Genomic DNA, 144,179 nt, shown 5'->3' on the forward strand with positions numbered 1-144,179 from the left:
TAGTCGTTGCTCTAGATTTTGCCGAAAATTATTCTTTTTTTGTGCAAAACGCGATTCAATCTCACCACTGGTCTAATGGCCAGGCGACCCTTCATCCATACGTTATTTATTATCGGGAACACGCTCAGATAAAACATCGGAATTTCGTCATAATTTCAGAAAAAACTACTCATGACACAAGTTCAGTGCACTTATTTAATTCAAAACTTATTGAGTATTTGATAACAAAATTTCCAAAAAATAAAATAAGCAATATTTATTATTTTTCTGATGGAGCTGCAATATAAAAACAAATTCAATTTTCTCAATTTAGCACTCCACGATGAAGATTTTAACATAAAGGCAGAGTGGAATTTCTTTGCCACTTCGCACGGAAAAGGAGTTTGTGATGGAATTGGTGGCACCGTAAAAAGACACGCGTATAAAGCTAGTTTGCAGCGAGTCAATACTCATAGAATCACAACAGCTAGAAATTTGTTTGATTGGGCGAAGAATTTTTTCAAAAACATAGACTTTCAACTTTGCATGGTAAACGATTCACGATTATCAGCAGAAAACTCGGTTTGAAAATGCAATGACAATCAAAAATACACGTGCGTTTCACCATTTTAAACCAATTGATAGAAGACAATTGGAGTGTAAATTGTTTTCGATGGATACAAAATCTGTAATAAATACTGTGTTGAAAAAAGAAAAAAAGAAATAATGAATAAACTATGTTATACATATTGTTATTATTAATATAAACATTCAATATTATTGATCATGCTATTGCCCCGAAAATCATCCTATAAGGTATGCATGTAGTTGGAGCCGGCGCGAGCACCGGCCGACTCGCTCGTGCGATGTATGTCTAAGCGTGTCGTGACGAACACTGGCTGCACCGCGCGCGCGTTGCGCCTGGCATGCCGGTTAATAGAAAAAATCAAATATTTTAAAAACCTTATAGTTGCCCAAATTTTTTTTCTGGTATTCGAATCTGATAATATATGCAACATTTTACAATTAAAACGGGATAAATATCGCGTGAAGAAACCGATTAAAACGGCATTTATTTTAAAAATTGTTTAAAAAATAGTAGAAATAGTTAACATTTGCTAAACATTTTTTCGGCATTTTGTAGGCCAAACATTTTTTAACCACCCTAGAAGTTTCATACAATTCGAGATAAAACTCTAGCTATAACAAATATTACAAAAAAAGGTGTGTAAAACTTCCAATAACTGAAAATATTATAAAGATTTTGAATATCGGTAAAATATTTTACAAACATGTTTGCGGATGCCTAAACTATAAAGTAAAAACATTTTTTGCTAAATTTGCCACTTTGCGAAAAATGGGGGGGCCACTTCAAAAATTTTTACTCAAATGTAACCAGAGCTTAAAAAATTTACATCCCTGCGTGAGCTTGAAAGAGAACCGAAATTCAATTCCTGCCCGCCGCGATGAATGAAATGTTTGGTTCGTTTCCCTCGTCATTCATTCTCCTGACATAGCGAATTCGGGTTTGCATATGTTCGGTTTCAGAAGCAAACTGAATTTTGTTTCTATGCTAGCTCTGAGAGGAATTATTGAGCCAAAAAGCACTAGACATAAATTACGCAGCCCACTAATGCTCGAACTGTCCACATAATAACAAATGAATGCTTTGGTCGGTGAAGGAATTTATATTTCCTCTGTACTCAAACATTTGATTCTGCGTGAAATTTCAGTCAGATGGAAAGTCGAATGACCGAGGCGTTGAATCTGAATGTCAGTTTCGATAAGCAGAAATAGTTAACTGATTTTGAAATTTCGAAGCACTGAATGTAACATTGATAACACCACCAGAATTACTCGAAACTATAAATATGAGTGAGCTAATTTTAGCATCACACTTGCTTCCGACAAATAAAAAAAAACACATCGCACTTGCTTCTCCTGTGCCGAAGCGACTTTTTTTGAGATTTCTAAGTTTTTAAATTATTTTTTTTCTCGCCTGACAGTTTTTAATTGCGTTTACAAAAATTTACACAAACGTTTTGATAGTGGAAGCAAAACGCCTAGCGGAACATACTTTGCTGATCCGGATTCGTTTCTCGGTCATGGATGCTGATCCGTCTCTGGAGCTCAGTCGCCAACTCAAGGCCAGGTGCGACTGCAGTACACAACTCTGATAATGGCATACTTCTGGAGAGCTCGCTTGTAACAGCAGTATGGATGGAACCATTATGGCCGTATCCAATTCTACGTCAGTTTCTGTTAGCTCCAAAAAATCAACCGGCCCTGATGTTTAATTCTGAAAGTGGTTATGACCGAAGCATCTCTGCAGTTTGCGATGAAAAAGAGGGGGATGATATACCCTATGTCTCACGCATCGATTCGAGGAGGATGTAGCTTTATATTCTTGGAACCAGATGTATTATCGGTGAGCTCGTTCTGATTGTATTCAATTATTCAAATATCACTATACAGAGTCTTTGATTCATGATTAACTATCTCTCAAGAGAGGATAAAATTTCAATTGTTCAATTTCCTTTTGGTAAATCATGTATCGGTTGAATTGTTGGGACCGATTCTGATCACGAGCACGATTATCTGTAGTGACAAAAGTCGTCGTGCGGAGTCTCTCCTCGGCAGTTGGGATAGACGCCGCATTAATGATGCGAGTGAGATGCCCACTCGCGAGATGAGAATGCGTGGCTAAAATGTGTTTTTGATTTCAAAATGTCATTAAATGTTTCTGTGCGTCAGGTTTAGGTTCTAAGTGTGGTGTATCCACAGACTAAAGGATTTAACGGATGTGGGGTTATTAATCTATTTTAGCACTATTATGGAAGGGTGAGGATGCATGTATTGCTTACTTCGGTTTATACTTCAATATTTTCACCCAAACTTTCCTGAACGCATTAATTTGTATTGATGTCAATTTCGAGATGAGAGCGAGGGTTTCAGCGAATGCTTCTTTTTATTGAAAATAAGGCCTTTAAACCTAAGGATCGCGGCCGTAATTTTCTTATGAAATCTTCTACATTTTTATCGAATTTCAGATCCTAGTTTTTATAAAGATCACGGAGTATGTCTACCAGTTGAAACCTCAACGTACCATCTGTGACGAAATGTGTGAAATGTGAAGACAGGAAAAAATATAGTGTGGATAACATCATGCATTTTGATGACATTTCTTGATTTAATAATAATATAAAAATAATAATTTAATAGCTCAATTCTCGACAAATATCTGATTGAGGCTCAAAGGCCGGATGTCGGAATTCACTTTCACGGGAAGTTCTAAAGGAACCGTTATTACCCAAGCACGATGCATAGCAGTCAACGAAAAAGAAAACTTTTCTCTTTTGTTTGCTGTCAACGATTGTATTGGGCGATTAGTGGTTCGTCCGGAATTGTCGAGAATTTAAAGAAAAAGTGTAATGAGCGAGTAAAGGCGCTTCATACTAGGCTTATTAGCCAGGGCAAGGTGTAAATACCTCTGTCCCATCCCAAAGGACCAAAGGAGTGACAATAACCTTCTTAGCAAAGTCACTCCCAATGATTTATCATATCCCCTTCAAACGGAAACGGTTGGTACGATTGTCCTCGTTTCTTCCTCCTTTAAGATTCGAAACGATTCGTTAATCAAATTATTCATTATTTGAATAATTTAATTGACGTTTAATTTTGAATCATCTTTAAACCCAACTCTGCACAGTAGGCCTGGCCGTTTTAATATTTGCGACATATGAAAATATGCTTCAAATATTAATATTGACAAGAAAAACACTATAGAATAACTGTAGTGTTTTCCAGGATGCTTTTCAATACTGGCTGTGTAAGGGTTAGAAAAGAGAATAGAATAGAATAGATTTCGAAGTTTATAAATTATTGTAATTTATACGATTTCTGTGAATCTTTTGCAAATTTTTTTGTCAGCGGCAGTTTTCGTGATGCGAAGATGCTTGCAGTTACACTTTCTAAGTCAATTCAAACAATCTGCTCAGTAATTGGTTCGTTTTTAATTAGCTCAAGTTTTTTTACAATCATCATCAAGATTGGAAGAGAGGCATGACTTCTTGAAGAAATCTGTAATGCTTTTTGATTACAGGTTTGTTTTACCAACATTTAGGAAACAATTTCAATCAACGTTGTTCCACCTACCGTTAAATGTTGTGCGGATAATGAAGACGTAATATGTTTTCGAAAAAGCCGTTTTTTTCAAACCTAATTGAGAGGATCGGAGCGAAATTCCGAAAACACTCGTTCTGAGTGCATAGAAAAGATAGAAGAGGTGCTCTTGAGGTTTCTTAGATCAGCTGATTCTTTTTTCCTCCTCCGTGATTTCTGATCATCTCTCATCCAAAACGAATAAAAAACAGATCGTCAGACTGCTATATAATGAAGACATAAAATCGAAATTATTGGACTAATAGATTCAACCAGTCACAACATTTTAGTCGCAACAGTGTTGCGAACTCGCATGAACGAAACGAATTCCTCGCATGAAAGTGAAATTAAGTGCCAATGAAAATGATGATGCGTTAAAATGACGCGAAAGCGACAACTGTCGCCTCAGCTATATCGTTCTCAGTAAATTGAAATATTTTTTGCATAGCGCGCTTGAATGTGATGTCTAGTATTTACACTAAGAGTACAGAGTGCACAGACCTAATACAGTATTTCAAATTGGGTACAATTCAAAAACCTGTCATTTAAATTTAAAATAGAGTTGCCAATATCGAGTATTACATCTGAGTTTTGTTAAACGGGACAATCACTGTTTAGTTTAGTGTTTAGTGATGATGCGTTCACTTTTGGAGAGTTTTAGTAATCAGTCGTCCATTAAACTTCTTCTACTATTTTTTAAATAATTCATAAGTGAACTCGGCTCAACGCTTTAGCCAATCGAAACAGTGGTTCTGTTATCTAGTTATATCTATTTCCAACAATAAAAATAATAAAATGAGTTTTACTGGTTGTCCAACAGATCTCACGCAAGCTCAACCATTGCACGTAAATACCTGTTTACGAAGCAGGGAAATATTTTTTCCTCACCAACTGCGCATAGGGGGTCGTTCATATCTATCTCGCTATTGAACACTTCCGTGTCATAATCGTGGTTGCTGTCTTTATATTCACAAACATGCTTGCTTGTTGCCTTTATGAATTTCCTCAATGATTTTACTGGCTGTAGATTTTGAAATATTGACACAGATTTTGCCGTTGTCAATATTACCTGAACATGTGCCACATATTTGGTAATTGTTTGTGTTCAGCGGTAAATAAATCGTAATGTGACGTTTTTTCACAGAACTGGAACGTACTAGTTTGCCTTTGATATGTGCAAAGAATACTATGTGTAATTGTACTATCGCATTATGTTTTGCTACATTTCTCCCATATGTGATATGTATCTGCAAGTAAGCGGTATCCGAACTTGCAGCCGAACATTGATTCTCTCACCGTCTATTTATATGAAGATCTTAATTACAGCATTGTCACACACAACCATTAAAATTTAATGATTTTAAATCATTCGAAATCAACGATTTCGTCTGATCCAATTTGTTGAACGGTATGAGCGCAGAATACCTGAGGTGATAGAACTCAACAAAGGTGGCTATCGTGAGTATAGCCTCCATTTTCACCTTCAGAAAATGTTCCTCATCACAAATACTCGGTCTTATGTGAATAATCACAGTATTTGGCCGGTGCACCACTTCTTGCTTCTGCGACTCACTCATCTCGATGGATTACTAGGGCATAGTATAGTAGAAGTTTCCTTTGTTCTTCAGACAAGGAACACAATATAAAAGTAACTTTATTTGTCGTTCGCTTCACACCGGCTGGTGATTGATTTTGGTTGATGGAAACACCAATCTTCTAACTTTATCTCAAACCAGACGAGCTACAACCTAATAATAGTGTTTTTGAAATAATGTTTTTGAAATTTATTTTCAAAACATTTCGGGGGGAGCTTTAGCCCCCTAGCCCCCCCTCTAGCTACGTGCCTGTAAGGAGGATGAAAATTACTACACCCTTTATTTAAGACTAAGATTGTGAGAGTCGAGTCAGCAAGTTTTCAGTCGGATCAACAATGTCAAGCAATTTAGAAATCATTTCTATTAGTTTTGCATCATTTAGATATAATGATTATACCGGTTATGGGGGAATTTCGACCCCATACTTCAACCTGTAATACAGGGACCAGAGATCTGATCCCGATCAGAAAGAAATAACAAAATTATTACAGACTGTGCTACATTGTTATGATAACAAGTTGTGTTATAAGTTTGGTCTCGTTAGCTGGTAAAATAACTGAAAATATAACAGAAATTCTTCTAGTATATATCAAAAATGTGACAACCTGTGATAGGCTTCTATCAGCATTATAACAAATTTTGTTAGGGTGTCCCACAGTCAATATAGAATGTGTTACCTATTGTATTATATCAACGATTTTAGCGTGTACGTCTAAAAATAGAATGGAATGGAAAAATATAGCATACATTAAGGCGCTTTTCGTTTGGAAGCAAAAAGTTTCATGAAGCAAGAGCTCTTTATAGTTTTGTCAAATGATTGCATACATGCTGGCTGATTGTTATTGTGAATATATGAAACGCTGATTGTTATTGTGGATATAATAGCGCTTTGAGCCTGGGTATTTTGAGTTTGATGGGAAAGCTTCCCGCATGAACCAACTACGTTGTTTTTCACTGATGTTTAATAATATTCCACGCATCCGCCACTTTTTCAAAAGCACCATTTTGCGAAACCGATAGTTTTTCCAGCAGCTATTTTGTATGATTTGAATCGTTGTGATCTAATAAATCGGCTGATATTCTTCCCTTAGAGTTTTGAAAAGGTTTAAATGGATAGTCTGGTGGAAAAGCTGAAAACAATTTTTCCTACCCATACTACCCAGCGTTCAAATCTAACACATGCACAAAAAAGGTAACTTGAACCTTAATAGCAGTCAACAGGGATGCTGTAGTTCATTAAATTTGAGAAAATTCAGTAAAACATTCCTGCAAAGCAGATGTGAATTGAATTAAAGAGCTTAGCCACTTTCCCGAAGCTTACAGTTCCGACGAATATGTCGAAAGTATAGCATAATGTCGAAAGTAGTCAATGTGCGTTTGATTGGTCGTCAGTGATCTGACAACACCCTTCAACTCGTTACGCCGGAACCGGAAGTCGGAATTAAATGAAATGCCTATGGGAACGTTGTACCTTTCATTGAAGACTGAGTTTGATACCATCTCCGAGGAATCAATGTGCAGTTTTTAGTCACATACATACCTACACATACGTATACCCAGACATTTGCCGAACTCGACGAACTGAATCGAATGGTGTAAGAGACTCAGCCTTCCGGGTTTTGACAAAAAAGTCGATAAGCAGAGTGATTGCATAGCCTTTCTATAGGAGAAAGGCAAAAAACATTTTCTCACGATGACGGGATTTTGAAAATATAATATAATATAATATCTTAATTTTAAACTTTTTGTGTTATTTAGGGTGATTTTTAAGCTATGCAACGTATGAATATATTTTTTGATAGTGCGTGAAAAGAGCACCATGTATTTGTCGAACAACTTTATTCAAATTCGCTAGTGATATTTTATGAATATGGAAGTATAGAGAAATGCTGACCAGACTTATTCGATACTCTTACTTTTTAAAGATGTTATTTAAAATAGTTAACAGATTTTATTTTTTCAATCATGTATTCATGTCTTCTTTATAATATGTTTTTCTATTGTAGGGGATGGCTGTTGTAATCAAGAATTACTCTACTTCCTGATCGGATTCTGCATGGTAAAATACAATTGGTTTAAATTCACAACTTTCTATTTGAATGAACTTAATCAGACAATTCGAGTCATTATAACAAATGACGGATTTTATTTCAAATTTTGATTGAAAATTATTTTAGTCCTTTTCAATATTAAAAGAAATTGAAAGACAGAAACAATGTTAGGTTTTAGGTATATATTTGATAATTTTTGGAGAAGATTCCATTCATCAGAATGTAAAAATGTTGGATTTCGCTTACACTCAAACCGCATTATTTCCAACAGAAAAACATTTCACAAAGTCTTAGGAAAAGGTATTAAAAACAAGTGACATAATATCCTTCAAAAGAAATGCCGGAAACGTTACTCGCAGAACACGGATCACATCAGTAAACAAACAAAAAAGCATCGCGCTGAACCATACATTCAGTAAATTTTCCTAGTAATTTATATCTTTTTATTGAATATTTCTCGCATAATATTAGAGCCTAGACCGTATATCAACAAAACTGAAACCTCAGCACAGAATCTGGAGACCGACACCTCTTTCGAGTAAAGGTTGTAATTTATATATTCATTTTTATATTGAGCTCCCTATTTTTGTGCAATAGACAAAACTTTAATTTATCATTGACTATTGCGATTTGTGTTCGTCATATACCAATTCCGGAATTTCTTCTCAAAGAGAATTATGACAGTATGCTTTGACATCTTTCTCCTAGGTTATGTGAAATGTGATCCTTTTAAAGCCAAAGTGTGATTCGAGTACAAAAAAAGCCTTGTAGGTATATCGTTCGATTTTTCCAAAAAGTTAACAAATTTGAACCTAAATCTCATAGAATTATATTTTTTCCATCAGTGTTATACTAATTTTAAAACGGTCAATCAGGATTTTCAAATGAATAAAATAAAGAAGAAACAAATATAGTTTTGACAGAAAAAACTGTTTCTTTTTATTACATTACCCAGCATCTTTGAAAAGAGTCCCAATTTAATACAAATTTTGTCTGCTCTTCTATATACCTCTTTGGACATAAGATATCATTTGTGCGTAAGAACCGGTGAAATCTGGAATCATGTTTTTTCTACTTTCAGGTGGGACTTTGTTAGCACTCAGTTCCTCTGCATGCATTGTTCAACTAAAGCAAACCATTTTTCACAAAAGAATTTTTTTTTAAATTGGCTTTAAATTTTTAAATTGGCAATTTTTTTTAAATTGGCAGTTTTAATAACTTTCCCGAACGATTTTAGATTGATTTGTAGTTCTCTACATAGTTGTAGACAATGAAATTCTCCCATCCGATTCTCAATTTTAGTAGTATTTGAAAGTCTATAATACCTAGGGGCAAAAATGTGAAACAGTTTCATTGGAAAAGCAAAAAGCAAAATGTCTTTAAAATAAAAAATTGTTCTGGAGCCCCCGACAGAATATTTTACTTTTGATTGTAAATGAAAGAGAAAAGTCCATTCTATCACATACTGAAGTTTTAGAGATGCCGATTTTTTCGGATAAACTTGTTCTACCAAACACACCGTGAGAGCTTTCAGTATAGATATTACACGTATGTAACAAAAGTATTTTTTTAATAGTTTTTTATAAAATATGAAATTGGGTTAAATTGGCGGCGACGCACGTGGGCCATGTTTGCGGTACTATTTAGAGTGGAAAAACAATCATCAAATACTTTTATTTCTGGAATTCAATCCTAAGAGAGAAATTCTTTTTTTTGTGTATCTCATCAATGCAGAATACATTTATTTCGCCCAATCGTCTGGAGAATTTGCTTTTGAATATGCAGTACGGTGCGAATTCAAAATGGCGAGCCACCTTCAACAACCCGCCGAAAACGATGGTTTTACGATCGGGCAGACTGGACCGCTACAAGGAGACCGTTGACGATCTAATAGATCGGAAGGAGTCATACACCCCGGACGAACTCACCGGCATCTTAAATCGAGCTGCCGTTTCCTGCATTCCCAGGACAAGTGGGAACCCTCTGCGATAGGCGGTGCACTGGTGGTGCCCAGAGGTCCGGATTGCCATCCGAGCTCGTCGAACTGCATTACGGGCACTAAGGAAGACTACTGCGGACGACCCGCGCCGAAACGGGCACTAAGGAAGACTACTGCGGACGACCCGCGCCGAAACCAGCGGGCGGATGACTTCAGAAAGGCAAAAACGAGGCCAGGAAAGCCATAGAAGAGGTAAAAAACATCAGCTGGACCAGATTCTTGAAAGGTATTTCCCCAGATTCCTCGGCATCAGAGCTCTGGCGGAGAGTCAACGCCCTAAGCGGAAAGCGGCGACACAGTGGCTACGCCATTACCGTTAACGGGTGCACGACGCTCGATCCCACGACTATCGGTAACGAGCTAGGCAGGCACTTCGCATCCTTGTCTGCAGACGAGCTCTCCCACCTGCGTTTCTACGCATCAAGCAAAGGGCTGAGAGTAACCCCGTCTGCTTTGAACCCGATTCAGGGCAAGTGTACAACCGGCCTTTCACCGGAAGTGAACTGCGTGCGGCATTGGAATCGGTACACGGCAAGTCTGTCGTACTGGACGATGTTGGCTATCCCCTACTGCAACATTCTCCGCCGGTAGCCAAGCGGGCGATATTAGACAGCATTAACCGCATTTGGAGTGGTGAATCGATGCCCGCCTCATGGAAGGAAGCTCTGCTCCCCTGCCTAGCTAAGACAATGGAGCGAATGGTCAACAGACGGCTGATGGACCTACTGAAGGAGCGTAAACTCCTGGATCAACGGCAGTTTGCGTTCCGACGTGGAGCAGGAACAGGTGCCTATCTCGCCAGCTATGGAGAGGTCGTACGTCAATCCGTAACGAATGGCCTGCACGCCGATATCGCCATACTCGACGTGGCGAAGGCTTATAATACCGTGTGGTGTCACGGAGTACTGCAACAACTGGCCAACTGGAGAATCACTGGAAACATGGGCCACTTCTTGAGCGACTACCTATCTAACGGCACTTTTCGGGTAGGAATCGGAGGTGCCCAATCCGACACCTTTCCGGAGGACAACGGAGTTCCCCAGGGATCAGTCCTCGCCGTCACACTGTTCCTGGTATCCATGAACTCCTTATTCGCCAGCCTACCGGCGGGGATCTACGTGTTCGTGTACGCTGATGACATCGTGTTGGTCGCGACGGGAAGGACCACCATACGCACCCGCCGCAAACTTCAAGCCGCCGTAAGTGCGGTGAGCCGATGGGCTGCATCAGTCGGCTTTAACATGCCTCCCACTAAAAGCATGATTACGCACTGCTGCAACACAAACCATATCGCAAAAGGGAGGTCTATCCAGCTGGACGGGGTGATTGTCCCCTACCGCAAAGAACCGAAGATTTTGGGGATAACCATAGACCGTCGTCTTACCTTTCTGCCACACTTTCGACGGATCAAAGCCGAGTGCCGGAGCCGACAGCGGCTAATTAAAACAATCAGTTCCCGCCTGCAACCGTCGCACTGCGCTGAATATTAGCCAGGTACTCATCCACAGCAAGATATTTTACGGAGTGGAGCTGACGTCCTGTACTATGGAAGGCTTTATCAACATTTTAAGCCCTCTATATCACGGGCCAATCCGCGCTGCTCCCCAGCACGCCTGCTGAAGCGGCCTGCGTTGAGGCCAGGATCCTACCCCTTCGTTGGGCGGCTGCACTCACCATCGCCAGAAGAGTACTGGGATTTTTGGAGCGGACAGCCGGAGATGACTGCTTTCTGTTACGGACGGTCAGCGAGATTCATCGCGAATATACAACCGCCGACCTGCCACCAATCGCCCGTCTACACCGAGTTCTTGACCGGGCCTGGCACGACCGCGGACCAAATCTTGACATAAGCTTGTCAATAGAGCTGAGGGCCGGCGCTGCGAATAGTGAGGCCAGGGCCAAATATAACCGACAGATGGCTACAAAGTATAAAAACCATGTGCGGATATTCACCGATGATTCCAAGAGCGGTGATGAGGTTGGAAGAGGAGTGAGCGAAATAGGGAAAGGACTCTTCTTCCGCCTACCGGCGCCATGCTCGGTGTTTTCTGTCGAAACGTCGGCCATCGCGCTTGTCTTGGTACAGAAACCGGAAGATAGACCCGTCGTTGTACTGTCTGACTCTCTGGCGGCCATATCCACCCTCGAGTCGGAGAAATCCCGCCACCCCTTGATCCAGGCCATCGAGGCCGAGTATGACCCACTCACCACAATGTGTTGGGTCCCCGGTCACTGCACCATCGACGGTAATGAAAAGGCTGATCGCCTGGCGGCCAGGGGAAAACACACTAGCCGACGTCTCACTCGACTCGTCCCTACCGCAGATATTTTGGGCCAGCTTAAGTCAGGGATTAACGAAGCCTTCGTACGCCACTGGCGTGGCAGCACCGGACACCTTCAGCGAATCAAAGGCTCACCCGACCGCTGGATAGACCAGACTGATAGGAGGGAATAACGAGTACTGTCGCGGCTCAGAGCAGGGCATACGAAGGTCTCCCATGCTCACTCCGTATCGCGTGTTCCCCCACCAACATGCGTTACATGTGGTACCCGAGCCACTGTGGCACACTTTCTAGTGAACTGTCCAGACTTAGCCGACCTACGACAGCACCACAAGCTACCGCTCTCCATTAGAGAGATCCTTGCAAACGACCCCGCCCGAGAAGAAATGTTACTGGCCTTTCTGAAGGATGCGGGATTACTCGACCAGCTGTAAAGGTGCCACTTGTGCTACAAACCATGAACAATATTATAATTATAATTTTGTGTTATTATCGAAATTTCAAAGGTGAATGACCATTGGGTTAAAGCCTTTCAATAAATAAATAAATAAATAATAAATATTCCTCCATTCCCAAGAGATATAATTTTAAATTCACACAAATTACTTTTCATGCGGTTTTTCATGAGGTGAATTTTACAATTCGCGGAATTACAAGATCGCAAAAATACGACAAGATTTTGCATGCGGATTTAGCTTGCTACATTAGTTAGCTAGACTTAATTTGGTGGTTAGTAGACTTAGTTTGGTAGCTGGATTTAATTTTCTATTCGGATTCAACGAAACAAAATTCAATAATTTATATGAACGCATGGTTCTTAGAATCATTGGCAGCTGCAGCATTGTGAACTGAGAGAATTTCTCTTCATGCTCCCCTTGACATATAAAAACAAAACTATCAACAAAAACCGATTTAATCCACCTTGCAGTGAGATGAGACATTTCTTACACATTTCACTATTGGATTAGTTTGCAGAACTCACGAGAAGTAGGCACCCAACTAGAGGTGGGATGAAAACAGTTTCTAGTCTTGCACGAATAAAATCTCGAATAAACTGAATAAATTATAGAAATCAACAAAACGAACGAAATAAAAAAGTAAAGCAAAAAATGAAATAATAGGTTTTTAAATTCATGAAATGAGTAGAAAAATTAATGTAAACCAAAATTATAATATACACGAATCAAATTAGATTAGGTTATTAAATAAAAATTAAGATTATATTTAGAAATAGTTATAAGATTAATAGACTAAATTGACTCATACTAACAAATTGAATGAAATAAACATGAAATGCATAAAATTAAAGATATGAATAAAATGAATCAAATGAATCACACGAATCAAATGAATCATATGAATCAAATGAATCAAATGAATCATATGAATCAAATGAATCAAATGATTCAAATGAGACAAATGAATCAAATGAATCAAATGAATCAAATGAATCAAATGAATCAAATGAATCACACGAACAGGCCCGTAGCCAGGATTTTGTTTCGGGAGGGGCTTAAAAATTATTGCATAAATGTATTAATTCTGATGACTTGAAACAATCACTGGAAACTGAACGTAATTATGAAAAGTTCTTAGTGAAAACAATTCCAAAAATAAGACAATAGACACTAAAAACTCTAATAATATGTTGCCTGTTACAAGAAAGGCTATAGTGCATCGACGAATTAAATTTGATTATTTTTGATTTACAAGTTAGAAATTTCTCTAGTTACAAAAATGAATAGTCAAGAGCTCAAAGTATTAAGGGCTGCTTGAAAATGCTACGCTGCTTGAAAATGCTACACATTCGATACACCTTGTAGAAGACGCTAAATTGGAATGAGTAGAAAAATATCCAAAAACCCGTCTCATGAAACTTTACACGCATTTGCTAATCAGAAGAACGAAACCAACGTCAAGATTGTCCCCATGAATAGGAATATATCAGTGTGAAATCAAAGTTTACCGTTGCAAAGAATGTCCGAACAAAGTGAATGTCGAAATTTGCTTCAAATCTTCTGATAAGGCAGGCGATTTGTAGATGCAGAAAATAGGTTCAACTCCTATTTTCATGATCAGGTTTCTTTCTACTATTACTAGCTCTTTGACTTCATCCGAAGTTTGCGTTAACTCGACTTTATGAAATTTTCAATTTAAATGATACTGATCATGTCGTAATCAAAACAACCCCTAAAAAAACACATGTTTTTTTCATTTGACTCTCATAGGTAATGGGTTAAAGACTATCTTCGACAACATTATCAGGCAACTCAGAATAACTATCTTTTTATCTATTTAAGTTGATTCTTTTTAGGTACTTTTTATGATAATTGTACTTATGAATTAAAAATATCGTAGACTGATTTTCCTAGATCCCTAAAACTATAGTAAAAGTCAAAATGTAAAGTGAGTGCAAAAACTACTGATTTCACTACAAAGCAAGAATGCCTTAGCTCTATTGACTTTTGACAATCTTGCAAAACCGTTGTAACTTGAGAAGATTACCTAGATTAAGTAAATATTATATTTGAACATTTTGTTTTTAATTTATTTATTTGAAGGTTTTATTTCGGAATTCGTGGGGTTTTGGACAATGTCAAATATATATTTCAATGATTTAATCTACTAATGGAAACTACCCAGAATTTAATCTACTGAGCGAAACTGCTCAGAATCTATTCACAAATCGAAAGAAAATTACTTAGCACTGATTACTCAATGCTTCTAATTTACATAAAATTTGGTAAATATAACATTGATGACACCACCAAAATAACTAGACACTATAAACATAGATAATAATTTCAGCATCACTTGCTTCCGACACATGGAAGAGAACACATCGCACTTGCACCTAATTTGCCGAGGCTTTCTTTTAGAGTTGTCTGTTTTAAATTACAGCAAATTATCCGTTTCCTGTAAAACTTTTGCAAAACTCTTTGCCAATTCATTAAACAAATATGAACACTAATCTGTTTAGTAATAGGTTTGTTTGTGAATAAAAATAATTAGCTCTTGATTTTTTTCAATCATCATCAAGATTGGAAGAGATGTATGATTTCTTGAAGAAAGTTGTAATGTTTGTCTGATTACATGTTTGTTTTATCACTATTTGGGAAAAAGTTTCAATTAAAGTTGTTGCACCTAACGCAACGAAGACGAAATGAGAAGATCAGAGCGCAATTCGGAAAGAACTCGTGTTGAGTGTATAGTAAAGATAGAAGAGTGATCTTGGATCGATTTAGATTGGTTGATTTTTTCCTCTCTTTGCTCTCTTATTTAAGATTATCTCTCTCATTTTATTCCATGACGAGCAAAAACGGAACGAAAGACTGTCACATACTTAAGACATGAAATCGAAACTGTTATCCCAACTTATTGACTTATAGATTCAATCAGTCCCAACATTTTAGTCCCTCTTCGTGATTGCCTATTATTTTACCACTTTTTGCCCAATCCACTTTTAAAAGAATTTTTTTTGCACGTTTGTCGAAAATATCACGGATTTACGGATTAACAGTGTATTAGTACGGAACGAATTACTCGTAACAATGAAATGAAGCGTTAATAAAAATGGTATTGCGTTAAAATGACGCGAAATGAAAATTCTATTCTCGGCTCAATCGTTCTCAGATAAATTGAAATACTTTTTGTGTAGCGCAGAGTAGTGTACAGAGAACAGAGTGTACAGTGTGCACTGACCTAATACAGAAATTCAAAATTGTGTGCAATTCAAAAACTTATCATTTAAAAATAACAAACTGGGTCGTGGGTCTTTTATATATTTCCTTATGTAAACAATAAAAATAATATAACGAGTTTATGTGGTTGTCCTACAGATCTCGCGCAAGCGCTTAGCCATTGCACGTGGAAACCTGTTTACGAGGCGAGGAAATATTTTTTTCCTCACCAACTATGTCTTGGGGGGGAGTAGTTCATTTCTATCTCGCTATTGTACATTTCCGTGTCATCATCGTAGTTGCTGCCTTTATGTTCGCGAATATCTTCCTTGCTTTTCGCCCTCAATAATTGCCCTTCCAAATAGATTCCATTTCTCCCAAATGTGACATTAATCTGCGAGTAAGCGGTATCCGATCTTGTAGCGGAACATTCATTTTCTCATAGTCCATATACAGAATGATCTTAATTATAGCATTGTCACACACAACCTTGTGCTTTAAGTTGTGCGAAATGAATGGTTTCGTCTGCACTAATTTGTTGAGCGCTAAATGCCTGCCATGATAGAACTGGATAGAGCCGGTTTCCGAAAGTCTAATCTCTATTTACACCTTCAGGATGCGAATGATCAATAATTTTATAATCACCGCATTTGGCTGGAGTACCAATTCTTGCTTCTGCTAATCACTAATCTCGACAGATTATTACAGCTACAATTAAAGTAACAGTCTCTTGTATTCTTCAGACAAGGCACACAATATAAAAGTTACTTTTTTGTTGTTCGCTTCGCACTGGCTCGAGCAAAAGCATAAAGCACACTGAATTTCGTGACCATTGCCTTCGGTGGTTAGAAATAGCCTTCTTTAACTTTTTCTCAATAATTTGTTCAAACCAAATAAGCAACAAGTTTTGTTAAAAGTCACCGGTTTTTTAAATTTATTTTTGAAAAATTTCGGGGGGGGCTTTAGCCCCCTAGCCCCCCCTCTGGCTACGTGCCTGCACACGAATCAAATGAATCAAATGAATCAAATGAATCAAATAAATCAAATGAATCAAATGAATCAAATGAATCAAATGAATCAAATTAATCAAATGAATCAAATGAATCAAATTAATCAAATTAATCAAATTAATCAAATGAATCAAATGAATCAAATGAATCAAATGAATCAAATGAATCAAATGAATCAAATGAATCAAATGAATCAAATGAATCAAATGAATCAAATGAATCAAATGAATCAAATGAATCAAATGAATCAAATGAATCAAATGAATCAAATGAATCAAATGAATCAAATGAATCAAACGAATCAAATGAATCAAATGAATCACACGAATCAAATGAATCAAATGAATCAAATGAATCAAATGAATCAAATGAATCAAATGAATCAAATGAATCAAATGAATCAAATGAATCAAATGAATCAAATGAATCAAGTGAATCAAGTGAATCAAATGAATCAAATGAATCAAATGAATCAAATGAATCAAATGAATCAAATGAATCAAATGAATCAAATGAATCAAATGAATCAAATGAATCAAATGAATCAAATGAATCAAATGAATCAAATGAATCAAATGAATCAAATGAATCAATTGAATCAAATGAATCAAATGACTCAAATGAATCATATGAATCAAATGAATCACATGAATCACAAGAATCAAATTAATCAAATTAATCAAATGAATCAAATTGATTTAATTCATCCAGTGAATACAATGAATCAAATTAATGAAATGGATCGAATGAATAAAAAGAATGGATGAACAATATGAATAAAGTAAAAAATAAATGAAATGCATAAATAAAACAAACGATCAAATAAACAAAATGAGCTGAAGTAATAAAATGAATAAAAAGAAGAAAATTGGCAGAATTAAATGCATTGATTAAAATGAAAAATTGAACAATGGTAAAAGGTTATAAATTAATATAAAGAAATAAATTAAATCAAATAAATTATTTGGATGAAATGATTGAAACTGAAAAAGTAGTCAGATTATTAAAATGAAGAAACTGAACAAAATGAATAAACTAGAAAAAATGAATAAAATGCATACAATGAAAACAATGAATAAAATAAGTTAAATGAATGATATGAGTAAAATACACAGAAAGAATAAACTGGTCAGAGTGAATCCAAAGAATGAAAGGAATAAAATAAGTAAAATGAACGCAGATGAACAAAACGAATAAAAAGATACGGTATGAAATAATTAATTAAAATAAAGCGGTCATATATTTGAAGCTAAAAACATTTTTGAATTAAGAAAATGAATAAACCGGATTGTACGAATTTGAGAACCATTGCATCAAAAAGTTTTGAAATGTTTTGAAAATCCCATCTTCTGAGAAAAGGCTAATAAATATGCAATGGACTTTCTAGGGCTTCCATCTTTTTTTGGTTTTATTATTTTTGTTTTCGTGCTTCTTTACTTGACGGCGTCGTTTTACGATTATCTGGTGTTTCTACTTTATTGTTGGACCTTAATTATTTATCAGGAACCTGGAACGTTCAATTTGCTTTGGAATTCGAAGTTTACTTTTTGGTCACATATTCCCGAAAAAAAGGATTTATGTACAGAATAGAATTTACTGGTCCAGTATTTTAACACGCAATTGAATATAGTAAAGTGAGACAAGGTCACATGTGCTTTCAAGCCCCTTGAACAATGAAAAATATGGACGATATGGACGAACGACAGGGAGAATGCGATTCGTGAATGAGACAGGTAGATATTTCAAAGTTTTTATTTGCATTGAAGTAAATAGTGTGAAATGTCTAGGCTATGTCGATAGCATTCAGTTGATTGCAATGCAGTCTCTTTCCATTCATCCTCATAGCTTTCATATTGTTTCGTTCCGAATTCTCGTGCAGAAAATATGGATAAATAAGTCCTATACAGACCAATACTGTGAAAAAGAAATGATGCAAACTACTCAGTATATCCAATTATGGACGACGATAAGTTAGAAGACACATTGCAGTTGCATCCCTCATCGAGAGTGGGTACTTTGGGTGACTTCTTTTCCTGGATCTAAGTTGTGGATATTTTTGGTCTTTGATCCGTTATTTTTCATGAAAGTTCGTACCAATACAACGAATGTGCAGCTTATACAACTCATGGTTCATTCGCCTGCGCAACGTTCCGTCTTCCATCTGAACGCCACCATAGATGGTACACAACACCTTTCGTTCGAAAACTCCAAGGCGTTGGTCCTCCACGAGCATAGTCCAGGTCTCGTGGCCGTAGAGGACCACCGATTTAATTAGCGTCTTGAAGATAATCAACTTCGTGCGGCGGTGAATTTTGTTCGACCGGAGCGTCCTCTGGAGTCCAAAGTAGGAACGATTTCCCGCTAAGATCCGTCTCTGAATTTCTCTACTGTTATCATTGTCGTCGGTTACCAGTGAGCCCAAATACATGAATTCGTCGACCATCTCGATTTCGTCACCGTCAATCCGAACTCGGGTGGGAGGTTCACAATGTCGTCTCTAGAACCTCTTCCTTTCATGTATTTTGTCTTCGAAACGTTGATGGCAAGACCAATCCTGCTGGCTTCAGCTTTCAGTCTTTGAGCATATATTTCGTTCAAAATTCAATAGAGATACGAATAGTTTGAATACCGCACGTGGAATGTCTCTTTTGAAAATTTTCATCGTCAAACTTTCATATTACCCAGTTAAGCCAAACATTTTTCGGATATAGCCATGAATTTCCTTAATCATAGTGTAGATACAGGCTTTGAATACAATTGAATTAAAATTGAGTTGATGTAGCAGCAGACAAAAAAATAGTTTTGTTTTCTCAAACTTTCGCAATTACAATTAATAAATATTTCAGATTGGCAGAAGATCTTATCACACAACTTAGAAATGGATACAAAAATAGCTAGATAGATGCGATAGAAGAGAGACAGAGAGAGAAGGAGAGAGAGAGAGAGAGAGAGAGAGAGAGAGAGAGATGGGTGGGGGCGTGTGAAGAATGGCAAATGATGGTTAATGCAGTGACATTATTTTTATAGGTATATTATTATGATATATTGATTTCTTTCATTCTTGTCATAATTATTGTGAGTAGTAAAAGGAAAAGAGCTAAATTTTTGCTAGACTTTTGGGCTTAAAACATACAGTTGCTTTCGGTGACGCCACGAGTATAATTATATGAGAAATCTTTTATCTCACTACTAGGTGAATTACTTGTTGATCTGTGTATTGATATACCATCCAACATTTACCTCATGATTGAACGTAATGCCTAATCCAAGAGATAAATACTAGAACTCACTGTTTCTTTATCAACACATTATTTTGTCTTTGAAGTGAACTTATATATTGATTTTTGAGAAATAGTTAATTTATTATAAAGGTAATTCACAAAATGTTCTCAACATCGAATTCCTTGAATCACGTAGATGTGTTTTCATACCCCGATATTCAAAATCGGTTTAGTTTTGCCCCTAAAACACCAGTAAAGCAATACTCTGTATGAAACAATTTCATTTTTAGTTAGTGGAAATTGGTAAGCGAGGACTAAAAATACAAAATGTTTAATATCTCCGCCGCTCGTGCACGGATTTAGACAATCTATAGCTTGTTCGAAAGGTATTTTAACAAGCTTTCTATAAATGTGAAGTTTGTTGGACAATATTGTAATTTTCAAAAGTTATTCGCAAAAAACCTGCTGTGTTTTGACAAAATCGCCCATATCTCAGAAAGTAAACAACATATCGAAAATCAAAAATAATAGTGTCAAATGGCAACGTTAGGCCTTTCATTTGAAACTAATTTCATTAAGATCGGTTCAGCCATTGCTGAGATAATTACATGACATTTTGTACATACATACATACACACATACACACATACACACACACACACACACACACATACAGACATTGTCTCAATTTGGCGAGCTGAGTCGATTGGTATATGAGACTCGGCCCTCCGGGCCTCGGAAAAAGTTTTCAAAGTTTGAGCGAATCCTATACATTTCTTTTGTAAGAAATGTAAAAATGTTGATAAAAGTTGTCAAACATTTTGAAAGAACATGTATTTAAAATAATTGAAAAACATATGTAATTTTTTGCATACCCCAGCTGCGTTGTGCAGGATGAGGCGGGAGGATAGATAAATGCTACGTTATTTACATGGGGAGGTTAGAATTTTGTGACAAAATGCTACAAGGGGGGAGGGAGGGGTCAAAAATCGCCGAAAAAGCTACGTCATTTGTGTACGGCCCCTTAAAAGATTTATGTCAAAATATGGAGAAGTGGAATCGGTTACTTGAGGAAAAAATTTAGTGTCATTCCCAACGGTGTTGTTAAAATGCGGTTGGCAAATAACGCTGTGCACCTACCCTGGTCAGATTCCTACGTGCCAGTTTTGGAACCAGACGGCACATTACGGAAAACAAGGCTTGGAAATCGCTAAGAAAAATCAACCAACTACTACCAACACCAAAGATGTTGATAAAACACAAGTGGCTAATAACTAGCTGGTGCACTTTGTATATCGAAATTAGCTTCCTGTATCGATAACGAAATAATAACGATTGGTATAGTTTTGTCCAAACCAACAACCAGCACAATATATTCCGATTAACACGGATTTACGACAGCGGCCCGTAAGAGCAATAAACAAATAAAAACTTCTAGCATCTTGAAAGCTGTACCCATCAAGACACGAACGCGAACAATAACGCAAGAGAAGGCGAATTTGTTGACTCCAAAGTTGTGGACAACACCGCTAATGTATTATAGCGCGAAGAAAAAGGTTCACTACACCCGAAGACTGCATATCAAGAAGACTGGCAACTCTGTCCAAAATCTGGAGACACCAACAGCAACGCCACTTGCGGGTAAAGGTGGTACTTTCCATAGTGATGCACACACACATATACACTTTTACATTAAGCTTCCTAGCTTCATACGATAGAGGTGCTGTAATCTCTGTCGCTTCTCGTTTGTATGGGGGAAGGAAAGAGATATCAGTCTTCTTAGTGTGTAGTCTTCGCTACACCCCAGTTAAACTCATTCCGGAACCGGTTCGGATTTCTGAATGGAGTCATTATGGATTCCAAATCAAATGCAACAACCGATTCCGACTCAGAATCGGTTGTTGCATTTGATTTGGAATCCACAATGACTCCATTCAGGATTCCGAATCAAATTCCGAATGGTTTGACCGGGACGCAGCAGCAAGCTATACTCACAAGACACTTCTGTTCGCAGTAACTTTGGGTTGGTGTGGAGGTCCGCAACAACCCAGGTGTGTGGTACAGGCTGAGGTACTCAGACAGTGTAACGTATGCTGAACATAAACTGGCAAATCTGTACGCGAGCAGTCATCCAGGAGTGCGAACTCAACAAGCTCATCGTTGAAACCGCTACACAGTGATCACCTCCCAAACAAAAGTCGGACAAAACCTCAAAAGTGGCCCGAATTTGATGAAAACTTCACAGCATTTTTAAGTTAAGTTAAAAATCGTCCGTTTGCTTTCTCACCTCGTAGTAGTTGCTAGGCTCTGTCAGCTCGAAGCAATATATTCCATGACTGCCGCCCGGCATCATTTCAATGATGTACAGGCGCTCCAGTTTTATGCATACAATGATCACAGAAAAAACAAAACGCTCTCTCTCTCTCTTTCAGAGCTAAATAAAAGAATTTCAGGGCGATGGGGTGGTTGGGTGCCCCACTATGTTATGGATCCTCATTCAGCGAATTGTGTATGGTACAAATAACCCAATCGACAGATGTTGGCGCAAATTTAGCGAGATTTGTTGTGTTCGATTTGACGTGTCCAAAAATAAATATAAGCCATTAATATGAAACATTTAAGTTCAAATACGTCTGTACGGTAATTACCGAAGATTTAGAGAATAAAAGAATAAAAATATTCTACATCAAAAAAAGATATATTAAATGCAACTTTCCGAAAAAAATCAATTTATTCGTTACAAAATACAATTAATTCTATTGTGTAACAATGGTAGTATAAATTCTTATGACCATAAAATAAATTAAGAAACAATGAAAGCAAACTGCTTTCACGATAATGCACTTTAAGTACGGATAAAAATACCCTTATTGTTTATTTAATCATCAAGCTCTTCAATGGTCGCCTCCTGCTGATGCTGCTGGAAAACATCTGGTTCAAGAGCATCCTTGTTCTCCTCAATCAGTCGATATTCTTCAGCTATTTTGAGGCACTTCTCTGCCATTTCAATCGCTTTGGCACGTTTCTCATCATTGAGTTGAGTAGCACCATACAACATTCGCAACAGCTCAGTATCAAAAATTCTCTCAGCCAGTGTTTTGTTTGATTTCACCACATTGTAAATTATGACCATTCCACGGTACTGAACTTCTGGACTTGGGTTCGCTACTAGCGTTTGGAAGATCTCCAACCAGGATGCAGGAGAGAACATTTTTTCGCAGCATTTCTCACTGACTGCCGTGAGATAAGCCAGCGCTCCTGATGCTGCCATCGCAGTTTCCTCGTCTTCCTCTTGCGTTAAAAGAGCGAGTAATTTCACACGATCGTTTTCTTTCTCATGTGATGCTACAACATCCGGGGATTGAACCAAGTTGCAAATGACCTGAGTGGAGGCACGCCGGAGCAGTGTGTGATCTTCTCCCAAATAGGATTCGATCTTACTGAGTCCATATTCCTTCAATATACGCTGTCGTGTGGATTCATTCATTGCCGCCAAATTGCAAAGGGCCATTAGAGCCTCAAAGTTCTCCAGCGATGAATAATCCGGATGAAGTTGATTCATTAAAGGTCTTATGACTTCCAAGTTTCTTTGGCCTGGGAATGCTACTTCTGGATTGATGGTAATTCCGATACGTGAAAGAGCCTGTGCAGCATGTCTTTTTCCATTGTCGGTGCCCTTTAGAGATAGCGGAAGCAACACTTTAGCACCACCCTGCTGTACAACTTTACCCCGCACCTCTTGTTCTCCACAAAGTGCATTAAAAACTCGGGCAATCATTTCCTTGCTATTGTCACTCTCTGTCTTACAAAGTGCAACCAACCCAGCCGTTACTCCTTCATTGGCTAGAACAATTATTCGGCCGCTTACGAAATCGGCATCATCCAGCTCATGTTCTTCTGGAATATGGTGCTTTGCGAATGCGGCCAACTGTTTTAGCTCAGGAAGGATCTCTTGTTTTTCGTAAGCATTCACCAAATTGACCAACGTTGTAACCACACCATAAATAGCTGACTGATCTCCAGTTTTAGCTAGCTCTATCAATCCTTGAATTGCAGCCCGATCCTCCACCATTTTTTCCTTCACATCGGCATCGAGCGTTAAGTATGCCAAACCTTCAACTGCAAATTTACGGATATCTTTATCCTTGCCGGGCTTGACCAGAAACTTACGGCAGGCCTCGGCCAGTTTTTTAGTTGAACCATCAGCAAACGGGCGAATAGAAGCATCCAAACCACCAGAGCTACCTAACTTGCATAGACCAACCAATGCACGGACCCGAATTTCTTCGTTTTTAGAAGAATACAGCTTCTTCAAAATTTCCGCCCCGGATTGAACAAGTCCCTTGGCTTTATCCTTCTTAGAGGCTGCAGCAATGATGCACTCACAAGCGACCTGTAAATAAATGTTTAAGTTTAAACTAGTGATAATAAAACGACAAAGAAAAATATACCTTTTGCTCTAATAGATTATCCGACTGCGCCATAACCAAAATCATCTGCATAATTCCCTCTCTTGAAACCATTGTATTACCCACATCCAGGGGGCCCAACAGCAGGGAAGTAATTGCAACCGTTACCCGTACCTTCGATTCATGGTCTGGAGTCAGCAGTTTGTCCTTAACGAAATCCGAAATTTGTTCTGTGAACACTTCACGGGCGGCATCGTAGTACATATTTTCATAGATGCGAGCCAAACAGACCGATGCAATAGTTCTCGACGAAGGAGTGATGTTCATCGCACTCTCATACTTGTACTCTTCAAGCTCGGAACAGACCTCCATCAATCGCAGCAGACCCTTCATGTCGACCAGTTTATCTGCCCAGTCAATAGTTTTATAGTGCACATTTCTAATCAACAGCTCCATGATGGCATCCCGAGCCATTCCCGTTATTGTACGTTCGGTCACGGAATAAACCAGACAGGTAAGAAGTGTGTCTATTAGTTTCTGGTTGGCTTCTACCAATTCCTTGATAGGTTTCGTGTCCTCTTTGTTTTCCATACCCGTCAGCGAATTGAGAACGGTCTGCATGCAATGCTGCGAAGCTGATACGCGATCTTCGATGTTACTGTCCAAAATTTGCAAAAACCATGGAATTCCCAGCTCCTTGATAACCGTTTTCGTACGATCCTGGCTTTTTGAGCATACCTCATCAATTGCACGGATAGCGTTCACAACGATGCTGTTATTCTTTTCCACTTTCAACAGTTTCCCGATACGTGTGATCAAACCTTCCTTCAGCATCACTTCGGCTCCAGCAGATTCACGAGCCAGCACTACTATATTGTTCATCGCTTGTTCCCGTTTATCAGTGGCCGCAGTTAAATCGAACGCAATCTGAAACATCTGAGCTACCTTGTTAGATGTTTGAGCCCTCGAGCGAGCTCGTTCCTGTACAATCTCATGCATCCTTTCCAAGTGCGGCTTAATGGTTTTGTTGTTAGGATCATGCGTGTGAACCGTGCGAAGGTCTTTATATGCTTCTTCGTACCTTTCCAATGCTTCATAGGCTTGATATCTGCGGAACAGAGCTTTCGGGTCGTTCGGACAACCATTCAATGATTTGCTGCAATCATCCAGGGCCTTTTCGAAATTACCTTGCTTCAGATAAGCTGCGGCACGGTTCTTGTAGTATACGGGTAGATCTTTGTGCTTTTCACCCATCTTAATCGCTTTGGTATACCACAACACTGCAGATTCCCAGAAACCATTTTTAAATTCCTCGTTACCTCGTTCCTTGCAAACGTTTGGATCGTCCTGCTGATTTGACATCGTTTCACTGACCATTTTTATAAGAAAACTTTAACTATGTTGCTTGTGATGAATTTGTTTCAAATGATAAACTAACCAACTGGAGGGAGGTTACAATTGCTTTTATAGTACCTCTTGAACGGAATGAATAATTGCGAAACCAGAGCTAAACTTCTCGTCGATTCTAGTTGGTTCGTTCTGAGTTACTTAAAGAAAAACGTGCGACTTGCTGCTGCCACTGTTGAAATGAAAGAAAGTAAAATCGTGAAAACTCGGGATATTTTTAGAATCTCAATCACCAAAATGAACACTCGATTGGGTGTATGTGAGTAAACTATTTTGACAAAATCTTTCTAGTACAAAACATAATTAAATAGATGAAAATGCAAAAATATTGTATGTTTTGTTTACGAAATATTTTAATAAACAAAATAAAAATGACTTAATTGTGATGAAGTTACGTACCTCTTGCAATGTGGATGTTAAAAAATGAAACTAGTCCGCACTAATCGTTTAATTTATTTCTGTATAAACACACGCAAACGAAGCAATTTCTTGCGGTCTGTTGATTTGAGTAGATTCTTTTTTATTAAGCAGGTGCATTCACCGAATTCCCGTTCACCGTAAGCAATCGAAGTATTCAGCTAGGATAGGATCCGCCAGCTGGCTTCTTCTTATATTTTACTAATCCCTGTTGAAAACGACATACCCCCACTCGACCAATGTTGCCAAAATATTTGTTTTGTTTCGGTCGTATATTTGTTCTGATTAAAATATTCTATATTATGTACCAATTTCATGGAAAAATCAAAGATTTAGTCTTTATATCCGCATTTAAACGATCATAACGATTTTTTCCATCGGAATACAGCAAAACAAAATAATATATATTCGTTGTTGGACATTACGAAAAATACCTTCACGCCTCTTCATTTTTGTAAGTTGCTTTCTGAGTCAAGCAACCTCTGTCACAAGAATAATTTTCTCTGTTCGGATTTATTTTAAATATTCTAAAACTACTTTTCTGCAAGGTTTAATTTTTGTTTTGGAGGAATGTATAGGTTTTTACATGTGATTGTTTCGGAGAAAACAGCAGTAGAAAATACACTCTCCTATTTACACCGATGATCGATTCAGTTGAAAACTGTACAATTCAACTGTATCGATAATACCAAAGGAAGAACAAGAAGCGACTTCCGGGATAACTTTCTCCCTGTTTGCTCAGTACTTCCAATTTACTCGGTACTGGAACAAAGACAATTTTTACATGATGTTCAAAATATTTTCATACTTACGCTACACAGCCTGTTGATTTCGAAAAGAGGCATTTCCGCATTACTCCGCACACAGAACAGAATCCACGATAACCGCGCTACCGGATCTCTCGGGAATTTCAGTTCTGGATAATATGTTTGATTTCGTCTGCCAAATAATGCCTGCACTTCATAATTACAGACGGATGTTATAGAAAGAAAGCGGTATCTCGAGAAAACAAAAAAATCAACACGGTTAACAATCGTCGTTTTATGTTTGATATCACAATATGACAACACTTCCAAGCAGCCCTTTGGTACTTTTAGTTTCCAAGCCGAAGGTTTGCCTATGTCACTTTCGTCCAATCACGAGCTGGTTCAGAATTGGTTCAAAAACAGAAGACAGAGCTGGCGGATCCTATCCTAGGTATTCAGAGGTCCCGGTGTTGATTTTTTGTGTTCTTTCTACTGTCATCCATGACCAGGGTGGCCAGATAGAATTCCTTAGTATCGGTAGGGTCACTAAAAGTTTATCGGTAGTTATCGGTAGGCCGGGTTATTGTCCCAAAAAACGTAGTATTGACATAGAATTCTCGACAAACATATGATTACGGCCTAAAATCCAACTGTCAAAATCCACTTTGAATGGAAATTCCGGACAAACCGTTACAGGCCAAACACAGATGTTGATAACAAACGAAAGAGAAAAGTTTTCTCTTTCATAAACTGTTGTGAACTGTGTTCGACTAGTAACGGTTGGTCTGGAATTTCCATTCAAAGTGGATTTTGACAGTTGGCTTTTAGGCCGTAATCATATGTTTGTCGAGAATTGTAAAATACTGACAATACAGATCTCTGCCCAAATCCAACCCAAAAAATGAATGTTGAGTAGGATGTGTCCAAAATCAATAAAAATCGGTAGTTTTCGGTAGGAATAACAAAATATCGGTAGTTTTGCCATGGTCGTCTGAGAATCGGTAGGGAAGACGAAAATCGGTAGGATTATCGATAAATCGGTAGGTCTGGCCACCCTGTCCATGACAGATTAAGGCCAAGATGAAGAGAAAGAAAGGTGGGAACATTTGAATTTAAAACTTTTGAGCAGGGATGCCATATGTGAAGACATGACATTGTCTTCATTTTGAAGACATTTGAAAGGCTGCACACTTAAAATCCATTACCTACCAGTAGGTAATTTTAATTTGCTGTCCTTATTTCACTGCCGGAAAACAAGCGAGAGGGAATGATTTTTTTACTCAAAATTAATGGGATGAAGTTTAGTCGGCTTTGGGAAATATCTCATTATTTTTGGGTAAATTTGGACTCCCTCTCTTTCGTTTTTCGTTGAAGGAAGTAGGATGTACAGATTTAAAATTACCTACTGCTAGGTAATGCAAGTTTGCTGTGTGTGAAGACGGGTTTTTCATTTAGAAGACAAATTTGTTTCGGTTGTCTGACCGATTTCTGGCAGAATTCTACCTCAAAATCTAAAACCGATTCAAAATCCTGGTCGGTGAAGACAAATGAAGACATTTTTTCATGAAATGTTTGACATTTGAAAAATATGCCTGGTATCCCTGCTTTTGAGTGTATTATCACAGAAAAACAGCCATAACACTCTAAATTTCACCATCGCTTACATATCAAATTACAAATATGTTAGTGTGCAGAAACCACGCAGAACGCTGTGGCGCCACTGTTCAATAATTGATATCCGCCCGTAGTAGTCTATTATAAAAAAATATTATAAAAGAAAATATTCCGACACGAGATTGTCAAAACAAAGGTTAGTGAAAAATGCGAGAAGTAACGAAGCAAAAGTTTTGAATAAGTAATGGTATATGCTCTACTGCCTGATACCTTATTTATATAATGCCTAGTATTTCAGGGTACCATTTTGTGTTATTCGTACCGTTGGTTGTGGCATTTTTCCGTTATTAATAACGTCCGTGTGTCCCTCAAATTATGTGTTCCACCTGTTAGACATTGAGCAAAGCTATTCGGAAGCGTTTACGACCACAACGTCGTAGTTATGTTTGATCAGCCCAGCTTTTAATTGATACTTTTTAATACAATGTTCTTTAGCAAAGCACACCCTCCGACAATATAAATGAATTGTTCGTTGGTATTAGATGGAAGCGGATGCGTACTCGAGTATTGATACACTAAGAATCTACAGAAAACGTCAACACATTTGATATTGGAAAAGGTTCAGCTGAGAGTACTGACTAAATTATTCCTTTATCTATTGTCATAATAATTTCATTTTCATAACTGAAACTGATTTCAGAGCAGCATCGATAGATTCGCAAGGTGAAGTTTGTTGAACCTTTACGGCCGATTTCTTCACTTATCTGAAAACTAGTTTTCAGTCAAAACCGGTTTTCGTGTGGTTTTCGTGAAAACCGGTTTTGGAAAAAAATGAAAACTATTTACATTCACCAAGTTTTCGATTGTAGTCGCAGGTTTCGCGAATTCCAAATCCGGTTTTAATGAAAACCAGTTTTAGCGTACAAAACGGTTTTGAAAGCTGTGAACATACTCCAATCTTATGATTTTGACATTAATCAAACCTCAGGCCAAAACATTTCCAGTCTGCTTGTATTTTCGGTAATATCGGTCTGCTAATTTATTTGTTTTCGGTTCAAGGAAGGCAAAGTACGTATATTTTTATCTCTTTTAATTCAATATAAATCAACTGTATTTTTATACACAGGTAATGGTAAAACGCAAACTTGAGATAGATGGTGGTGATAGCAAACCACAAAGGAAGCAATCGACTCCATGGACTCAAGACGAGACCGAAACTTTGTGCGACTTAATTTTAAAGCATGGAACTGGTGCAATTTTAAATAAAAGGACAAATGCGGGTACTAAGGAACAAAGAGAACACGAGTGGAAAACTATTGAAGCGGACTTTCAGGCTATAACAAGCGTAAAAATGTACTATTTTAGCTAGGCGATATGTTCTAATTATTTTTGTTTTCTTTTCTAGAACAAACGTAACATGCAAACATTGAAAGCCCGATTCAAGCGAGTTATGTATGAGTTGCGCATGTATTCGGCATGAACTCGGCGAAACAACCCGGATAGAATTTTACAATAGCATTTACCCTACAAACAATCATAAAATAATAAATATTATAGTTATTACTGTTTCAACATTGTTCGATGCCAAGTTCTCACAGTAGATTTACAATAAAATTTCATGTAACAATAAATTTCACTGTTCAGCAAAAAACTGATACAGTGCATTCACATTAAATTTTACTGTTTTCGAGAAAAAAATGTATGTAGAAAAACTGATTTTTTTAATGTTAAGATACATAACCACCCCCCTTTTTCACTGTAAAAGTCTATTTTACATTGAAATTTATTATAAAAACGTTAAAGTTTATTGTTTTTGTATTGTAGCATAACACTAAAACTTACTGTAAATTATTGTAAAAATACTGTACTGTCACAGTGAAAATCAAGGTTTTGTTACTGTACATTTCTATTCGGGAACACCCAAACGGGCGGTGGTTTGCCTACACCGATGCCAAAAGAGCTACACATTGAAATGACTGGTTCACTGATGTCTTTGCATAGCCATTACGGCTCAGCATATTTTAATGGCTTGATGTCATATGATTATGATAGCACTGATAATGTGGACAGATCGCGACAAACAAAATTAAACGAAAACGCTTCATAAGCAAGGGAGAACAGCGATACTTCTCAGCGAGCTTCACCGAGGTCAACACCGTACATAGATGGGTTGAATTGGTTGCCGATGGAAGCGGTTAGTGTGGAACTCGGTATAAACTTAACGGACGATGTCTCGTTTAATAATACGATGGCGGCAACAGCAGACAATTTATTGGGTTCTACAACTGACACAAATATTTCCATCACAACTGCTGCTAATGTATCTGATTCCGCTGATACGGATATGGCAGCTGTTACAGCTATCGCCACAACGAAACTAATCAATGACACATGAAATCCACCAAGTAGTCATCGAAAATCTCAGCACTATTCTAGGACTGGCGAGTAAAGACGCCGACCCCGCAATTGCACTGAAGCTAACAATTTACAAACTACAACATTACAAATACAGCAAGAGGAATTGGTTAGACGCCGTCGACAGTTTCTCGAGGATGTAATCAAACAACACGAAGAGATGCAATCCATTCATAGAGCAGCGATACAAAAAGGTTATGCTACTCGCTTATCGATTTGGCAAAATGAGAGTGAATTGCGAATTGCTGACATTCGCCATGCAAAACAACAACAAGACATATTGTTCGAGAAGAAAAAAGTTTTGGAACTCGGCAATTGCTGCTTTGCCAATGCAACTAGCAACAACACTGCCATCATTATCAGTCGTAGCAGTAGAAAATAATGCCAGAATCCCTGAAGTTTGTACAGAAACAGTTGCAATGTGTAGCGTTTCAACGGAAGACAGTATCAATAATCACGACTATGGATTCGAAGAAATGAGAAATTTGATCGAATACGATGATTTGAATGATATGGATTATTCGCCGGCGCCGGTTGTCATCCCGTCCGATAACGAGATCGATTGTGAGTTCCTGCTCGGAGTTTAGAGTGTATATTATAAAGGTGTGAATCGATAGTATACTTTTAATTTGCATCTACTTCCAGTTCTGTTTCTATTTTCATTTCCCCTTCTACTTTTATTGACGAGAGTAAAATCATTTAAACGCAAACAAATTAGTTTTCATCTCGATATGAAGCAACGAGCTCGTCCCTTGCCGTTCGCCTGCGATATAGCACTTCGTTTATAGGTGGAATTGTATCAGAATTTTCCTGCAGTACCCCGATATCAGTCGTATCGAATTGCGGATCATGAGAATCTATGGAAATATTATGTAGTATAGCTGCAGCAACAATAATTTTTTGCGCGGTTTCCACACGTACCCGCATCCCGTAGGCAAACACTGGAAAGCGCCTTTTAATTAATCCATATTGGCGTTCAACAACATTTCCGGTACTGATAATATCGGTTTGATAGCGTTGCATCCCACGATCATGCACTATTTGTGGATTATTCTCAGTGTATGGCGTAGCCAGGAAAAATGTGCTAGCGTAACCGAAATCACCAATTAAAATATATCGACCGAAATCTCCAGCTTCGAATCGATTATGGATTTGTGATTGACGAAAAATGATTTGATCGTGCGTTGATCCTGGCCATCGTGCAACAATGTTCGATACTTTCAGGTTTGCCGATGAGATGGTTTGTACATTTAGCGAAAAGTAACCTTTGCGGTTGCGAAAAACCTCACTCTGCAAAAAGAATTTGTGCATTCTCACAAAATACAACGGAGAAATAATTTACCATTCGACCACCTGGAGATTGTATTTTTATATGCGTGCAGTCAATGGCTCCAACCGTGCAAGCAGTGTTGGGAAATTATCAAAAAATCAAAAATCGGTAACGCATAAAATTACTAGTGATTCTCTTACTCGATATTGATTATCAGCAAAATCACGGATGAGTTTAGCAATACAATGAAAATGTGACATCCATTACGCCTTCTTCGATCTCATCATCGTGATAAGTTTTTCTTTCACACGAACTCATAAAATCATCTAAAGAAAAATCAATCTCACCAATTATCAATGATGTATGATATTGATTATTTTATTATGCGCATAAACTGCTATATCAGTTTCGTCTGCCATTTGGCAGTAGCTGCGATTAAACAACTAGAGCTGAATATAACGGGAGATGCGGGAAGGTAATTAGGGCCCAACACATTTGTTTAGGGGGGAAATGTTCTCGTATGCAGCGAACCAAATAAAAATATTAATTTAACGTTATAGTACAAATAGTACATGTCCCCATACTATTTAACATGTTTGAGTGTTAGGATTTTAGTTGACCAACAGCCCAACAGGGCTTACATCGTGATCACCGAAGTCGCCAAAACACTAGAAACCCGGAAACTTCACACGGTTTCTTTGCTTTAGGGAGTTTGAGTGAGTGTAACATCGACTACACCAGTGTAGTGCATTGTCAAAAACGAAAATGCCATTAGTTGTGTCTTCTACTAATAGAGCCTACAAAATATGATGAGAGAGTTTAGCCAGAGACAGATCATCCAACGCTGAGAAAAATTGTTCACGATCTTTTAATAAAATTTCTTCTACTCAAATGTGTAGCAATCACGTGATGATTTTATTTTGGTTACCGTTGTGTGAACAGTAATGGATGACAACGGCCACATAAAATTGAAAACGAGAATACTAGATCAACATCGTTCTCTGTATATCAAGTTATAAGGATTGTGATGTCAGGTGGTAATAATGAAAACGATTATCGTCGATGATTTTTTTGCGACGGTGATCATTGATTTTTACTTTTTTGATTATGATTATGACAACACTGCGTGCAAGGTAAACCAGCAATTGAATGGAACGCGGTTGCTTCTGCTTGACGTTCTCCGTTAGTTTCCGGCATTTTTACATACGTCGTCAAATACTCCAATAATGCCATACATACTTTAGGTAGAACGCGACAAATTGTGGCTGGTGAAACGCGAGCTATATCTGCAACAACAATTTGCATGCTTCCTGATGCCATAAATCTCAATAAAATAAGCAATTGCACTTCAGGAGTTATGTATCTGGAGCTGCATAAATTAGAAAAAAAACATTTTAAAATACAATAAAATGCAATTGAAGAAATTAAACATTACCGTGGTTGCGGATGTTGCAAAGCCGGTGCGATCAAATTCAACACAGAAATAAGGTTTGTTTAGTCATGCGAAAACGACAGTAAAATTCAAAATCGTCCCTATTATTAATTTAACTTGAAGGCGTATTCTATAAGGTCGTCGTACATTAAACTCATTGTCAACATCCTCATCTCTAAAGATCCAATCCATATCAATAATATGACGATGAAAAAGCTCTGGAAACAACACCCAATTGATTACAGATTGCATCCTTCTTCCACTCAGAATACAAAGTTTGCTATCAATGGCAGAATCTATGTAACAAATATTTTGTGAAGAAATAAAATTAACCCGAAAACCAGTTTTCTGCGCGCGAAACCCTCGAATTAATGGGTTTCGTTAAAACCTAGTTTTCGGCGGAAACCCATTTCCAAAAATCAGTTTTCAGTTCGAAAACCAGTGTAAAGAAAGGTATATTTTGAAAACCAACCATTCGAAAACCGGTTTTCGCTGAAAACTGGTTTTCACGCAAGTGAAGAAATTGGCCGTTAACCTTGTCTGCTGCTTATCCTCGGCTTATGTCCCCTAATTATCTGCAGGATTTAAAGGCAACCAATATTAATATTCATTTCAATATATGTCCTACAATACCTACATCTTGCAAACAATAACTCAAAGAATTGTCAAATCAAATACCAAATATTTGTATTTGGTCAAATCTCGTTAGCGTCATATTTCACATCAAGCTTACGAAGTACATTCTCGACTTTTGAATTTTGATCCAAGATATCGAAAGGCAGATTCATAGCACAAATATGAAAATTTAAGGACACTTGGCATATTGTTGTTACTGTAATACAAAAGATCCCCATTAGAGGATAAGTTATGAGTACTTATATCCATTCATGGGGAGCTCCTACTTAGCAGGAAGAAGATGGTAGAACTAGAATCACTTAAAACCAACTCGCTATTGTATTCAAAACTTGTACCTATCCTCTCAGTTGAACGAAAAACTTATTATTCTTCGATGAGATAATCAAAAAAGTTGAGCAGGAACGCCAGTAGATAGCGCTGATGGTGTTTAGTAGTGAACATTAGAATGTGAGCGATGAAAATTACGAATAATTCTTCGAAGAGTTATGTCTGTTTGTCTGTGGTATTATAACAAAGAGAATGGAATAGCCAAAAATATCTTATTGAGAAGACTAATCGTGCAATGTAAATAAATAGGCGATTTGCGGCAAAATCAAAATTAGTCATGCGACACATATGATCCAGCTCATGAACTGGTAAAGTGGTACAGTTTGCTTTTTTCACCCGCAAGTGAGTCGTAGCTTACAACTCGGAAAAAGCTTACCACTGCCAAAATATGAATGAAACGAGTAAGAAATTTAGTTTTATTTGAGGTTATTCTGAAATTACAGCCATTTGCAACTACAGTCGTGATTCGCTTGTTGGACATTTTTTAACTGGACCGTTTTTAGTTGGACCTCCGCTAGTTGAACCATTGACCAACTAAAAAGCATCTGAATGTCAAAATCATATGTCAAATTTACTTTGACAATCAATCTGACAATTATTAGAGATGTGAATAGATGCAATTACACTACTAACGTCTCCTTTGGAGAGTTTTTGTCATCTGTCAGTCGATTTAAATACTGGTCGCTGGACACATTATGAAGAATTTGGAGAAGTCTTGTCATATTTTTTGTTCTGTGACTTTCATTTTCAACGCTCTCGATTAATTGAAAGAAATTAATCGATTTGCTCGATTTTACCGAAAGCTTGTAATCGATTATTGATTTTTCGATTATTTTAGAAATTAATCGATTATTCGCGTTAATCGAGTAAAAAAGACATCACTAGAGATAAGCATTGTACATCGAGGGGAGCGATAGAACCGGATAGTTCTGATTAAAACAAAAAAAATGAAAGAAGCGAATTAAATCACAATCTCTCCCTTTTTACCCTATCGAACCGAAATCGTATCGTTCAAAATCGATTTTTCATTTAATGACCTAATTAATATTTCCATTGCAGAATTTACAAAGTAATATCTGGCATCTCTGAGATCGACGAATGTAAACAAAGATAATTGAGTTTTTTGCGACCGGTCTCACGAACACTAATGAAGTTTCCTGGTTGAAAACAATCCCATTTACTTTTGCCGTCTTTGTTTATTATTTTCCACCAGCTTGTGATGTAGTATTTGTGTCATGTGATGTGTACGTACATGAGCCGTAGAAAAGTCTATTCGGAAGCAGAGATGCCAGATTTGCAGACAAGTCTGCAAATTCGCAGACTTTTAATTTAAGCTGCAGATTTTTTCGATGACTCAGATATTTGCAGATTTTCTAGTTTTGTTTCAGATATTTGCAGATTTTTGAATATAAAGGCTGACATTTTTTGTTCTTCCCACACGGTTAAATAAAACAACCTGCAGAATAAGTTATTTTAACTTACTTTTGAGTTGTGCGTCGCTTTCGCACTTATTAGTGTTGTCAAAAACAGAACGAGAGATTCGACTCAGTCGAGGTCTTCCGTGGAGGAAGGTACTTTTGAGTTGTTTGGGGTATACCCAAAATTAGGTAAATTCAACTTAAATATGAGTATAAAAAACCTATCAATGAGTTGTAATTTTTGCCGTGGTTAAATGGAAACTACCTTCAACACGGTTTACCTAATTTTAAGTTCCCCCACGATACCACGAGATTGAGTCAAAGGAACTCAATTTTAGGTAGTTTTTCGTTTCCGTGCAGACTTTTAAAATTATTATTGCAGACATTTGAAAAAAGTACCTGGCATCTCTGTTCGGAAGTGTCAAACTGGGACGAATGTTTCGTTTTCGTTTCGGAGCAGAGACAGCCCGTGCCATGTGTTTGCATTTTGTTTGAACTGTACAATAATCTAAAGTTTCGCTAACATCATTTTTACCTTTCAATGGCGCGTCGCCCAGAACATTTAGCTCCGCCGGAAATTGTAAGTTTGATAGGCCTGCTTTGATACATTACAAATAGATCTTCCATAGTTTTACAGTGAAGATGAAGCTCGAAAATATACAAACAACAGTCGAATCATCGACATCCAAGTCCAGATGTGTGAGCGAGCCATCGAGCTGTTAGCTCTACCAGAAGATGATACACACCTGATTCTGGATATTGGCTGCGGTTCTGGATTGTCCGGAAGCGTACTGGAAGATCAAGGGAACGTTTGGATTGGGATCGACATTGCCAAAGCCATGTTGGATGTTGCTGTGGAACGCGAGGTTGATGGTGATTTGGTTTTGGGTGACATGGGGCAGGGTATGCCGTTCAAAGCTGGAACGTTCGATGGTGCGGTATCAATATCGGCACTTCAGTGGCTTTGCAACGCTGATAAGAAGTCTCATGTTCCGCAGAAACGACTCCATCAATTTTTCAGTACCCTTTTTGCGTGCTTGGTAAGTTGGTTCGTGAGAGAGACGGGCAAGTTGTAATTTACGACATTCTTTGCAGACTCGCAATGCTCGGGCGGTGTTCCAGTTTTACCCAGAAAACTCGGATCAAATAACGCTGGTGACAACACAGGCAACGAAAGCTGGATTCTATGGTGGTCTCGTGGTTGATTATCCCAATTCGACAAAAGCAAAGAAATACTATCTAGTGCTTATGACAGGCGGAATTACCAAGTTGCCAGCTGCGTTGGGCACCGAAGAAAATTCGAATCAGATACCCTATAGTCGAAAACGAGAATTGGCAAAAAATGCACGAGGGAAGCCGCTGAAAAAATCTCGAGATTGGATACTGCAAAAGAAGGAACGTCGAAGGCAGCAGGGTAATGAAACTCGAAGTGACTCAAAATATACAGCACGAAAACGCAGCGGACGGTTCTGAGTTTTTGTCAATTTTTCGATAATAATTTGTTTCGCCAAGTTAATAATTTTAGTTATCCGAAAGTCATTTTCGGCTGAAAGCTCATCCAGTGAACTGCTGATTGATGGTGTATTAAATTTAAAACAGATTCACATTTTCTAATATAAATTAAAAATTTGCCTATTCACACGGTTTTCTTAACAGCACCGTCTATATACACATTAATTTCTCTCGCGATCAACAATAGAACAGGATTTAATCTTTCACTGGTGTTTTTGCCATTGCTTTCGGTGTATCATGCGAACGTTCTTGCATGAATATCAAGACGTACACCAACGCGACCGCTATAACCCCGTACGCCACATAGGCTTGAATTACGTGCGCATCTAGAATAGCGTCTCGTTCTTCCTTGGCTTTATACTTCTGTTGAGCAGCTTGTCTTCGTGCGAAGTTTTGCCCATAGTGGTTACGGGACCACTCATCAAAATTATATATCGGAGTAGCACCCGAAGCAGACGGAACGTGCGTTCGTGTCATGCGTTTTTTGTAGAAACGCGTTTGGGGGTCGTCCTCTTCTGGTTCCTTAGAAACTGGGGGATGTTGAGCGTAGTGCCTTCCAGCTGTATGTAGTATTCCTTTATCGTACAATTTTCTCAGTCGATAATTGCCAAGAACTTCGTAAGCTTCGGAGATGGCGTGGAACTTTTCAGCCGCTGTGTCGCTGCCCTTGTTTCGGTCCGGGTGATAAAGTTTCGACAGCTTGTAGTATGCTTGTTTGATGTCAGTCTGCGTGGCTCCTGGAGCGATGCCAAGAGCATCATAGTGGGAACGCTTCAGCATTGCATATAAACATATACATCGTTGTGTTCTCGAGTGGGATATGACTTTACCCAGGATATTTACATTTAGGTTGGTAGAACCCAGCATCGTACGAATGGCATCGGCAGACTTGATTACAGCCATCCTGCAAAAAAAATGTTAGATGTGAAATTATAGAAGATAAAAGGTTGAGACTTACCAGAAAAAACAGCTTCTATTATCGAAAAAATCCAAACAAACTCTTATGTCATGTTTACATAATTTGACAGCTGACTAAGTCTTCTTTGTTGTCTTTCTTATAAGGATTCTACTAAAGAGATCGAATTTATATTCGACGAAAGTCGGCAAGATCCGAATGGCTGGATGTTGCTGGCTCGAATCAAAACTTGTCGAAAGTAAACAAAGTTTATTTATGGCGATTTCGCTTGAACCTGAAACTGAGTCAGGTTCTAACCCCAACCGCTGTCAGTTATTTTGACAGCAGTTGGGGTTAGGAACTGACTCAGTTTCGCCTCAAACGAAAACCACATTAATATCGTCAACCTGGCACCCAGGTGGTGAAATCGTTAGAATTCAACGGGGTGCTGGAGCGTTGCCAGAAGGTTTTTATTTCCAGATTAAATTTTACTAAACTTCCCAATTTAACTCAGCCGAAATGCTGGCTGGTTCTAATTCGTATTCCGACTCCGGTGACACAACTGATTCTAACTAGAATGTTGAAGGGGTACCCCGAATAGAAATGTACAGTAACAAAACCTTGATTTTCACTGTGACAGTGCAGTATTTTTACAATAATTTACAGTAAGTTTTAGTGTTATGCTACAATACAAAAACAATAAACTTTAACGTTTTTATAGTAAATTTCAATGTAAAATAGACTTTTACAGTGAAAAAGGGAGGTGGTTATGTATCTTAACATTAAAAAAATCAGTTTTTCTCCATACATTTTTTTCTCGAAAACAGTAAAATTTAATGTGAATGCACTGTATCAGTTTTTTGCTGAACAGTGAAATTTATTGTTACATGAAATTTTATTGTAAATCTACTGTGAGTACTTGGCATCGAACAATGTTGAAACAGTAATAACTATAATATTTATTATTTTATGATTGTTTGTAGGGTAAATGCTATTGTAAAATTCTATCCGGGACCATTTCGATGCGGCTTAGCCGCATAACCGAGGCCTAGGAACCGAAGCGGCGCAAAGCCACCGACCCGCCGTCGGAAGCAAGCGAACCTGTGATCCACTCGTTGGCCCGGCTTCCTCAAACATAAGGGCTATCCCTAGTTTAAGTCCGACTGAGCGGTAGCGAAGTCAAACAGCACACGCAAAAGCGATGTGGCGTAGCCACATTGGGTGGTGGACACAAAATAAAATTGGCAACGCTAGCAAAATGTAAACACAAATCAACACTCCGTATCGTTCCGCCGAACGATCTTTCGCCGCAGAGGGGGGTGCTGGGTCTAGTTAGAAGCGTCCTGCGGTACAAGCCACTTCTAATTCTAGACTAAGTATAGTTTGTGGCACCTGCGTTACAAATACCACACGCTATAGCTTAATAAGCCGGGAATTCCTCGTCCAGTTAGTATCGTTCTGCGTAACAATCCAATACTAATTCTGGTCGTAAGACAATTTGCTTCCCCGCTTGCGTTACAAACAAGGAAGTAATTTGACTTTGGATTTAACAAGGTGGAAAAACCAACGAAGAACTCCAGGGTCTGGACACGAAGTAAAGGATTTTCGACTGAGTGAAGTGGTACTTTCGACTGCTCGATTTCAACTTGATTTTATTATACAATTTTTTGGTTTATATACCTACTTTCCTAAAGCTAGCTATTTACAAATAATCGATTTTTGAATCGATTTTATTTGGATTTGTTTTGGTACAGAATGTTAACAATGAATATTGTTGTCAACTCTGCACAAATGTTTTATTATCCAAGCCACCGCGCGAAGTCAAATATCGATATAATTATCGTCTTCGAATGCGCTGTGACCGGCAGTGGCACCGAAAATGCCGATGAAGCATATATGACCCTTGCGTGAGCGCGCATTGACTCATCGTTGGGCGCACTTGAATGTAATTTGATTTTCCTTCTGCCTCTTTAGGTCAGAACGAACTGTTCTATGTTGCGGTGGTTTGTTTTGATTCTGCCGAACGGTTTTTTTTGTGCTCGCTGCGAACAGCTGTTTGTGATTTTGCGTCGGCGACATATTGCCCCCCGTAAGTCTATCCCATAGACCTTACGAAAAACTAGCCGACGCGCCGATGGTCATCTTGCTTGTCGAGATTTTCGATGCCTATCTGATTATAAAGGTTCATATAATATTTACTTTTGTTACCTACTAATGATTTATGTTTTTGGAGCCTAGTTTAATATTTGATAAATGATAACGTTCCTATCTTTTAAGTTATTTTTAATATTTGTTTAAGTTATTAATGCACTTGCTTTAAATTTGTGTAACACTATTTGCAGCTGTTGTTCGTGGAATTATTCTCGGTGGTCGTCTTGGAAGTGGAGTTGGTCTGCTCGATGTTCTAATGGTGTAACGTCGACTGCCTTTCTTATAGTAAAGGGCGCTGATTATCGTGGCCACAACAAGTACTGATGATACCGCTGCTACTATGACCGGAACATGATGATTTATCGCCTTTGTTTCAGGATCGTTGTGATAGGATGAATGGGTTGCAGCTATCGGATCAAGTTCTGTTGTTTCCCAAGTGTCTTCTGACGCATTGAAATTGTCGTTTTTCCATTGAGGTATTTGATCGTGGCGTTTGAAGTATATTTTTTGTTGCTTTGAAGTTCCGCCAATGCTAGCGTACGTTACGCTGTGCTTGGTTCGTATTTCACAACCAGGATCTAATTTTACAACCGCTATGTTGTATGAGGTGAAATTCAATTCCTTATTGCAGAGTATCGTGATTGTATTTGGATCTTTTGCGTAGTATAGTAGTGTGTTTGGTTGTGATAATATGATTACTTCCGCGTAATCGGTGGGCAGGTTATCGAAAGTTGTAATATTGCAGTTTCTTACGGGACGCTTGTGAAATATTGCTGCTGGCACGCATGACATTTCCATCTGTATTGTTGGCTTGAAGCAGAGGAAGTGTGTTTCGTTTAGTTTCCTTGCCTCATTAGAGGGATAGAAATACTGGTTGTGCTGATTGATGGCGATTCTTGGTTGATCAACATGAATTTTTGTTCTGTTTTCAAAGTCTGGTATAGCTATAACCTTGAAATTTTCGAATGATTCTCTTAGTATCACAATAGATCTCATCGTGATGTGATACGAATCATTCTTTATTTTGAGTTTATAATGGGTTGCAAACTCATCCTCGGGTATGTAGTGATTTGCAGGAAGTCGCAGGTTCGCTTGTTGGATGAATTCATTTCTTTCTTCTATGGTGACGGGTATACGTTTCAATTTTCTGTGACGTGTGAGAATACTCTCGATCAGTTGTTTAGCCACCATTATTGTGTCCATCAGATGGTTGGCTAGAGTTTCTGCATAGTTCATCGCGAACTGTTTGTTCAAAAGTTTGATTCCATCTAATGCGTGGTGAATCCGTTGTTCAAATTGATTGTTTTGTTGCAGGGTTCTTTCCCTTAGCTGATTCATGCTATGTGTGACGTCATGAATTTTTTGTTCTTCGTTCATTCGGATAGCCTCGATTTGCTCTGTCAGATCATCGCCTCCGAATAGTATGTCTTTAAGGAATCCAAAAATTCCCTTTCCTCTTTTTACTCGAGCTGGTTCCAAAATTTCCTGCTTCGCGGCGTAACACTGTTGTTCAATCGAGGTAGCCAAGTCGATGAGTGTTGGATTTTTTATTTTCTGCTTTAGTCCATTTATAGCGTCTTCGATGTTTCTGTGTATCGTGTCAATGAGTTTTACATCGTCGGTGGGAGATATGTTTGTAGTAATTTGTGTGTCCCAAATTCCGGTTTGTATTAAATAGGTAGCTTCGTGATCGAATAAAAGTCCCGCATTTGGTACGGGTTTGATGGTCATACTAGACGTTGTATTTAAAGATAGTACTGCTGCTGTAGTGACGAGCATTTTTGCCCACATGTTTGGCCTAGCTCGAATAGTTTTCTTTTTCGGTTTGGTTGGATGAGCGGCTTTGTGCTTTTCTGCTAGTTGTGTTACTAGCTCTATGTCGATTTTTTGTCGCTTACCCCAATCTGTCATATTTGCCTTTGCATTTGAGCTACTATTTTGCGGGAAGACGTCTTTTCGTTTTGGTGATATTTCCTGTATGTGACCGGTGAATACCGTATCTGCCTTTACGTCTAATTTGGCCAATTTTACAGTTGGCCTAACTAATTTAGAGTTTTCAGTGCGAACGACCGCAGACCTTGTTTGGCCATCCTGCGCCTTCCTTACTTCGGTTATAATTCCTTTATGAAACTTCCCTTTCCGTTGTTCGTCTGGAAAAACAACGACATCATCAGGCTGGAGTGGTTCTGTGTTCTGTTTCCATTTTTCTCGTTTGTTCAGTTTAGGAAGGTATTCTGTACTCCACCGATCCCAAAATTTAGTAGTTGCCATTTGAGCCTTTTTCCAGTGTTCTCTTGTTGCCTCGGCTCGCGACGTGTCGTCGAGTGAAGGATACGTTCCTCCTGCGCATCCAATCAAAAAATGATTTGGTGTCAGGGGTTCATCATCGTTGGAGCTTAATGGTATATGTGTTAACGGGCGACTGTTCAGGAGATGCTCTATCTCGATTAGAGCATTCCTAAGTACGCTCTCCTTGGGTTTTGATACTGGCCATAACTTTTCATTTAGTAATTTTTTAACCTCTTGTATCATACGTTCCCATGCTCCTCCAAAGTGTGGAGCTGATGGTGGAATAAAATTCCATTTTATTCCTTCGATCGCTGTTCTGATTTCTAATTCCTTCATCTGATTACTTGCGCCAACCATATTGGTGCCGTTATCGCTGTACATTTCACAGACCTTGCCGCGCCTGTTTTGTAAGTTTTTTATGCAGATGAGAAGCGCGTCTGTACTTAAGTCGTCTGCTAGTTCCAGGTGTATAGCTCGAGTAGCCATACAGGTGAAGAGTGCACCCCAGCGTTTTTCACATCTTCTTCCTACAGTAACTTCCATTGGTCCAAAGAAGTCTATACCGGTGTGTGTAAATGGTTTTAAATTTGGAGTGGTGCGGCAGCTTGGCAATGTGCCCATTTTTGGAGGGTGAGGGCTTGCCTTCTTGTTTCTGCAGAGTTGACATCTTGCATTCACTCTTTTTACTGCCGCCCTAATCTTGATTATCCAGAAATGCTGTCGTATTTGAGCTATAACTGCTTCTGTTTCACGGTGTAGAAATTTCTCGTGGTATTGTTTTATGATCAAATTCGTTATATGTCCCTTGTTTGGTAATAGTACTGGAGTCATGTTTTGTATTCGTCCGCTGATTCGGATGAGACGGTTTTCATCTAATGCAAGCTCGTGATCTGCTACAGAGCTGTTCTGGTAAATACCTTCGCCGTTGATCAGAGCCACTAGCTCGGATGGAAAAGCTTCTTGCTGTGCTTGTTGTAACAATAGGATTTCTGCTCGCTTATAATGATCAGAAGTAATTGTCTCATCATATCTGGAGTTTGATACTTTCGTCCTCAATTTTTCTATGTATTTGAGCCAGTAACAAACTGCCTTCTTTAGTCGTCCCCAATCCGAGCACCAAGTTGTGTGCATAATAATGTTCGCAGGTTGTATTTCTTGAACGCTGCAAACCCTTTTTTCTTCTGAAGTTTCAATGACTGCACCTTTCTCCTTTGGCCATGATTCCACTTTTGTATTTAGGTACGTCGCTCCTGTATACCATATAGATTCCGTAGGTTGGATGTTCCGTGTTGCTTCGTCTGCCGGATTCATTCCTGATGGTACCCACCTCCATTGGGAGATCGTTGTGTCGTCGAGTATTTCGCTTACTCGGTTGGCTACAAATGTTTTATACCTGCGATGGTCACTTCGTATCCAGGAGAGTACAGTGGTGCTATCTGTCCACATGGTTACGTTTGTAATATTCAATCGAAGTTCCTTTAAAACGGTTGTTTTCAATCGTGTGCCTAACACCGCGGCTTGAAGTTCTAGCCTTGGAATTGACATGGCTTTATTTGGTGCAACTCTCGTTTTTGCTGCTATTAGGCTTACGCCGTATCCGTGTAAGGTTTCTGCTCGTATATATGCTGCCGCGGCAAACGCTGATTCTGATGCATCAACAAAGATATGCAATTCCAATGATTTTGCGTCCGGTATGTTGGGAGAGAAACACCTAGAAATTCTCAGATGTGATATTGTGGATAGTCTATTTGTCCAAATCGTCCAATCTTCCATTAATTTCGTAGATATTTTCTCATCCCAGTCTATACCTTCTTTCCAGGCTTGTTGCATTAGTAATTTACCTCCAATCGTAATATGCGCTATTAATCCAAGAGGGTCGAAGATCCTGGCAATTGTTGAGAGGACTTCTCTTTTGGTCGGTATGGCGTTGGACTTGAAGTCTGCTATTCTATACCCAATTGTGTCTTGGGTCGTGTCCCAGTATACTCCGAGGACTTTCTCTGATGTTGCAGTTTTTTCAATAAATTCCTTTTGGGTGGATTGTCTCGCGACGTTGCGTTCAGGTAGGACGTCCAGCATGTCGGCATCGTTTGAAATGATGTTTCTTAGTGTGAAGTGTGCAGCTTCATGAATTTTTATAACTCCGAACGTAACTGCACTGGCTTCCTCCGCTGTCGAGAAACTGTCCAGATAATCGTCAACATAGTGTTGTTTTATAATGGCGTTGGCTGCCACCGGATCGCAATCTCGGTAGTTCTCTGCGTTTGCATTCTTTACTGCTTGGGCACATGCAGGTGAGCAGGTTGCTCCAAACGTCATTACCTGCATTACGTAGTGTCCCATGGTATTTGAAGCCTTACCGTCCCTCCATAAGAATCGTTGAGCCTCCTGGTCCTCTTTGCGTATTTTAATTTGTGAGAACATCTCTTGGATGTCTCCTGCTACTGCGTACTTTCCTTCTCGGAATCTCAGTAAAATTCCAAAGAGCGATGTCAAGTTATCGGGACCAGAGAGTAATTCAGTGTTGAGCGATAATCCTTGTACCTTGGCAGCTGCGTCAAATACAAGTCGCGGTTTTAAAGGTGTTTTATTAGGATTTACGACAGCGAAATGAGGCAAATAGTATGTTTTATCGGTTGTTAGTGTTATCTCGTTTGCTGTTAATTTTCGTGCGTATCCCTTTTCAACGTATTCCTTAATTTTGTCCGTGTACCATTGGGCAAACTCAGGGTTTTTCCTCATCTTAGTCTCAGTGTATTCTAACCTCTTTAATGCTCCCTTGAAGCTTTCTGATTTTGGCATTATGGGCCTGGCTTGTTTCCATAAAAGGCCAATTTCGTATTGACTCCCGTCATACTTCATTGTTTCTTTTATCAATTTTTCAGCTCGTCTATCCTCCTCGCTCTGTTGGTTAGTGGTGCTAACCTTAACGCCAAACTCTTCCGTTGAGAAGTATTTCCTCATTTCTTCTCGTAGTGAGTCTTGCTCCTCTACTACACAGGAATATATTTCTCCTTGATGTCGGGAGTTGGTCCTTCCGTAAATGACCCATCCTATTGGTGTTTTAGCGGCAACTGGACCGACTTTGCTTGCTCTCTGTTTTGTTGCTGTTAATAGTCGGGGATGATCAAGTCCAATAAGTAATGTCGGCTCAGCATTCTCGTATCCTTGAATAGGAAGGTTTTTAAGATGGTTGTAGTTTTCATGAAGATCCTTGTAGTCAAGCGTCTGTCGTGGTAAGGATAATTTTTTTACTGTACGTACACTTTCCATTTGGTATCGAATTTTGTTGTCGCCTGATATTTTGAAACATACGCTTTGGCTTTCGTTATCTTCGTGTACGGAGTCATTTGTCCATTTTATGCATAATGGTGATACTGGCCCTTGCAAACCTAAATCTTTGGCCAAGTCGTCGAGAATTAGACTGTTCGATGAGCCGTGATCCAAAAATGCGAAGGTTTCTAATTGTCTTCCTTGCGCATAAAGTGTAACCGGCAGTATTTGGTAGTAGACCTTATTTCTTTTGGTAGCGTGTATGTTAGTGCGTACAGCTTCATCTTCTTGTTCCTTCGAGGTGGACGATGTTGGAGCTTGCGCATCTATTTCTTTCACTTCCTTCTTATCTTGGTTCTTCTTGTTGTCTTTTGAATGTCCTGAAGGTTCCTTGATTTTTTGTTTTGTTTCCTCCTTTTGGGAGGCTCTTTTTTCATCATTTGTTTTTGGTCTGACGTGAAGAAATGTGTGATGATGTGCTGTACATCCTTCTGTTCTGCAGTTTGGCCTCATTTGACAGTTTCTAAAGGAGTGTCCTTGGCGTAAACAGTTAAAGCACATGCGTTTCTCTAGTGCCAGTTCTCGTCTTTTTTCCACACTCATCTTTTTAAAGACCGGGCATGCTACTATCCAGTGTTGTTGACTACAACAGGAACATTTGGCTTGGGATCTGGATGTTGTTTCAGCGTGCATATTGACTCTTGATTGGCGCTCATTTTTCGGGTTTTCCTTCTCAGATTGACACACCTTTTGTGCAATAAGAAGTGTTGCCCTTTGCTGTTGCGGTTTCAAAAACTCGTGTAATTCCTTTAGTGTGAGTTTTTGCCGTGGTCGTCCTTCTTGCGGAATCATTGCTTCTGCTTCCTTGTCCGCCCATTGTTCTCTTAAGTTCAGTGGTAAGCGGCAAACAAGTTCAGCCATCTGCAACGGATTAGTTAAATAATCCTCGCACTGTATCATGGACATGTTGGACACCAAATTTCCGAGAGTCACTACGAAGTCCACCATGCTTTGAGGGTATTCCATGCGTGGGTTCCGTAACTTTGCCAAATCCTTCCATAGTTCGTTGTATATAGCCAACGGTTGTCCGTAAATACTATCCAGAGTTTCTACTACATGTTTCTCGTTTCCTGGATCCATCAGCAAGGCACTTACGTGTACCTTTGCTGCCTTGCCTAGACTTGCCATAAGTCTGTTTATATTGTCGGTATCGCTGAATTGACCTTCTCGTTTGCTTTGTTCGTAAAGCCGTTTGAAATTTGGCCAATCCTTGTAATTTCCGTTGAAAACTGGGAGGGGTGTTGCTGTTTGCCTCCTCAGTAAGTTTGTAATTTCATCCGGCAATTTGATTGTCGGAGCCATTTGTTGTCCCGCTTCGGGGTCCATTTTTACTTGGTGCATTTTGGTTGCCATCTCAATCATGGCTTTTTGAAATGCCTCATCACGCAATTTTTGGCTTTCCATTTGTGCCTCAAATTGGCGTCTTAGCAACTCTACAGTGTCTGCTGGTCCGCGTTCCTTGGACACACTCCTGGTAGTCTTCTTCTTTTGATCCTCCAGCTCCTTTCTTAGTTGCTGGAGCTCCATTATTTCCTCTTTGCACTTTGGGCAGTGCCAGAGGTCCTTACTGGAGGGTCTTTTCTCAAGTTTGGTGCAGGTCATGTGGAACCAGTTCCAACACTTTGAGCACTCGACCATCCATTCGTCCGCGCTGTCCTTATCCTTGCACAGGCGGCAATTCCCATTCGGGTTGTGCGCGTATCCTCCAGATGCCATCCTTTAGATCCGCTTTCTCTTTCGGCTTGTTTTAGGTTCACTAGTGATATATCGCACGGTGTGATATATATTGTGATATCTTATTCAAGCACTGTTTGTTTTCACCGAATCCGCTATTGGCTGCGGATACGCCTTATTAGCGATTTTGTAAGTGACGCGTATTGCAATGCGTATTACTGTCCGTTATAAGCTACGGACACGCTGTGTTTCTAGCGTTTTTCCACCACAGTTTGTAGGTGTTCGCTTTAATGTTTATGCCTTTTTCCACTACCGTAGCTTGGTCAGTGTAGGACTTAGTAGTTTTTCTTTACTTCGTGCCTTCTGTGGCGAGAATTGTGAGGATAAATCCTCTCTGGAGCCACCATATATCGTTCCGCCGAACGATCTTTCGCCGCAGAGGGGGGTGCTGGGTCTAGTTAGAAGCGTCCTGCGGTACAAGCCACTTCTAATTCTAGACTAAGTATAGTTTGTGGCACCTGCGTTACAAATACCACACGCTATAGCTTAATAAGCCGGGAATTCCTCGTCCAGTTAGTATCGTTCTGCGTAACAATCCAATACTAATTCTGGTCGTAAGACAATTTGCTTCCCCGCTTGCGTTACAAACAAGGAAGTAATTTGACTTTGGATTTAACAAGGTGGAAAAACCAACGAAGAACTCCAGGGTCTGGACACGAAGTAAAGGATTTTCGACTGAGTGAAGTGGTACTTTCGACTGCTCGATTTCAACTTGATTTTATTATACAATTTTTTGGTTTATATACCTACTTTCCTAAAGCTAGCTATTTACAAATAATCGATTTTTGAATCGATTTTATTTGGATTTGTTTTGGTACAGAATGTTAACAATGAATATTGTTGTCAACTCTGCACAAATGTTTTATTATCCAAGCCACCGCGCGAAGTCAAATATCGATATAATTATCGTCTTCGAATGCGCTGTGACCGGCAGTGGCACCGAAAATGCCGATGAAGCATATATGACCCTTGCGTGAGCGCGCATTGACTCATCGTTGGGCGCACTTGAATGTAATTTGATTTTCCTTCTGCCTCTTTAGGTCAGAACGAACTGTTCTATGTTGCGGTGGTTTGTTTTGATTCTGCCGAACGGTTTTTTTTTGTGCTCGCTGCGAACAGCTGTTTGTGATTTTGCGTCGGCGACACTCCGGATGAACCTATCGTCAATTGACATTTCGACGAGTTTTGATTCGAGCCCTTTGCACCCTACACGCTCATTGATAGTAACTCAAATTTGAGTGGCTAGCCACTCAATTTCATAAAAACTGCACATGGTCAAAAACTGAGTTCGCCTCGTTTACTCAGTTTTGAGTTTCGGATGCAAATGTCAAATGTGAGTACATTTTACTCAAAAAGCAAATTTGAAAAATAATCATTCAGTATTTTTAAAATTATTACAAAGAATCTCACCGATACTTCAAGTATCCTTTACCTGTTCATCCAGACGCTAGCGTGTCTGGAAATATAATCCGACGACGTTTCTTCACATCTCTTTTATACCAATCGGTACATTGTAGAACTAGCAGAAACTATAAAAACACGAATAGAAGTTAGATTAGAATAAAAACAAAACTCAGAGAAAACTACCTTTTAGTTTTCTGAATGTTCTGCTTCGACTCTACAGCTACTAGGTCCGAGGATCGATCTTTTCTTAATGTTTTAGACGATATCGAACTCCTCGCACTTTTTATTGAGGATAAGTAATTTTTTCACTCAAAAATTTAAAAATTGAATGGTTATTCACCAGCTGAGTTAACTCTACTCAAATTAAAACTCATTTTTTGACACATTGCGTCTATTTTTCAAATTGAGTTCTCTGAACTCAAATTTTGAGTAGTTTTGAATGAGCGTGTATACGCAACCATAAAATAACCTACAGAATAAGTTCTTTTAAATTTAGGTACTTTTGAGCTGTGCGTCGCTTTCGCACTTTTTAGTGTTGTCAAAAACAAAACGAGAGACAGGTCTTCCGTGCAGTAAGGTACTTTTGAGTTGTTTGGGGTATGCTCAAAATTAGGTAAATGAAACTTAAATTTAAGTAAATTAAACTCAAGGTTGAGTTGTTATTTTTGCCGTAGTTAAATGGAAACTACCTTCAACGCGGTTTACCTAATTTTACCTTCCACGATACCACGAGATTGAGTCAAAAGTACTGAATTTTAGGTAGTTTTTCGGTGGCGTGTACAAAACAACTAGCCCTACATTCAACAAAACGTCGAATAAAGTGGATTAGTTGTTAAATATTTTTTTCTGCGAGGAGGTTCAAAGTTGATGCAAAAATGGAAATTAAATGCATTTTTTCTAATTTGATGTAAATTTGTTATACATTCCTAGAGTGATCTGCTCCTTGATCACAATTGATCTGCTTCTAGGCATCGAAACACTTTGGATTTTGCGTACTGTTGTGGTACTGGCGAAGACTTATTATCAGACCCCATATGCGAGGTACCATGCCAGACAAGTGTGAATGATCTCATTTTTGTTATTCTCGCTTATTTTCCGTTGGCCTCTGTCTGTACTGAGTGCCAATCACCGACTCCAGAGAGGTGGCTCCACCATCTGGACCCTAGATATCGGCGCTTCAATATCTGGATCGGAACCAACGGTTTTATTCCCTTACCGAAGGAAGACAAACCACAGAAAATCTCAACGACCTCGGTTTGGTGCTCAAAGTGAATTTGACATGAGATTTTGACATTGAAATGCTTTTTAGTTGGACAATGGTCCAACTATGGTACATGCTGTAAAAAGTTTTATGTGTTCAAATTGCCCATTTTCGGAAGTTATTTGAGCTGTTAAAAAATGGGTACTTTTTTATTTGTAACAATGAGTACTTTTTAACCATTTCACAACTTCTCGATAAGGTAATTAACCTGCAAATTGTGGATCGTAGCGGAACCTGAAAATTATCGGTTCGTAGCCGAAGTTGTGGCCGAATCGGAACATTTCGGCAGTGCTTCGAAAACAACGGCAGTTCAAACCACCGAGGATTTTGCAAATATGCGCCAGTTCCACAATTTTGATTGCTTTATAAGCCAACAAATATATTCTGACCAGTGACAGGTTTTACAGTAATTTTTCGATTGTATCACGGTCGGTCTGTATTTTAACTTTATATATTTGAAACGTGATATATTCAAAACAAAACAAAAGATTACATTCAAGCATTAATCCATGTATTTCTATAAATAAAAAGTAATAAAAAGTTAAAGTTAATCAAAGCAAATACAAATTATATATTTGTATTTGGTCAAAGTGTTTCTATTATCATACTACCCATTTGAAGCCGTTGCTTAGAGCAGCGATCGCCATCTTTGTTCAACGCATTGTGTCAAATGGTATGGCATCAGCGGATAATTTCTTAAAATTGTTGAACCATTGTTGGACCGGCGAATCCTTGCCGCAAAGAGAAAAGGGAAAATTTTTCGAAAATTTCACTCTCGCGACGCGGGGTAACTGTTACCTTCTGCTTACTTGCACTCGCACTTGCCTTGATTGATGGTCAAACGTTGTTTGCATTATTACAGACCGAGCATGGATGGCGGCCTTCCGATGGGTATGTCCTGTCCGACAGCCAAAATTGCCACGTGTGTGCTATCGATTTCCCTTTCAGCCACGATTTGCCAGCACACCAAGACGAAGTTTGCATTCTCACCCTCGCCCCCTCCAGCATCACGCTAAACTTCGACGCGTGATGCAGCGGCAGTTTTCACGGTAAACCAAACTCCAATGACAAACGTATCAATGTCATTGGAGTTTGGTTGAAGAGTAATTTGAAACAAATAAAAAAACCTCATGATGGTGGATGGGAAAGGACTATAGATAGGTCAATGATCTTGGGAAGTGTTCGCGAGCTATCTTTCCTTCTCAAAACTAAACTTGAAGGAATCTGGCACGTAAGGATTTTGGGCAAATATTTTGACTATTAAAATAAGTGTATTCGAAGGGACTGCGATTCAGTTCTCGTTGTTTCAGTATCCTTATAAATAGTCCCATATCCAATCGTTAATCTTGTCCTTCCAAAGAAAAGTATTCACATTCATTCCAGAAAAAATGCATATCTCGGCATACCTACCATATCCTTCCTATTGTGTTTGATTTTCCTGCGGATAACTAACAATTAAGCGAGTAAAAAAGAAGTTGTTTTTTACCCGCTACACCAGACGCCCTCTTCAGGACACGGCAATTAAGTTACGAAGAATTTAAAACAAAAAATTAAAGGGTTGTGTACAAGACACGACCACGATGACATTAAAAATGCGACCATTTTTGTGAGCCAGCCATATTATTCGTGGATACATCTTGTAATGCCATCGACTTATTTAGAACTACACACAAAAGGTAATAAATCGTATCCTCTACGGAATCTGCTACACACTTGCTTTGATTATTTCCCAACAAATCGCGCAAAATCTGTTTGTTCCGTACAGCACCGCGGAAATAATTGACGTTGGAAAACAAATCGGTAACTTCAGTTGCCAAACACTTAGAAACGATCGAAGCATTTTTCCGTCAATGTCACTTTTCTGATTCATTTTTTTAGGTATTTTTTTGCTTCCGTCCAATTGGTCAGTTTATTTGTTTTATCGCACATTTTTCGGATATTATTATAGAAAATAACTAACCCGATAAGAGGGAAGTTATTTTCCAAAGCACGAAATGGAAATTTCATTTGTAATTTTTCTGAGAACGATTTTGTGGTCCTAATAAGGACCGTTTGTTGTGAATGTTATATCGCCGTTTTCTTGCAAAAAGAATGCGATTTCTGTACACGTCTAGTGACGGAGGCAATTTTGAGAGCGCCTTTGTTTGCTGCTGCTAACGGGGAGTATTCCTTCCAGGAACTAACGAAGCGGGTCGCCGGCGACAAACGAACTGATGATCAAATGCAAACTGAAAACATTTTCCTATAGACAATTCGTTTTACCTATCTCAGATGTGGTTCATCGTCAAAAAGGCGGCGGTAACAAGTAAACCATCAATCAAAGCACGGCTAAGTAATGCTTTTACAAAATTATTTCTATCAAAATTGACGCTACTCGTTTCCTCTATGGAATCTGCTTCACAATTGTTATGATTGTTTCCCAAATCACGCAAGAATCTGTTTGTTCCGTACATTACATTGGCAATTATTGGCCGTTTGTTTATGAGAATCATTTAGGTACGTACGTCCGTACACTACTCGTCGACCATCAAGTATCGAATGATAAGGCAAAAAGGAAATTCAACACATATATTTATAACTTTTCCTTGTTTGATTGACCTCTTAAATGCTCTGTATTGACGGCTCTGCTCGGAATAAATGCCTCGTATATGAACATTTCCCTCTTCTTCGTGAAATTTTTCAATTTCAATTCAACCGATTTTCAATAGAATACTTTGTAAGTAGGGGTTTGCCCACTACTCGGGTTCTTGTTTGCCCGGCGAACCCTTCTTTTCAGGGCGGCCTAGGTGCTTCTACAGAATTTCGGATTTTCGTTTCACAAGAAAAAAAGGTAAACAAACAAATAAATTCTAACTTTACCGTCTATTCTCCAAAATCCTCACGCTGCTGCTGCTGCTACGTTTCTGGGCGGAAAGGCGGATTGTCTCTTCCGACCGGCCGGGACTGCAACGGCCGAGTTCTCCCGGAATGTCGTTGGCTGCTCCGGCAGCGGTCCTTGGCGTTTAGCTAGGGAGGTGAGCTTGGCTCCTTTGTCGGAACCTCCCTAGCGACGTTGGCGACAAATCGCCGGATCGTCTACTCGCCGTAAACGATCCCGGAAGTCACCGCAGTGCTCTTCCCAGGGGGAACCTTTGTCCGCCCTGCTTCGTTCTCCTTGACAATTAGCTATAGAGGAGAGCTTGGCTCGTTTGACTTATCCTCTATAGCGAGAACGGCCGATGTCGTGGTTCCTTATTGTTTAGCCGGGGAAGCGAAAGCACTCCTTTACACTTAGCTTACCCCTATTGGCGAACCGACACCGTACACTTCACTAATGCCCGAACCACGGGCCGGCACTTTTGACGGTTTTAGCTTGCCGTCGCACGCGCGCACTGAGATAATCTCCTAGTGGCGGGAAACTGTCCCGAAAACAAAACAAAAACTGATCGGGCGTCTGATCGATGCCGTGGTCCGTCACTATCTCCTCACTCTAACACGATGGCCGCCTTCCGCACTCGACTATCACCAACACCAAAAAAACGCACATCCCGCATAGCTGTCATCGCTATGGTACAGCATAGTCCGCACACTTTTCGCAGCGAGAGGAGAGCGGTTACCTGACTAAACCCTATGTTATTAATATACAAATATTTAACAAAAATTACTACACCTATCTGATCTAACAAAATCGTTCACAAACAAAAATATAAACAAAATTTAACGTAAAAAGCGAACGATCATATGGAACAGTGGTGAGCATAATTTTACGTAAACAATACACTCTACGGAGTGTATACGTAAAAAAAGGTATATTTCCACCCAGTGCTAAATTGTTACCCTGACGGGTTACAATCTCGCCCACACCGGGTGGAAAAAAATTGGCAACAATTTTTTTCTAACCTAACACCTAATACCGATACAATAATAATGAACGAAATGAATAAATAAATAAATAAACAAAGAAAAACTAACTACACCTAATCATTTATTCCGCAATTTATAAATTTTCATCTCAAAAAAATAATCGACCGGATGTCCTCATTGGTGAAAAGTTTGCCTGTGTTGGGTCTGATAATACTGACAGCATACGCGAAGCGAGAGGCTATCAGCCACTGCCATCATTCGGCTATGGGTTGAATTCTAAATCCAATCCGAAAACAAGATCGGTAACAACTCGAAATTCCCAAAATTCTGCAAGTGGCATTGACAATTTTCAATGTTCCAACTTGCAGGGGAACGGTTGTCGACATTATTTTGTTCGTTTTTTTTTCGACTGTCCAGAAATGCCTCGTGTTCTTACGGTACCAGTACTACACGCCTGTGTTGGGGATTCTATCCAAATACATTCATACAATTATCCCATTCATTCATCCTCAATCACTGGCCTACTCGATCATTCACATTCCGATAAGTACTTCGAATTGACCCCAAAACAATTTTATCTAATCATTCACTCGAACATTCATTCACTCTGTTCGATTCCACACTCATACATTCACACATACAATACCGCTTAACACGTCATCGTTTCTTCCACTCACAGACATTCCGGACAAAAAGTTTGTATATTCGTCCCTTTTCGCCTCAAAACGCTTCGTACATAGCAAAAGAAACGTTTGAGAGGGACCAAAGAATGTCTTTCGCATAATTTAAAAATATCAAAATGATTCCCGCTGGAATCAAACGAACCATCCCAGGTTTAACCACAAAACCCAAAATTATGCGAAATAAAATTTTATTATTCGATTCGAAATCGAAGACGCGATGCGCTGTTTAACCCACATCCCTCTAACACCCATACCATCCTGATCCGAATCAGGCTACACCTGCATGATGCATAACCTTGGTGCGAACATCGGGGAATGTCAAAATTGATGATGCATTCGATATGATGAATGAATCATCAAAATTGTAAATAAAAACAAAACAGTTCGCGAAATCGGCGTTCGCACTGTTTTTATTCGCGATTTTATACCGTTTCCGCGAGTCTTCGGTATTTATTGCGGTCGGGAATTAGACGCGTGTATTTATTTGTGTCCCTATCGAAGAAGGGATAAGTGAATAAGCTTTTTTTGTGTCCCAAACAAGGGAAAATAACAGGATTTAGTGCACCCGTAGGTGCGAGTGTTTCCCACGAAGAGGGATTTTGGAAAAATTTCATGTTGCCGAACACGGCAGAAAGTGTATTTAGGTGCGTTCGGGGACCACGGTGTAACATTTGTGTTTATTGAAGTGGATAATTCTATCCTTCCGTGGCCAAGACGGGTCCCCGACCATACATTAAGTGAGATAATTTGATTACCTCACTGCGTGAGTGGGGCGCTAAAGAACTTTGTTTCTGTTTGCCGAACACGGCAGGTAGTGTGTTTAGATGCGTCCGGTGCCCGGGAGAACGGCACGGTATAAGATTAGTGGTTTTTTTAGTGGAGTATTCCACCCTACCGTAGTCGTCACCGGGGCCGGAGCATATATTTCGAGCGAGTGTTTGTTTACCACACTGCGCGAGTGTGGCTCAAAATAAGTGCATGAAGCTAATGAAGAAGCTTCCCGCGGCAGAGTTGGTCTTCCACAAATAAAATAGAGAAGACGGAGAAATGTTTGTTTTTTTTTATTCGGACTAAAGTCCGTGTTGTTATTGTCGGGAACTGACGGCTGCTTTTGGAAAACTCCCAAGTGAGTACATAGTGAGCATACCGTCAGTCCACAGACGGCACGGAAAAGTTTTTATGCTGGTTTAAGGAGATTTGCTGGCCAAACTCCGAGGTTTTTACCTGCTAAATCCTCCAGCTCGTAGGAGGATACACCCTTTTTTGAGACAATTTTAGCCGGTAAGTATTGTGATCCAAGTTTAGCATTGTACGACTCGAGTGCATTCGACAACTTCATGTTTCGACGGTACACCATTTGTCCCGTTTCAAAAGGTTTGGAGAACTTTCGATGACGCAAGTTGTACTGACGTCGAATGCCCTCGCTTGCCTTTGCCAAATGTTTGATCACAATCTCCCGGATTTTGTCTATCTGTTGGTGTCTTGTTTCTAGGTCACCCTCACCGGAAATCCTGCTGAAGTCATCGGCTGATGCCATTTCACACCCGTGTATAATGAAATGAGGACTAAACCCAGTGGAGGAATGAACGGTAGTATTTAGGATGCGCTCCACATCGGTGATGTGGACATCCCAGTTGCGCTGCTCGGTTCGAGCATATGCCCGGATTGCGGTGTTTATCGAGCGATTTGTTCGCTCCACTGGGTTAGCCTGCGAATGATAGCGGGAATTCAGCCAATGTTTGACGTTGGTTTCTTGTATGAATTGACTGAACTCCTTCGAGGTGAAAGTGGAGGCATTGTCGCTTAGCAGAATTTCCGGGCTACCATGGCGATTGAACCACTGTTCGCGTAGTATCGTACAGAGTGATGTACTCGCGATTTTGCGAACGGGGGTTAACATGACGTACTTGCTGAAGACGTCGAGGACGACAAGCAAGTGTTGATTGCCACGTTTGCTTTTTGGAAGAGGACCAATATAGTCCACAGAAACCATTCGCCATGGTGCATTAGTCGCACGCGACTGACCCATTTCGGGCTGGACTAGGACGAAAGGAGCTTTGATTTCCTTGCACGTCCCACATTCTCGAATAAACTTTCGTACTTCAGATCCCATACGAGACCAGTAATATCGTAACTGCACTTCGTGGATCGTTTTATCGTATCCCACGTGAAGCAAATTTTCGTGGGTACGTTGAATCAAATCTTGACGGAACTCGGGTGCTGGGACGAGTTTCCAACTGAACCGCGAGTCGCACGGAACAACTTTCGAGTTTACATACTTGAAAAGTTGATCATTTTCTACTTTGAAGTCGGCATAGTCGTCAGGATTTTGGATAACTTTGGACTTCATGGAACAGTACCAGTCTGAGGTGGACAAAGCGGAAACGGCTGCTATGGCCCGGGATAACGCATCTGGAACGACATTGTCCTTGCCTTTCCGGTGCTCGATAGACATGTCGTAGAGTTGCAATTCTAAACTCCAACGACTCAAACGTGAACTGGTTTTCCATTTAGTCTTCAGTATCCATGTAATCGCTGACGAATCAGTGACCAGTCGAAAATGATAACCTTCCAAGTAACCTCGAAAGTGTTCAACCGCCATTATCACCGCCAGACCTTCCTTTTCAGTTGCATGATAGTTCCTTTGGGGAGTGGTCAGTTTGTGCGAAAAGTAAGCAACTACTTTCTCACCCTCGGGATACTCCTGCACCAGAACAGCAGCGACTGCTACGTCACTAGCGTCTGTCTGAAGAATGAATTCTTTGGAGAAGTCTGGTGGGACTAAAACTGGAGGAGTGACTAGAAGTTCCTTAATTTTAAGGAACGCGAGTTCTGCCTCGGAGTTCCAAACTAAGCTCTTGGTTTTCGTTTTGAGCAGATCGGTCAAGGGAGCAGTGACCTCACTGAACCGATCAATGAAACGGCGGTAATAACCGCACATCCCGAGGAAACGACGAAGTTTCGTCACGGTAACCGGTCTCTCGTAGTCGAGAATCGGCTGAATTTTGTCAGGATTGACCTTGAGTCCGTCCCGATTCAACAAATAACCAAGAAACTTTAGTTCGGGGACTCCAAAACGGGATTTTTCCAAATTGATGGTTAGATTGGCTCTTGCTAGACAATCGGCCACTGCTTTGAGCAACTGTATGTGATGCTCGAACGTTTCGCTTACCACGATGATGTCATCTAGGTAGACGAAAACGTAAGGTTCCCATTTACCTCGTCCTAGAACCTGGTCCATCAGTCGCGCCAGAGTAGCGGGGCTGTTGACGAGACCAAATGGTAGACGGGTAAATTGGAACATACCCCTGCCGGGAACACTGAAAGCGGTATATTTGCGACTATCCTTAGCCAGGGGTACCTGGAGAAAGGCCTCCTTCAAGTCTATGGTAGACAGGTACTTCGCCTTGGGTAAGCCGCCCAATATTCGCCCAGGGTGGGGCAGAGGGTATGCATCTCGTACAGTACGCTCATTGAGAGGCCTAGCGTCTAGACAAAGGCGAATTGAGTCGTCTGGTTTCGTGACCGCCACAATATTAAGCGACCAATCCGAATCAGACTCCTCGATAATTCCCATAGACCGCCATCGGTCAACTTCTTCCCAGACCTTAGACAGTTTCTTTGGGCTCATGTGATAAGGATATCGGCAAACGGGTGCCGCACCTTGGAATTCATCTTTGATGACAATCCTGTGCTCTGTGAATGAGGTTGGGCTTAGCTTTCCGGGCTCTACTGCCTGGAAACACTTCTTTACTTCTTCTACGCGCGCTAACTGTTCCGAAGTGAGTATCGACTCACGCGGTACTTCATCTTCTTCGTCGTCTTCCGATTCCTGACCAGAGTTCAACAGAGCACAGTTTTGTATCTCAGGAGAAATCCCAAAGGCGCGCCAAAAGTCCATACCTAGAATGGAGTTGACGGTCAGATGCTCTACTACAAGAGTGCATAGGACCTTTGTCAAATTTTGAAAAGTATACGGGAGATACGCTTGTCCAATGATTGGTAAGGATTGACCATTTGCAGAACGTAGTTCGAATGGTCGTTCCAAACTTTTCAAGGGACTTTTCGAAAACTTTCGGTATAGTTTTTTAGTCATAATCGTGGCGTTACTACCACTGTCGAGCAAGGCTTTGAAGGATTTGCCGTACACAGCGACTATTGCAAATGGACGGTTATCGAACGGGTCGTCAAGGACGATGGTTTCGACAGACAACGAATTATCATAGTCCTCATCACGAGCCGGTCGAAAACTGTCGTAAATCTGGGGATGGATTGTTAGTTGTTCTTTGGAGCGCTGCTTTACTGCCAACTGCGACTTCAGTTGGTTCTGATCCCGTTTTTTAGGCAGTAAGGGCAACGAGAAACATCAAAACCTTTAAACGCACACACGATGCAGAAGACCCGCTTTGGTTTCCGACATTCCTCATGTTCGTGTCCTTTGTCTCCACAATTGTAGCAGACGCCGAGCACGGGAGGACGATGCTTTTCCACCAAATATTCCAGACACATTATAGGTTTCTGCGGTGGTTCGATCGGTTTTTGATTGTTTCCTTCGAGATTCTTGCCGTCCTGATTCCCTTGCTGTTTCTTTTTCTGGTTGTCAGGAGGCTTGCTTGAATCAAGACCTGCCGGTTTGGCATTCTTGTTCCAAAACGTTTTGGATTTTGCGTTGCCGTTATTCTGTCCACCTCCCTTTTGGTTTTGATTATTTTGTTTTTGTTTGTTTTGTGGTGGATTATCAGAATAAGCAGCAACTTCCCGAGAAGAACCGAAAACTTTCTGATAAATCGGCGTCTTGGAGGCGTCGATCGATTTACCAAGACTCATCAATTCTGAAAGCGTGTTCACTGGCCTGAGAATCAGCATTTGTTTATAATCGGCTTTCAGGTTCCGCTTGAGCACGTCGAGTTTTTCGCTCGGTGCCATTGGAACCGTCATAGCACGAAATATTTTTTCCATTTCCAGGAAGTATTCCTGGAAAGATTCGTTACGCATCTGCCGGCGCTGGAGAGCCTTCATCTTGAGCGTAGCATCAAGTTCAGGATGTACAAAATTTACCTTGAGCTCGCATACAAGATGGTTCCAGTTAAACAACCGGTTTTGCGCACGCATAGCCTGATACCAGGTCAAAGCATTGCCAGTGAACAAATGCATCGCAGAATTGAAAAGTTCGTCTTCGCACATTTGCTCACACGCAGCGTAACTCGCTACGGTGTCCAAGAATTCATTTAGTCCCGTTCCTTCATCAGTTCCAGCATACTTCCGAATTTTCCAATCAGCGACGCGCTGCGGGTTACGCGAGTAATTCCTGGGGGCCACCATCGATCCGTTTCCCGCATTGGTGGATATCGAAAAGTTCGGATATGATGGTCCCGCCAGCTGTTCGGTCAATTCAGGAACGTAAGGCTGGTTCTGAGTTTGGTACGGGGCTGTGAATCCAGTATTCTGTTTCGGTTTCTCGATAGGAAGTGATGGACATAGATTTTGTTGACCCGAGAATCCTCGCTTCAACACAAATTGATCGGGACTGGGCGCCAGTGTTGGGCGAGGAATCTCTGGTGTATCAATTGAATCGGGTACGTCCATCAAACGCAAATCTTCCAGATCGGTCTGCAGATCCTTCTCGGAAGCACTTTCCTTCTGATGTACTAGTGCCCGAAGTTCATTGACGGATTCACGAAGTGAGACAACTTCTTGAACCGTCTTTCTCAAAACTGACGAAATTGTTGTCAGTGAAGCAATCCCGCCCATTAGCGTTTCGGTAGCTTTTGAAAAAGCATCAGACCCCTGAGACGCTAGGGCTTTATTATCGTCGGATTGCTGTCGCAATTGTCGAATCTCGTCCCTCATCTCGCACAAGACACGCAACAGGTCGTCTCCTACGAGCTGTTTGGAAAGAGATCCTTCGTTATCGGAAGGATTGGATCCCTGTGGAATTGCAGGTACGTCTGTACTCAGCAAATCTCCCAAAATTTCTCCATCCTCCCCTTCTTGGTTGTCATGAGGAAGTGCTGCCTGTTCGTCACTGAAATGACTGGCATAAACTGCTAGAACTTCCTCCAGCAACCCCGAAATTTCCTGGTTGACCTCCCCTGCCGCATAATTTCGGATAACCTGGAGCCTAGACCCCAAATGAAGCAACCGTGTTCGGTAAATCTCCTTGTTTGGGCACCGGTACTGGAGATCTTCCTTGATTGTTAGTAATTTACCAAGGCAGATCTCCTTTTCTTCACCCACGTCACCCCGGAAATTGCGTACTAATTCCCTCCGAGACGACCGCTCATGCGACAAAATTCCCCGAAGACGCCGCTGCCGCTGGACACCCGAAAGATCCGAATCAGGAGAGATAAAAATGCTTCGAGATAGCAACTCAAAATCCAGCTCATCGAAATGTAAATGATCGACGCGCATGAACACACACGCTTGGTTGAATTTCTCCAACGCCATCATAACTTGCGCTATATTGGAAGAAATCACCAAGACACAAAGCATGTAAGTACTGACACGGTATTATTTCTGATTTTTCGCCCACTAACGATTCCCTTAAAATTTCAGGAAATCAAGCTGCTCCAAAAATGTCTCAAACCGGATTGAGAATACAAGGCGATTGGCCACCGCAACCGAATAAATGACAACAACCTTCAAACTACTCGTCCGGCAGACCAAACACAAACAACGCAATCCACAAATTCGGACAAAAATAAAAAGGAAAAAACAAAAAATCGAAAAAATACGCCAACAAATGTAAATAAATAAATAATACGACCGCGGAACAATATTGCGGAAGAAACCTCACCGACTGTTCTACGAAAATCCTAGATTTAGTAGAAGCACCCCACACTCCGGAAGAAAAAAATATTTTCCAAAATAGGAAAATATTTTTTTCAGTGTGTTTTGCGCTGTGCGCCAAATGTAAGTAGGGGTTTGCCCACTACTCGGGTTCTTGTTTGCCCGGCGAACCCTTCTTTTCAGGGCGGCCTAGGTGCTTCTACAGAATTTCGGATTTTCGTTTCACAAGAAAAAAAGGTAAACAAACAAATAAATTCTAACTTTACCGTCTATTCTCCAAAATCCTCACGCTGCTGCTGCTGCTATGTTTCTGGGCGGAAAGGCGGATTGTCTCTTCCGACCGGCCGGGACTGCAACGGCCGAGTTCTCCCGGAATGTCGTTGGCTGCTCCGGCAGCGGTCCTTGGCGTTTAGCTAGGGAGGTGAGCTTGGCTCCTTTGTCGGAACCTCCCTAGCGACGTTGGCGACAAATCGCCGGATCGTCTACTCGCCGTAAACGATCCCGGAAGTCACCGCAGTGCTCTTCCCAGGGGGAACCTTTGTCCGCCCTGCTTCGTTCTCCTTGACAATTAGCTATAGAGGAGAGCTTGGCTCGTTTGACTTATCCTCTATAGCGAGAACGGCCGATGTCGTGGTTCCTTATTGTTTAGCCGGGGAAGCGAAAGCACTCCTTTACACTTAGCTTACCCCTATTGGCGAACCGACACCGTGCACTTCACTAATGCCCGAACCACGGGCCGGCACTTTTGACGGTTTTAGCTTGCCGTCGCACGCGCGCACTGAGATAATCTCCTAGTGGCGGGAAACTGTCCCGAAAACAAAACAAAAACTGATCGGGCGTCTGATCGATGCCGTGGTCCGTCACTATCTCCTCACTCTAACACGATGGCCGCCTTCCGCACTCGACTATCACCAACACCAAAAAAACGCACATCCCGCATAGCTGTCATCGCTATGGTACAGCATAGTCCGCACACTTTTCGCAGCGAGAGGAGAGCGGTTACCTGACTAAACCCTATGTTATTAATATACAAATATTTAACAAAAATTACTACACCTATCTGATCTAACAAAATCGTTCACAAACAAAAATATAAACAAAATTTAACGTAAAAAGCGAACGATCATATGGAACAGTGGTGAGCATAATTTTACGTAAACAATACACTCTACGGAGTGTATACGTAAAAAAAGGTATATTTCCACCCAGTGCTAAATTGTTACCCTGACGGGTTACAACTTATATAGTACATTAAACTTATTAGCAATTATATTCAAGTCAGGTGTTTCTGAATCGACTGGTGTAGCCCCAGATAGTGGAGTAAGACATTTTTAATGTCAAAATTGGAACCAGCTGAAAGATATTTCGGCAATCTTAGTCATTGCAACAACGTTTTTGGTAAAACATGATATCGAGATTATTCACGTTTAAAGTTTTGCGCCACACTCTGCGTCCACATAAAAGAACAAGATGGACAGCGCTATAACATTGCTTCTACTGCTTAGACCTCTAAAAAAATTTCAGGTACATTCTTAAGAATCTATTCTCTAAGATAAAAGAATTAAAAAGTTCAACTTTTTGACCGACCTCATCATATATTAACCCTTAACGAGATAGTCCGAAACCCAATAATAGGCTCATTACCTAGGGGGAGATCACTTGTGATGCATTTTTAAAAATCAGCGAAATTAAATGCATTTATTTTTTTTAAACCAGTATTAATATAAACGCATAGTGATCAGAGCTGCAAATTTTCACCAGGTTGTTTCGAACTTGAAAGAAGAACAAATCTCAAATCATGCCCTACTATGTTCAATTCGCAGTTATTCGTTTACATCATCCATTCAAACAGCCGAGCTGTTCAATCATTTTCCATTCATTTTCGATTTCATTTACCTTGTCAATATCTCTGTACTGGGATATTGACTAGGTTTTTTAAGCAAAACTACTCTGAACATACTTCTTGCTGTTCATGTAAGCTTGAAAACGCAAAATATGTCAACAGTAAACCTAAACTGGCCTCTACAGAGCAGATGACAACTTTGGTTGGTGAATGAAAAAGCATCAATTTGAAATGAAAACGTACGCTTCGGTTATGAAAATCCCGCCAACTTGAAAGTGAATGATTAAGGGAGGCTTTGAATTTGAATCATGGTTGGGTGTGATTGAGCTGAAAGTTGGCATTTGAAAATGAAAATTTGCACCACTGATAGTGATATAATCGAAACATTACTGTATTTAGTTTTGTTGCTTTAGAATAGAATCCCCATCGAAATTCATATACTTTTATGAGAGGGAAATGTGTAATGTGAAATCGATGTTTTGTAGTGCCTTTTTTAAATTCAGAAATAATTCTATTTTCAATATTTTTCATTCTATGGCGATTTTCATGTAGGGTATTTTTTACGCATTTTATTGTAATTGTTCAACGAAAAATAATGGATAAAACGTACCCAGGTTGACGTACAAGGTCTGTACTCATTAATGAGTACAAGCTCTTTACCCATTAAGTGGTTTATTCCATTTTTATTGAAAATGGGTAGTTTTCTACGCATTAATGGGTACTTTATTTTATCAGTGCAGTTAAAAAGTGACCAACCAGCGAATCACGACTGTACATATCAATTTAAAACCCATGAATCAGATCGTAAAAGTGGAAATATTGCTCTAATAAAAAATTATAGTGTAATTATACACGAACATATCAATATCAATTCTTCAAAAGGGCTAATGAGATTTTTATAAACAAACTTGTTTCGCTCATTACTCCGCTCTCGAGTAGAATTTCATGAATGATACACATGAATCAACATCTTTACCCTTGGTAGAATCAATTTCAAATGTCTTCTAGGTTGAAAATATAACAAATTAAGAGAAATTAGCAAAACAAAAGTTTGTTTACAAATCTTATTAGCCCTATTCTAATGTTGATATGGATATATAGTGCAATTATTCCACATATTCTTTGGATGATACCCTGAATCAGCTAAATTGAATGTATTTCTTTCCATCAAAATAGAAATTCATTACGTATTTAGCGTTGCGTGTAAGACTTCAAAACACTCTAAAAACTAGACCTATATTCAACTAAACGTCGAACAAAGTGGATGATTCAAAAATGGAAATGAAATGTATTTTTTCTAATTTGATGCAAATTTGTTATACATTCCTAGAGTCATCTGCCCCTAGGCGTAGCGAAATACAAATATGTATTTGGTGTTGCCCCATTAGGAAAAAGAACAAAAATCAACATTCAGGTTGAAATATTTGTCTACTTCGACGAGTTCTGATTCGACTCAATAATAGGGGACCCTTAGCATTCGATGACTTTTTAGTCGAGCCAGCTAGCTGAATGCAGAGTGGGCTAACCTGGCATCCAGCACTTGTAAACGTCATAAATCTTCTCCAAAACAACAACAATATCAACAACGATAGTTTCTTTTATAAAAGGAATAAAGGACACGATTTTTGTAATAATTGAGTGTATAGTGAAATTAGTGAAGATATAATGTACCAGCAATATTTAAATCAAGCGGTCAGGACATTGCAAAATCTCAGCTCGGACGAGCTTAAGGATTTGCTGAACGATGACGACAAGTTGGATGAACGAGTGATTCAAGCAGTAAGTGCGACTTGGCGTTGAGTTAGTCACGCATCATGTTTATGATTGTGCGATTGGTTACTTTTCAAATAGATCGAAGCGTTGGAATCCGAGAAGGAAGTGGTGCTTAGCGAAAATCGCAGTCTAGCGGAGAGCAATTTAGGAAAAGAACCAAAGATGATCGAGATGCGCTCCCGTGTAAACGATCTTTCTGAAAAAGGTCGACTTCTGGCCAGTTCAGTTAAAGAAAAGTCGGAGGAATTGAGTATGTACCATATATTTTGTAATACTGCGTATTTTTCTATTTTTTTTCTTTTAGATACCAAGTCCAGCAGCACTAACCCAGATACGGTGCTTGCACTATTACAGACGGCAGCAGCTGAAAGCGAGGAGGAATCGGAAAAAATTGTCAAACAATTTCTCGACAATGACATTACAACTGATGTGTATTTGGAGCAGTTTATGAGTTCACGCAAATCAATGCACAGCCGGAAGCTAAAAGCAGAAAAAATGGCAGAATTAGTCCGCAACGGGTTGAATCAACAATCATCTGGTGCTGTGCCTGGGTTGCATGGTTCGCCATCGTTTGGTATGGTACCATATCCTCGGTCAAGTGGGTTTTATCCGTCACCAAACCCACCTACCGCTGGATCTATTCCATATCCAATCGGGCCGATTGGAATGCCGATGCCGGGAATGTTTCGAATGCCATACCCATAAAAACAATTTAAAAAAAATTAGTTCATAGAATGGCACGTCTTTTGTTGAAGAAAGTTAAAAGCAGAAAATAAATTTAGCAAGATTTCTTTACTATAAGTATTAAGAGCTTGTATCACATTATATGGTTATTGCTGAGGTATGTGTTCTTAAGAATGAACTATCCCTTACTCAAACAAAAATATAGGTCGACAGGTTTTACCACTTACAAGGCTTTTGGAGGATATGTATCATACTGGTTGTGTGATGAATGAATTGAAAAAAAAAAACTTATTGCGAACAATATTTTAATTCGAAAGCTCATCGCTAAAATTTTCGTAATCCTCATCGTCAGACAAATTATCAACATCTTCGCCATTAGTTCCAGTCAGCTTGAGTTGTTCAAACTTTTCCATTAGCTCTTCTCTTGTTCTGGGTGTAGTTTCCGGTGCCTTCTTCTCCCGCCGTTCTCCATCTTCATCATCCGAATCAACATTTTGTTTCTTTTTGCCTTTGTTCATATATCGTAAAAATGTTCGCCTTTTCCTTTCCGGCTGCGATTTGATGAGCTGATCCATTTCTACCTTCAGCTTTTGCTTCTCCTCATCTGTCGGTTCCGGTGGAACAATTGTAACCTCCCCGGCCGGTTTAAGACATTTTGCGCAACATTTGCTATCAAGGGCACAATCCCGGCATAGTACATGGTACGCTCGTTTTACCTTCCGCTCATTACATTTGGTGCAACTTTTGGGTTGAGTTAGTGGTTTGTACTTTCGATATTTGATTTTCCATTCGATCACCTCCTTGCAGCGTTCACAAACTTCACTGACATGTAGCGTGTTGATTAATTTTATCAGAGGCGTGTGTTTATCGTGAAGATCGTTCTTGAAGGCAAACGTGTTCTTGTGTCTCTGGGGGCGTGTGCGACGGCCTTTATCGCCCCGTCTTGTACTCATTGTGATTAAATATTATAAACAATGATGGCTCAATATACGCACTAAAGCTTCAGGTTTAGACTCACAATTTTACGTGCTTTTATTTTCTGATTTTTGGTTCAAAAAATCTGCATATTAATTTGTTTCAATCCACGATTTTATATAAACAGTGACAGCAAACGTCACAAGGGCATTCAGGGATAACTTCAACTAGTTCAGAGATGCCAGATACTTTTTCAAATGTCTGCAATAATAATTTTAAAAGCTGGGAAGAACAAAAAATGTCAGGAAAGCTAGTGTAACCAAAAGCCTTTATATTCAAAAATCTGTAAATATCTGCAACCAAACTAAAAAATCTGCAAATATCTGCAACCAAACTAAAAAATCTGCAAATATCTGCGTCATCGAAAAAATCTGCAGCTAACATTAAGTCTGCGAATTTGCAGACATGTCTGCAAATCTGGCATCTATTGAGAAATTAACTCACGTGTCGGCAGGCAGATGGCGCGTTGTCCACTGCCCCCGCATGCTCGAATTAAAACTCGTCGAAATGACAGTTGACAAAAGGCTTATCTGGAGCAGCGATGTCAGATGTGATCAATTAATTTTGAAAATAAAAATAATTTATTTTGAAGACATTTTAAGTGTTGTTAAGACGCTTTTTACAATTTGAAGACAATTTTTTGGGAATCTGGCAGAAGACTGGCACAAGATCAATAACCAATTTAGAATCCCGGTCGTTGAAGACAACCCGAATAGAATTTTATAATTGGCGAAAACAATCATTTTAAAAGGTGATAAGTAAACATCTTGCGAAAAGAATGTAAAACATTGTGGTTTCTAATATTAATCGGAGAGCTATATGTGTGCTGTTCCGAAATGTAATTTGTTAAGCACCGTAGCCGCCGCAACATCATTTCCCGTTCCTCCTAAGTTAAACTAAACCTTGAGATGGTGTAAATTCATGAAACTCACCAGATCACGCAATGAAAGAATATATCCGGCTAATAGGAAAGTGTCAGCTTTGTATCATACACAACCGATCTTTCTCTTTGATTGGCTTCCCTGAATCTCCTACGTAGTCCAAAATATGAAGGAGTTTGACATTGGTACTGATTAGGTCTCGGTTTCGAGTTGAAACTTTATTTGTGAATCAATTTTTTATAACCACAATAATACCAACGACATAATACCCCGCTTACATTTCGAAGAAATGTATGAGCCAAATAGTTGCAAATGGCTGTAATTTCAAAATAATTGCAAATAAAACTAAATTTCTTACTCGTTTCATTCATATTTTGGCAGTGGTAAGCTTTTTCCGAGCAGAAAATGAAGTTTTTGTTGTAAGCTACGACTCACTTGCGGGTGAAAAAAAGCAAACTGTATAACTTTGCCAGTTCATGAGCTGAATCATAAGTGTCGCATGACCAATTTTGGTTTTGCCGCAAATCGCCAATAGCATTTAGTCTACAAACAATCATAAAACAATAAATATTATAGTTATTACCGTTTGAACATTGTTCGATGCAGAGTTCTCGCAGTAGATTTACAATAAAATTTCATGTAACAATCAATTTTATTGTTCAGCAAAAAACTGATACAGTAAATTTACATTAAATTTTACTATTTTCTAGAAAAAAAATGCATAGAGAAAAATTGAATTTTTTAATGTTAAGATACATAACCACCTCCCTTTTTTACTGTAAAAGTCGATTTTACGTTGAAATTTACTGTATAAATGTTAAAGTTTATTGGTTTTGTATTGTAGCATAGCATAACAATTAATTGTAAATTATTGTAAAATTACTGTACTATCACAGTGAAAATCATGGTTTTATTATTGTATATTTCTATTCGGGAAATGAACACATTTTTTATGAAATGTGAAGACGGTATCCCTGATCCATGACAAATTAATCTTTGTCAACCGAAGTTATGATGGTAACAATGTCCACACCGCTTGTCAAATGCAAGGTGATAAATGAAAGGGGGGAGCATTTTTACAGTTGTCAAATTTGAAAAGCGAAATGAAAAAATTGCCTGTCATGTACTTCAACGTGATTTAAGGAATGCAGAGCAACGACTATTTTTACAATTGGGTTAACCCATCACTATCATTTGTTTTTACTGGAAATTAAGCAACGCTAAAATTGTTTTTCTTTTTATGTGAGGAAAGCAATTCATGTCCTTTATTGCTGGTATCATTGACTTTTGTGTTAATTTACTTTTCTTTGCCGTCGCTCTTTAAGAGTCCCGCAGTAAACGTACATTTTATTTTTCAGGCTGGCGTTTACTTTTACTTCTTGTAAGTACAAGGCTTTGAAGTCTATTTTTAAAGAGTTGGCTGTGCTATCGAGGTCATTATTGAATCTGGATCGCGGAGGCACAATCAATGATCAATGATTTCATTTTCCATGTCTTCCGTAGGCGCATGTTCATCCATGTTGTGGAAGAATTCAATTTTATTTATTTCTAAACTGATGGTTCGCTACGATGATTCTGCATACGGGTCCGTGGCACTACTTTTTCATTCAACGAAAGATTTGCTTCTATCTTGAGTGTAAAGCAGCTCGCTGTGCTGGTCTGATACGGAACTGCATCCTGACGGAACATTAATATGCAGTTATTATTCATAATAATTCCACGATTTCGCTTTCTCTCATGATGGGCTAAAACGAATCAATTGATATATCAGATTGAATATGATCTGAGTGTATAACTATAACTTTTCGTAGCTCCTGCATTCCGCCAACATTGAATTTCTCCATCAGTTCTGGGGATCGACAAATTCGAATACATTGCATATATATGGTTAGATTCGATGCAGCAAATCGTTTAAATCGATAAGATCCTAAAATGTAGCTCCTCACCAATCGGCATCGTGCGGGAAACTATGAAATGATTTTGAACACAGAAATACATTTTACGTTTCCGGCCCACTTTACAAAAAACAAAAATTGACTCACTAGCGCCGGAAAAGAAACAAAAGTGCTCCTGTATAAAAGATTATTGTCTAAAAAGGGCCGTTAAAGGTATTACGAACTGAACAATTTTGACCGGCATTATGGCACGTTAAAAGCTGGATACGTTGAAACTAGATTTACCTGCTGAGTTTAAATGAACAAATCTGAAAGCACTAGCCACTCTCGCTGTAGAGAATAAGCCGAAAAAGGATTGCTCTCTTCCACAGCTAACAGGAGAAGTAGAGTGAAACAGCCCTCTAAGAACGGTTGGTTTCAAAATCGTCCAATGAATGACGTTCGTTGGACCAATTTGGACAACGTCCAAATAACCGTTCAACAAACGTCCATCGTTGGACCCGTGTTGAACGATTTTGAAACAATTTTTTGGACGTCTCAGTGGGAGGCAAGAAAGCTGCATCGCCTGGGAAGCACACTGCGGTGTTTTGCGGAATTTTTGCTAGGCGCAAAAAAATCGATTAGGGGAGTTCCAACAAAGGGTCCACAGTTAAGGACCGCTGCAGGAGCAGCCAATATTACCACCGAAACAATTCGTTTGTTCTTACAGTAGGGAGAAAAGCTATTAGGGTAAAAGGGTATACTACGCCCCGCCGGGGCTAAATACCCCTATTCGATTCCCAGGATTCCTGAATTATCTAAAAAGTAAAAATGATAACAGTATCGTTTTTTGAAATCAACGTACTAAGTTAGTTTGGTATTTTTAATATGTTGCAAAACAACAATACACACAAAAGTTTCAAAAGAGCTACTTTTATGTAAGCTTCCACTTTTTCCCAAAGCATTACAACCAATTAGAAATAGTCGGATTCGATAGAACTATTTCAAGTAGCTTACTAGAATGTTATAGTTACTATCTTAGTTTATAGCTTGGCTTAAAACTATGTGTGTGTGTAGAATTATTCATGTATTCACAACAGCTCAGGGCATTTTGCCCTGGGTGAAAGAAAAAACTAGAATTTAGGCACCTTTGAAAAATGTTTAATTGTACTTGTATCAGGATGTTTTTAATAAAAAATGAAACGGGTACTAATTTCTAACTAATATAACAATAAATTAGAGTAGTTAATGAGAAGATCATAGCGTCGAATGGTGAAATATAGCTATTTTTGCTTAAGGGGGGCGTATTAGACCTGTTTACCCTTAAATAAATCGCGCCACTAAGGAACGTTTTTGAGCCAAAAAATTACGACATGTAAAACATTCAAAAAATGTATTTTTGACTTTCTAGATTGCCAATGGCTTTTAATGTGATATAAATAGTACAACAAAAAGTGTTTGATGTAGACTTTAGATTTGTTTTTATTTCTATTATTGTTCCCTACCTACTTTAACCCGGAAACCAATGCTTACTTGATAGTTTTCAACATTTTTTTTTGAGCGGATGTAAGGCAACCATTGAACATTTCCCAAATTTCAATAAAATATTTAGGTGTAAAATATGGTTCAAAATCGGATCAGGATAAGGGATAATGCTACCATTTAATATCACATTATTTCGTTCAAGTTCAGTGCAAATGGTTCTTCATATCATTTTCATCTCAAACATGGTCACCTGATGAACGGCAAGCTTTAATTGCAACTGTTATCAGATCGAAATCTGCATTTGCTTAAACGGTATAAAAATGCTAATCTATTTCCAGTGATTTCATTCTGGCTTTCGTTTCTTCTATCAACTCAGAGCTTCCGTTGCGCTGGTGCTCTTCAGCCAGGTAATAGGACCGCAGCGATTCGAATTTCCCGATGTGCTCTTGGTGCAGTTCCGCCACCGATTTCAGCTCTCCGCCGTAGTCCGACGGCAAACAGCTGCGAGGAATCCACTCGTCGTAAAATTTGGTTAAATTAGCATTTGTAGGGTGCAGAAAAAGCTAGAATAGGAATAAAAAAGGTAAAACAGTTATCCTTGCCATTTATCCCGCGTACGGTTCTTTACACTTACCATCTTCAGGATTTCAGCATGGATAAATGGTTTGATAATATAAAGAATTTTATCGAAGAAGGAAACGGCATTCAACACATGAATGGCTTTCAGCCTCGCGGGTAACCCGTCCTGCAAATAGTGGAAAAACTTTCGCACCGTGCTGATTTTAACCCGGAGCAAATGCGTGAGCCCCACGTTGGTCATATCGAACAGGCAGATCAAGCCAGGCCTGGGTCCCTGCGTGTATAAACAGGAATCCAGCAGCATAAAGTACGTCTTAACTGCATCGTCGAAGTTGTAGTTGGAAGCCTTCGGATTGTTTAGACGGTGGTAAACAATGGAATATCCGCTGGGAGTTGGTGGAAGCGGGAAGTAGTCTCTGAAAAATTATCAGATTAGAGATGATCTAAACATCTGATTTGATCAACTCACTGGTTATCAAAGCACTGTTGAATCTTTGGGTTGAACGGATCCCTGTCGTGGAACAGCTCCGGTCCATCCCGTCGGGCATCGTAGTAGATTTTTATGACTTTTCTAGCTTGTTCAATGTTTTTGTTGCACGCGTCCAGAAAGCAGGCCAGCTGCTTATCGGTCATGTTCGACGGAGCTCCTTCGATGGGCGGTGTGCGCAATGCCTGTAAGTCATCCTTACATAGGGCTTCGCGCTTTAATGCTTCGTCAAGGTCGTATCCGAGATCGAACTCCATCTGAAAAGGTTACGGATGTTATATTATTTTGTGTAGCGTTTGAAAATAAACATGCGTTACAATTCCAGATTACATATTACAAACAATTTCAGTTTGCGTCGTTGAGTATGCTAGTCGTTTATACGACCTTTATTAAAATATTGTTTCAAGGGATCTTTCGTGTACCACGTGGATAAGAAACAATAATTTTTTACCCCTTCTCCTCTGTGGACTATTTATATCTCCTCACTATGTTTACATGGACTTTTCATAGAATGGGATTTTTAGGAATAAAACAGGATGTGACTCGAAACACTGATTGAGAATCGTCAATACAGACACAAACTATTTGGATGAATCGAGATCTTGTTAAATGAGATTTATAACATAAGTAATGAATCACCAAACTTATTTTTTTATACCACAATATGGCGGCTGTGCAGCATTTGCCCCCAGACTCGTTTTTTGGAAGGGGTCCACGGCCGGAAATCTGTCTCCCGTTATGATACACAACCATACACTGCTAGGCCCCATGCAAAACTGACTCAGACATCACTTCCCTTAAAGTTTAATACCTTCTTTCAGCAAAGCCGGATTGACTAGCAGTCTTCAACAAAGTTGTAAATTATTTTTCTTATTTTCACTTACAGTGATAATACGATACGCACAGTGCCACCTAGTGACGAAAATGTAAGCTAGTGGATTTTATCCATGTAAATTGTCTCCATACAAATTTCAGGCACGTTGGTCCGGTAGCTAGACTTGTCCGATTTGCTTCGAATCAACTCAGAAGTAATTTTTTTCTTGTAACTCTAATAAATACTTTAGACGAGCTATTCCAAATGTTTAAATTGGCTGACAGATTTATATATGACAGCTGAAGAAAAATAAAACACACTAGCAAATGAGTGTTTGGGACCGTGTATAAAAGGTGGAGCTAGCGTTCTGCAAAAATTGATATTTTCACAATGGCAAGATGAAAAATCGGACCAAAACAGAACGGAACAATTGTGGTGCTTGAGGAAAAGCACATCCTTTTCTCTTCCAGTCGACGTATAATATTCCAGCCAAGGAAGCAGTTTTTACCTTGACGTAGGATTTGTAATCCTGTACCACGCAATCAAACTTCGTCAGCATCTTCATGTACAGCTACTTGCTCGCGATCACTGGCTGCAGGTATGACGACGTCGCCTTGACTGAGACCTGGGTCTACAACCGTATTCTGGCTTGCCATGATGTTAGGTTCAACATTCGATGTCTACCGCTGTAACCGCAACTCCCTCAACAACCATAAGACATCAGGTGGTGGTGTGCTTATAGCTGTTCGCCATCCGCCATGGTATAAAAGCCCGGGTGATCAACAATGACCGGTGGGCGAGCTCCGAACAATCAGTGAAACTTGCCAATCGTTATCTGTTCCTGGGTATCGTATATTCCACCTGATAGAATTCGTTATTCCATGTACATCTTTCCTTCGTTTCTTTCATCACCTTGAAAATATCAAAACTATTCGAGCTGGTAGTTTTATACCCTATTTTCTTTCACAACATTGCAGAAGACCAAAAATTTTTTGCCTAAACGATTGACAACGACCAACCTGCTCTCTTCCACCATATATGTACTTGAGGGATTCGCTGACAGATTGCAAACCGATGCAATTTACAAAGATTTATCTGCGACCTTTGACAAAATCAACCTTTATATTGCAATTGCGAAGCTGAACAAACTCGGTATTCATGGACAACTTCTGCCCTGATTTCGTTCCTACCTCGATAGAAGGCAACTTCAAATCAGTATTATGGACTGTCTATCTGCACCATTCCTTGATACATTCGCATTCCAAAAGGAAGTCACCTTAGCCCAGCAATATTACTCCTCTACTATAATGACGTCGATATGAAATTACAAGAACTCCCTTTCTCTCGCTGACGACATGAAATTTTTTCGACAAATACGGGATAAAACCGATGGCGAGTTTCTTCAGAGTGAACTGGGAAGCTTTAGTACGTGGTGTGATCTAAACAGTGTTTTTAATCCCGAGTTAATGCTGTGATTGACATCACGTTAACGCGGAAACACCATCCGATTAATTAATTAATTAATTAATTAAATTACCATTTGCTCGACTCGAACATTCCCAGGCACTCTTATGTCAAGGATTTCGGAGTCATCATAGATTCGGCGCTAACGTTTAAACCACATACTTCGTACATCGTAGATAAGGAAGCTTATCTAGCTTGGGTTCATCTTCCGAATAGTTAGCTGGTTGGCTCAACACAAGAATATTGTTCTATTGTTTAGAATCCGTACTACCAGAACGGCGTCGACACAATCGCTTTGCTGTTCGACATCTCCCATGGGGAAACAGTTTTCACTTGCCGAGCTATGAAAGCTGTCACCAGTTAATAAACCTCATTCTGCATTCGGATGGACTGCTCTTGAGCCATTTTCGTCTTGGATTGTTGTGGCCAGAGTGGATTACTCTGCAATTGTCGAACGCCTGGATTTGCAAGCTCGGGTTTTTAATAGAGTTGTCACAACATTTGATTTCCACTTGTCACGAAATACGATTAAAATTAAGCTTTGTCTGTTATTAAGTGTAACTAGGTCAAGTAACCACCATTGGTACCAAGGGGTCTGTTGGTGCACATACAACAAATTAATAAATAAACAAGTTATTAAGTCAAAATATCCGGATAAATACGCAGTTTAACGTACTTTCTAAATACGCAGTTTAATGTATTTCGAAAAGAATCGATGACCGTCCATTTCCTTTGAATTGTGCACGATCTAATTTCAACAAATTTGATTTTTCAGAATTCGGGCAAAATTCAATATTTTCTTGTGATTATTTCTGTCCTTTCCCTTTAGTATATATAAGTGAATATAAGTGAAAATATCCAAGAAAGTAAAAATTAAACAGAGGTACAACGGACCTATTATGGAGAGGTTAGAACACCATCCTGTTTACATCGACATTGGCATATCCATAAAGACAACTTCCGTTGGGTTGCAGTAACTCTTGGGAAAGCGTGAGAAAAATCGCATCATGAACCGTTCGTTTGTCATTCAAAAGGAAGCTTTCTTCAGTTGTGATCAATTTTGTTTGCTTCGAAAATTACGTATAACGTAATGAACGTACGCGAACCAACGTTTTAACAGCAAATAAAGAAGGAAACCAGAAGATCTTTTGTTCTGTCCCCTTCTAATGTAGAAAACTTCACTCGCGAAGCTCTTCCCGACCGAATCGAGCTCTGTATTGGAATTTCAATCAATTCATGTATTTCGTTTTCATTTTTACACAACACAATAAATGCTTGGAAAATCATCTATCGTTTATTGAGCAGCAAATAATAAGCTGAGTTACGAAGAATTCCAGTACATCTCATTTTTTGTAGGACTTCTCAAAGTTATTCGGGTTGTGATACCGGTAATACCGGTACCGGAAATCCCGGGAATACCAAATCATTTTTGGTACCGTAATACCGATACTGAACAAAGGCCAGTAGCGGTATTTTCGGTACCATACAATTTTTTATGTAAAATATGTGGACTTTCAAGGGGGATCTGTTTCAAAGTATTAGTCTGCAAGATGGCTTTTAATTATAATAATTACCTCCTAGATAAATCATTGAGCTAACACCTTTGTGGGGAAATGATGTGGGGTAAGGTATATTTAAATTCCTGCACTATTTTGTCGAAATTAAATTTTAACGATCTTGTACTAAATTTCAAAATATTCACATGTAGCGTAAGAGACGTAAAAATTTGCTATGATTTTTTTTATTAGCGACATTCCGATTGGTTTCCATTATTCACTTGTGGCGCGTAATAAGACTATGGTCTAAGTCATGTCTGTATTTGGTTTGCTCATAAACCTTTATCTATAAAAGAAAGAACAGCGATTTAGTAGCTAGAATTTTAGACTTGGTGAACTGCTTCAAATGGGGCGATTTGTAATTATTGGTGATTGGAAAATTCTGCAAAATTCCATAGTTTACAGGAAAGCAAGGAGCGTTGGTATGCATTAGAAAATAGTAGGCAAACGACATAAAGGTCGAAACCAATTTCCAGAAAAGCAAGAGGGGAAATGCGAGCAAACTGCTCAGATTGATTGCCACTCTCGCTTTGATTTACTGTTGTTAATAGGGTTTCTTACATTTACCATCTTGAAGTCGACGAAAGTCACACCGCTTAGCAGTTATTGATTTCAAAGTGGCATAGATTTCGAAATGAAAGAAGATGCCGCATACAAAAAATATCTTCTGCTGAAATGAGTCATGTCATTCCGAAGAAATTGAAAACAACACACATGCTTTTTGATCAGCACAAATCAATCATCTGAGAATAAGGTCATCAGTTTGAGCATTCAATTTCACTTTGAAGCTTTTTTCGCATTTTTTAAAAAAATCTTCGAGTACCGGTACTTTATCGGTACTACCGGTACTGAGGGTTTCAGTACCGTAGTACAGGTTCTCGCCAAAAACGGTCGGTACTGCGAACCCTATTTGTTAATAAAAATGCAGCGTTTAATATTTTATTAATACCTCAAGAAACCTTCGTGAGCTTCGCGAATCTATGCGACAAACATTCACGAGTGAAGATTCCACACTGCTGCTGGAAGTTCAAGCTTCGTCGTTAATTCGTATTTTTTTTACATCTAGTGACTGCGAAGTTTTTTCGACCTATTCGCTTGGTGCATTATTCATGGTTTCACACTAAGTTTCTACGCAGGGTATTATTTTTTGATTTTAAGGTTCTTTTTAATCACTGAATTTATCTTCCTTACTGCACTTTTAAAGTTACATCAATTAATTTTTGAACGATTGATTGTATCTGAGCTATACACGCAACATGAGGACCTTTAAGTTAGTGAACGTAGTTTATGACTGCCCTATAAGCAAACTTAACCGTTGTGTGCCCGACGCGGTACCCGGGTACCTTTTTAAGTTTCAATTAATTAAATTCTTATATTTTATCCATAGCTGGAAATTGAAACTTTGTGACATCTTAGAACTTCACTAAGTCAAGCTTTTGGGTTAATAATATTGTTGATATAGTAAGGGTGGGAGTGAGGAGGGGCTCCTGAATTTTTTTTACTACGTAACAGGCCGACGTGGGTACCCGGTACCCACAAAACTAAAATGCCCGTAACTAAGGTAATATCCAACCGATTTCGATACTTTTTGCCGTTTTGGATTCAGGAACTCATTCATTTTTGGACTTGGTAAAAATGAATCGGGTTACTTCATTCGATTCCCGGGAGTCCGGGTTTCCGGAAGCAGGTTCCAGTGCTGGGGTACTATTTGCGAACTTCAATGGAATACTAGCAATATGGGTATCAAAATTCTTGGAATTGCATCAGTAGGCTGTATCTCGTGCCTTTGGAACCATTTGGTGATTTGACCCCGGAACGGACATTCCGGAGCAGGTTCCCGTAGGGCCGTGAGTGGCCATTCCATTCCAATTCCATTTTTCAAATTGCCCGTAACAATAAAAAACAGACTGCCGAGACAATTTGAAGAGTTTTGATACTCATATTGCTAGTACATTATTAAAATTTACAAATCATATCCTATTACTGGAGCATTACTCCGGGAAATCCGGATTACCAAAAACCAGAACCATTATCCCGGTTCCATGGTACAGAATCAAGAAGTGGACGAGTTTCTGAATCCAAAATATCTAAAAGTGTCCAAATCGGTTAAAGGAAGCCATAGTTATGAGCATTTCAATTTGTGGGTACCCGGGTACCCTCGTTGGCCTGTTAAAGGTGTTTTTTTGTTGGACACATAACTGTTAAACGAGGAAACATGTTCTGTAGTGTTTAAATACACTGTAACATTAAGCTGGACTTTTTTTTGCTTCGAATTCATATCGTCAGTAATCAGCACCAATTTTAGGCCAATTTTGACGACGTTCTAAGCTTGCACCCAAATTACCACTAGTTAGACACTATATACAACAGCCACAGCGCCAATTGGGGTACTAGTTTAGATACATCATCTAACTTGGCCCCAAGTTGGTGCTAGTTACTGACGACATGTATTCGAAACACAAAAACCCGTCTTAATTTAAGTTAGGTATTTTGTCCTCTATGCACAAATTGGTTTAATCCAATTTTTATCTTTTGGGGATAGTACGTACCATGCTTAATAAATATTGCATAGTACACTATAACAGTTTTTGTAATATCCAAGGATCGCTTTATCCATCAAGATTTGTGTGATTCGGGGGTAGTTCTTTTTATCTCGCCTCTAAAAATGACTGTTTTTTTATTGAATTATTTTCCAGATTCATGAAAAATCAACAAATGAACAACAAAATTACAAGTGCAATAAATTTTGGCTTTAATTAAAATAAAATAAAGTGATGTGAAATTATTTGTCCATTGCAAGCATATGCGGCTCCAGCAGGATGATAAAGGGGAGGAGGAGGGGGGGGGCAAATCTTCTTTGAAAAATGTGTCTGATGAAAAATAAAATTTCGAATCTTGGAAACGCATTTCCCAACATGCGCGGAGAAACTATTTAATATGTTTTTAAGAAGGCCACTAAGGATGGAAAACTTTCTGGTTGAACAGGAGGCACGTCCCAACAAACATTAGGAGCTGAACTATAAGACTACGTGTTGATTTAAAGCAGATTAAAGATTATGTAAGCTGAATAAAACTTTCACTGAACTATTTAAACATTAACAGTTTATTCAGCCTATTTGAAATCCAGTATTCGCCAGTTCCAACTAGGCTGAACTATACTGCTAATAAATGTAACAGCGACAATATTAAAGCTTTTATTCAACCAGACTGAATTACGAGTTGAATAAATGATGCTGTTACCAATAGTATTACCTTTAATCATTAAGCTGCACTACATGTCTTCAAAAGGTTGTTTCTACCTTTACATTTGCCGTTATACCACCTTTGACTTTTAGCTGAATTATGTGTTTAACAAAGGTAATTGTAACTACTACAAAAATTGGCACGATTAGCAAATCATGACGAATGGCAACCGACCTGGGTTCGAGTCCCAATACACGCACATTATTTTCTTTTACTCTGTGAAGGATTTTTTTTATTATTTCGGTATATTCCAATTGAGATGTTTTGCATATATTACAGTTAAGGAGCAATAGATCAATAAACGAATAAAGAAATAAAGAAAGTTTATTTAGTTTTTTTATATCTTCTGAGTTTTCAGCACGGGAAATACACGATTTACAGTTTTTCAATGTACAAGCTTACCAAATCACACGCGCCCTTGTTTATGTAAATTTACCTTTTAATTCGAAACGGTCTGTTTACTTGTGAAACATGAATATTCTCATATTGAACACAAGAGAAACTTTTTGTTCCAACGTTGCTATAAATTTTTGACACCAGCATTGTTACCATGATTTTTTTCTACCCATCGACTTGCAAACAAAGGTACAATGATTATTCAGGCTGGCAAACTTAATTGATATAAATAAATAAACTATTGAATTCGAACAGCGACTTCCGCTTACCAAAAAAAAATCACGATGGAAAGAAAATCATTTGGCAGGGAGTAGTAAATAAATTGAGGAGATTGCCACCTTAGAATTATAAATGGCTTCAATCCATCATTCAGTTACCACCACTTTCATATAACACTCATTTTTACTTATCTAAATGTTTTGTGACAACCATAAGTCCTCACCTTGGAAACAAAAACGACTACAATCATCATTTTTGAAATAAGTAAATTATCTAATTTAAAATTCCTGAATGTTCTAAAAATTATTAAATAAAAAAAATGAAATAAAAAAATTATCGTTGGTTGGGATTCGAACCCAAGCCAACTAGGTTCACTCAAATCTATAGAAGGCTACTGTAGCCTTTGTACAGACTCTATTCAGCAGCCTAGACTTTTCGGTACATCGGTGAAATATTAAGCATTCGATGTATGCAAGATTGGTGCAGACAGTAAGGTAAGTGCTTAGTGTTCAACAGATTGCTGGTTCGGATCCAGGTACGTGATATGGTATCCAACAAGGTAAAACAATTTTTCTCCAATTGTAACGCAATACTAATAAAAAAATATGGCTTCCAAAGAGATTGATGGCGTGCGTAACTTGAAATAAATGTCTTTTTAAATAATTTTCCTAAGATAATTCTCTCAGCTGAATAGCGGTAACGGAAAGGTTTATTGATAAAGCTGAACTGTGGTTTTTTCTTCAGGCTGTATACGTGCTTGAAGAATTGTTCTTTCATGTGTCTTAATCAGATAAGCTGAATAAATTCTCCAAACGCAGATGCTTAATGGTGGAATAAACGATATATGATTACACGTATATTTCAAATGTTCAGCTAGAGCTGAATAAAGCAACTGTTAAAACATATTTAGAAAACCACGAAATGTTTGTTGGGGTGTCCCTGTGCCTTCCACTAGAGCCCCAGTGATTTTGAGTTCTACAGTTTGGTATTTGGGTGGTGGTCCTACACCGTCTTCCCCTACAAGATAAATGCTACAATAATTGTTCAGCGATGTTTAAGTTTTTGCAATTCTATACAAAAACGAGAAACACTCGCTGGCTGTGCCTCGATGCGTTGCTTATAAAACAATCAATTTTTCACATTTTCTACATATGACAAAACACCAATGTATACGGTTTTCTGGGGTACATTCGTACCCCCGTCAAACTTCAAGCGATCACTGTTAGTTGATTGGGTGAAACACATAGGGTGATGAGCCTATTTTGGCACCATTATGGAGAGGGTCGCACTATTTTTTGAACAACTTAAAAAGAAGCCATATTACCTATAACCTTTTTCAGAATAAAGTATCAGAGTACTGTTTCTTAAACATCTGTATAATGCTTATTTGGCAGAATTGTCTCAATTTTCAGCATAAATGAAAATAAATGTTCTATTCTGTGCATCTATTCCCACCTGAACGTTCCAATTATCGCCTCATGGGTGTGCCGATTTCCACCTCATCGAAAAACAATCTAGTTGAAACGCAATGCCTCATATTTCATTTGCGTCGATTCTAACTAGGTATCCAGATCATGGACGCCAACGCGTGATTTGTAAAACGAATTATTCTGCTTTTTTCAGCCGATCAAAACAAACGTAAACATTACGCACACGAAAGAAACTCATCAGCTGTTAGTAGAAGAGCGCCCAGAACTGCGCATGCAGGAAATAACCATGCGAAAGTTAACAACTGGAATATAAAGTTCACATCACACATTACTTCCTCCCGATCCAAATTGTATGTGCAGATGAAAATAAAATATCTGCGATCAACAATTAGTTGAATAACTTGAAATAATTGATTACTTATACCTGAAATTGCATAACATTATGTTTTCAAGTTCATGTTTTGGTTTGGCCGCACTGGTGATTCTTTTCTGTATGATGGATGCAAAAAGTTGGTTTTGATTGTGGTAGTGTATCAGCAAAACATGCCAATAATAGGAACCCCCGTATTTAGTTTTATCCTATTATAACACTAGGCCTATTCTAGTGTTTGACGAGTGCTTTTAAAGTGAAATAATCGTAAAAAGGTTCTCCAGCTAAAATAAAGGTGTGTATCAGTGCAATATTTAATATATTTGTGCCGGAATAACGAGATATGAGGCGGTAAATGCTGGCTCGAAAGTGTTTATTTTGCTAAGCGCCGTTGCGTCCTGTTTCGGTTCACTACGCGAGTGAGGCGGATTAGCAGATATTTCAATAAGGTGATTTTGTTTTAATTAAAAGTTGGATTTAGTGGATAATTCTGAATACGTATGTGCACAACAAATAAAGAATATAACTTGAGCTTTTTTTGCACACCTGTTTTAGCCAAATCGATATTGTCATTATCTCATATACTTGGTTCGAAACCAAGGGGTACGAAATAGGGTCACAATAGGCTCTACTGCCATAATAGGCACATCACCCTACCGTCTTTAATGGAAGTCTACAAATTAAATGGAAGTCTACAAATTAAATTGTAGACTTCCATTAAACCGTCTTTAATGGAAGTCTACAAATTAAAATCTACAAATTAAATGTACGGTTAATGCTGATCCGGGGCTCGTGTACATAGTGTGCTGACGCCTCCGAAAACCTACAGCCAAGGATGATGATCACCCTAAATGACTTTCCAAAATGGATCCGCTCAAATCAGCGGATATCAGGGATTAGCCTAAATTATCAGTGCTAGCCTGAACTATCCAATAAACCCATTCAGTTTACTATTATTCCATTGTGTACTTTAAATGATCGATTTAAATGCAATTGCACTCGAGCAGAAGAATTGCACTCCACGCCGGTGCAATCCACACGTTATCAATCAATGAAAAAATAACATTATTATTAACATTCGCCGAGTTCGGAAGGGCGTATATATTAGATTCCCTTAAATAGAGGCGATCAATTGGAACGTAAATTATCTCGAACCGAATGGAACCGTAACATAAAAATGTTCAGGTGGATACTAATATCGAAATTGAATGTGTCCTTCAAATACTAAGCTCAACATGTTGCTACGCGACACGGCCGGGTCAATGCGTATTATCCATCGGCTACCTTTGGGCACCAATAAAATTTGCATGCCTAATTATATTTACCGTTTGCCACGGCAAGTATTCGCCATTAGTATCGTTTGCGTTGATTTTTGCTTTGGTTGAGCAAATGTTTAGTTAAAGTTCAATTCGCAGAAAACGGAGCCGTTCCGATGACGATGAGAATAGATGTTTAGCACTGCCTTTTACTCACTAGTTAGTAGCACCTATCAAGTTGGGCGTTTTATAGCGATAGATGTGAGAGTTGTCACATACTTACTGGGAACCTATTGACACGGATGCAGGTTTTCAACGCATCACTGCCAACTGGAGGCCAAATGTTATTAATTGCAATAGGGGTAGTTTTATCTAATGATGAGCAATATTTGTGTTCTGCTCAACGACGATTAGCCCCTCGATGCAAATCCATTTTTCGAACAGAATCAACGGTGTGGAACTCCGCATTGCACGGTAACTTTTTAAAACCATTATTATTATGATTAACGATTTGAGCTAATAGTTCATCATAGCATTTGTGGCAAACACCCGCAAGCTACGCGACACTGTATAAAATGTCCCCGTAAGTGACAAGTTGAAGCTACAACTTTCCTTCTTCTGCTTGTATCTTTAAAAAAATGGGATAAAATTAATAAGAATATATACTTTATGATAAAAGAATAAAAAAATCGATTTTTTGGCGGACCTCAGCATATATAACCCCTTCATCGAGTTTTATTGAATGGACTCTACATACGTACATACTTAAAGGGTTACACATGTAGGGCACAAATGTTTCTGATTTTTTATTGACTCAAGGAAGAGATGAATCGAGACCCTGTAAAACGAGGTTTATAATACTACATGTTGTTTTCAAATTATTTAATTACAATATGGCGGCCGTGCAGCATGATGTTGCTCGTTTGGAATGCAAGCATCGACTGACTCAAAATCACACACACACTACCTCTATTGATAATCTCGCGTTATTTGATTGAGTCGCTAGGTGCTCCCTATTGACGGTTCTGCCCGGAATAGACTGATTTGTTTATGGGACTTTTCACGTTTTCCGATATCTATTCATTTTTAGGTGTTATTCAATAGTGTACTATTGAAATACACAAACTACATAGCAATAGAATATAATTTCAGTTAATTTCAAATTCTTTGGTGGTATAAAGACGGAAATCCGTCCATAAATATCAGAGATAATAGCTTTTAAAACAGTGACGCGAGAACGTGACATCGTTTGTTTTTAGATTTTAGAATGACACCCAGCCACAGATAGTGTAATAGAATATTTTCAATCTCAAAAATCTATTTTTATTGTGTCAATCGATATGCTTTAAGAACATTATTCCAAAGTTTCAAAAGCCATTTGTCGAAATTGTAGAAGATATGTCGGTGGTGCTGGGCCAGCGTCAACGGCCTCTACTGCGTGCGTAGGCATATGTGATATGGGTATGGTTGTATGACAATCTAAGGACGGTGTTTTTTGTCATTAGGATAAAGCTAGTAACCGTCAATATTTCATTTTTTCGATATTGAAAATGTCTTACTGCACTATCTGGGGCAGGGTGCCATTCTAAAATTTAAAATCAAGCGATGTCACGTTTTTGCTTTACTATTTTGAACGCTAATAACTTTGTTATTTATGAACGGATTTCAATCTGTTTATTACTAAACAATTCGGAATTAACTGAAATCATGTTTTATTGCTATGTTGTTTTTGTATTTCAATAGCACACTATTGAAAAACAAGCAAAAATGAATAGATCTCGGAAAACGTGAAAACTCCCATACATACGTTAATTTATCCCGGGCAGAGCCGCCAATGAAGAGCACCTAAGCAACTCAATCAGATACAGGATATTTATAGAGGTACCGCGTGCTCGTTTGCGCCAGTCGCTGCTCGCTTTTCGCACGAGTAGGGCCTGGACAATAATATCCGGACGATGCGATAAGTGGGACGCGGCAGTGATGCATACACGATGATTTGCAAAGTGGGTGGATAGGGTGTAGAGATGGTCGGGTTTCAATTTTTTCAAACCGGACCCGAACCCGAAAATTGAAAAACCCGAACCCGACTCGAGCCCGAACATTTTAAAATTGCAAAACCCGAAAATGAAAGTTCTGTAAAACCCGATCCCGACCCGAACCCGATAATGTCAAAATTTAAAAACCCAAATTATTGGCGAGAGGAATTGGCATTTATGCTTTGCGCAACTAATAAATCGTCGATATGTTAACCGCAAAGTAGGATAAATCGGTGGCTAACGCATGGGGAAAGAAGAGGCATAATGATGACAGATTCAAACAACATTGCCCGTCGCACTTAACCAAAATTTTTCATAATTGTGAAAGTTCTATAATATAAAACTGAAAATTTAAAAACTAGAACTTTAGTAGTAGGAAGTACATTTTTACTATAACATGATAGTTTTGTAACATATGTAGAAAATAACCCTTGGCGTAAAAAAGCCTCTTTGAAATGCAGTGTCAAATAAACGTTTTATGAAAAAAGTGAATTATGGAAAATTTAATTGGAAAATAATGTTTCATATTTCATTGCAAATCCAAATATTTAGTTAAGAGAGCGTTGAGTGTATCGATTATATTTCACAAAGTTGCTAATTGTAATCGATTAATGCTAAGAGATAGTTGATTAATAGAAATAATCGATTAGATTAAAAGCTAACTCAGTTCACCTTAAAATGGCGTTTGCCATAAGATAGCACAACAGCGACGATGTGTTAATTGTTCTGGGCAGCTGGTTGCCCAGAGTTTTTTATATATTTATCGTTTGTTATATAAATTTGGAATTTCTCGTCGAGTAAAATATGCAACATAAACTTCGGACAGCCTGCTATCGGGAGTGTTTCAAACAAGCGGTGAACAATTTTATTGCCCCTGGTATCTTTATTCTAGCGAAACACGACAATCCTTGAACAATGAAATAAAATGAGAGGTTTTTGTTTTTGCTGTCTAGAGATATGTCGCGATAGAAAAGTTGATATTTCATTGAATTTTGGTATATCGGTTTGATTCGTGATAAGCAATGCATTATATGTTTTCTTTACAAACGAATAAATGAAATGTCTACGAATAACCGCGCGCGATGTTTTGCTATCTCTTGTCGAATTGCATTGGGAATGATAAATATGGCGAGGCGACAACAATCAGTATCGATTATATTCGCGACGTGAACATGAAGATATCCCGAATGATTTCGAGAATACATTTACTAGGTACCAAATAATGAAACCTTGCATGATGAATACACCACCGATCCCACGTACACTTTTATGCCAACTACATACTATAATTACCCAGTAAACGAAATGGCGACTAGGCGGGCCGAAATAGATGTCGACAAGCAGCAGGCTATTACAAGGTTGTTCTAGGTTACCCGCGAGCACGACTTTCCATCACTGACAGATAATAATAGGGAAAAGAAGCTAATCTATGCATTACATACAATGATTAAAAGCGTGAGAAAAACATCCATGTAACTTGAAGCTACCCCACGATCGATGAGAAAAAACCAAACCGAATAGAAGCGGTAGGGTCCGGGTCAAGAATATTGTGAATAAAAATATTGGCGGCTCTTCCACGTTCAATACTATTCCCAACACGAAGCACTGACGACACCTCCTCAACATGTCAATCCCATTTGAAAGGCACTTCGTCAATCTAACTTCCCTTCATCGCAGGTTCAACATCCCTGTCAATACTCTCTAGTACCGACAAAAATTATGAACGTGTGTGGCCGTAAATCCCATTTGTATTTATCAATATTTGGTTCATTGTAAATATTTCCACTCGTGTATTCATCAAACAAACACTTGTGCAAGCATTCGTTCCGAAATCAGCAAACCGTACCCGTTCCTGTGTCGGAAAACTGCGAAAGCACCCATGAAACCACCAGCGCCAAATCGGGAAGGTGTGAACCAGAGTTTTTAATAGTAGAGTTGCGTAAAGAGGATTGGCAACATTGGACCAATCATTGGTCTTTTTTAAATTTTGGCAACCTTTTATTTTTAGTTAAATTTTAAATGACTTAACCCAAACGCTTCAGTTAGAAGTTAACTTTGTGCATTTAAAAATTTAAAATTAAGTGTTTAAAAATCAGTACGATAAATAACATCGTATAAAGAATATAAGCTTTTTCCGGTTCTCAACTGATCCGCAACTAAGAACGAAATGCATCGATTTTTGCCGCTTGCCGTCTGATTGGGGTGTGACAAAAAACAGTCGAATTTGCAGCGTAAGATAAATTTGAAACAGGTACATATGTATAAGTGGAATGGATACACAAATTTGTCAAAATTTTAGCTGCACTTTAACTATGAGAAATACCTTCATATTTCCACTGTCGGTGGAAGATTATTAACACTACCCAGAGCTGTTCCGGTGTTTGAAATAGTGCTAAATTTGAATATCAGTGAACATATATTTTTTAATAATTGTCATTAAGCGCAATATTACCATTATTTAAATGTTAATATTACATCATTGAATTTTTTCTCATAATTATAATCACATAATAACGATACTCCCCACGCATTCGAGCATTATTATTCTTCGTGTCCGATAGGTAGACATTTTGAGTGTTCAATAGGTAGATTTGCTTCAGTCTTTGCGCAACTGTTCTTTACAAACTGTGGTGTGAACATTGCTCGAACTTTAATCCAACACAAATGAAGAATAGAGAAGGAACGAAACAAGATCGACGTGTGAGTCTAACAGAAATCCTGTTTCAAGACACTCATCTTTGACTCCCCGGGCACTGGTTAACTAGCGCCGGGCCACATATAGGGTAGACGTGCTCTTATTCATCTCATTAGTTATGATGTCACACTATTTCGCTGATAACTCGGCTTACACTGATTGGGTTGCTCCTAAAAATGTATCAACATCCTTGCTTCGTTCTTAAGAATCAGATCAATAAAAATCTGGCTTGGAGAATGTAAAATACTCGCGTTAGAGCGAAGCGAAAAGTTGAGTGCAATGCACCCTTATTCATCCTACCATTTGAGCTAATGCGTTGATTAGAGATATCAGACACTGCTCTAACTAATGTGCTCAAATGGGTGGGATGAATTAAGGTGCTAAGATGAATTAGGGAACAGTAACCCTACATATTCCTAAACAGCCGAGTTTTTTTCTTTTTTCATAAATGACCAAAAGTTTGCTTCTCCCCAAACGAATCTTCATTTTTTTTATAAAATTCAAAACTTTTTGAGCGACTTAGTGGAATGTCATAATTAATCCTGTTAAGACAGATGTTTTCCATCTAATTCAACTATAATAATAATAATGAAAAACAGTTGCTTTTCACCATCAATCGGATACTAGTATTCAGACTGATGTGAACACTGACGAAGAGTATAAGTAATATCTAGTTGAAATCAGAGTTAAAAATAATCGAAGCTCTTTTTTGACGGCTGAAAATGAACCTGTTGCGACTCGCGGTGAATAGAAAAAATATTCATTCATCTATCCATCTTATTCATTCAGTTGAATATCATGCAATATATTCATGACACTAAGTATTTAGGAAAATGTTTTCAAATGCCGATAAGGCGTATGAAACAATAATCATCATCGCTTACATTGTGCCAGGGCCTACTTTGATGCGTTAGATTCGTTGCTGCGCGGTCGCTTCGTGTAATCATCGGAGCCGAATGAAAATCGGTTTGTTCGTTTGACGTTTTCAGCTGCGTCACTGAATATTGAAAATGAATGCGGCTGAATATGATCAATTTTCATTCAATGAATTTAAATATTTTTTCAACTTGAAATACTAGTATCTGATTGATGGTGAAAAGCATTTGTTTATTATTATTATTATTATTATTATTATTATTATTATTATTATTATAATTATAATTATTATTATTATTATTATTATTATTATTATTATTATTATTATTATTATTATTATTATTATTATTATTATTATTATTATTATTATTATTATTATTATTATTATTCATCTGAGTTGGAAACACCGTTCCGTACGGTCTAAACAGCGCGCGTTCTCGAATTTTACACGGTGTTTTTGGCGTGTTTTTCGCGATCGCCGCGATCCAATCAAGTGCAAAAAGACGAGTGAAGTGGTTCTTAAGTGACTAACAGCGAAAAATTGGTGCAAATCGGCGAAGAAACGGCTGAAATAAGTGCATTTTAGTTTACCCACGCGGCAATAAAAACAAAACAAACAGCCATCGCTGTGGCTGCCAGTGCGGTCGCCCGGCTAGTTTCATTCACTGGCTGTGCCGGCTGCGTGTGTGACGGTGACGGTGGGCTGGAAGCAAGTTTTTTTTTCAAGTTGGAAAATTGACGAAAAGTTTTAAAAAAAGAAAAATATTTTTTTTTCTTGCTGTGATCTGCCGAAGAGAGTGGTACAGTGTGAATTGGACGCCACAGTGCGTGCCAAAAGTATTGGAACGGCGAAAAAAGGAATAAATTGCAAAGTGTTTTTTTTGCGCGTTTTATTCATTAAAGGAAACGTAGAAGCGAAAAAAAGGTAGTTGCGATTCTGCTTACCTACAGTGTGTCCCAAAAGTGTGGGAACACTTCGAAAAAGTCGACGTTGAAGGGGCAAATAAGGTAAGATCTTTCCTTTTCTTCACCTTTATTGTCCATTTGGGGTTGGTATCGGGTGACCGTGCCACAGCGTATTCTCCAACGTCTGGTGGTGTGATTCAAAATGGCGGCCGCTAGTAGCGGTGACCCGGGAGGGTCGCGAACGAGAAGACTACCAGAGTACATGGACCCTACGAACAAATTCGGCGAATTGACGTTCCTGCAGTTAACCGGCAAAGACGGTGTACCATTGCCTAGAAACCCGTTCATCATCGGTAAATCGGTAGAGGTTGTCGCTGGAGGTCCAATCGAAGGTGCGAATACCGAAGCTCAAGGGACACGGTATACCCTTCGAGTTCGGAATCCTGCCCAAGTTGCTAAGTTGCAGAAAATGACCCAGCTAATTGACGGCACTGAAGTAGTGGTTGAAGCTCATCCGAATCTGAACGTAAGCAGATGCGTAATTTCCTGCTACGATCTGATTCAGATGGAAGAGAAGGATGTTTTACAAGAAATTATAAGCCAGGGAGTGATTCGTGTACAGCGAATTACAAGAAAGGAAGCTGAGAAGAGAGTGAATACGCCAGCGCTAATCTTGACCTTCTGTAAAACCACATACCCGGAATACATAAAGATCGGTTTGCTTCACGTTCCCACTCGCCCATACTTCCCGAACCCGATGCTTTGTTACGGATGCTTCAACTACGGCCATACACGCGTTCGATGTCCTGGTCCTCAGCGATGCTTTAATTGCTCGAAAGAACAACACGGCGAAGAAAAATGTAAAGAAACTGCGTACTGTCGGAATTGTGAAGGCGATCACCAACCAACAAGCCGCGAATGTCCTGTTTATAAAAAAGAAATGGAGGTCATAAAAATAAAAATCCGCGACAATCTAACATTCCCGGAAGCACGCAAACGAGCGGAACATCTAAGTAAAGGCAGCTATGCTCAGGCCACAGCACAACCGAATGAGATTCTTAGCAAGCTGAAAGAGTTGGAACTGACAATGAAGAAGAAGGACGAAACGATCGCAAAACTTCTGGCGGAGACCAAACGAAAAGACGAAAAAATCGAACAAATGTTGGCGTACATCCATCAGATGAAACAACAGTCCGGCAGCCAAGAAAAACCACAGCACAGCAAAGAACAGAAGCAAATGAACCAGGCAATCGGGCCCGTAACGAGATCCAGGAACAACTCACCAGCGATAAATACGGATTCGAAACGAGGAAGATCGCAGAAACAACACACCCAGTCCAGCAAACCAACGACAACCTCACCGGATAACTTTAGCCCGCCACCAAAAAGAACCGCTACCACTACCACCAACGAAACGATGGAATATTCAGACGATGAAATTGAGATTACCGAGACGCCTCCTAGCCAGCCTCTTCGATAATTCTCAATTTCATCAACGTTTGGATACCAACGACAACCCACGCACGAATACTGACTACGAGATAAATCGGTTTGGAAGAGAGGAAAGTGTAGTACTCCTTCCAACGCAAGCACAGCAGGATGAAGGAACTATCCGGGCCGTCATACCCCAACCCGTTGATAGTGAATTCACCTCTGTGGCCGATAGGAACACCGATTTCACCACTACAACATGCGAACCAACCAACAAAAAAATCCCAATCGACGAACAAAAGGAGATCAACAAAACTACACAAAGTCTATCCCCAGTGCCGACCGCAGTCGGTGTTCGTGAGCATAATAGTGTAGTTTGTACGACAGCGGTTGGCACTGTGGGGCTGGACCTTCCTCAGGTCAGTTCCGAAGTTGTCAATCCCCTTGCAGGTACTGCTTGTTCTGATGTTCTTCCAGGTTTGACTGACAACATCGACGACACGCTCCTTCCACAACACCACTCGCTGTCGCCCGGAGAAGGTCCATCGAGATATCCGTTTCGAGATGGAACAGCTGTCACCACAACAGTAGCGTCGAAGCAGACAACGAAAACTACACAAAGTCTTTCCCCAGTGCCGGTTGCTGTCGGCAATTCTGGAAGTAATCGTGTAGTAGTTTCGACAGCGGCTGGCACTGTGGGGCTAGACGTCCCACAGGTCAGTCCTATTCCACCTCGCTTACGAACGGATTCTGTTGCGGTTTATCCCGTTACAGATGTGAACAGCACGAATCGAACGAGTAACCGGTTTGGGGAAGAAGAGAAGAAAGTAGCTTCCCCACTTCATCATGAAGGGATCGACCGGGGGGAAGAGGACTGTCCCTACCTCCCGGATATACAGTCCTCGCAATTCTCCTCCTGGCTTTCCGCCGGTGAAGGCACACCACAACAGCAGTTCCAGAACACCGATCTCCCAACCACGTCGAGGAACCCTGTCGGCGAGCCAATACGATCTCGTAGACGTTCGCCATCAACATCGTCGTCGTCAGCGACAATCACCACTCGCAACAGCAAAAGTTTCGCACTGCAATGGAACATTCGGGGCCTGCGCTCCAATATCGATGAACTTAAGCAGCTGATCGCCCAACACGAGCCAAAACTGATAGCGCTACAAGAAACAAAAGTGGACAACCGAGTAGTTCCAGCAGATTTCATCGGTAACAACTATACCCTGCTGCTGAAAACTGGTAGCTATCGATACTGGCAACAAGGAGTAGGTCTTGCCATTCGGGATGGTGTACCCTTCGAACGAATCGATGTCGACGACAATATACAGGCAATCGCAGTTCGGATCCAACTGCCACAACAAATGACGGTGGTATCGATCTACGTCCCTCCCAATACTCAACAGTGTCAAGAACAGCTGGGTGACTTCCTCGAAACGCTTCCACGTCCAGTGCTGGTACTAGGCGACTTTAACGCGCACCATATTTGCTGGGGTTCTACGAAATCTACCGCATTAGGCCACTTCATCGCCGAAAAAACGCTATCGGAACGATTACTCATCCTCAACGACGGATCGCACACTCGGATTGATCCAGCTACCGGTATTACTTCGGCTATTGACCTCTCGATCTGCTCAAAATCGGTGGCTTCGAAATTTGTTTGGCGAACACTTCCGGACACACACAGCAGTGATCACTTTCCCATTCTGGTTTCCATGCCCGGACTGTCGACTATCCCAACGAAAAGACAGAAATGGATTTACGACCAAGCAGATTGGACAACCTACGAGCGATTGACCGCCAACGCTATTCGACCGGGCGTCGAAATATCAATCGACTGTTTCGTTGACCAGTTGATTAGAGCAGCAAACACCGCGATACCTCGCACTACCGGCAGAGTCGGTCCCAAAGCGGTTCCGTGGTGGTGTCCGGAGGTGAAAGCAGCTATCAAAAATCGGAGAAAGGCTCTTAGAACATTGAAGCGTATACCAGCAGAGGACCCACGAAAAGCGGAGGCACTGAAAAGCTTCCAGGAATCACGGGCAGCAGCAAGAAAGTCTATCCATGACGCCAAGAAAAAATCATGTGAAGACTTCGTCGCGAAGATATCTCCAAGTTCCACTACGTCGGACATGTGGCAGACAGTGAACACGTTGAGAGGGAAACGCCAACACCGCCCAACTGTCATCAAGCGGTCCAATGGTTACACGGATAAACCAGAAGAAATAGCTGAAGAACTGGCGCAACACTACAGCGAAAGATCCGCAACCTCCAGCTATTCGTCGTTGTTCCAGAGGGAGAAAGAAAAGGCCGAACGAAACCGCATAAACTTCTCGCCAGATAGCGATGATATCTACAATTCGGACTTCACCCTGAATGAATTGCTGTGGGCACTCGACAGAGGAAGAAGTGGCTCTTCAGGACCGGATTGCATCGGCTATCCAATGCTTCAACGACTGCCATTGTCTGTGAAAACTGCCATGTTGGAACTTTTCAACAGAATATGGCGCAGTGGCGTATTCCCACCCTGTTGGCGAACCGGAATCATCGTACCAATTCCAAAGCCAAGCTCGGATGACGCGGGTCCAGCTGCATTCCGTCCAATCACGTTAACTAGTTGTATGGCGAAGGTGTTCGAGCGAATTGTCAACCGACGGTTAACCACCGAACTAGAGTCGAACGGACGTCTCGACAAACGACAACATGCCTTCAGATCTGGTCGGGGTACTGACACATACTTTGCGGAGTTGGAGAGGTCATTACCCGACCGTGACGAGCACTGTCTGATAGCGTCGCTAGACTTGGCCAAGGCGTACGACACCACCTGGAGATATGGCATCCTACGAACACTGCAGAAATGGCAAATACGCGGATGATAAACATTGTCAACAGTTTTCTGGCAGAGAGAACGTTCCAGGTCAACGTAGAGGGGCATTTGTCCGCTGGAAAATGGTGTGCCGCAGGGCTCAGTGCTCTCTGTGACACTATTTCTCGTGGCTATCCAACCCATCTTCCGCGTGGTCCCGAACTCCGTACAAGTGTTGCTGTACGCCGATGATATTCTGCTTCTTGTGTGGGGAAAGAAAGAACAGTCGCTCCTTCGGAAACTTCAGGCCGCAGTAAAAGCCGTCGATAAATGGTCGAGAAGTGTTGGATTTACGATATCTGCAACGAAATCCAGCATCTTCTATTGCAGCCCTAACGTACGCCGTGAACCCATGCAGGCGATAAAGGTAGATGGTGTAGCCGTTCCGACACAAACGCTGCTGAGAACGCTCGGTGTCACTCTCGATCGATCACTCAACTTTAAAGCGCATTGTAAAATGACGAAGAAGACGTGTTAATCCAGGCTGCGTATCTTGAAGATGATCGGTGCCAAGCTACCCCGTGGTCAACGCGCTTCTTTACTTCAAATCGGGTCCGCAATTGTTACCTCGCGACTCCTCTACGGTATGGGACTTGTAAGCAGAGGAGGAGATGCCGTCATCCAAACGCTCGCTCCTACATACAACAGGATGGTAAGGTTTGCATCCGGTGCATACGTCACGAGCCCAATCGTAGCCATAATGGCAGAAGCTGGAGCCCTACCATTCGACCTACTCGTTCTTCAAAATATAGCCCGGTTGGCCATCCATACGTTGGAAAAAAGCAAGGACAATGCCGATCTCCCCCTGGTACATCGAGCATCCGAACGTCTGACAGAGGTGATCGGAATCCCTCTTCCAGCTATTTGCAATCGTACACGTTTAGCTACACGAAGATGGTACGAACCCAAGCCCCAGATCGTGTGGGACATAAAGAGACGTGTGAAAGCTGGTGACCCCTCGGAAATTGTTCGGCCTGCTTTTCAGGAGCTCCTAGCAGGTCGTTTCAACCGTTCAACTATCGTCTACACGGATGGCTCGAAAGACGATAATGCAGTAGGTGTGGGAGTGTATGGAGAATACTTCCAACAATCGGTTGGTCTTCCATCGTCATGCAGCGTCTTCTCGGCAGAAGCGTTTGCAATCAAAACGGCGCTAGCAACACATAACACGGTCAGTGATTTGGTGGTTATGTCTGACTCGGCCAGTTGCTTATCGGCATTAGAAGCTGGCACATCGCAACACCCGTGGATTCAGCAGATTGAAAACATGCTACGAGGCCGTCCAATCAAGCTGTGCTGGATTCCGGGTCATGCTGGTATCCATGGCAACGAAGAGGCAGACCGCCTCGCTGGAGAAGCCAGAGGTAATGCCCCCTTGCAAATAGCCGTTCCGGGAGCAGACGCGAACAACCAAATGAAAACAGCTATCCGAAATCAGTGGTGCCGTCGATGGTCTGCGTCCACTGAAGTAAAACTTCGCGAAGTTAAATTCGACACAGGGAAGTGGACTGACCGCGAGAATTCGGCTGAACAGCGAGTACTTACCCGGCTTCGCATAGGGCATACCCGGCTAACACACGACTTTCTGCTAAAGAAAACTTCACCACCAGTGTGCGACTGCTGTGGGATCATTGTAGATGTCCGCCATGTGATCCTCCACTGCAGAAAATACGACGACGCTAGAAGGAAGCACGATATCGAGTCGACTAGTCTGCGAGCGGCTCTGCGCAACGATAGGAAAAATGAGGAGAGTATGGTAAAATTTCTCAAGGAAACTAACCTATTTAAAATGTTATAAAATTTTATTTTGATTTGTAACTGCATAACTGATAACTGCATTGTAAAATTTACAGATAAAATAATTTCTTCCGACACGAATGCACCCTTCCTTGGTGTAAAGTGTCGTTAATAAACAACAACAACAACAACAACAATTTCGATCTCGTTTTTGACTATTTGGTAACACTGAGCACTGCACAGGTATCATTATCATTATCATTAATAAGATTCTCCCAATTAACGTTTTATAGCTTAGTTATGATTATATTTCTATAGGGAGTGCGTTTTACCCCATCCTCCCCAATTGAGTGTCCCGAAGTTAAAGTGATTAAACCAGTGTTCATGTTCATTTTTTGATTCAGTTTTCCTAAAGTGGCTTACAAATTGTCGTCCGGGTGAATAAAATCGATTTTATTCAAATTAGATATACAGTCGTGATTCGTTGGTTGGGCCACAGCCTATGTCCAATTAACGAATTCAATTCGCTATAGTTGGACCGACTGACATATGTCAAAAACTCTCCAAAGAAGGCATCAGTAGTGTAAAAGATTGTTAGATAGATTGTCAAAGTCAATTTGACATGAGATTTTAACGTTCAAATGCTTCATAGTTGGACAATGGTCCAACTAGCGGAGGTCCAACTAAAAAGCGGTCCAGTTCAAAAGTGTCCAACCAGCGAATCTCGACTGTACTGAAATTACATGCGTTGAGGAAAAGTCTCTTAAAATTTAATTAGGATTGGAGCACTATAACTTGAGTTGCAGCTATTCCAGGAACCAATTTACAGATCATTCCAAAATTTTCACTAGTTGTTCCTTGGCATATCAGCTACTTTGTGTACAATTTGTTTTTATTTGTATGACTGTTTCTAATTGGAAAACTCACGCATAACAAATAGGTGGCGTAATAAAAGGGTTAAAACTTGAAATGGGTAGTTTTGGGCAAGCAATGTGCATTGGATATAGCTAGCATTCTTTTATAGTCCGTTAGTTCCGAACAATTTACGATGGTCAATATTGTGACATCTAAACTTTGTGAGCAAAAACTGTACTTACCTAAATGTTTTACTGAACCGTGAAAACAGTATGTTACCTATGTTTACGCTCGACGAACCAAACAAATTCGTTGCAAAAAATATAGCAGTTAAGAACGATATAGAGCGAGATGCCTATTTTCATCCTATTCGAGAGGGTGATGCACTATACTGCATCCTACTATTTTAGCAAATGCGTCGAACAAAAACACTGCTCTAACCAGCGGCATCAAATCAATGGATTAACAATTGGCATTGGGCTGAAAAGGGCTTAACACTCTACCTATATTAACGCGTGACTTGTTAGCGATGAAATGTGGATTGAATACATAATACATAGTAAGCGGCAGGCAGAACCGCGTTGTTGTAAAATCGATCGGTGATTATGTGGCATTACTACGCTACGCCGGCATCGCGGCAGTCTTGTATGAGATGTTCGGTGGTTTCGTTTATTGCTAGTAAAGCAATAATGTATCAGCAGCATGTACTTCTGTTAAAAGAACAGGTTCTCTTGTATATTTATGTATGTAAATCACAACAGTGATTTTTTTTATTCAGATAGAAATGTCAACAGTGAATTAGGGTAGAGATGAAAAAATGTGTTGAAACAAAGTATCGGCCCCTGAATCAAGCACCTTTGTCGATACTTCACATTCTTAATTGCCGACAGCTCCCCATCCAAGTGCACCATACAATGTTACAATCGTTAACAAAGTTAAGATGATAAGCTTCAATACACTTGATGAATCATAGTCAAATATCACGAAGTCTCGAATGCTTTCCGCTTTAGTGATTGAATTGGCTGATTTTATTATTTACAGAAGAGATTACAATAAGCCTCATCCATCGATTATGTATTACAACAAATCTAAATAATAATTGTAGTGGTTCAAGTGTCCTACAACACCGTTTATATGTCACCTGAAGGTGATTTAAATTTTGGTCGCACCTCTAACGCAAATATTCACAAAATGGCTCAATTCATACCTATTCCTAAGCCAGGTAGCATGTGATTAACACAATCTTCGATTATACACTTTTTGTAACTTCAATGAACTCATCAGATTTTCGAATACATATTCATTACATGGTTGTTAAGAAAAACTCACAAAAAAATTGTCTTTTGCCACATCTGTTTTCAGAAGCGGACACGATTAACTAGGCTTTACGCTAAGAATGCATTAATAAGGTGTCTATGCCTTGAATGCATGCGTTGTATTAACATAAAGTTGTTTACATCCACTCGATTCGTTTCGTGATTGGGGATTCCCGGCTATAAAAAATGTAAATTTATATTGGTTTTATATGTTTTCTGGCAGATTATTTTGGGCCAGCTTGTTCCCTTGATTTGTATTAACCTTCCAAGTCTAAAAACTTTCCAAGTCTGTGGAAATCTGTGATAAATTTCCAAAAAATCTGTGAAAAATCACAATATACCCAAAAATCTGTGAATTTTTTATAAAAATGCCAAAAGTCTGGCATCTGTGAAAAAGAATCTGTGATCAAAAATTGTGGAAAAAAACTGTGGCATTACAGAAAAATCTGTGAATATGGTAACCCTGGGAGAACTGGAATAGGTTGTACAATAGGCTCAACATCATTTAAAAATATGAAAATAAAAATCGAAGTAATGTTTAAGAGTTTTCTGCGAAAAAATTAAAAGACTTCTGCTTTTGATCTTTTATTCGTTATTTATCGATAATTATAAAATTATTATTTTTTGAGTATTCAAAATGGCGGATCTTGTAGACCTCTGCGCGCAAAACATTGTCCTACTTCGTCAAGTGCAGGACCTCTTGACCTCTTCAAATGAGAAATTGATGTAATTTATTAAAATAGATAAAATCCCCTATGATTTTACCTGATTTCAATAAATTTTGATGAAAAGTAAACCAATTTTATAGACATTAAAGAAAAAACTGAAATTTGTATTTTTTTAGCCTTTCTCATATAGAAAGGTTATGCAATCACTCTGAAAAACGTTAACCTAATCCCGGAGGGCCGAGTGTCATATCCCATTCGACTCAGTTCGTCGAGATTGGGAAAAGTATGTATGTTTGTGTGTATATGTATTTATGCGCGTATGTGCCAAATAATGTCACTCATTTTTCTCAGAGATGGCTGAACCGATTTACCCAAACTTAGTCTCAAATAAAAGGTGCAACCTTCCCATCGGCTGCTATTGATTTTTGGATCGATCGGAATTCTGGTTCCGGAATTACGGGTTTAAGAGTGCGGCCACACAGAAATTTCCCATATAAACTATAGGAAAAATTAAAAATAGAATTTTTATTTTTGATGCTAAATGTCTTTAATGTGCATAAAACATCGATATTTGATGCAGACTCAAAAAAAAAAATTTGACGAAAATTAACTTTTTTGGATTTTGGCACATTTTTGCCTTTCTCATATAGAAAGGTTATGCACTCTGAAAGACGTCAACCTAATTTTTTGACTGGCATAAGGTTTCTGGATTTTAAAAGGGGCGTAGGTGATGGAATACGGAGAGAGGTTACCCCCTCCCCCCTCTACTGTTCACTTCCCTCCCTTTAAAATCCCCTTACATCACCCCTAAGACCACCACCCCATCCAGCCCTCATACCCCTCCCTCTCAACCCCATCATCTTTAAACCACCACTATATCACAAAGCATACCAAATTAAGCTGGGGAGTCGTTTGTTCGTGGGACTTTCGCCCTCCTCACACAGCCACCCCCGCATGACAAAATGAGTTAGCAAACAGATAACATTGATCTAATGCTGATTAGGCTAATGAAGTATGATATTTTTTTTCTTTCAAGTGTATCACCGTCGACACGTAGCTCATCAAATTTGTGACTGGCAAGCCATTGTGTATAAGTGCAAAGTGTACTAAGAATGTAATAAACATTTCCACAATTATGTTTAACATGAACAGCCTCCGAGCCATGGTTTAGAGAAATGAGAAAGGCACAATTGCACCGCTAGGTGGATTAAAACAGTTTTTTTTTGTTTTTTTAGTCCCTCACAAATTACCTGCCTGAGTGTTTCATTTTTTATCGACTATTGTGACTGTATCAGCACCTGTGGCATATGGTCACATGTGTTGCTGATTCGCACGGTGTCGGCAACTTTCACCCGAAGCTGCGACGATGGATCTCCATCACGGTAAATTTATCGTTCCGGCCAGCATCAGCTCGTTTTGTTTCCGGTCCCGGCAAATCGTCAGCTGTCAGCTCTACGCCTTACGTAACACCATGGTAGTAAGCACTACACATATTTTTTCTACATGCGCATGTTAGGAAGCTTTTAAAAGAGAGACAATACACGCCAAGACCCTAGGGCCACAGACATTTGAAAGGAAATACTCACACAAAAGCCAGTAATGAATGAAATCGGTACCGATTAACTGCACGGGGTAGAGCACTCTAACAAAGCGACGAGCCGAGTAGGAAAATAGATATGATCGCAAAGGCGGTGATGAGTAGTTAGCTATGTTAAAGGAGATGGTTTCGAATCCGGACATGAAAAGTTTTTGAATTACTTTTTTATAAAACTATCTGAAGTGATATGAAGAAAATCCTAGTAGAGGTTAATTTTTAGTGGTTCTGGGGAAGGCTTTCTTACGCTGTACGGGTGGTTAGTTTGGTTGACCCTTATGTTTCAGCCTCCTCTCCCTCGTTGAAGCGAACAGTATGAAGGATACACCTACACGCATACAAAAAACTACCCAAAATCAAGTTCCCAATCTCGTGGTATCGTGGAATAAGTGAAAATTAGGTAAACCGCGTTTCCCTTTACCTACGGCAAAAATTACAACTCATTGATTGGTTTTTTTATACTCAACCTTGAGTTAAATATACTTAAATTTAAGTTGAATTTACCTAATTATGAGTACACCCCAAGCAAGCCAAAAGTACCTTATTCCACGAAGACATCGACTGAGTCGAATTTCTCGTTTTGTTTTTGGCAAAACTAATAAGTGCGAAAGCGACGCACAACTCAAAAGTCAATTAAAGGAAATTATTCTTAGGGTTGTTTTATTTTTCCGTGTAGAATTGTTGCCGTGATGATAAATGACAAAAAGAGTTTTATAAATGTTTTTCAAATGTTCTTGAAGCACTTTTAAAGCCCACTTTCTTCCACTTTTTTGCAACCATTCGTTTCTACACGCAGAAAAATTTAGCATATTTAAACCAAAAATATGTGTTATTGAATTCAATCAATTATTGTTTATCACTTTAACCAACAAAATTATTAATTTCACAATATTTTTTTTATTAGCAAAACAATGTATTTTTGCTTTCAATAAAAACATTTTTAATTTCAATAATTTTCTTTTATTTTCAATAAAAAAAATATTAGAAAGCAAAACAATAAACTTTTTTATTGAAACAATAAATAAATTTTATTGAATTCAATAAATAAATTTATTGTCTCCCGACCAATAATTTTATTTATTGAATTTAATCCATATTTTTATTGAAACTACAAATCTTTTTTCTGCGTGTATAGATAGATATAAAACTAAATGCCCTTGTCATAAACAATGATAAAACCCAAAAACAACTTTACTCAGTACCTAATGCTTTGAACAAACTGCCATACAACTTTCACAAATCGAAACCCAATTAGCATTTGGATTATTACTTGGGATTGGACCTAATGACCCATTTGACCTAATAGCTTTCGGCTTAATTACCTATTCGGTTAAATGATATTCAGTCTAATGATCCGTTCATCCTAATGGCTTTCGACCAAACTGCATTCGGCTTAGCGATTGCAGAACATCATTAGGAACAAGTGGGATGATGTGCAAACATTGACGATTTCTGGTATTGAACAAGTTCGCCTACTGTTTTTGTTTGTATTGATAGTATGTTAATTTTGATCTATGATAGACGAGATAACGAGTGAATATTTTCGAATTCGATATTTTTTCAATTATCATCTTTTCGAATAAATTGTGCTTAGAATAATCAGTGATTTATGTCAATATGCATTTATTACATGCATTTTATCGGTATTGCGCATCACCATGCGTTTTTTAATATATCAAATATAACCTTTTGGAAATTGGAGAACAAAGTAGAAAAAAATATTTTGCATTTAGCACCACACTTCAACCAAGATACTCCGTAATTAGCATTTCAATTAAAATGAATTGAAGTATCGAAAAAAGAGGCTGTCTTTTCAATGCAGCGTAGGATTCAGTGAAACAAAACAAACTTTGGCATACACTGCTGCGTTACGACGACTTCAACTTTGACTTTATTCGATACAACTTCGATGAAGTATCAATGGCCATTGGTGCACTCTATTGGCCTGAGATGCTGGTTGGAAATGACTTCGATCAGGCAGTTGTGGCGTTCTACCTTGCCATATATGAGATTCTTCGTCGTAATGTTCCCTAAAAACGTGTCAGCAGAAAAGCAGAATATAAATTTCCGAGGTGGAACGCTGAGCTTTTTTCGCCTACGCAACGTACTCCAGAAACAACGAAAGCGATATTTACATCATAGGACCGACGACAACAAAACTATTCTTCGTCAAACTGAACTGCAATGTGAAACAGACCGGAACAGTGCATTCGGTGAATATCTGAACCAATTTCAGCGCAGCCTACGAAATAATCCTTCGACATTCTAGACATTTATAAACAGCAGAAAACGTTCCGGGGGTGTACCAGAAAATGTCTATATTCGAGACAAAAATTCACAGTCCGATGCCGAGTCGGTGAACTTTTTTGCAGATTGCTTCCGAGATGTATTTATCAGTCCATCTGTCTATCCATCGCAACAGTACCTTCCTAACGTAAATGATTCTGATGTAGCGAGCGCTCTGTCCAGCGCTGATCCTTTGAAAGGGCCTGGTCCGGATTGCTTGCCTCCTGTGTTTATTAAGCATTGTGCCCGAGCACTTGCTGCACCAGTAAGTATTATTTTTCAGCGTTCAATCCCGGAAAATATTTTCCCAGTTGCATGGAAAGAAGCTGCTATAGTTCCTATTCATAAGGCTGGAGATAGACATAATGTTGAAATCTGCAGAGAAATCTCGCTACTGAACTGCCTAGCTAAAGTTCTGGAAAGTTTGTCTACAATGTAGGGTTGCCACCTCTGGAGAGGCTTTGACCCGGAGATTTTCACTGATCTGGGGGGTGGTGGATTTTGAGTGGAACGAGACAGAAATTGGAATCAAAGCGATTGCTAGGCATTTTAGAGCACTTTAATCGATTTTTATAACCACGTTAAAGTAAAACTGCAAATTTTTCACGCTTGAGAACGGTTTTATCGGTTTAATGTGGTGTAGTATTTCACTTCCCCGACTAAGTGCCAATAATACAAAAGCACCAGCTACTCTCACTGTGGAGGTCGAACGAACATTGCTCTCCTCCACAACTAACAGGAGAAAGAGAGCAAAGGAGGCAAAGCTGCGACATCACACTATGTGGTGTCGATTATTCGTCACCAACAAATTTTAATTTCGCAACAAAGGGGCAAAACTCACCTCCCTAGCTCAGTTAAGGATTGCTACTGGAGTAGCAACAACACCGCAAGAACTCGTTTGATGTTCACCTAGTCAGTTGGATTAGAACAAATCTGCCAGACCTTAGTGCTGGTGATAAGCACCACTAAGAGTGAAATGATTTGGTAAAATTGCAGTAAAATAACTTTTTTACACCATTTTGAGCGACTTAGTGGAATACAACATTTCAATTGTAGCACATAGCGAAATATTACTTTCCTTAACCCTCCGGAAGTCGCGCATATGGCTTACCGAACGAGCAGCCGCTGGTTCCCTAAGACGATTTCGCTAGATTTTCAGAGCACCGTGCACTCAGTGCACTAGTGCGACTTCCGATAGGTTAATTTGTAGTAAATTTTATTTGTTTTTAATTTTCATTGCTTTGTGAAAGAAATTAGCAATATTTGGTGAACTCTTTGCCACCTTGAAACGAAGAGTTAGTCGGGAAAAATAAATCTGAACCAGAGTAATAGTTAGACTTTTTAAATATTTTGTAAAGAATCAATTAATTCCAAAAAAAATTAACCTATGCTTCTTCCCGCCAAACCCGGAGAAATTGATGTAAAACCCGGAGACCCGGAGATCGCTCCCGAAAACCGGAGTCTCCGGGTCAAACCCGGAGGGGTGGCAACCCTACTACAATGCGATGTACGCTGCTTCTTCCAACATATTCGACGAACGACATCACGGATTTGTGAAAAAACGCTCCGCCAAGTGGACGCTAAATACTTTGATTTCGCGAAAGCATTCGACAAGGTGCTCTACAACATTGCTGTTTTGAAGCTGGAGCGACTAGGTTTTCCTGAGTGGGTTACCAGATGGCTGTATTCTTACCTCGATCCGCCTTCATTAGAATTGGCACTATACGCTCAAGCGTATGCGTAACGCCAACCGGTGTTGCTCAAGGAATCCACTTAGGGCCACTGATCTTTCTCTTATTCATCAACGACCTCTGCACCCGCAGCAACTCTGAAAAACTACTCTATGCTGATGATCTGAAAATCTTTCGTTCAGTTGCCTCAGCACTCGACTCTGCTGTGCTCCAAGACGATATAGCCAATATAGAGGAATGGTGCTTGCTGAACGGTATGCAGATCAACGTTGATAAATGTAAGATGATAAGTTTCGGACGCTCGGCAAATATAATACGTTGCGAATATACTCTTCAAGTCTGTGTCATCGAGCGGGTGGATTCTATCCATGACCTGGGAGTGTTATTCGACAGAAAACTTCGTTTCGCCGACCACATCACTGCAACAACGGCGAAGGCTTTTGAAACTTTTTTTTTCTAAAACGGAACACAGTCGATTTTGTGGATTTCTACGCACTGAAATCTTTATACTGAGCACTGGTCCGGAGCACCTTGGAGTATGCTGTACAAGTATGGGCGCCATACAACGCCGTTCAAAGTAGCCGACTGGAGTGCGTTCAGAGAAGTTTTGTACGATTTGCTCTCAGAAAATTGCCTTGGAACGACTCTATCAGTCTTCCGCCGTATAATAATAGATGGATGTTGCTGGATTTGCCAACGCTGGTGTCTCGCCGCACGTTCTTGCAAAGAATGTTCATTTTCGATATGTTGTTGAACAATTTATACTGTCCCGACATCCTCTCAAGGATTCATTTGTTTGTTCCCCCTCGTGATATAAGGAATCGTCCGCTTCTGTGGATTCCTAGGCATCGTACAGGATATGGCCAGAACAATCCGGTAGACAGATGTTGTAGCAGATTCAACGAAACTGTTTTAGTTTATGACTTCCATACCACTAAATCTAATTATAAGTTAGCAATTAGAATTTTTTAACGTTGACACTAACAATAGCATTAAGTGTAATCTGTACGATATATATCGAAGATGTAATAATAAATAAATATTTTTGGTTACTCTAACCAAGTCTCACATTGACGGAGCGCTGTTTTCAAGCCATTTATATTATTTATAGGCTTGGACTCAAATGTGTATAATTAACGAAATAGCACCCTCCCTCATAGAAATAAAATAAGCCTGTATTATGTCTCAGATAACTGTGATCGCTTGGTATGCTTTGTTTCATGAGAACGTGGACGAGAGTTTTCCAACAATTCAATCAAAACTTTTATTTATATTCGAATATGCCATATTCAATAAATCAATCAATCATGAGTAGCTTCGAAATTTCTAACCTTATTTTCGACCAATTTTTGCGTAGTCGACGGACAAAGAGCTATAAATCGTCCAAATTGTGCTACACATCATGCACCGATTTTAATTCGAGTTTGGACCAACACAGCTTTTCAAATGGTTCGGCATCCGTAGATTGAGAAGACCTGGTCATTATCGTGAAAGGATTTTTTATCTTTCTGAGCCGTACTCAAACGGTACGCATGTTTGGGATCAGTATCCTCCTGAAGCACCCAATATTCATTACTACTTTTGACTGTTAACTTTTACGACTTTGTTGGTCCACGCTAACCAGTTTTAATCATTTTCTTCGCATCCTAATTTACGACAAACAGTTTTAAAGCCATACTCGTTTCGAACCCAGTTCATCGAACTCCGCTACATTTTTACAAAGACTTCGAAGCTGCTTTCGAATATAAAAAAACGTCTGGATTCTCTCTGGATGTTCGAAAAAAAACTTTAAACGCTGCAAATATTCGGAATAAATTTAACAGAAATGTTTCAATTTTTAGGTCTTGAGGTATGGCCAACCGATGCACAGTGGCGGATTTCCCTAAAAACCTGGCCAAAAGTCGAAAATAGTTTTGATTGACCTGCAAATGCATACCACGGTTTTTTGGAGCGCAGATTACGATTTTAATGCCAGATTTGAGCTGGTCTGGCCGAAGCCGTTGATAAACACTTTGGGAGTAACATTATTTGCACATTAAAGGACAATTTGCTACATACAGACATCATCATCCATTGCTTCCCAGCTGATCCCGATCGACTAAAGAGTAGTAAAACTAGGAGTAGTCGCAAAAGTTCAAGCTTTAACCAAAAAAATGCACCTTTTTCTAACTTTTGTTTTCATCGCACATCACGACCTCTGCCCTTGTTATTCTGCAACACTACTCAACGCGTGACATTTCGAACCCTCAACGCTTTTATTTTGGATTGACGTAACCCATGACCCAGTTTGTTGATACGTCTACGCTATGTTTTAGGCTGAACAGCATTTGTTGTGATAGACACACCTCTGTTTATCCAACCGTGCTCATATCTAACACATTACTTCGAATTGTGTTTGCTACTTGCGTGCTCTCGATGTCATTTTACATAATAACAACTTTCACTTTTCTGGTTTGTTTGTAAGCACTAGCAGCATCGAAATTTAATTATAGAACACAGTGACTTAAACCCTTCTTAATTCATGAATCAGATAACTAAAACAGTTCTGCAGTTTTCATTATCATTACCTTTTCCCGCGCGTTTCCACTTTTTTGCAACGATTCGTTTTTATAGATAGATGTAGACTTGGCGAAGATATTTTTCGTCTACGAAATTTGAAGGACTGAGCCCGATCCGCACTTGCACCCCGGATTATCTAACTCAACGTTTGGCAATCTTTGATGAATGGTGATAGCTTTGATACTCGAAGGCAGTGAAAAGGGTGCTTAGTGGTTTGCAACAGCGCAATGCAACGATACCGATGCCAACTACCCGAACCGTGCCTCTCGCGTGTCACATTCAGACTGAGCTATCCAACCAAAGGTAAATCGCGTTTTCGATAGACTTCTCGACTCGATCTATTCTGTTTTGGCCGGCATCGTGCCTGATGGTATCAACATGGGTTTTAGTTGTGTTAGTTAGCCGCCTATCTTGTCTAGTGGATATAGCATGCGTTGGATTTTCCACTAAGGTGTTGGAGTTGGCATTCTAATCATTTTCACATTTCATTTGCATTTGTGAGACTAATGATTGACCTGTTAAGTAGGATTGGTGAACAGTTGTGGAACAGGTTTTTTCTTGCATTTTCCTACTACATATGTATGAATGGTTCATTAGAGAAAGACTGCAGTAGGCGCCAGTGGCGTCGTCAGGATTTGTTGGCCTTGCGTTTTAGCGGGAATAAATCGCACCCAATCAGTATAGATAGAAAACACTTAATTGAAATAATGAAATGTACTCCCTCAAATCATATCTAATAATCTGGTAAAAAGATAAGACATATATATGCAATTATCATTGAATAGTCATTATCCGCTATATTCCGAAGATTGTTGAATCAAGCTTCACAAAAAGGATTTCTTCAGATAAAAACAGACTAATCATCCCATATCATGGTTTTACAAAAGTCGTTCAACCTCCGAAAATGTATCAGTTTATTATTTCACTACTTCACTACCATGACTTTAGTAAAACTTTAAACCCCATTAACATCCCAATGCTGGATGTTATTTCAATAAAGAATGAAAACGAATTCAGGTTGTTAAAACGTTTAAAAACATATCCAGCAAACCGGCATGTGTTCTGTTAGTATGAGAATTTTCTTGGATATTAACCGTCAAATGAATACCTACAGTTTGTTTTCGTGACTCTTTTACACTTGTTGCGCCCCCGCTTCTCACGCTGCTGGTTGTTTCGGTTGGTACTTAACTCAAGTGCACTAACCTATTCATTTTCAACCTTCTCAGCACAAGAAACACTTCAGTTCGCTGTCATACGTATATCTTTGGGCCATGTCGAGATGAAAACCGGTAAGCTGCGACACGTTAGGAGTAAAAATATTTCGAAATCGTGTGGCCACTTTATTTCCATTTAGGTATTTAATAGAAGTGGTTTGGATCTATTGCGTAAACGATGAAGATATTTGTGACGGATGGCAGTTGGTATGTGGTTTCGAATGAGTATGAGTATGGTTTAACATATTTATTACTACTTGCTTCGTCATGTACACGTTCAGTTAGAACCAATATTAAAATTGCAAGATTTTGAAAAAAAAAAATTGATCGATTATTCACCTCACTATATTTTCTGATTTGATTCTTTGTGTTTTAGTGACTATTACATTGACGCCGTAACTTGTAATTTAATAGGGAATAAAGTACATCTCCGTGAGAACATAACTTATTCTTATATCAAGACTAACCTATGAAAAGGGTGTATGTATTTTATGTTTAAAACAAAATGACGTATAAAGTATGGAAAGAAGTTGTACAAAAACTTAAACAAAAAAAAACAATATACACTAGTAAAAGAATTTCAATTTTATTTCAAAAAAATCTAACAAACAATTAATTCTGCGTGTTGCCAATGAGAGAGCATAACTTATCGTCGTTTCTAGGCGAGGATTTGTGAAGATTCTGTTGCCGGCATTGGTGTTTGGATCGCCAAACTAATCTTAGTAAGACCAGCTGGAAAATGAACTGGACTTCTTGCTGCTTCTAGTTAGCTCTTAGTTTACCACCTTTTATCTACCGTATATAGGGTTTCAAATCTATTTTTCCTGTCATTTGTTCGATTCACAAAACACGAAAAATCTGCAGGGCAATTCTCCTAGAATATTTACAATACTCCAATTAACAATAAATTTTACTGGTTGTGGTCCACTAGTTAGGAGGTTGATAACAGTTTATTATCTTTCTCCAGACAAAACCAAAACCTCTACTAATAATTGATCCACTGGGTTCCTGCTACCATGCCGTAAGAGGAGACCTCAAATCAAAGTGTTTCTCCGTGCCGAGGACTAAAGTATGTCAGTCGCACACGGAGTGTCGTGGGTCTTATCCTTGCTGTTACGCGAATCTCTGACACAATGGACGTTTTTTCTATGTTTCGGGGTTTGCTATGCGATTATAATCCAATATATTTTCTATTTGCTATACAACAAGTGCTGATTATGAAATGTGTAGTGCTGTAATTGAGTATGGTTGGAGTAACACAAATTAATTTTCAGCATAAACGTACAGCAACTATGAATCTATCCCTTGTGCAGGAAAGAAAAGCTTCTATAGCTTTGTTTCAAGAACCATATTTCCATAAAGGAAACTTCTATGTTAGAAAGCTACTAAACTCCGTCTTCGTAGTTTTCAACAAAAATGGAATGACAAATCCACGTGTAATGCCTCGTGCATGTATACTTGCAAATATTGCAATTGACGCATGTTTTATTCCCGACCTCACAACTCGCGATATTTGTGCTGTCACGGTCAATATGACTGTTGATTACATAACCAAGAAATACGTCTGATGTTCAGTATATTTGCCGCATAATGAACCAACACCTTCCGATTAAAAAGGGTTATATCATACTGTGGCAGAAGTTGGTTAGGGACTATTCATAAATTACGTAACGCAAAAATGTAACAAAATATCAAAAATTTGTCTATTACCCCTCCCCTATTACGAAACAAATCCCGGGATTTTTTTTTCTTCAGTAAAAACATGTTAAGTAACGATCTAGTTTACTCTCCCCCTCCCTCATATGTCACAACATGTCACAGGTTATCGTACCCCCTCCTCCCCTAAATGCGTTACGTAATTTATGAATGGTCCCTTATCCTTCATAAATGGCAGTGATGCACATACCCACCACATAATTTGGGACAGCTCAGATACAGTAAGTAGTACAACACATACTTAATGTGCACGGGCTGGCCGAGAAGAACTGTTAGATGTAACCGCTTCGAGTTATGAGTGCTTCTAGAGGAACACTCTGGTGGAATACAGAGCATGTTCGACTCAAAAAGTTATTTAGAAAAGCTTGGAATCGCAGACGTAGGGACGGGTCGGAGGCATTTGAGTTGGCTTGCAAAGCATACAGAAATGCCCTTCGATCCTCTGAGCGAATGTATTGGAAAAGCCTCTGCACAAATGTCTCAAGTCTCAATGAGACTAGTAGATTAAATAAGTTACTTTCGAAATTGAAAGACTTTTATGTCATTTTTATTTGAACTGGTAACGGTGAATACTCTTCTGACGAAGATGTAGTTCTGTCTTTTTGGCACACACTTTCCAGGCTGTACGGAGCCATCACCGCCTGAGGTCTGCTTCAGGTAGTTCTGATTCTTGGGCATCTGGCGGTAGAATTGTGGCAACCGAATCGATCAAATGGATGATTGAAAGTTTTGTTCCGTATAAAGCCAAATTTACACCTTTCCGAACCGACGGTTCAGCAAAGTGCACGGACACCAATATCCTTTCATAAATTCTGTATGCGAGCGTTCACACTTGTGAATGCTCGCAATGAGGTGTAGGAATGAATATTGATGTCCGTGCACGGTGTAGTCTTGGAATATGTAGCTACTAGCGCGGGGAGCGGGGAAAGTCTACTACCACCCTGTTACACAATGCTGTCAACAACATTGAAAAAGCTTTTTCGTAAAAGCAGTCAAGTTCAGGTGCTTTCGAAAACGTGTCTTTTGAACTCATTTTGGAAGCAGTACTAGGTCACGGAGTACCTTCATATATCACGAACTGGATACATGCAGTGCTTAGCAACCGACACCTGTGCTCATCGTTAAGACAAGAAGAGATGAGGAAACTGAGTGCCTGCAAGGTGATGTGCTGACACTACTTCTATGGAACCCTGTCGCTGATGGCTCGTTGAAGAAACTTAATGAGCTTGGGTTTCCGACATATGGTTTCGCCGATGGGTATCATCGATATTTGCATTATGCATTTTTTGATTTGATGCAACAAGCCTTATGGTGTCTTCTAGAGATGGTCGGGTTCGGGTTTTTGGGCCCGAAACCCGGACCCGAGCCCGACGGGTTTCGGGTCGGGTTCGGGTTCTGTAAATTTAAGCTTCTCGGGTTCGGGTCGGGTTCCGGGTTTTCAAATTTGAAATTCTCGGGTTCGGGTCGGGTTCGGGTTTATGAAATTTTGGACTTTCGGGCTCGGGTTGGGTTCGGGTTTTTCAAATTGGAAATTATCGGGGTCGGGTCGGGTTCGGATTTGAACAAAACAACCCATCCATTTCATGACACTGTTTGCGTCTATACACAAAACGCAGTCTTTTTTGTAGTAGTGAATTATACTTCGTAATACGAATGGATGACACATATAACCGTACCAAATGTTAGCACCTCTGAATCGCTAGAATTCGTCGGTGGTCAAATATTGTATTTTTCCATTCTTGCATAAAATTCCATCTCTTCAGATTCGCAAACTGCCTGAATTATTTAATTTTTTAAACGAACATTCATGAAAGATCATTCAACAATACGTGTTTCACATCTAAAATCTCTTTGCGTATTATTTTTCACGATAATTAGTAATAAACCAAGTCAACAGGAATTTATTGGAAAATATCGGTTCAACTTTCTATAATGGAATATAAATTTCGACAGGTACTTTAAAACCGATACTTAGGCCGCGGCGACTTTTTCTCTACGTAAACGGTTTTGTGGGGTACATTCGTACCCCAGAACTAAAATCGCTCTAGTATGTCCAATTTTTATTAAATTTATAATTAAATTAGATAGTTTTATTCTAAAATCATTCGTAAAGTAACCTGTTTAAAAATATTCGTGTTTTGACTATTTAAGTATGTAATATTTCATTTTGTATAGAACAAGTCTTTAAAATACGTCAAAATTCCCTTGTTTCTTCATATTGCTATAACTCCGGTAGTTTCAAATCGATTTTGACGATTTATATGACGTTGTAAAGCTTATTAACAATTTTTTTTCAAAAACCGGTCAAAAAGTATAATTATTCCGATGCTTTTTTGAAAACCAAACGCCAACACAAACGTTAAAAATACAGCAATATGCAGTAACAGAGATGGAACAGGAAGGCATCGAAGGAATAGGTAGAGCCGGTGCATTGTACGTGTATATAAAGTAAGTATGTTCCAGAGCCTGGACTGCAGAAGATAACAAATCGAATGATGCTTCTTGCATACTATATACAAATCATATTCACGAATGTGTTTTGACTCTTTCATCCGCAAAAGCAAAAATTACGATACCGATCCAAACGCATTTTCTAGTTACTTTGCTATAGTGCGTTGTTATACCAAATAACAGATACTATTATTCAGCAGAGTTGGAACTTATACAATTTTACACAAGTTTCTCGCTTACCATGTATCGATATTTTGCCTTTAAAAAATATATATATTATTTTTTTGAATTATGTACACATGACAAAACACTAACGCTAACGGTTTTGTGGGGCACATTTGTACCCCAAACAAACTTTAAGCAAGCACTGTTAAATTGGTCAAATGAAACAAATAGGTTGTACCTGCCTTCACGGAAGTTTGATAATCAAATTGGTTTTTGATAAAGATTTCTTGCAATTAAAATAAATTTTAACGGAAAAATAAGGATTTGGACTCATAAATTTGGTGGTACTTTGGTGTCATTATGGCGGCTCCTATTTAAAAAGGGCACATTATTTTTTTAAAAGCAGATAGTTTAGGCTAAATGTATTTTCTAGAGACTGTCTTTGTTCCATCAGACCTAAACCTAGCTTCACTTTCGCCAGGTTTCGTTGGTCATGACACTCATATGATGATGGGATAATAGCACCATTATAAAATCAGTGGTACATATATGATACAAGCACTTTCTGTCAGATTGTTCCTGGGCTGAGCTGTTGCATGATCCGGATTCCTTCATGAAAATACATGAATTTTCACGAACTTAACGAAATGATCGCAAAAATTTTATGTGTTCTGTTGAAGCCATTAACGGATTTTTAAAAGTTTGGAGTCGTTCCGAGAGCTCCATTTGAGATGTTGAAGCATCTCTATTGGCGCGCATACCGTATAATCGGAAGCATAAAATAACTTAGATACCCAATCATAGATCGTCCTAACGCTAATGATGGGACATCAAGAACACGTCAGAAAATGATTGATACCCTTAGATACAGGTTTGACCGTTCCAACCAGTAACATGGGTGACGTCATGTAAACTGTCGAATACAAATTGCCAATTGCCATAGCTTAATTTAATACATGTAATAAATTATACGAAATTGCCTTGCAGGAATGGTTTCTGATAAAAAATCAGAAATTTTGGTTAACTACGACGGACAAGTTCGTTGGAAACTGTGACCATTAAGCTTTCTGTTTCCCCATGAGTTGCTCGCCGATTTAATTTAATTTCCGGTTAAGATATCAACGACTTATCAAGTTTCTCAGCACGTTACAATTTTGACGTTCAATAATAGTAAATATAAATGCGGATTCTACTCGGCAGTGATTTGTTTTTCCATATGCAGATATAACTCAATGCGTATGGTGCTACTTCAGATTCGAGTGATTCTACTATTCTTAGAGTCCAGCTCGTGTGCCCTGAATTAAAAATCTTCGAGATCTTTGGTTGATTCTCCGTATTAGCAAGTTAGATTCGGATCGGGCTTCTCAAATTTTAAATTTTCGGGTTCGGGTCGGGTTCGGGTTTTCAAATTTTAATATTCTGGGTCGGGTCGGGTTCGGGTTTTACAAAATTTTTATTCTCGGGTACGGGTCGGGTTCGGGTTTTTAAGTTTTAAAATGTTCGGGCTCGGGTCAGGTTCGGGTTTTTTAAATTTTATAATTTCGGGCTCGGGTTTTTAAATTTTCATGCGCTCGAGTTCGGGTCGGGTTCGGGTTCGAAAAAATTGAAACCCGACCATCTCTAGTGTCTTCATGTTGGACTATTAGTTAATCCAAATAATACAACAATTGCGCTTTTCACGCAACGAAGGATTACAACTGGACGTCCGTTGCAGTTCTTTGATTCTGAAATTATTGTCGCTGATCAAGTTAAGTACGTTGGGGTAATTTTGGACTCAAAATTTAATTGGTCAGCTCACATAGATTTTAGAATCAAGAAAGCTCGCAAGGACTTCGGCCTGTTTAGACGAGTTTTCTGAAAATCTAGGGGACTCAAACCTAAGTATACCCAGTGGATCTACACAACAGTTGGTGGACCAATACTGACATACGGGTGCCTTGTTTGGTAGCAGAAGGGAAAAGTCACGACAATCCAATCAAAGTTAAACCATCGTCAGAGGATGGTCTTGATGCCAATGACTGGTACGTTCTCGACAACACCTACTGCTCCTCTAGGGACGCTCTTGAACATAAAACTACCCACATAAAACTATGGCACCAAATGGTTACTTGGGATGAATATACACTTGCTCCCAGTGATCTTACACTCACAAGTAGTTTTCCTTTTAAAACTTTCAATACCTCCTCGCGAGGAATGGCTGTCTGGTTGGATGTAGCGACAACTGGAAGAATACCTACGTAGTTTGTTATACTGACGGTTCTTTGCTCTACCTTCTATAGGTATCCGGCCATTCCTGTGTAACAGGAAATGAATGGGCAGACGAATTGACTAGAGTTGGTACTACGGCTGGCTTAGTTGGTCCCGAACCAGTTCTACCACTGTCGATAAGTTGAATAAAGCACAAGATTCGTTCTTGGGCTGCATTCGAACATGTCAACCATTGTCGTAGCTTGTCCAAGAGCGACACAACAACCATTTGACGGTCTCTACAATTATCTTCTCCATGAGCGTAACCGACGACCTCTCATCGATAAAGACGTGGGAGCGTTTCGATCTCCTTTGGTAATGGAGGGTTACTGGAAAGATACAAAACAGCATTGTACCTTTCAGGTGGTGGTGCGTTATTACCCCTTCCAATGCTTGTCGTCTGTGACTGGATGGTCCGACAACCTGGAGAATCGGGTTTATTCTAGATGGTGTCCCGTGAAGTAGTGGATGATGACGTACCTGGCGCTCTACTACCTCACACCGGATTTGCGATCAACGGGCATCTTGTTAACCGTTTTATTAAGCGTTACCTGCTGCTTCCAGACGATCCTAAAAACTCTGTAAGTCATCTCGAAATGGACTAGAGTTCTCAAGTTGTCCTGTCTCGGTGCCGGTACCTTGGGCACCTTTGCTTGTAATGCGGTTGGGAATACATATAATCGCTTCGTGGGAAGGGGAAAGATGTTTAACACACAGGAGCGCTGATTTGCAAATATGGATGGATTACTCCTGATGTGAGTATTGTATGGGATACAAATGGGCTAACGACATATTACCTAATTAGAATGATAAAGACCGTAGAGCTTATAATAGGTGGCAGCGATTGTGCATAATGGGTAATGTCTGACACCGGGATAATCTGTGTTGATGATCCTAGTGAGTAGTTTAACCCCGGTATAGTGCCTTCGTTAATGGGTGATAGAAATTGAATACCACTTTTGTCATTGCATGTCGACTCGCTGCCGGTAAACAGCATGCTGCCGCCGATACTACCCTGCTGGGTGGCGTATAAGTGTGTTGGACCGTCGCTTTAGTTGTCGATGTGCCAAGATCCTCAATCGAACTAGCGGCAACCTAATCCCTCAGCGGTGTCCTCCTCCTTTATGTTTTATACCGACTACTTGTTGGTGAAGTCACCACTGCTTGTAAATCCATTCCAATGATTTCGCTGAATGTTCTACTTAGCTCTACTCGCATCCTTTTCGAGCTGTAACTTTTGCTACTCCACTTGAGTAGAAAGATTCAATTCAATTTCTTTTTGTATCAATGCTCGTTCGTCCTTTAAACGAGTGAGGTTAAGTTGTGTTTGAGCCGCACAGGTTGGCTCTAAATCGGTTAGATTCTGTAGCATAGTTGGCGGAAGCGAATTATTCTGGTACTCCTGCAAGTAGAACATTTCCAACGTCCCTGCCTCTGGCCATCGTCAAAACCTTCGCATCCATAATGGAACCAATTGCAACATCCTTCGCATTCAACCATGTCATCGATGTTGTTCGACTGGTGCCATGTTGGGCAATCGAATTGTCTTAAGGGGTTATATACATAGTTGGAACTCAAAAAATCGATTTTTTTTAATATTCTGAAACTACATACTTTTGAAAATATCTTTGCGAAATTTCATCCGGATCGGGACACTATATTTTTAATATAGAGCCGTTTGAAGCGCGCTGGTTCTTCTACGAATGAAGTGGATACAGAAAAATTTAGAGCAATTTTCTCGGAATGAAGTTTTTTGAAAACTACCGTTGCGGTGAACGTCATATATCAAAAACTATTCATCCGATTTTCAATTTTTTTTATTGTTTGTATTTACATTCTCGTGTACTTTTTCATCACAAAATTTTCGATTCTGTGCAATGAATTTTTGTTTAAAATTTTGAACACCACAAAACTCAATTTTTTGGTCAACTTGCACGAATCTTTTTTTATTTGGAAATCCAATCCGTTCGAGTACACCACAATACATTTTTCTTCAATAATCTTTTTAATTTTTGGATTTCAGTTGAGCGGTTCGGCTTGGAGAGCGTTCACCGCAAACCTCTGCCAAAAAAGCATGCTTCGGGGGATGGGCCATAACTCCGACAACCTGAAATATTTTTTTTTTAATTCAACTTGTTTTTTCTATCTTCGATAGTGCTACCAACGAACAGTCTTTCGCTTTTTCAAATGAAATTTGCATAACACACTTTAAAAAAGTCACGAACTTAGCTGACTTTTTCGCTACAACTTTGTATATTTTGTATATAACCCCTTAATTCCGGCATTTCGAATGTTCGACCAATGTAACTTCCAGCGGATGACTGTATCCGTCAATTAAACCTTTTTGTTGGGGTCGTTTCGGAGATTTCGATAGCAAAGTCTGATTAGGTGACTGTAGCTTCAAACCTGTAATTTCATTATAGTGAATGTTACGTTAAGTGGTTTACAAATTAAAAGTTTCATCCGACTCACAGCGATAAAAATACAGTATAAACAATACACTTTAAACTACTTATACTCAAATTTTCAACAGAAAATTCACCGATGGGTCATTTTCTACAGCGTTTTTTTCCGTGATGCAATTTGATGTGGGACATTTTTTAAGGAGGGGGGCGGTAAATGTTTCAGCGTAAAAAACACTTTTTTTTAGAATTTTGTGTAAAGCAAATTTATCAATACTTTTGTACATCATAGTTTATCATTTCAATTACATGCTGTAATTTTTCTATGTGAAAATATCAACAAACGACTCGGTGACGAAACTTTTTTTACAACGTCTCTGGAAAAAACATGATTTGCGGTGCTACCAGCCATTCCACTTAACTGCTTAACCGATTTCTATCAAACTTTGCATAAATATTTTATGTTAAAAATATCTAACGTTGAGTATTTGAGACAATTTTTCATTTAAGGGGATATTCTCTCATTGGAATGCGGAATTTTTCCTGAAAAATAGAAATTTTCATTTAAAATAAGTAAAAAACCCGTTAATTAAATTTTTTTCTCAAAAAGTTTTTTTTACATGGAATGTGTAGAATGTGTACGGAAAGTTTGAAAGAAATCGGTTGAGTAGTTTTGGAATGGCAGATAACACCGAAAATCACGAGACATTGTACAAAAAACTTCGTCACCGAGTTTTTTGTCGATATTTTTGCATAGAAAAATTACAGCATGTTGTTGAAATGATATACTATAATGTACTAAAGTTTTGATCAATTCGCTTCACGCAAAGTTCAAAAAAAAATTCACAAAAATGTGTTTTTTTTACACTGAGATCCCTACCCCCTCTTTAGTGGGTTTTTTTCTCTAAACCGCGTTTATCAAATTGGTGAAAGCGATAACTTAAAAACTAATCAACGAATTGACTAGATTTTTTTAATGAGAATGCACATTATGTGTAGTCTGTCGATGAACCACAGAGAACCGAATAAAAAAAATTCTCCCTATTATTTTGATGAAAAAAGAGCAAATTTTATAGTTTTTCATGAAGCCATTTTCTGAAACTCGAACTTTTTTCCATTTTTTTTGGTTCATCAAGAAACTACAAGTTTAAGCTTCACAAATCTTATTGAATTCCCTGTGTCAGACAATTTTATCAAGAGTTATCGTGTTCGCCGCGGAGCTCTTTGACGTGGAAATGGCTGGACGTCTATTCTTGGAACACTCGTATGTGGTTCAGCGGGACTAAAAATATTTTTTTTCGCGCACAATGAATGTATAAATAGATCTTGATATTACACAAAAGATCTATTATTTTACTTCAAAATCGTAAAACAAAATAACTTTCGGTTTGAGCACTTTACACCAAACGCAAAAGGAACATAAAGTATAAGTAGACTGGTGGGTAAAATCAGCAGGAGCTGTGAAATAAAATTTGAAAAAAATCATATTATCCAAGACGCACGACACATTCCGCAGTGTCAATATCTAATCCTAACTAGTATAAGCATTACAATGGCGCATCAAATAACTGCTTACGTTCGTTTCGAACAGCCGTACGACCATTACTTCGAATAAATTCAGTATATTAAAGGTAACAGTGTTATACAAACTTGCTAATGAGTATCCAATTGAACGTGTTTTCGAGGGTTTGTTAGAAAAAATAGTGAAAATGGACGTGCTACGGTAATTATTCCGAACGTTTCTTTTTATAGCGTTTTCAGTGAGCACGATATCTCGACAACGAAATCAACCAATATTCCGATTGATCGCCTTCTTTTGGGAGATCTTTCCTATTATGATAGATAGTTCGTGAACTATACAAGAACAAAAAAAAATATTTAAAGATGGCCATACATTTTGCAAAAAATCTTGTAATTAAAAAATCAGTGTTTTAATCATACAAAATTCAATTTGCTTCGAAATTAAAATCTCTTCGTTCTTCAAGTAGGTAGTTATTATATTATGAAAGAACTCATGAAAAATCATACTGGGTTGTGCAGATATTGTGTTAGCCGCGAACGCAATGTTTCGAGGCATCAGTCTTATCCTATTTGTTTCTCACTAAATATTTTAAAACACATGATACATGTTCTATTAGATACATTGTAGCTGATTTGTGTACTTATATAATTGGCAAAAATCATTGAAAAAGATTGAATCTTACCGAGTATAAAAGCCTATGACAATATAACAATAATTCGTCTGCGTAGTTGCGGCGCTGGTGAAGACTGTCAGAAGGACAAGAAGAAGAATAAAATAATCAAAAAAATTCATTCCGTCGCTGTAACCTACGAGGAAAAAAGAGAAACAAGGAAATGCAATGCAGTCAACTAGTTTCCGAAACCAGTTGCTCGACAGTCTTCATGACCTTCGTTTTTGTTTTAATCGAATTGCGTTCATGACGTCCTTTAGAAGGCACTGACCGGCCCTGCGATACAGGTCTCAGATGTTATGTAGATAATATTTATTGTGGTGTAACGTTTCCGGTTCATTACCTAGTAGTTAATAATACATGAAGCAATATGTTTTATAATTTTCTTGCGTCTTAATAATAACATTACCGATTAAATACTAAGGTTCAGAAGATTTATAACCGATTTCTACGGTGTTATTTATAAAATCGAATAAGAGTTAACCAAGTAACCAAACCTAATAATGTTTCGGTTTATGTATTTTTTTTTGCTAAGTTCTTTTAATAAAGCAGGGATGAGGGCATAATAGCTGCGCAAATATTAATCACGCAAGTGAGGTGCGAAGTACGCAATAATCGTTGAAACAACATTCGATGCCACAACAATCACTCTATGAAACTAGTGACAAACAAACGTACGGACGCTTCAAGTTGTGAAAATGCCAAAACAAAATTTCCCAAATCAGTTGTTGATCATTTCGTATTCTCTCGTCTCCCACTTGATATGTGGGCATTGAAGCCATGCCATGCCATTCATGCCCAGTAAATGTAGTCGACCATACCTCGCGGGTCTAACGACCCGTGTAGCGACCCAGATAGGAGTCGGTTGTGTAATAAGACCTCAACTACCGCCAGCATACAGCCGAGAGCATGCTCTAATGATGCGTGCGAGAGCGAAAGGGAAATCTTTGTGAAGGAAGTTGTTGGCAGTGACGCTTGCACGAATTCGTATGATAGGCTGAATATTCTACTGTCATGCTTATAACTTCTCGACTATTTGACAAATTATATTGAATACATTGAACCTAATTTTGAGGTTGAGTATGAATAACTCATGTTATTTTTTCTGAATGATACTCTGGTGAAAACTACCAGAGTATCATTCAGAAAAAATAACATGCGTTATTCATACTCATTCATACTCGTTTCTAAATTATTATGATAACTTTGTCCGAAACGGGCATTTTTTAATGCGGCATATATTAAAAATAGAGTAACGAATCTATTTTCGCCCCTCAGGACAATGAGTTCACCAGCACGAAAAAAAAGATTTTTGGGATTTTTTAGAAATTTGGGTGAACCAAATTGATCAAAACTTTTGTACATTATAATGTATCATTTCAACAACTTACTGCAATTTTTTATGCAAAAATATAGACAATCGACTCAGTGACGAAGCTTTTTGTAGAATATCTAATATATTTTATGCCATTTATTATAAACCAGGTTTAGAATACAACGTCGATTAAATGACAACTAGAGTGGGACATGGTTATATGAAAAAAATAAAATTTGATTCCGAGTAACTTTTTGGGTCCCGTATAGCTTCCAGAACAACTCTGCACATTTTTAGCTCGATCGGTGAAACTATATTTTTGCGCCCACGGTTTAAAGTTTACATGGGATTTTGTATGGGAAAATTGTCTTTTGCAAATGAATTCTTCCAAGAGTCGCCCGTTATTTCCTAAAAAAATAGATGTCTGATTTTTATAGGAAATTTGTCAAGGATATAAAGTCTAGGAGACTGCAAAACGATCTGATGCTTGTGGAAAAAGTTATTAAGCAAAAACCGATTGATGCCCTGAAGATTGATGAAAATTTCACTTTTCATAGCATCACTGCTTCTGACGGTCTAATTATATACAAAATTTTTAACTTTCTCTTATTATGTACAAAAGAAGCCTCAATTTATCCCTCAAAACCTTGCGAAGTGGCCAAATAGATTTAGACAGATTAAAAGAGGATTAAAACAAAATTGCGTATAATTGGACAGTCAACAGCAGTGGTGCTAGAAAAAATGAATATTTTATCAATCGCCAGAGCATCAGTCGGTTTCTGCTTAATAACTTTTTTCTCAAGCGTCAGATCGTTTTGTGGTTTTCGAGACTTTATTTCATTGTTAAATTTCCTATAAAATCCACATAACTATTTATTTTTAGGAAGTAATTATTTTGTGAAAGTTAATTTTCCCATACAAAATTCCATGTAAACTTTAAACAGTTCAGTTTATAGTTTCACCGAACGAGTTAAGAATTTGCACAATTGTTCTAGGACCCAAATGGTACCTAAAAAGTTGCTCGGAGCTGGAATCTAATTTTTGTCCCACCCTAATGACCACCCCCAATTTGATACACAAAAAGTAGCTCTTTTGCAAGAATTTTGCATGACATTGGACAGCATTTTGGGCTTAATCGCAGCAATTCCAGCTCGTATATTAGCTTTGAGTTCGTCAATTTTCTAAGTTTTGGTAGAATAAGCACAGACTAACAGACATAACACTCGAAAATATTGCTTCGCCTACTTTAACGGTCATTTTAAATATATTTGTAGTTGGGACTGTGGCCGCTTTTGAAATTATGGCGACACTGACATATGAACAAGCATATGGGGGATAGACCACTAGTAAAAAATTGTTCCAAAACCTGAGGGGTAACACACCAGCAAATGAGTGCTTGGGACCGTGAAAAAAAGGTGGAGCTAGTGTTCTGTGAAAATTGCCGGATCGATATTTTTTACGGAAATTCCCTCATAGTGTTATGTCTGTTAGTCTGTGGAATAAGCTTTACTTTTCAAGTAACCCCACAGAAAAAAGTCTGGTACCGTTAAATCCGGAGAACGAGGAGGCCAATCCAAATCACCATTTTTTGAGACAACGCGTCCTGGGAATTTGCTCTGCAAGAACTTGATTATTGCGGCTGCGGTGTTGCAAGGTGCCCCGTTTTGTTGAAAAAGGGAAGTTTTTCAGCCCTTTTTCTGCAATTGTAGACAAAGTGCCCCAAAATCCAACGGTAGCGTGCGCCGTCGATGGTCTCTCCCTCTTTGAAAAACTAAGGACCGATGATTATTTTGGAGCACACTCCGGACCAAAAAGTTACTTTCTAGTCGTACAGTGGTGTTTGATGTATAACGTGCGGGTCCTGTGTCCCCCGTATTCGACAATTTTGTTTATTTACTCCGCCGGAAAGGGGGAAGTGAGCTTCATGCGTCATTAAAATTTTGTCCCAAAAATCAGGCTCTGCATCAATCATTCTTGCCACAGCATTTCCATATTTCAAGCGACTCATAACTAAAATGACACTAAATGATGTTTCAGAATTGTGTTTATCTGTCAATATCAGCTGGAAAATGGCGGAGTTGTTCAATGTTCTAACAGTATTCAAACAGGCACGTAGGAGGGGTCAAAATATTTCAAGTATAATTTAAAGAGAAAATGTATTTCGGTGATTATTAACAAAAACGTTTGCTATTTCCAATCTCCAAAGACAGTGTGTTTTCTGGTTTTGTTCTAGTCAGCGGAAGCGAACGACGAAAACAGTTACATTTATAATATCTGAAGAGTGAGTCGCAGAAGCAAGAAATGGTGCTCCGGTCAAATACGGTGTCTATTAACTACCGTCCTTTTTGCATAAGACGGAGCATTCGTGATGTGGAAGGTTTGGTGAAGGTAAAAATGCAGCTTAGGGTTACGAAAGTCGCCATTATTGAGTTCAATCATGTCAGGCATTCAGTGTTGATAACGTTCAACAAATTGGTCTAATCGAAATCATTCATATTTAATAGCAAGTTAAAATTAGTGGTTACTATAATCAAGACCTCTTTATGTAAGAACGATGAGGAAATCAAGGTTCGAAAGACGGCACATTCGGACTACACTGCTCAGAAACCGCAAATGAAAGCTTATTATCGTAAATAAATTTCAATCCACAGTTCTGAACCACAAACGGATATCAAATTGGTGGCAGCTGTTAAGGTAATATCGCAAAAACTGCGTCAATTACCTCAACATCAACAGCCAGTACAATCGGTGAGGAAGTTCACGCTCGTGATCCGTAAAGGCATGAAGCAAAGAAGTACATCTGATCGCAAACATAAAGGCAGAAATTTTGAAAATGACGCGAAAGTGTATAACAGCGAGATAAAAATGATCAACCCCCAAGTCACAGTTGTTGAGGGAAAAATATTTCCCCGTCTCGTTAACAGGTCTCCTCGCGCAATGACTAAAACTCAAATTGTTTTCATTGTTTACATAATGTAATTTCATAAAAGAACCACGGATCCGTTTAGCTAAAGCATTGAACCGAGTCAAATAAACGAATTCTAACACAAAAACGTCGGAGAAATTGTATTGAAAACTGAGCACAAAAACTCTAAAAAATGCACTTTATTGCTAGTGATTGACATGTTTAACAAAACTCTGACATAATACCAGTTATTTAGCAGAATTAAGTTTCAATTGTACACAATAGTTTTTCAATTGTACGCAATATAAATTTCTGTATTAAACCACAGTATAAACACTAGACATAACTCTCAAGCGTGTTTTCTCGTCATTTTAATGCAATGACATTTTATTGACACTTCATTTCTTTTTTATACGAGGATTGCGTTTTGTACTAAAACACTATTTTTAACAATCGTGCAATATACAATTAAACGTGTAAAATAAGTATTCGTGTTTAAGTAAAGAAAACATAAAGTGCTAAAGCATCCGTTTTGCAGGAACGTGATTTAATTGGCCCACGAATTAAATACCCTTGCGTATTATTAACTTTGCTCATATAAAGATGCGTACACAGTAGCAATATAACTGCCAATTGCTACTAAATCAATCAATCACAGAAGTATCTATCAATGTTTGCTTTCGCTTCTCGCCGTAAGGTTAACTTTAAACGATGAACTCAATTTTGCAAACAGCATTTAGCCGTTTTCTAGGGTTACCAATATGCCCATATGAGTTTAAAAACAATGCGGCGATACATCGAACAGACATCAATAGGCAATCACGAAGAGCGACTAAAATGTTGCGACTGGTTGAATCTATAAATCAATAAGTTTGGACTGACATTTTGATTTCATACCTACAGTATATTACAGTATCTCGTAATTTATTGTTCGCTATGATATAAAAAGATAGATATGGTCAGAAATCATGGATAAATGAATCAATCAATTAAAATCGTCTCAAAATTTTTTCTATAAATCTTTGGAATTGTTTTCTGCTCCTCTTTTATCGGTTTGAATAATGCGATATCTTCGAAAGCATTGAAAGCGATGTTGATGCATGAGTTGCAACAACATTAATTGAAACTCCCCAAATTGTGATAAAACAAACATCACAAGTTTTTTCATGAACATTTTTTCCAATCTTGATGGTAATTGCGACAAGGGCTAATTAGTTTTATTAAAAAAAAACAATCCAATTACTGAACAGATTAGTGCCAATTTATTTGTTCGACGAATCACAAAACTGACTTAAAAAGAGTAATTGAAAGTAATTTCAATTCACAATTGTAATTTTCCTATTGTTTCAATGTTTCTGAGCTTATTTCGCTGTATGTACTTTACTCACTGGAGCTGCAACTGGAGTTGGGTAATATCAGGAACATAACCGTGACTACTCGATGACATGTGGCAAATCCAAAATCAAATTATTTTAAAGGTTAAAAGAATGGTCTAGAAACGGTATAAAATGGAATTTCAACATTTTTGGAAAAGTGCAATTATTTGTAAGAGTGAAAGTTTTAAAATCGGGTTTTGGAAAACACCTCGAAATGGGGTGGAAATTGAAATGAATAAAATATTTTTGACCAGTAATACATTAGTAACACGCAACGTTACTGTTACAGCAATTACTGTGCGCAAATTATACTTGCGAGGCATGTTCTTGAAAAACTATAAAAAATAAACAATAAAATAATAAAAATAAGAAAAAATGAGAACGATTTTTTTCTACTTCAAAAATAAATTAAATTAATCGAACAAATGATCAAAAAAAATTATTATACTAATTGTTACTTACGTAGTAAAACAATCAGTGTTTAAACTGATATTGTTACGAGTCACATTTCCACTGACAGCACGAAACCTAACGAAACGCTAACGGCAACCCTACACTGGGGTACAAATGTACCCCGCGCCAGCTGCTTCCACGATGGCTATAAGCAAACTGGCTATACCACCTTTTCCTACTCTTACTAGGAGCTCTAAATTGAATTATGGTCGCGGTCCCAGGTCGGTAAATGCCGAATTCTCGTCTTCACACGGCTCCAAAGAAGGCTTGGGGTACATTTATACCCCAGTGCAACGTTCTAGGGTTAACACCGCCGCTGACAAAAGTTTAGAAAAAAGTTTCACAGGAAGGGAAAAAATTGCAGTAATTTTATTACAGATAAATCTTAAAGAATGTCTCTTCGGTAAAGGAGAAACAAATGCGATGTGTTCTCTTACATATATCGGAAGCAAGTGAAACTATTCAGATCAAGATAGATCAGTTTCAAGTTATTTTGGTGGTGGTAGTGATATATTAAACGAAGTTTTCATATTCTTGTTAACTTATCTAGTTCCAACAGTTTTGCAAGACTGATTGAAGTTATTAGAGTTAAAGTCCTTATTCTTGCTTTTTAGAGTAATCAGTATTGCCTGTAGACACCAACTAGGCTACTGCCTCCCAAATTTTTGATCGTTCTCAGCACCCTTCTTTCAAAGACTTCGAGTGCTTGCAGATCCTCGAGCATTGTCCACGTTTCGTGCACGTAGAGAACCACCGGTCTAATCAGTGTGTTGTACATGGCGCATTTCGTGCGGTGGTGAAGCTTCCTGGATTCTCAAAGTTTTGTGGAGCCCATAGTAAGCACGACTTCCACAGATAATACGTCTTCTGATCTCCCGGCTGGTGTTATTGTCCGCAGTCACCAATGAGCCTAGATAGATGAACTCGTCAACCACCTCGAACTCGTCGCCGTCGATCGTAATACTACTGCTCAAGCGTTCCCTATCGCGATCGGTTCCGCCAGCCAGCATGTACTTCGTCTTAGATACATTTATCTTCAGTCTTACTCGTGCTGCTTCGCGCTTCAGTCGGGTATACAGATCTGCTACCGTCTCCTTGTTTCTACCGATTATGTCCACGTCGAAGCACACGAACTGGCCGGACCTCGTGGAAATCGTGCCCCGAATGTTTAACCCCACTCTTCGCATTACACCTTCCAGAGCTATATTTAACAGCAGGCAGCAGACATGATGTCAATATTAATTATCTTTAATTTATTCGGATTTCAATAAAATATTTTCATTTAATTTATTATATTCATTTGAATAATAATCTCATTAATTTAATTCTTTTTATTCTTTTGATTGATTTTTAATACTATTCATAATTACTTGTATATGTGATATTAATTTTATTCATATTTACTTATCTACTTCATTCATTATTTTATCATTATTTATTCTATTGATTCAATTAACTGCGGGTTGTTATTTTTTAATAACATTTTTTTTCAATTTGTTTCTAAGTATCATTTTATTCAGACTCAACCAGATTTATTTTGTGTAATTTGATATAATATACTTCCTTGACCTGATTCAAAGTCTGTACTAATAGGTTATCGTGCTCAATAAAATTACAAATTACAAATATATGAAGATATAAATTACATTTATTTATTTCACTGTTTTCAGCGCATTTGTATTATATTGGTTCTTAACAGCAAAACAAAGCTATAGATTTCAAATTGTAGGCATTACATTGATTGTAGGGCGAGAAATTAACCGTTGTGTGTCCGACGCGGTACCCGGGTACCTTTTTAAGTTTCAATTAATTAAATTCCTATGTTTTATCCATAGCTAGAAATTGAAACTTTGTGACATCTTAGAACTTCACTAAGTCAAGCTGTTGGGTTAATAATATTGTTGATATAGTAAGGGTGGGAAAGAGGAGGGGCTCCTGAATTTTTTTACTACGTAACAGGCCGACGTGGGTACCCGGGTACCCACAAAACTAAAATGCCCGTAACTAAGGTAATATCCAACCGATTTCTATACTTTTGGCCGTTTTGGATTCAGGAACTCATCCACTTTTGGAATTGGTAAAAATGAATCGGGTTGCCTCATTCGGTTCCCGGGAATCCGGGTTTCCGGAAGCAGGTTCCAGTGCTGGGGTACTATTTGCAAACTTCAATGGAATACTAGCAATATGGGTATCAAAATTCTTGGAATTGAATCAGTAGGCTGTATCTCGTGGTTTTGGAACCATTTGGTGATTTGACCCCGAAATGGACATTCCGGAGCAGGTTCCCGTGGGGCCGTGAGTGGCCATTCCATTCCAATTCCATTTTTCAAATTGCCATAGGGTCCCGTAACAATAAAAAACAGACTTCCGAGACAATTTGAAGAGTTTTGATACTCATATTGCTAGTACATTATTAAAATTTACAGATCATATCCTAGTACTGGAACATTACCCCGGAAAATCCGGATTACCAAAAACCAGATCCATTATTTCGGTTCTATTGCACAGAATCAAAAAGTGGACGAATTCCTGTATCCAAAATATCTAAAAGTGTCCAAATCGGTCAAAGGAAGCCACAGTTATGAGCATTTCAATTTGTGGGTACCCGGGTACCCTCGTTGGCCTGTTAAAGGTGTTTTTTTTTGTTGGACACATAACTGTTAAAGAATTAGTGAAGCACCCTGCTTAGTATGGTGAAATTAGGCACTTTACCATATCTACCCAGTTTATCTTCCACTCGCTGATAGGTGAAGCTTACGCACAGATTGTTGTCTATCGATAGGGGAATCTAAACACGGTGCGTTTCAAAACATTTCAACGCATTGATCGGCCAAGCTCTTTACGACCGAAAGCGGTGTTATGTTTGTTGCCTCGTGCTAGGCTAAATAACATCAATATTTTAAAAGCACTTCCACTATCTAGGAACGAGTCGACCACTGGATGGCGTATTCGGGCAAACCGATTAAAGCAGCCGCTTTTAAATCCCCAAACGACCGGTCGGTGTACGACTAACGAGGCAGTCGAGTGCTTTGTACAACCCCGCAATAGAGAGTTCTTCAAAATAATTGGACTAAGAAGTAGTGTGTTTCTGCTTCCGCCACAATCATTTAGATGATTAGCATGAAAAAGTACACATTTATTTCCGTGAGAATCTATTTGTCTTTTGTTTTTTTCAACGTGTTGAGAAGTTGTTAAAAAATATTTCCAGTTCCTTTTTTACCAACTATTATAATTAAATGAATCGTTCTAATAACGAACGTAGTTTCACAAATGCAGCTCGCGATTTGGATTCATGTTTTGTTAGGCTTCCTCCAGAATACTTGATGCCATTTCCATAGCTTGACTTTCTAGGACTTGCTGAGCCAGGGCAGTGTTGCGTGAGAGGTACATTGTTTCATAGTTCACATATTAATCTATGAATATCAATAGAATAAAACAACTCTGAAAATTTGGTGATTGCCGTCTACTTTGAAACAGTTTTGTGAGAAGGATGTTCGTAAGTTACACATGATCGAACCTTTGTAAATTTGTGATCGACAAAAATTGCGTAAATTAGTTATGGAATTCGCGTATCGACTTCGTCTCATCAGTAGCTGCATGCACGGATTCTTCTGTTAACTTAAATATTTTTATACAGATGGTGGATTTTAGAGAATTCTAAATATTCCTTTTATTTTAGAAATTTTTGGGACTCTTTTAGGAAGAACTTTTATGATGGTTCGAGATAGAGCTTAACTGTTATCGCTGCAGTTGTAGAACAACACATTTAAGACAAATTTGCTGAAGACACGCAAGCTTTATCTGTCATACATTCCATTACACGAGAAATCGAAATGCAAGCTTTAGCGTGGTCCTCAAAAAACGGGTCTATTGATATAACTTTTGTAGTTTTAATTTTACACTAACTACAACTTGAAAATTATTTTACTTCGCATAATTTGTTCTTATGCACCAACTGCTGAACTTTCTTCGTTTGAATGTTATGAGAACTTTTACATGAAAATATATTTTTTATTTTTGATATTTTTTGTATCAATTGATATCACATTTAACTTTATTTCCAAACATGGGAGTCATATTACCCCTCAAAGGGGCAAATCATTTTTTTTAAAATTTTGTGAAAATTGTCTCATAGTTTCAATACATTACTGTGATAATTTTGAGATATTATTCTCAATGTTGTTTTAAAACAGCGTTATGCATTTAAGGTTGAACTATATTGTACACTATACGTGTTGTATTTACTGATTACAATAACTATACACACTTAATTTGAATTACCGGGTACAGTTAAATTTTGCTGGGGTTTTGAACAGCAAACCGTTCGGTAATCAATTGAGTAAAACAATTCGGTTGCCGAGTTCTCCGCAATCCGTTCTATCCAAACGTCAAAAAATACTGGTGAGTCAGCAGTTTTCTCTGAAAATGGCGACTTGACAGATGATTTACTGTACCTGTTTAGTAAGTTTTTGACGAGGTTCGGTAATGTTGGTACAATTTTGCCGAACAATCAGTCAGTATTTAACTGGATAATGTTAATGTACCGAAAAGAACAGAAGTGCTGATAAATTCAGTTAAAAATATTGCGGGGTTCAGCAAATTATTCGCAAAATTACTGAAAATCGTTAAAAAATGAAAACTTTGCTGCAATTTTTTAAACAATTTGCTGACAGCTCAGTAAAAATTTCACTTTACTGTGCAAGTCGTCAAAAGAAATTACTGAACAACTTTTGGCTGGCTTAGTGTGTAATATAACTGATAATATAACTGATAACATTGTAACTAATGTCTGACGGAATCATTTTTTATAGTAAGACGCAGAGTCTGTGCACTTTAAGAGTCAAGTACAGAGGAATGCGCTACACTGCATAATAAGACTAATTCTGGAGAAAATTTTCAATAGAACCTTAGAAACATTGCGAGACTTTTTCTCTTTCGATTATTACGACGTCAATATAAAACTTGGTACTAAATTTTCAGTACATATCGAAAGCGACCATAGTGCGTCCTAAAGACTTATTTGGGAATACAAAACTGATGATCCTAAATAGTTAGCTTTATGATGTCTTTGGCAAATGTGTTGGTTTTTTGGCGATTTTTTCAAATGAATGGAATTAGGTCCATGGGGTTAGGGTGTTCGTGGTATCGACTGTTTAGATGTGTGAAGTTTACTTGCGCAATGCCCTACAATATAATAACACAAATAAATTGAAGCAAGTTTGCTTAATAAGCAAGGTTATCTATAATGGTTGATCTGTTATGATATATGTTTTTTAAAGATTTGAAGTAGGGTGGCTCTTGGAAAATCGGGTTGTTCGTATTATCTTTCGATGCGTTAATTTCTCGCAAATGCATTGTTCTAGAGATTTTTGGAGCTTTCTTTGGAGCACATTTTTACCGTAGCACTGATATTTCAATCTTTTTTATTTAGACAGCTGCAAGTGATTTTTACAACAACACCAATGGTTTTCTTTAACCCTTTAAATCATCAAGCATTGCAATTCAATTTTCAAACTATCTATTCCATTTGAATGATCAACGATTGGTTAGTAATGGAGAATTAAAAAATGTTTATTTTTTAAAAGAGCTGTTGTTCATTGATTTTCTGAAAGAAGAGATAACAGCCCCAGGAGCGAAATCAACGCTACCATGCAGTGAATTGTTTGAGTTGTGACGTCCAGTGGATCGAAGAAAAGCGATTCGATTGAATTGATATTTTACATCTCCGTAATGAGGGGCACTGCATTCGAGAAGCGCGAAGATTGTGAGAATTCTACTGGACGACGTCTGAATTCGATAAAAATATGAATAAAATTGATTTTGCTTATTGCTTTCATCTCATTCCATTCCACATATGATTAAAAATCCTTGAAACATTTTTGAAGTCGTAAATTGAAAATCCAAGCTTTAAAAATGAGGTGACACGGTTCTGGTTTTGGCAGCTGAAAAAAATTTGTTACCGCAAACGGAATCCTACTGTATAACGTTCAATTTGTTTTGGAATTCAATGATATTTTTAGTCACAGATTTTTGAAAAAGACAGAGCGAAACAGAGAGAAAATGCGTTTCGTGAATGCGACAGGTAGGTATTTCAAAACACTCATGTGCATTGAAGGAAGTGTGAAGTGTCTCGGCTATGTTGGCGATTATTTTATTGACAATAACACAAAAGCCGTGCATTCAGTTGATTACAATGCAGTCTCTTTCCAGTCATCTTTATAGCCTACGAACTTTTTCGTTCGGAATTCTCGTTCCAAAGTTATGAATTAATAAGTCCTGATTCAAACTGTCGGAATATGTATTTAAATTTTTGGAAAAGTATGTGGCCATTGAAAGTGTCCCTCGACATATAAACTGCGACATGAACATTCTTGAACTTTTAAGTCCAAATTATTTTTGCCTCAAAAAGGCAAGCTAAAATTGTGACTTAAAGAAGCATCGGTCCTAAGACCCAATGAAGTCAAAACCTCTTTTTGTGAGAGAATCGATAGCCCAAAAACGCTCGATCATTTTGTAATTCAAATTATAAGTTCAGTGAAACTAGAGAACTGTAACTAACCGGACCTCTGAGACCCCTTATCTTTTTGAACACGGTGTCATTTGTGGCTAAACAGTAATGTGTATGGCAAAAATGTGGTCAGATCAACTGCCTGTCCAATGCATCAACTCTGATTGTAATCATCAACTACGAAAATTTGCAGGTTTTAGTTTTAGTAAAAACTTTATATTCCTGCCAAATTTGCATTCTGGACCATTATAGATAGAAAACAACATTTTTGATTTGGATCATAGATTTCAAAGTGGCAACACTGGCTTCGAAGCACACAGTCGAAATTCAAATAGGTATACGGAGACGATGCAGCGGGATTGAGGATAAAACTCCCTGGAGCTGCAAAGCATGAATAACATAAAATGCATAAAAATGTCCTTATCAGGACGGAAGAATCATATTGAAGAGTTTGAATTTTCTTTATCGCGATACATGTATCTGTTTTGCGTAAACATTTGAAATTGAAAGCCATTTGAACTTTTTGTTTTTTGGATGCTGCGACTGACACTGCTTTTAAAAATATTTCATCGCACTTACCATCTTTGGCAGTGTCCCTGCCTTTTTTGGGCCCTAAAATAATGTTATTGTTTCAATAATGGAATGAATCTGCTTTGAAAAACCTTTTGTTTTAATCGCTAGAATATTTTTTCCAAAGTTTCAAAAACCTAATTTCGGAATTGTAACTGCAGTAAGTTTCTTTTTTCTTGACCGAAAACTTTAGACGGCGTTTTCTCAAAACTGTGTTTTTTTTTTAAATTGGCGCACTGGATGACGAAAAAACTATTGAAACAAATTTCTTCGTGTAGTATTTATTTTGAAGGGCATGAAAAATTGTTCTACGTGAGAGAGATATAAAAAAAATTTGTTTTACCATTTTTGACCCAAAAATAATCGATTTTTTTAAATAAAAGAGAATGATTTTTAAGACCCTGATTTTTGTGGTAAATGTTTAAAATTATTATTTTTTTCAGTTCATCAACGATATACAGCCCTCTCAAAAAAATAAATTCAGGTGAGAATTGAGGCCAGTCTCACCTACACCAATTTTGATGTCAGCGGCGAGGTGATTTGTAATTTTTTTAGAGCGGTAACGATACAAGTTGTGGGCAGATTCCCTATGCAATAAGTGATGCAACGCTCGTGCGAAAGTTTCGTGATCGCCAAAATCCACCGCATCTTCGTGTGCAGCTGTTACGCACCTCCAAGGTGGACAGTGGAGTAGTTCAGTCTAGTGCTGGAGCAGATAACCGATCAGTTGATCGGTCGAATGCCGGTAGTCATCGGTGGTGACTTCAATACCTGGACTGTGGAGGGAAGCAGTAGAGTAACCAACACAAGAGGGTGTATCCTACAGAAAACTCTAGCGAAGTTAGACTTACGATGAATGAAGGTTCCGTTAGCATATTCCGGAGAGACGAAAGGGAGTCTGTCGTCGACGTCACATTCTGTACTCCTACGAACGTGCAATGGAGAATACATGGGAAGTATACCCATAGCCAGCACCAGGCAATTCGTTACCGTATCGACGAACGGTACCCTGATACAGCATGGAGTAGGATAAACGACGAACGAAAGTGGAAGACGAAAACGAAACCTCTTCGTTGAAGCACTTCGAACACCGGAATCGAGAACGTAGATGCGGTTCATTTAACAAGAAGGATTGTGACGGTTTGTGTCGACAAAATGTCGCGAAAACTAGAATCTCACAATAGACGGTGTCCAGCTTACTGGTGGCCTGAGATGCTCAGTACGCTACGCGCTGCTTGTCTCAGAACCAGAAGGTTGGCTCAGTGAACAGTATCGGAACCAGATAGAGAGGAGCGCAAGGCAGCATTCTGGGAAGGTAGGACCGCATTTAAACCGGACATCAAGCTTAGCATGTAAACGCCAATTCCTGGGGTGACGCGAACCGAGACGTGATGGCGAAAATGAAGGTCCGACGACGCCAGCCGAAATGTGCCCGGGTAAGCTGAAGATAATCGTTGAAGATCTCTTCTCGAAGCACGATCCAACTACCTTACCACAGATACCGTACGGCGAAGAAGAAGGAGCAAACACGGACGATAGGCAAATAACTAATGATGAGCTCGCAGAAGCATCGAAGCGACTGAAATCAAAGAAAACCTCCGGTTTGGATGGAATACCAAACGTCGCACAGTGGCGGGTCTTCAAACAAAAGTTGGACAAAACCTCAAATGTTACCTAATTTGGCTGAAAATCACAATTTAAGCTAATTTTGAGGTGCTGAGCTCATTTTTGATGTCAAAAATCGTAAAATATTAAATGCATTTTTCCATACAGTGTCATTGAACCTTTCTTATAACTATGATCCCGTTTTCATGATAGATTTTCCATTACTGTTCACCAATGTCAGCAATATCATAAAAAATGAAGAATACTACTTTAAATCCATTGTATAACATATTGGTTTACTGTAGATTGTCTAACTATTTTAAACAAAGCACCATGCGCCTCCATATCAGCAACAAAGCTTCAAAATCTCCTTAAAAATTTTTGCGCACCTAGGCGCAGAACGAGACCATGATATTCGAAAAGTAGAGGTTATTTCCCATAGAATGTATACTATGTGACCGTTCCGAAATGATTCCGAAATTTGTACAGAATACATTAGTGAAAAAAGTATTTTTGATCTGACCACCTCAAACATATTTAAACTTTTTAGTCATAGTTCCAAGCAAATTTACCAAATGTATTTTATTCACTAACCAAGTTCTTTCGTTCCTCTACACAATGAAACTAGTTGTGCTAAAATCGGACGAAAATCAAAAGAGCAACATGCATTTGAAGTGAACAGAGCAATGATGGTTTCGGAAATGAAAATCAATAAAAAGTCCGGACTTTGCTACGTTTAAACTCATGTTAAAAATCGTGTTCTTATCCAATGATCATAAAATTTTGAATATACATCATTCAATATATCGTCGCTGTTGTGCTATCTTATGACAAACGCCATTTTGGGGTAAACTGAGTTAGATATGCTACATTACTAATCTGAAAATTCTCTACAAAATGGCGTTTTCAGAATTTTGAAATTTTGCTTGGTTACTGAGTTATAGCGAAAAAAGTTATGAGAAATTGTCAGTTTTTTGCTTTAAATCACTGTATCTTGGGATTCGCTTAAGTAATGTAGTAGTTTTAGATGTTTTTATATGTAAAAATGTCTGAGGAACACAATGGCATAATAATTTAAAAAAAAAATACATGTATTGCGAGAAATATGCAGTTTTACTTTTAAATTGGCAATATTTCATGTTTGGCAACACTGTAATTAAAAATTACTATTTTTTCTAGATTGCTTGCTCAATTTCCTTCAAAATGCATCTCATCGATTGTTTCTAGGCCGAATAAAGCCGAAGATATTAATAAAAGTTAATAATTGATGCTTTTTTTCTATGGAAAATTTTCCATGCACAATTATGACACGCCATACAAATTTTGCCATCAATACACACCTACGACACGTGTGAGTGCGACTTTTGCTTACATTTATAGTGAAAACTCGCAACATAGTCAACCGAACTTCATGATATTTGAGAGTTTAATACAGAATAGATTGAAGCATTAATTGTCTTCTTTGAATTGTTTTTACCATTTATAAGTTTCAAGATATTCAATCTCAAACTTTAAAAATCGTTTTTCTCGAAATGTGCTAAATGGCGCTTGTCATAAGATAGCACAACATCGACGATATGAGAAATCTAGAAAAAATATAAAATATCAATATTTCAAAAATAAATTTTTGAGGTTTTGGCCAGCCTCCAGCCACTGTGCGTCGTGCTGAAAGCTGACGTATCCGAAAATGCTCAGGATGTGCTGCAGATATGTCAGAAATGAAGACAATTTCTCCGAGATGTGGAAGAAGCTGGTGTTGCGGCCGGAGCCAGGGAAGCCACCGGACGGTCCGGCCTCATACAGGCCCATATGTCTGCTGTATACACTCGGAAAACTCAAGGAAAGGATCATCCTTAACAGGCTAATAAACTGTCCAATATGCAGTTCGGTTCGCAAAGAAACTTCGACAGTGGATGCAATTCGGACAGTGCTCGAGAGTGCTGAGAAGGCATCTAAACAGAAGCGAAGAGGAGATCTATACTGCGCTGTGGTCGCGATAGTTGTGAAGAATGCATTTAACTGCGCCAGCTGGAAAGCCAACGCTGCAGCGCTGCACAGAATGAGGGACCCCGACTATACCAGATCCTGAAGAGCTACTTCGAGAGCAGAGTGCTACTGTACGAGACGAGCGAAGGGCAGAAGTCAATGCTAGTCACAGCGTGCGTTCCTCAGGGCTCCATTCTCAGTTCAACTCTTAGGAACGTGATGTACGATGGGGTCGAGAGCTAGATGAACGGGGTCAAGCTGCAATTAGTTCACCACAAGACGGAAGTGTTGTTGGTCAGCAACTGCAAAGCGGTTCAGCGGATGCAGATCGACATCGGAGGGCACTTGATTGCATCGAAGCGTGAACTGAAGTAATTGAGAGTGATAATCGACGACCGGTTGAGCTTCAACAATCACGTCGACTATGCCTGCGAAAAGTCAGCGAAGGCAACGAACGCAATAGTGAGAATCATGCCAAACGTAGGCGGTCCGAGAAACAGCACGAGACGTCTGCTATCTACTGTTTCGTCATCGATACTCCGATATGGGGTTCCTGCCTAGTGTGCTACGCTGAAAACGAATCGTCGGAGGCAGTATCCACATGGACATGCTTCGTCATCACTTTGCCCGGAGTGTGTGAACGTACAAGAAATAGCAGGTCTTCGAATGCTCTACACTCAAAAAAATTTAAATGTTATGCCTATTGATTTTACACATAGATTTTTGCAATTGGCGGAGACATATATACACTATTTGCTGGCACATAAACACACATTCCAGCGTTAGGGGACAGCGTTTGCACGCATCATGCAACTGTTAACAGCTCGTCGTTTGAAAAATCCTACGATGTACGCTCAAAAAACTTAGATGAATACTTTAAAAGTCCTAACACAACGTTAATGTTATGGGTTTGATGTTTTTCAGGTTGTCCTTTCATTCTGAGCGGTGAAAATGTCGCGTTAGGGGACAACAGCGTAAAAAATTGATTTTCCAACCTACACTTGTATTTATCAAAAAACCTGCTCTGACTCAAACTTTAGAGCATCTATTTGTTCTAGAAATTTGATCATCGATAGTCACAGAACAATACTGTATACTTAGATTTTTGAGTTTTTAGGAAATTTTTTTCACGACCGCTACGAACACTGCGTTAGGGGACAACACCAAAATGAACACAAACGGTCGCATATGAAGTGTTGTCCCCTAACGCGACTGAAGAATTTATTGAAGCTCAAACAAAGCGATGTATATTACCTCTGAACCTGTAAATAACTCAAAATAAAGATTTGAAACGCCAAACCAGATGTTTTTTCTAGTTTCACCTTCATGTGTTTTATTAAGAAATCAAATTAATATGAAATGAGATTTGGACACACCGCATACCACAGTGTGGTGCGGTATAGAAGAGATTGTAGACCACAATCGCCACTTTCTAATGGATCGAAAAAGGTGGTTTGAAGTAGTTTTGGTAAGTTTAATATATTATTGACGACATAGGAAAATATATGAAATAAAATTAACTGTTTCTTAGGGTGACTCAATTTTTTTTTATTTTGTTAACCAACTAAGTTTTTTTCATGTAAGTTTGGTGCACTGATTTTGTTTTTTGATCTTATAAAATCTTGAAAATAAAATTGACTGGTGATTAGGGCAGATAAAGTACGTCATAGGGTTGCTCAATATTTATGTTCTTGTTACGTTACAAATACCCAAATGTGACTCTGAAGCAATTCAACAAAGGAAAGACTGTCAAACGATTATACTCAGTCGGTCAGTTATTATATTTACATATTGTATATAATGTTGTCGAGAAATACGAGTAATACGGTTGAAAAAAAAAATTCGAAAGAGAATATCGCCCTTCCAGTTCATCCTCTGGCGTTTGCACAACTGTTTCTATTCATAGATCTGCAAGACGACACTTATTAGTGATGATTGCGGAAATTAATCAAAATGTAGCCGTTTAACGCAATTTTTGGAAAAGAAGGGTAAGATCCAGCTTTTTGAAAATTTTGATATATTAGAGTACAAAAAAATTCGTTAAGAAATTTCACACAATTGCGGTCTTATGGCTCAGATGGCTGGCTTGTCATTGAATTATCTAAATAATAGAAAACTGGAGAATTTCGTAAAATTGTATCTTTTATTAGCGAATTCTAAGAAATGCGTATCCTCAGGATAACAATTTGAATTTAAAGTGCTATAAAACATAAAAAACTGCATTAAACTACGATGTTTGGTTCATGTTGAAGAAAATCTATCCCGAAAAGACAAATCGGGTTAGTTCCAAGTGGTCAATAATTATCCCTCTACTTTGATGCTTATTTGGTATTCTAATGCGTTCCATTCTATATCTTTGAAATCACTTCGAACTCTGTTCTGAAATCGTTGATATATCCTTAGACAGTTTATTTACTGATATATGCAATATAAAACTTGATAATTTTTCGATATTATAAGGCCTACCCCTTAATGGAAACGTCCCCTCCCCTCCCGCCCCTGAGACCACCCATGACACTGCATAGCTGCGGTATTGCTGAAATAGGTTGGTTATATCTTTTATGTCCATATACTGTTCTGTAGGCTCTCAAAGTAACGCTACAGAAGGATTTATCGTATTGCAACGGAAAGCGTTAGGAGACAACACTTCAGTGCACCCCTCTGAAAGAACGATTCCCAAGCTTGTTATATACAAATAGCATATTTTAAGAAAGGTATTGATGAGTACTAATAGCTTCTGAAAAGATTTCATAGATAGCGTGCTTTGTTTTCGTGAAAAATTGAAAAAAACATGATATTTACGTTAGGGGACAACGCAAAAATGGTCAATTTTTGCCCCCCTTTTATCCGACGATCAATTCACTCAATAAATCTGCGTCCGAAGATGAAATCTTTGTACAATATGTGAACAATAAAATGGAATTTAAGCTTATTCCAAATAAATTTTATTACAAACATGTCGGTGTGGTACGGAAAAATCATTTCAATTATTAAAAAACGAGTCATAAATGTATTACTGGTTTTCATCGACGACCGTTATAAAATTCTTTTAAAAAATTTCTGTATATCTATGAATTGGGAGCCTTAAACCTATACCAACATATGTCAGAACAACTTTTACTTATATTAGCAGATTTATTTTTATGAGGTAAGCGATACAAGTGCGTGGAATGTGTCTAATGTGTGTATTTACAAGAAATATTAATCTTGCATTCACGTTTCATAACTATAAGGCACATAAAACCTGATTCTATAACAATACGCATATGTGTGTGTGTCTGCATACATAGTTTATACAGTTGACACATAGAAGGTGCACGTGATAACATTAGCATTTCTTCTTCATATGGATTTTGAGTGGTTTGAAGCAAATAGAATTAACGTTTGGATTCTTATCAGTGTAGGTTTGAGGAAGTTCGTAGGGGTATGCTTGGTGTGATAGTTGACAATATTGTCGAAGAGATATGCCACGATGAGCATACCTGGGACGCTGTCAACAGAGTGGTTACGAGTATACTCTGTGAGCTGTAGAGGAAGTGGCGAAGGGACCAACAAAGTAGCGCCATTGGCTAGAAAGTCGCTGTGAAGCCACAAGTCGGGTTTCGAAAGAAATTCCGTCGCCGGAAAATTCTCCGACGGTGTAGACTAGGTGCACCGCCGGAGACTAGTACGCGACGTAGCACCGGGTTTGGGTCGTCCGGGCGCCAGTGAACCGGACGTCAGGCTTCACCGGAATCATTGGATCGACCTCGACACCCTACCGGGCTCGTAAGTAGGCTAGATTCATCGCCGGAGATTAGACCGAGTAGACCGCGTTGTACATCTAGCAATGGCTCGTTGGTGCGCCAATGAACCGGAATCGCTGGATGGACCTCAGCACCTACTGGCTGGCCCGCTGAGTAGGCTAGCTCCACCGCCGGGGACCAGATCGAGTGGATCGGGATAAAGTGGGGAGCTAAATGGCTCATGCAAACGAACGTCGGTATTCGGAGAAGTCCCCCGCTTGGTTTCGGGAGAACCTCTCTCGCCGTGGAATTCTCCGTCGGAGTAGGCTAGATCCATTGTCGGGGAGTATTTCGCGAACAAGTCCGGAGCTAAAAAATTAAGTGGTGCTAAATAGTACGAGAAGGGAGTTCCGGTGCTGAAAGACACAAGCGAACCGAGTCCTGGTGCTGAGCGGCACAAGGGAGCTGAAGGGCTCGGTAAATTAGACAATCTGAAGTTGCCGCCCAGATTGTCTTGGTAGAGGAAGAGCACTAAGTCTCAACACATTCCGTGTTTCGAGGAGTGGTGCTGTAAGCCTACTGAAGAAACTAACTACTAAGTGGTTGAAATAGAGTGGGTGCTATGCACATAAAAAACGCCTCCCCGAAGTAATGCCGTAAGGTAGTACCGCAGAGGAATCAGGTTCTTGGCACTTCAACCCGTTCGCTGAGTAGGGTTTTGTACATTTTTTCCTGCATTCTCAGTACTTTTTTTAAAAAAACCTGTTTTGATCCACCTAGTGGTGCAATTGTGCCTTTCTCATTTATCCAAACTACAATTCCATGGCTGGCTACAGTGACACAATCTCATATTCGTACACCTCTAGTGTATATGTTCAAAATTGTTTCATAAATGTTTGCGCTATTTAATATAGGTATTATTTTGTAAAGCTGGTAGTAGAATCATCATGTGTCATTTTCTTATCATTTGTAATCAAAAGTGTGCAACTTTCCGTACGCTACACATAAAAAATCATTACTTGGTCTGAAAATGGCACAATTTCATATTCGTACACTTTTGAAAAGTCGATTAATTTAAGACCTGTTATTTCTTTTTTTTATTTTGATTATAGAGGTTTTAACCTTATGGTCATTCGCCTCATCGGGTTAGAAAAATCTCTTATGAAAAATTTCTAACCCTATGTGCGGGGCCGGAACCCGAACCCACGTGCGCAGCGTACAAGGCAATCGATTTACCAAAAACGCTACGCCCACCGCCAGTGTTATTTCTTTATTTTTTTGTTTTACTTAGAAAAATAGATTTTATGACTACAAAAAAAGGTTCATTGGCACAGTTTCCTCTACACTAGTTTAAGAAATTCCCTCAAATTAACGTAATGGTTAAGAAAAGTAAACTAACTGCCATTATGGGACGGAAACTAATTATTACTCACCAAAATGAAGCTAAATCACTTCATGAAATCTTTGAAGTTGTTCAAAGGTTGCGTCCAATTATTTAATATGTCGTTAAAAGCATTGATGTGGCGAAACGTAAAGTAGATATTGCGAAAAACTTGAACCGCAAAAATTTACGATGAGGGATAAATGATTTAATTAGAGAAATTTGGGAAAATCGAGTAACTAATGCTATATACATGGTAAATGAATTGAATCATTGCATTTAAGTATAAGTCTCCTCTGGTACGGCTTGTAATGTATGGAGAACGGACAATTACAATGCCTGTGTTCTGAGCAAGAAGCTGTTCATCAATCAGAAGAACAAAGTATTGATTTTTTATTTACTAAACAACATTGAAACATTTTATCGGAATATTGTAAAGATTGCAAACTTTGTCTACGAGTCCGATTCAACATCTTTGACTCAAATTGCTGTTGTTTCGAGTGGAGAACTTAGACCTGGACGTAATAGTCTTATAACAGCAGCTAAGCGCAGGGACAGTGGAGTTATTGTATGGGGTATTATATGTCCACTAGAAGTGCTAGAAATTTGGTCTTCATTGATGGAATAATGGATCAGAATGTGTATTTTAATATGAATTTCTTAAAATAAATTTTAAAGCTAAGCTTCCGTAAAATGGTACTTTTACTAAGAAATGGTGGATATTGGAAATTCGATCAGGAGAAAAACTTAAAGCATAAGGCGTGCAAAAACGTTCAGAGTAAATTTATAATTGTTTAAATGTTATGGATTCTCCACTGCGGACCCCGTTTATTAACTGATTAGAAAAATAATTGGGAGTATTTGGATAAAAAGTGCAAAACTATCCGGACTATAATGAGGATGATCTTAGAAACTACTATTTAGGTGAATGGGATAAAATTTAAGTTGAATACTCACAAAAACTAGTGGCCAGCATTCCAATTCGATTGAAAACTGTAATTACAAACAAAAGCTACCACATTGAATATTTATTATTTTTGAAAAAATATGTTTACAGTACGAATATGAGATTGTGTGTATATTTGACTATCTTTAGAATTATGATTATTTTTGAAAAAATGAGCATTTGTAGTACAAAGATAATTATTGTATCTTCCCAATGCTACATATATAAAATGTCTTGTACATTGTACATTCCACATAGCGGTGTACGAAAATGAGATTGTGTTACTGTATTTATAATATAATGATGGAAATGTCTATTATATATTCAGTACGATGATACGTCGATACAATGAATCGACAACAACGAACTTGATATGCTATGTGCGGCGGATCTCTTCCTGGGGTGGGGGTCCGGACTCCGCCTAAAATTTTCAACTTTTTAAAAAAATTTAAATTAGTTTCAATTTCGAAGTAGTTTCAAACTGAAAATCATTTCAAATTACTTTTTTCGCTAGTTTTTTAGACCTACTAGGAAAGTTTATTCTGGAGAAACTAGGAAATTTTATTCGGGGAGCGGGGGACTTGATGAGGGAAGGGGGGTTTAGGAAAGGGTGGTGTGTTATATGGGAACCCCTCACCACATACCCCCAATAACGCCTCTGTTAAAATAGAAAACCTATATAGGTCAAAAAATTAAGGATTAGGTTGACGAAATTCAGAGTGATTGCATAACCTTTCTATAGGAGAAAGGCAAAAATGTGAATTTGCTGTGTGACCGCACTCTTCAACCCGTAACTCCGGAACCGGAAGTCAAAATTAAGTGAAATTCATTAGCAGCCTGTGGGAACCTTGTACCTTTGATTTGTGCTTGACAAAATCGGTTCAGCCATCTTCGAGTAACCGATGTGCATTTTTTGGTCACATATAGGGTTCGCAGTACCGACCCATTTTGGCGAGAACCGGTACTGCGGTACTGAAGCCCCCAGTACCGGTAGTACCGGTAAAGTACCGGTACTCGAATATTTTTTTCAAAAGATTCGAGAAACGCTTTCAAGTGAAATTGAATGCTCAAACTGATGTCTAATTGCAGCAGAAGGTATTTTTCGAATGCGGCACCTTCTTTTATTTCGAGATCTAGGCCACTTTGAATTCAATAAATGCTAAGCGGTGCGATCTTCGTCGACTTCAACAGATGGTAAATGCAAGAAATTCTATCATCAACAGTAAATCGAAATGAGAATTGAAATCCATATACGTTGGTCGCATTTCTTCTCGGCATTATCGTTTTGCTGTAAATTGATGCTGACTTTTATGCAAAATAAGGCTCTAATTTCCTGTTCACTATGGACTTTTCCGATCACCAAAAATTACGAATCGCACCATTCGAAGCAGTTCAACATCTCTCAAATTATAAGCCACTAAATCGCTGTTCGTTCTTTTATAGATAAAGATTTAAACGCAAACCAAATACAGACATGACTTAGGCCATAGTCTTATTACGCGCCACCCAGTGAATCATTGGAACCAATCAGAATGTCGCTAATAAAAAAATCAAAAAAGATTGTTACGTCTCTTATGTGAATACTTTGAAATTTAGCAGAAGCTAGTTGAAATTTTATTTCTACCAAATAGTGTAGGAATTTAAATATATCGTTCAGTATAACGGGAGTTAGTAATGTTTAACTTCAAGAATTATTATGATCATGGCCCCACCTCATTTCCCCCACAAAGGCGTAAACTGAACGATTTATGTAGCAGATAATTCAATATAATAAAGCCTCATTGCAGACCGATATTTGGAAACGGGTCCACCAATAGAGTCTACATATATTTCATAAAAAAATTTGTATGGTACCGAAAATACCGGTACTGGCTTTTGCTCAGTACCGGTATTACGGTACCAATAATGGGTCGGTATTACCGAGATTTTCGGTACCGGTATTACCGGTACCACAACCCTAGTCACATACATACATACACATGCACACTAGGGTAGGGCAAAATGATCGTTTTTTCAGCATACTGATTTCCATACAAATTTCAAACGCAATGCGCTACGCCGGATCAAAACCAATCGAACCCAAATTTTGCACAGTTGTTTGGGACCCCAAATGGAACCAAAAAAGTGCTGTGCTCGGTTGATGAGGTTAGGATTGCGTGTTTCCATATAACAATGTCCCACCCTAATGCACACACGCATACGCACATACAC

The 144,179-nt window shown here is 38.9% G+C and overlaps 6 protein-coding genes and 1 long non-coding RNA gene across 8 annotated transcripts; 3 read left to right on the top strand and 4 right to left on the bottom strand.

The window, feature by feature from the left end:
- Positions 1-22,729: 22,729 nt before the first annotated feature.
- Positions 22,730-26,389, bottom strand: LOC131683696 (protein unc-45 homolog B). Its single transcript, XM_058965919.1, has 3 exons — positions 26,194-26,389; positions 24,430-25,966; positions 22,730-24,371 (listed from the first exon to the last, which is right to left on the bottom strand). Exons 2-3 carry the CDS (start codon positions 25,762-25,764, stop codon positions 22,857-22,859), a joined length of 2,850 nt encoding a protein of 949 aa, XP_058821902.1. The 5' UTR covers positions 25,765-25,966; positions 26,194-26,389; the 3' UTR covers positions 22,730-22,856.
- A 3,139-nt stretch (positions 26,390-29,528) lies between these two features.
- Positions 29,529-30,310, top strand: LOC131681053 (uncharacterized). Its single transcript, XR_009303873.1, has 3 exons — positions 29,529-29,639; positions 29,698-29,916; positions 29,977-30,310. It is a non-coding gene; the product is annotated as an uncharacterized LOC131681053 (long non-coding RNA).
- Positions 30,311-36,486: 6,176 nt separating this feature from the next.
- LOC131683697 (probable 18S rRNA (guanine-N(7))-methyltransferase) lies at positions 36,487-37,580 on the top strand. The gene is made up of 3 exons (XM_058965920.1): positions 36,487-36,649; positions 36,699-37,109; positions 37,165-37,580. Exons 1-3 carry the CDS (start codon positions 36,611-36,613, stop codon positions 37,540-37,542), a joined length of 828 nt encoding a protein of 275 aa, XP_058821903.1. The 5' UTR covers positions 36,487-36,610; the 3' UTR covers positions 37,543-37,580.
- A 28-nt stretch (positions 37,581-37,608) lies between these two features.
- On the bottom strand, positions 37,609-38,604 carry LOC131683698 (dnaJ homolog subfamily C member 30, mitochondrial). Its single transcript, XM_058965921.1, has 2 exons — positions 38,540-38,604; positions 37,609-38,485 (listed from the first exon to the last, which is right to left on the bottom strand). Exon 2 carries the CDS (start codon positions 38,482-38,484, stop codon positions 37,777-37,779), a length of 708 nt encoding a protein of 235 aa, XP_058821904.1. The 5' UTR covers position 38,485; positions 38,540-38,604; the 3' UTR covers positions 37,609-37,776.
- Positions 38,605-65,362: 26,758 nt separating this feature from the next.
- On the top strand, positions 65,363-66,387 carry LOC131683700 (uncharacterized). Its single transcript, XM_058965922.1, has 3 exons — positions 65,363-65,585; positions 65,658-65,829; positions 65,884-66,387. The coding sequence occupies exons 1-3, from the start codon at positions 65,472-65,474 to the stop codon at positions 66,282-66,284; spliced, it is 687 nt and encodes a 228-aa protein (XP_058821905.1). The 5' UTR covers positions 65,363-65,471; the 3' UTR covers positions 66,285-66,387.
- A 164-nt stretch (positions 66,388-66,551) lies between these two features.
- LOC131683701 (uncharacterized protein C9orf85 homolog) lies at positions 66,552-67,383 on the bottom strand. The gene has a single exon (XM_058965923.1). It carries the CDS (start codon positions 67,214-67,216, stop codon positions 66,569-66,571), a length of 648 nt encoding a protein of 215 aa, XP_058821906.1. The 5' UTR covers positions 67,217-67,383; the 3' UTR covers positions 66,552-66,568.
- Positions 67,384-71,450: 4,067 nt separating this feature from the next.
- Positions 71,451-107,105, bottom strand: LOC131683702 (alpha-tocopherol transfer protein-like). Of its 2 annotated transcripts, none has more exons than XM_058965924.1 (4): positions 106,820-107,105; positions 72,527-72,801; positions 72,113-72,473; positions 71,451-72,041 (listed from the first exon to the last, which is right to left on the bottom strand). In XM_058965924.1, exons 2-4 carry the CDS (start codon positions 72,799-72,801, stop codon positions 71,802-71,804), a joined length of 876 nt encoding a protein of 291 aa, XP_058821907.1. In that variant the 5' UTR covers positions 106,820-107,105; the 3' UTR covers positions 71,451-71,801. The 2 variants fall into 2 exon arrangements, with proteins under 2 accessions (XP_058821907.1, XP_058821909.1); XM_058965926.1 differs by lacking the exon at positions 106,820-107,105 and adding an exon at positions 106,598-106,748.
- Between the last annotated feature and the right edge of the window lie 37,074 nt (positions 107,106-144,179).

This window comes from Topomyia yanbarensis, chromosome 2, assembly GCF_030247195.1.
Source record: "Topomyia yanbarensis strain Yona2022 chromosome 2, ASM3024719v1, whole genome shotgun sequence".
Taxonomy (NCBI): domain Eukaryota; kingdom Metazoa; phylum Arthropoda; class Insecta; order Diptera; family Culicidae; genus Topomyia; species Topomyia yanbarensis.

Coding starts and splice junctions, on each gene's coding strand:
- LOC131683700 (XM_058965922.1), top strand. CDS start 65,472: ATGTACCAGCAATATTTAAATCAAGCGGTCAGGACATTGCAAAATCTC. Junction 65,586..65,657: donor ATGAACGAGTGATTCAAGCA/GTAAGTGCGACT, acceptor CTTTTCAAATAG/ATCGAAGCGTTGGAATCCGA. Junction 65,830..65,883: donor AGAAAAGTCGGAGGAATTGA/GTATGTACCATA, acceptor TTTTTCTTTTAG/ATACCAAGTCCAGCAGCACT.
- LOC131683701 (XM_058965923.1), bottom strand. CDS start 67,216: ATGAGTACAAGACGGGGCGATAAAGGCCGTCGCACACGCCCCCAGAGA.
- LOC131683696 (XM_058965919.1), bottom strand. CDS start 25,764: ATGGTCAGTGAAACGATGTCAAATCAGCAGGACGATCCAAACGTTTGC. Junction 24,372..24,429: donor ATAATCTATTAGAGCAAAAG/GTATATTTTTCT, acceptor ATTTATTTACAG/GTCGCTTGTGAGTGCATCAT.
- LOC131683698 (XM_058965921.1), bottom strand. CDS start 38,484: ATGGCTGTAATCAAGTCTGCCGATGCCATTCGTACGATGCTGGGTTCT.
- LOC131683702 (XM_058965924.1), bottom strand. CDS start 72,801: ATGGAGTTCGATCTCGGATACGACCTTGACGAAGCATTAAAGCGCGAA. Junction 72,474..72,526: donor CAACAGTGCTTTGATAACCA/GTGAGTTGATCA, acceptor ATAATTTTTCAG/AGACTACTTCCCGCTTCCAC. Junction 72,042..72,112: donor ATGCTGAAATCCTGAAGATG/GTAAGTGTAAAG, acceptor TTCCTATTCTAG/CTTTTTCTGCACCCTACAAA.
- LOC131683697 (XM_058965920.1), top strand. CDS start 36,611: ATGGCGCGTCGCCCAGAACATTTAGCTCCGCCGGAAATT. Junction 36,650..36,698: donor ATTTAGCTCCGCCGGAAATT/GTAAGTTTGATA, acceptor GATCTTCCATAG/TTTTACAGTGAAGATGAAGC. Junction 37,110..37,164: donor GTACCCTTTTTGCGTGCTTG/GTAAGTTGGTTC, acceptor CATTCTTTGCAG/ACTCGCAATGCTCGGGCGGT.